General features: G+C 41.7%; 1 protein-coding gene and 1 pseudogene across 5 annotated transcripts; both read left to right on the forward strand.

The window, feature by feature from the left end:
- Positions 1 to 13690: 13690 nt before the first annotated feature.
- Positions 13691 to 15783, forward strand: LOC132888335 (uncharacterized; annotated as a pseudogene).
- A 20475-nt stretch (positions 15784 to 36258) lies between these two features.
- On the forward strand, positions 36259 to 80229 carry LOC132888107 (von Willebrand factor A domain-containing protein 7-like). Of its 5 annotated transcripts, XM_060924102.1 has the most exons (19): positions 36259 to 36525; positions 38184 to 38375; positions 39982 to 40113; positions 41668 to 41910; positions 42780 to 43013; positions 43270 to 43366; positions 44114 to 44245; positions 46408 to 46603; positions 48492 to 48667; positions 48843 to 48955; positions 56030 to 56146; positions 56231 to 56431; positions 56505 to 56631; positions 58518 to 58670; positions 59233 to 59325; positions 60176 to 60453; positions 68580 to 68716; positions 77484 to 77643; positions 77806 to 80229. In XM_060924102.1, the coding sequence occupies exons 4-19, from the start codon at positions 41710 to 41712 to the stop codon at positions 78400 to 78402; spliced, it is 3012 nt and encodes a 1003-aa protein (XP_060780085.1). In that variant the 5' UTR covers positions 36259 to 36525; positions 38184 to 38375; positions 39982 to 40113; positions 41668 to 41709; the 3' UTR covers positions 78403 to 80229. The 5 variants fall into 5 exon arrangements, with proteins under 5 accessions (XP_060780085.1, XP_060780086.1, XP_060780087.1 ...); XM_060924103.1 differs by lacking the exons at positions 38184 to 38375; positions 39982 to 40113 and adding an exon at positions 37326 to 37394; XM_060924104.1 differs by lacking the exon at positions 39982 to 40113.
- The last annotated feature ends 38338 nt before the right edge of the window (positions 80230 to 118567 follow it).

Here is a 118567-nt window from a genome sequence, read left to right on the forward strand (position 1 = left end):
TGTCCCCCCAACCACTACCAATTATGTGGGGTGGTGAAATGAGGTTATAATGCGATCGTGATTCATGATTCATGTGTTGATAAGCAGCATGATGGTAATTACACCCAGAAAAGGTGCACTCCCTCACCTGGGACAGGTCTTCTGGACTGCCGAATGGGACGCACTTGCTCGGGGACAAGCCGGCGGGTCTGACGTCACTCGCGGTGATGTCATCCTCTGACTCCTCGAATGAGGATGCAGATGAGAGCCCAGCCGAGGATGAGCTGGAGAGCTTGCGCAGGGACACGCAGGGGATCGGGGAGCTTCCACAGCTGCTGTCCAAGTACAGAGACTTGTGACCAGGCTGCATGTCCAGAGACAAAGCACTGAAACTCAGCGGAAACTCTGTGACCTCAGCGTCCTCGGCTTGGCTGGGACTCGAATCATGGGTCACGATCAGTCTTGGGATAGTCCCTGGGGAACTGTGGTACCCGATCAAACCCTATCCATGCACGTACTCTTCTTCAGGAGACACAGGGGCGTCCTTGGTTCTGTGCGTAAAATCAGGACACAGTGCAGAAAGCTCTCCAGTTAGTGGAGTTTTAGTCCCATGTGATGGAACAAGAAGCCTGTTGTGCGGCTCTGGAGCTGATTTGTTTTCTTTTGTAAAGGAAGAGTGTATCGGTGTGAACAGCCTGAGTGCTGTTGTGCCATCGAATCCCAGAGCAGTCAGATTGATGTCTCTCTCTCGGGGTTCCTCCATGCTCCAAGGTGGTGAGCTGCTCCACTCAGGCATCTCCTCCTCCTTCTTCTTCTTCTCTGTAGCTGCTCGCTGGTCATATCATGAATCGTTAAGATCAGCCCACTCGAGCACACCGAACCGGTCCGCATCGAAGGCTACACTGGGTCCCTCCTTCGAAACTCTTTCAGAGTGAGCGGCGGAAGCGCATGCGTCATCGCGAGCGCCGGTCCGATCCGTTTCCGAGTCTTGAGCACTGTCGTATGACTTCCTCTGGCCGTCTCTCTCTCGGCGCTCCTCCAACACAACATCTATGACTTCAAACGCGTGGCGCCGGTATGATTCAAGCCTCAGTAGGTGCTTATTTTTCATCGGATTGTCATCCAACCAGTGGCTCCTGCTTTCTAAAAATGCAATTCCGCAAACTTGTAATGTTCCACCCGCAACTTGGGCAACATTTCCGTTCCACTTGACTGAAGGCGCTGTCGAGTATGACAATGCGCACAGAGACTGACCCATCCTGCCTGCCGTACTGATCAATCAGCCGATGCCTTTAACCCTGACTGAATACAAAATGGCTGCTTCTTAGCCACATAGTGCATGAAGTAGGCTGTCTGTGCCAACCAATGTTTCGTAATAAGAATAGTGTACATACAGTATATAGGAAGTAGGAAGACATTTGTATCTCAGCCATTTTCGCCACGCCCACTCCCTTCAGCTCTCTTTTCTTTTTTTTTGTGGACTTTCTTATGAAATGTTTGATGCAGATACTTGTGCACTTTTTTAGTAATTTTATTTACTGTAAGGAATAATGAAATCTTTAGGCCTATCTATCTATCTATCTATCTATCTATCTATCTATCTATCTATCTATCTATCTACAGTGGCAGCCATTGAATTTGTTCCACGTTTCCGTGACTGGCCCTCAGCAGGCCCTTGGCCGTCCCCTGACTGGTTCGTGACTATCTGCCGATTGGTCCGTGCAGATCCCCCACAATGACATAGTCAATGCAGTCCTGACTGGTGACGCCCCTAAGCAGCTTGTGTGAAAACCAGCTGCTATCCCTCATTTTTCCACGGGGAGGAGCAGTGATTGTCTGTTTCACAAAGCAGGTTTATCAAACGCTGAGAACAGCTGATTTCAGTTAGTTAATTCAACCCGGAGGAGTTTCACCGTGAGTTAAAAAGCCATAAGATTTTAATGCGCTCATACAGCGAGTTTGAATATGTTTATATATAATTGAAATAAAAGATAGATTGATTGATTGAAGTGCGCATGCTCTCTACATAAACACTATCTAGTGCAGCATAGGCATAAATAAATAAATAAATAAATAAATAAATAAATAAATAAATACAGCCTCTGCTACTGTCTAGTCCCAGGGAGGCTCGGCGTAGGCCACTGATAAAACTATTTGGCTGTCCTACTACTAGGTAACTACTTGTCTACTACTAATACTAGGCCTTTTGTAGTAGTAGTAGTAATAATGATATTTGCCTACTGAAAGGTGATCAGGTGAAAAGTTGAAGCCGCAGCAAGACCTTTGCTATTAAGCCTTTTGTAGGTTAAACAGGCTTCAGCAGACAACGTTCTGGAAAGGCTGTGTTTTTCTTTGGTTTGATTAGCCTACGATTTAATCTTTAAACATTATGGTTTCAGCAGTTCGCTTAAACATTGGAGGCTGCAGAGTCGGGCTGCAAGATTTCCCGACACTTGTTTAAGATGACAAACTTCATAGTAAGGAGAAAATAATTCCACAGTATTTAGTGCCTCGTCAGTCTCAAAAATTAATAGTGAAGGACCAACGCGAATTAAGTCCCAAAAAAACATCTCGTAGGCCTATATTTTATATTTTCAAAAAAGTCCGGGGTGGCACGGTGGTGTAGTGGTTAGTGCTGTCGCCTCACAGCAAGAAGGTCCGGGTTCGAGCCCCGTGGCTGGCGAGGGCCTTTCTGTGCGGAGTTTGCATGTTCTCCCCGTGCCCGCGTGGGTTTGCTCCGGTTTCCCCCATAGTCCAAAGACATGCAGGTTAGGTTAACTGGTGACTCTAAATTGACCGTAGGTGTGAATGTGAGTGTGAATGGTTGTCTGTGTCTATGTGTCAGCCCTGTGATGACCTGGCGACTTGTCCAGGGTGTACCCCGCCTTTCGCCCGTAGTCAGCTGGGATAGGCTCCAGCTTGCCTGCGACCCTGTAGAAGGATAAAGCGGCTAGAGATAATGAGATGAGATGAAAAAAGTCCGGAATTGGAAGTCGGTCCGTGGAGTGTAATGAAGTGTCTCATTCACTAAGCACAAAAGGTCGGAAAACAGTGGAGAAAACAGCGATTGCTTAAATAGGCTACTAATGTTTTACATTAGTAATTTAATGTATGTGACAAATAAGTTCATTGATTAAATAGATAAAGAAGCGAATACTCTGAAGCTCAAAATTCAGGAAAGTGGCTCCGGTGTCGCAAGTGCACAAGAACAGTTATTTGAAAGTTAATCTAATAAATTTGTGCGTGCGTGTGCGATTTCATGAAGAACTGGGACAATTGGCATTCGGTGAAAGATTCACACCTATGACTCATTATATTCGCATGCGCCCTCTCGCCCACTGTTGCTTCGTTTTCCCGATTTACATGCGTGTCTGAAGATGGAGTTTTCAGAAATCTCCACTCTGCCCAGAGTTTGCAAAAGTAGCTGTTTTCAGTGACTGAAACCTCCGTATAGGTGTGAATGAGAGGTGCAACTGAATAAATAAATATGCGTCTTTTTTACCCGGCTACATGTAGGCTATCACTGCGCAAAGCCTTTAATGTTGAAATGGTAGTAATATTTGTTAAAATAATAGTAGGCTAATTTCCACATTAATCTGTAAAATGGCACAAGGGATGTGATGGGGGGATGGCCGTTTTATAAGGGGAATGATTTGAGATTTTTATTTCAGAAGGGGGATGCCTCCCCCTACATCCCCCCCAACTCGAGTACTGCGTATAAGGCCACCGGATATAGGTCCTTCGATTTCCATCACTAGAGCGTGTCAAATTACTTTCGGTTTTGCCAGCATGGACGCGCTTCTTTTAAATGAAAGCACAGATGTGTCAGACATCGACAAAACGGTAAAGAATAAGTGGAGATGGGCTTGGCTAAATGAAATGGGCGATAATGGCAAGCCATTTAGTTCATGGTGCAAAAAGATGAAAATGTCAGGTGTGTGCTTTTGTGTAGTTTGCCATAAAAAAAGTCTATGGAAGCAATGGCAAAAAACTAGATGCCTTTGGCTTCACTGCGAAGAAGCAGAAAAAGTGAACTTTCACTTTACTTTTCTTGCAAGTTCTTTCTGTTCCACTCTTTTGAAAGCATGGTTCAAGTTCGACTGCACTTGCACTTTTCTCTTAACCACTGCTGTGCATTACTAAAGTATTGTTGAAATAAATTTGCACTTTGCGCTGAAAACTTGATGTTTCATCATTTATAGCCAGTAATGACAATGGTAAAGTCTTGCCTTAGCTTTAGTCATTGTTAAAATTATGTAAATGTACTATAAGTAGGGGCCGAGGGGATAATGGACAACGCGGCGTTTAAAATTTGATGCATCGCTGATGTGGTAGGGGCCAACAACATGGAGCTTTTTTTTCAGTCAGATGATTTTTTTTTTTGCTTTAATCCATGAGTGCAGACATCCCAAGTCTCCCGGAAGTTCCGGGAGTCTCCCGCATATTGATAGTGGCTCCCTGATGCCAGCAAATTGGAGAATATCTCCCGGAATCTAGAGCAAGTGAGCAAGAGCGTGCACGCAAAACATTAATGTCTGCATCGTGCATATGACGGAGTGCGCGAGGTAGCCTGTGTGTGTGCCTGTTCATGTAGCGCATGCTCGACAAAAAGCATCCTGATTGGTTTACAGACATCCAAACTCATTTAGAACAGTGTAGAAATGAGCAGGAGAAAAACAGGGAGGGCTCGGAAAATGAATGCAGGCCAGAATTGAACCCGGGTCCCCAGATTTATGGTGTGGCGCCTTATCCACCTGAGCCACAAAGTCCTGCTGGCATTGCTTTTAAATAGCCTACTTAAATCCTTAAAATTAGTCATGTAACGCATGTCTTCTGTGATCTGATCTCCAATGGTGAAATAAACCGGTTGTGATATGAGTACAGTCTGTTATTTTAGAAGATAAATTTAATATATAATTTAATATATAGCCTAATGAAAAATAATATTTTATAATATAATATCACGACATATTACTGTCTGTAACTGTTCGTCACTAAAGCGTTTTCTAAGATCATAATGTCTGATATCTCATCTCATTATCTCTAGCCGCTTTTATCCTGTCCTACAGGGTCGCAGGCAAGCTGGAGCCTATCCCAGCTGACTACGGGCGAAAGGCGGGTACACCCTGGACAAGTCGCCAGGTCATCACAGGGCTGACATATAGACACAGACAACCATTCACACTCATGGTCAATTTAGAGTCACCAGTTAACCTAACCTGCATGTCTTTGGACTGTGGGGGAAACCGGAGCACCCGGAGGAAACCCACGTGGACACAGGGAGAACAGGCAAACTCCACACAGAAAGGCCCTCGTCGGCCGCTGGGCTCAAACCCAGGACCTTCTTGCTGTGAGGCGACAGTGCTAACCACTGTGCCACCATGTCTGATGATATTATTTTTTATTACATATTAATATTACAACATCACTTTTAGCGATTTTAACAAAAGGTCTGCAAACATGTTTTTTTTTCTCAAGACCACATTTACACCGTAATGTAATCATATGAAAAATACCATTACAGACTGGTGGAGCAGCGTGCTGAAAATAATATGTATTTGGTCCAAGGTGTGGGTTTTTTTCATACGTCGTTGGCTCTTTTGCCAGTAGCGCATTACTTGCGCAGGTCTGGGGTTACCCTGCAATTTTCGGGTTGTTCTATTATTATTAGGCTACCACATAAAAGCGGTCACATTGTGTGCTCAATACCTGTATACAGCGCTGAAATAAACATTTTGCAATGAATAAGAAGTGTTTTGAGTTAACAGCATATTTTTTACACTAGAAGGCCCAAAGTGCAGACTTTAGTCTGCAATGAAATCCCCCCCCCAAATTTGTGAATAAGTCTAACATACCATTACCAGCCTCCCATTGTTGTGTAAAGAAGCCTAATTATTGTGTTACCTGAGAAATAGCCTTGTAGCGAAGATCGCGTGTGGGTGGAGCACAGAGGACGGCAGGACAGAGATCAGGTTTAGCTATCGGCTTTATTGCCACACTTTTCAGGTTTACAATAATGCTCAAATAGCGAGAGAGACACACACACACACAGCGTCTCGTCCGGGGATCATCTCCTCTGCTCTCGCTCTCCCTCCTTAAATAGGGCGGTTTACTGGGGAGAACACACAAAACACAGGTTAATGACACTCAGGTGAAGCAATTCTGCCACTTACCTTCCCCAACTCCGCCCTCCTGTCACAGACCGGTGCTTGACCACGCCCCCGCTGCCACATACCCCCACCGCCCGACTCAGGCCGGGCGCCCGTCCGGCCCGCAGCCGACTCCCCCCCCCCTTGACGGGAGAGGAAGTCCGCCACGACCATCTGCGCCCCCGGCCTGTGGACCACCTTGAAGTTGAAAGGTTGGAGCGCCAGATACCAACGGGTGATCCGCGCGTTGGCATCCTTCATGCGGTGGAGCCACTGGAGGGGCGCGTGGTCCGAACAGAGGGTGAAAGAGTGCCCCAGCAGGTAGTAACGGAGGGCGAGGACCGCCCACTTGATGGCCAGGCACTCCTTCTCGATAGTGCTGTAGCGCCCCTCACGCACTGACAGCTTCCGGCTGATGTACAACACTGGGCGGTCCTCTCCCCCCACCTGCTGGGACAAAACGGCCCCCAGCCCTCTGTCCGACGCATCCGTCTGCAACAAAAAGGGGAGAGAGAAGTCAGGGGAGTGCAAAAGTGGCCCCCCACACAGTGCAGCCTTTACCTCAGAGAAAGCCCGCTGGCACTGCTCCATCCACTGGACCGGATCTGGCGCCCCCTTTTTAGTGAGGTCAGTCAGCGGGCTGGTGACGTCCGAATAATTAGGTATAAACCTACGATAATAGCCAGCCAGCCCCAGGAACTGTCTCACCCCCTTTTTGGTCTTGGGTCTCGGGCAGGCCGCAATCGCTGCTGTCTTATTCATTTGGGGACGCACCTGCCCGTTACCCAAGTGGAAGCCCAGATACCGTACTTCCACCCGCCCAATCGCACACTTCTTCGGGTTGGCAGTGAGCCCCGCCCGCCTCAGCGACCTAAGGATGGCCCTCAGGTGTTGCAGGTGCCGCTGCCAGTCATTACTATAAATGATGATGTCGTCTAAGTAAGCGGCCGCATAGGTGGCGTGGGGCCGGAGGATCCGGTCCATCAGCCGCTGAAACGTAGCGGGCGCCCCAAACAGCCCAAACGGAAGTGTGACGAACTGGTGTAAGCCGAACGGTGTGGAAAAGGCCGTTTTTTCCCGGGATAATGGAGTCAAGGGGATCTGCCAATATCCCTTCGTCAAATCCAGTGTCGAGTAAAAGCGAGCCGTGCCTAGTCGATTGAGCAGCTCATCAATACGAGGCATTGGGTATGCGTCGAATTTAGACACCGCATTGACTTTTCTATAGTCCACACAAAACCGGACCGAGCCGTCGGCCTTGGGAACCAAGACCACCGGGCTGCTCCAGTCACTGTGGGACTCCTCGATGATGCCCATTTCGAGCATGGCCTGAAGTTCTTCCCGAACCACCTTTTTTTTGTGTTCGGGTAATCTATAAGGACGGCTACGCACTACCACCCCCGGGGGCATCTCTATGTGGTGTTCTATGAGGTTGGTGCGTCCGGGCCGGGGCGAGAACACATCCGAAAACTCGGCCTGCAACTGGGCGACCTCCGTGAGTTGGGTCGGGGAGAGGTGGTCTCCACAGGGGACCGGAGAGGTGCGAGATGCCAATGACCCTTTTTGGATCTCCGGCCCCAGCTCCGCCTTCTCCGGAACTACCGACACCAACGCCACGGGGACCTCCTCATTCCAGAGCTTCAGCAGATTGAGGTGGTAGATCTGTAGCGCCCCCTCCCTGTCCGTTCGCCTAACCTCATAGTCGACGTCCCCGACTCGCCGTGTGACCTCGAAGGGCCCTTGACACTTGGCAATTAATTTGGAGCTCGACGTGGGCAACAGGACGAGTACCTTATCTCCCGGAGTGAACTCTCTAAGGCGCATGCCCTTGTTGTACAGGCGGGTTTGCCGTTCCTGGGCCTGCCGCAAATTCTCCTGAGTTAAGTGGGTGAGCGTGTGGAGTTTTGCGCGCAGATCCATAACGTATTGAATTTCATTTTTGCTCTGCGAAGGTCCCTCCTCCCAATTTTCCCGCAGTACATCTAAGATGCCGCGCGGCTTACGCCCATACAGTAATTCAAATGGGGAGAACCCCGTGGAGGCTTGGGGGACCTCTCGCACTGCAAACAACAAGGGTTCAAGCCACTTATCCCAGTTACGTGCGTCCTCACTTATGAATTTTTTGATAATATTCTTGAGGGTGCGGTTGAACCGTTCGACTAAACCGTCCGTTTGTGGGTGATACACGCTGGTGCGGATCGGCTTAATACCCAGTAGCCCATACAGTTCGGCCAGTGTTCGTGACATAAACGAGGTGCCTTGATCAGTCAGAATCTCTTTCGGGATTCCGACCCGGGAGATGACGTGGAAGAGGGCCTCTGCAATACTACGTGCGGAGATATTGCGAAGAGGCACCACTTCCGGGTATCGCGTTGCATAGTCCACCAGAACCAATATAAAGCGGTACCCTCGTGTTGACCGATCTAATGGCCCGACGAGATCCATCCCAATTCGTTCAAATGGGGTCTCGATTAATGGTAGGGGGCACAAGGGCGCTTTTGGAATGGCCGCTGGATTTACTAACTGGCATTCGCGGCACGCCGTACACCACTTACGGACGTCGCCGCGAATCCCCGGCCAATAGAATCGGGCCATTATCCGGGCGAGTGTTTTATCCTGCCCGAGGTGTCCCGCCATGGGATTAAAGTGAGCCGCCTGGAATACCAATTCCCGGCGGCTCTTTGGAATTAACAACTGGGTGACACACTCCTTCGTCTGAGTGTCCTGCGTCACTTGGTATAACCTATCCTTTAAAATGGAAAAATAGGGGAAGGTCGGGGTGGCGTTCGGCTGGAGCGTTTGACCATCGATTACTCTCACTTGGTCAAACGCGTGTCGCAGAGTTTCGTCTCGCGATTGTTCCAGTGGGAAATCCGCGAGGGATTCCCCAATAGAAAGAGGAGGGGCCGGGGGCTCCTCACTCTGTCGCGGAGATGACGTAGACGGCTCTGCGACCGCAGCTCCAGCCAAAACGACACCGGGACCCCCCCCGGCTAACCGGCAGGACCCACTCTTTACTAGGTGTGCCATCAACCCCCGGAATCCCGGCCAATCAGTCCCCAAGATTAAAGAGTGGGTAAGGCGAGGATTAACCGCCGCCTTTACTATAGATTTGTCCCCTCTGAAATGTATGTGGACCGACACCAACGGGTAGCAGTGAACATCCCCGTGCACACACAACACCTTCACCCCTTGTGCTCCCCCCAATGCCTCGTCTTGCACCAGGCTTTGGCGGATCGAGGTCTGGTTGCAACCCGAATCCACCAACGCCTGATAGGTCGCCCCTTGTACACTTACCGGTATGCGATATGCTCCGGCCTGATCGAGGGCAGCCTCTGGCGCGTCGGGGATCCGCACCACCGCCCCCACCTCCATCGCGGCACACTGTTGCTGCAGGTGGCCCGGTTCCCCGCAGCGCCAGCAAACCGGCCCGGGCCTCCCCTCTGCAGCTGTGGATTGAGGGTCACTCACCTGAGGGGGGGGAGAGACAGACACAGAAGGGAGAAACGGGAGGGCACCACGGGTGCGGCGGGCCGGCTGGGGTGGGGCCGGCCCCCGCCTCCGTAGTGGGGGAATGGGGCGAGGACGGGACACGGGAGGAGGGGGAAGAGAGAGAGAGAGAGAAGAGGAGAGAGAAGATGACATCCGTTGTCCTGCCGCCGGGACAGCTACCAGATGATCCTCCGCCAGTCCTACGGCCTGATCCAGCGACGCCGGGCGGTGGCACTGGACCCACTCCGCGGTTCCGGCGGGTAGGCGGGCGATGAACTGCTCCAGCGCCACCTGGTCGATGATCCCCTCGGCGTCGCGATCTTCGGCCCTCAGCCACCGCCAGCAGGCGTCCCGGAGCTGCTGGCCGAACGCGAACGGGCTGCCGACTTCCTCCATTCGCAGCGCGCGGAAGCGCTGGCGCTGCTGCTCCGGCGTGCGCCCCACGCGCTGGAGGACAGCCCGGCAAAGGTCGGCGTAGGCCAGCCGGTGGTCGGCGGGGAGCTGTAGTGCGGCTAACTGCGCCTCTCCCGTCAGGAGGGGGAGGAGGCGCGCCGCGCGCTGTTCCATCGGCCACCCCGAGGCTTCGGCGACCTGTTCGAACAACGCGATGAACGCCTCGGGGTCGTCCTGCGGGCCCATCTTAGTCAAGGTGATGGGAGATGGGCCCGCGGCCGGGGCACTGGTGGACCCCGCCGACGCGAGGAGGCGCTGGAACGCCTCACGGTCTTCCTGTTGAGCCAGCACCAGGGCTTCGAAGCGGCGCTCCTGCTCCTTCCAGAGCGTGACGAGCGCCTGGTGCTGGCTCTGCTGAGCCGTGGCGAGGGCGTGGACCAAGTCCACGAACGGGGAGGATTCCATGGGGCTGCAGGACAGGTGCGCCACGATCCCGGGTTTCGGCACCACTGTAGCGAAGATCGCGTGTGGGTGGAGCACAGAGGACGGCAGGACAGAGATCAGGTTTAGCTATCGGCTTTATTGCCACACTTTTCAGGTTTACAATAATGCTCAAATTACGAGAGAGACACACACACACACAGCGTCTCGTCCGGGGATCATCTCCTCTGCTCTCGCTCTCCCTCCTTAAATAGGGCGGTTTACTGGGGAGAACACACAAAACACAGGTTAATGACACTCAGGTGAAGCGATTCTGCCACTTACCTTCCCCAACTCCGCCCTCCTGTCACAGACCGGTGCTTGACCACGCCCCCGCTGCCACAAGCCTCTTTTGGCCCTTTTCCACTACCCTTTTTCAGCTCACTTCAGCTCGCTTCAGCTCACTTCAGCCCGACACAGCTCGCGTTTCGACTACCAAAAACCAGCACGACTCAGCTTGCTTCAGCCCTGCTTAGCCCCTAAAACTCGCACCATTTTGGAATGGGGCTGAAGCGAGCCAAGCCGTGCCTAGTGAGGCTGGGGGCGTGAGCAGACACTCCCCTGTGCACTGATTGGTGAGGAGGAGTGTCCTCACATGCCCACACATGCCCCGCGAGCACGCTGGGATCTGTAAACACCGCAAACCCGGAAGGAGAATAATTACGAATTACGAGAATTTCTGAAGCCTTATGCGCCTCGCCTCATCTATACGCTCTTGCCAGTATCTGTTGGCGTTGTTGGTGACAACAAGCCACAGCACCAAGACCAGCAACACTAACGACTCCATGTCCTCTATGTTTATTGTTTACTATTCGGGTCGTGAGACTACCGCTTAAAAGCTCACTGATGTCACTGTTTGCGCTGCTTAACGACATCACCTGATGTCCACCCACTTTCGCTAACTCCACCCAATGTGTCCACCCACTTCCAGCCAGCACGGCTCAGTGCGGTTGTAGTCGAAATGCAACTCCAACAGCCCCGCTCAGCTCGACTCAGCACGGCACGGCTCAGCCCGACTCAGCCGCGTTTGTAGTGGAAAAGCGGCATTTGTTTCTAACCCTAACCAGACTTCGTCACAACCAAGGCAACCAAGAAGGATCAGTTCTAACCCTAACCCCAAATCCTGGCTCTAACCCCAACCTGAGCTCACCCCTAACCCAACCCCTAGCCCAAAACCTAGCCTCAAATAATAATGGAATAATAACCCAAATATAACATGGGGGTGCTGACCAGGCACTTGTGGAGGATTGAGGATGGGGCTTGGGAAGGACAGTGCACTCTGCAATAATAACAGAAGCACTGAACTTTGTGTACGCTGCCACAAATACACCTGTGGCAAATGTACCGTAGGAAAGACTCACCATGGGAATGTGGAAACTACTAGATGGGACAACTCTATGCTACATTTCTGTGCTTTGTATAGCCTCCATGTGTAGTGAGTCTGCTTTTCTTAGTGTGAAATAAATGTTTATTTTCTTCCTGAAGTTATACCGTCTGTAGTTTTTCTAAGCTGAAATTGTGTTTTTTGGGGCACTACACTCTAAAAAATAATGGGGCCAGTACCGGTTCTTCAGGGCGATGCCATAGAAGAACCTTTTTCAGGGCTTCAAAGAACCGTTCATGCAACAGTTCTTTAAAGAATCATTTAAACCATTTGTTTGAGCAGTGAAGACAGATTTGTGTAAACATAGCCTATGTGCATTGACCAGCAAATGGTAAGAGAATGCCAGGATCTGAAGAACCATTTCCAATGTGAAGAACCTTTCGCATAATGTAATGGTTCATCACAGAGTTTTGACTCTCCATGGAACCATCCAGAGATTTGAAGAACCACTGAAGCACCTTTATTTTTTAGAGTGTAATTCCAGTCCTCTGTCCTCTGACATTGTAAGCTTGGCAGAGTAAATTGTCACTGAAATTAGGGTGTAACCTAAAACCAAATTACCATTCATGAATAGCAACCTCAGTGGGGGGTGGAGTGGCTGTTCACAATACAATGGAGACAGTTAGCACCTTGAGAGGAATACACAATTTTTGCAGAGAGGAGGGGGCATGCAGCAGAAGTGGGCCATGCTTATCACATATGGTAACACATTATCAACAAAGAAAGAAAAAACACAATGCCAAGGATCAGGAAAAGAACCACAGCGCTGTAATTAATTGGGCTATCAATGACTGACAGAGCCCCGGCACGTAACTAAGCATTATAAAGTTAAAAAATATTATTTTTATTGAAAAAACAAGAATGTAATGATTTCTAAAATTTCTAAAATGATTTTACCTAATGCAATTTTCTGCTTTAATCCACATTTGCTGGTGTTGAGCGTTTTGTTTTTTTTTTTGCTTCTCAAAATCATCTCATCACAGATCACTCGCTGCTGTGTGCGAGCTTCCCTGCCCCCTATTTGTTGAAAATCTTCTGTAGATGTCGGGGTTTTATATTGATTTATTATTATTATAATTGTTAATAATTAAACGTGATAAATCGGGTTATTAGGAACAAAGGAGGGCATAGTGGGAAATGATACGGTAACTGTCTCTTGTCGGTTCAAATACGATACTGTTTTGTGATTACACTGTACCGGTTAATAAAAATAGACAAATGGCATGAACCTCTCTACTGTCTCTTATTACACTAAAGAAAGGGCCTGGCCGAGTCATTGCGTATTACTGAAAAAAAGAAAGAACGAATGATACATGGATTGTGTATCATTCGTTCTTTCCATTTTTAATTGGCAATCAAAAAATGAAAAAAAAATTGTTTTTCATTTCAATTTTAGGCTCATATAAAAAAAATGAAAAACCAGTCATTTTTTTCATTTTTTTGTGTTAAAATAAAAACAAATAACAAAATAACCAGTCACTTTTTCATTTTTTGATTTTTGATTGCCATTTGAAAATAGAAAGAACGAATGATACACTGATTCATGTTGGTCCATGTATGTTTTGGTCTTCGGATTTTCCCTTTAGGAATGGGTATTAAAAAACAAAAAATGACTGGTTTATTTGATTTTCGTTTTGAAACACAAAAACAAAAATTGAATTACACTGCATTTTTCTTTTATTTTCATGTTTTATTTCACATTACAAAAATAAATTCACTAGTCAACAGGAACAAAAAAACGGACCAAAAATAACCATTTTTTAATATTATCGCACCGGAAGCTGCCATTTAGGCTAAAGCGCGAATGAGAAAAATGTCTCTGGAGCCCTACTCAGAAATGATTTTAGACATGGCAAAACAAGGCCTGTCATCTTCCGAAATCTCTGCGCGCATTTCAGAGGTAAGCGGGGGCGGGAGAGGATTTTCAGCTAGAAATGTGAGAAGATTCTGTGCTGAAAATGGCGTAAACTTGATGGGATTGCCCGAGGAACATCTGGAGTTGGAGGTGGCAAAAGCCATTACCGAGGTAAGAAAACTGACCTTTTCTTCTTTGATGTGTGTGCGTGTGCAAAGAAGCAAGTTTATTTCACATTTATCACAATAGGCTAATAGAGTAAACAGATTCCATAAAACACTTGCAAATTCCATTGCACAATCACTCCACCCCCATGCTTACTCCCAATAACTAAAACATATCGGCATGATTTTGGAATGTTAAAATTGTGTTTGTTATTTTCTAGACAGGACCAACATTTGGCAGAAGGATGATGAAGGGATACCTCGCCATGAAAGGGGTACATGCTGCAGAGACACGAATAGGATCAGTGCTCAGAACTATGCACCAACCTTACAATGAAGCAAGACGCCAGGTAGGCTATACTATAAATGTCAAATTCAAGATGATTCAGGTAGTGGCGTGTAACTTAACTTATCTGCTACCTCATAACCATCACAATGACAAACACATGCATTTGCTTTCAACGAAGCTGTTGAGAAATCAATTCATGGATTAGCGGATTATTATAGGCTAGCCTACGCTACGTGGTGTTATGATGTGCATATGTAAACAGAGAGGTTGGTGTAAACAAGGATCAGTGGTTAAGGGCACGTCTCTGGCGGTAGTACAATAACAAATGCTTTACTTTGAAAATAGAAACAGGTTGTGCTGTCTTCTGTTAGTGTAGCGTTTAGAATGTATTATTTTCCTAGTAGCCTACTTCTGATGAAGAGCACCAGTCACCCACCCACATCCAGAGCCGTATACGGCTCTGCCCACATCAGGGTGCTACTGCCACCTATTGGTGTTGAAAAGTAGCAGTACTACACTAACCCACATACAAGCATCCCAACAACAGCAATCTAAGGGATAGGCTAAAAGAAAGTAATTAGATTCAATTATGGGAATAATATTGTAGGCTACTCCTGAAGTGTCAAAGGTGCCATATTATCAGCCCATTAAAAGTAGGCCTTTGTTGTTGAGGAGGATAGCGTTGTAGCCTACATTGTGTTTTGTGGAATTGTCAAATTATTTTTGTGTCTTCTTTTAGGGTGCCCGCAACCTCAACCCCATACCATACCAGGCAGACTACATGGGACAGAAGGTTCATCTGGACCAGAATGAAAAGTTAGTGATGTTTGGGGTCACACATGTTGTAGCCATTGATGGCTTCAGCAAAAAGGTTGTTGGTCATTCCACAATGGCCATAAAAAACAACCTTGCCATCTATGAAGATGTTTTCAGGTAACAGCCTGTAATTTGTGGACATTTAAACAGTATTCTGTCATGCAAGACAGCGGATGCTGGCCAAGAATCACATAGTTGAACGAATCTGGCCGGAGATCAATAATCGTGTCAACTACCCCCTGAAGACAGCCCTTCTGCAGTTGGTGGACCAGGAAGTACTAGACATGGATGACAGCCTTGTCCGATACTGTGTGTCCTGCCTGACTGGTCAGCTGTGCCAGATTGGTCTTACAAGAGTGGCAGAGTCTTGGAATGCTCATCGAATTCCAGGTGAAATAATCAGTATTGCAAATATTAAAATAATTACAACAGACACACATCAGTCTCAAGGTCAACAGTATGTTCTTTATTTTACAGGTAAAGGTATACCAAACGACTTGGCTGGCAGTGGGTGTCCCAAAAAAATCCCACAGGAGCTGTTGCCTCACTCAGTTGAAGCAGCAGAACTCTACAGACAACAGCTGGGATCTTCACTGACACCACAATCTACCTTTGGAGTAGATCCATTTTTAACAGAACAAGAAAAAGTACTGGCTGAGAGTCAGTTTGCAGACAAATATCCTGACATTTCTGAACTGCTCTCTAGAGCAGTCAACAATGATTTCGCACCATACAAAGAGGCACTTCTCTTTCTTATAGCCACAACTCGGCGCAATGTGTAAACATACAATTTGTTGTTAGAACTCGATGAATGTAAATGAGTAGAACTGGTGGCAGTGGGCATTTGAACAATTTTTCATCATTAAAAAAACCAAAACTCAATTACCTGCCTGTTTTTGAGTAAATAAATGAATATTATTCCTCTTCAAAAAGAGACCTTAGCACAGAAAAAGCCTCTGACAGGCCATTGACTTCAAACATGCTGTTTCCTTCAACACTTCCCCTACATTTTGCACTGGTGTCTGAGTGCTCCAGCCACTGCTCCATGCAAGTTTTGCAGCCAATGATGTTTTGGCAACACTGTGTGAAGAGCGGCTCTGTCATGAACTCTAAAACACAAAATGAGAAAAACTAATCAATTTCTGCAAGTGTGTCCCCAGTAAAATGTTCTTATTTGTAAATCTTAAATTGTGGCACACACCATATAGAATAGATCCATTGGGTACTTACTCAAGCAAATAACACAGGAGAACCCCTGCTTAATGGTTTGTAGCTGTGAACGAGTCAGGGTCACTTTTTGAGCTGCAGCCAGACTGGTGAGCTCCCTGATTGTTGAAGTGACATCCGGGAGACTCTGAGATGCAAGGACTAGGTCTTCAATTTTCTCTGTGACCTCTGCAATGCTTCCAACATCTTCATCTTTTCGGCTGTTACACAGAGGATAAAACGAAACACCCAGGTTAGATATGTACTGGATGTGGTGAGCAGGATTGGTGGTGGTGGGGTTGAAGCTTAACCTTTGGTTTGAAGGTTTAGAAAAGAGACTAAAAAATAATAAGTATTTGATTTATAAAAGTAGCTTTGCCAGGTCAGATCTGCAATTTAGGAAATGTATTTATTAGGAAAAATACACAAAACAGTAAAATTGGTAAGGGGTGAAAAATTCCATTCCTGAATATGAGGTCGATAGGCTTTCATACTTTAAGGGGGGGTTGGTTCCTTAGTGGCAGACAGGGTATTAGGGAACGCTAACCCTATGTATGGTGTAGCCTATACAGAGGTGGCAATGGCAAAATTGTCTGAAAAGTCATGTAATGATAAGTCTAACAGAAAAAAAACAAAGCAACAAAAAAGGAACACATTTCAGTGTAAATGAGATGACCTTACCTCATTCTCCTTCTTTTGGTGCCCTGCAGCTCTCTAAAGTCCTTTTCTGGAACAGCAAGAACCTTTCTTGCGTTTTGTTTCCAGTAAGGCAACCCTTGGAGTAGGAGTGGAAACCAGGAAAAAACATTTCAACTGAAGTGGTTCACTCATTCGTAATCAGAAGCATATACTCATGACAGAGAAACACAATTTTTTGTATTTATGTTACCCACCTGTTGTTCCCTCTGACTCCACAATGGTGTTGCCCTGTGCATCAGTCAATATTAAAGGCTCATGACTTCCAATGGCATCCTGTACTTTTGTGGTAATCCCCTGAAGAGAAGCCTCGCACTCTAAAAACCTCACCACCACCATTCTGCTAGGATTCAGCTTCCCACCAACCACCTCAGCAAGGAACACTGACCTGGAAGAATATCATTTTTTTCTCACTGGAGGAACAGCACAAGAGGGCCAAGCAGGGACAAATGACAAGTAACAGACGATCCAATGAAGATTTAGGGGAAACACAGGGTTTAAATACACAGGGAGAAGAGGGGTAATCAAAACAGGTGAGACACACAGAGGGGAGACACAGACTTCAAAATAAAACACAAACCAAATTCCCACTAAAGGAACATGCCAGACCCCATGACAAGACAGGGAATGACATCACACAAGACATGAACGGGAGACACATGAACACAAACCATGACACCTAGCAATGCTTAATGGTCTTATGTAAGATATTGTGGAGTAAATATTAATATTGTATATAGCAAATATTGTGGAGTAACAATTTCAATATTTGCTATGAAATGTATTGGTAGAAGTATAGAAGCAAATTAAAATGCTCAGTAGCCTACTTAAATAAAATTATTTAGCCTAGTTGACTACTTTCCACTACTTTGTATATCAACAATAACTAGATAATAGAGTCTACAAACGACTCAAAGAATGGCTAATGGTGCTTGTGTGCAACAAAATCTGTTATATACAGTATGTTATTTATGGTTTCATACGTAACTTAATGTTACCTTTGAAATAATTTGGAAGTGGCTCTGGGGAGGGCTGAGGCACCCCGCAATGAGCCACTGGTGACTGTACTCAAAGGTCGTGTGAAGGCAAAGCGTTACCCCGTTGTGGTTGACCCTGAGGCGACATCGTCCTCGCCGTGCACTTCATAATGCCCCCTTGGGCTCAGGTCGAATGAGCTGAATGCGCCAGATATCTCTCCAGCAAATATAGCCACGTTGGGGTCATCTGTTAGATACAGACTGTGACTTGAGACCTAAGAAATACACAAGTCAATTAACATTAACCAGCTAAGCCTAATATTAGTGTTATTATAGCGTTTTAAAAACGTGATCTATTGTTACTATGAGGATAGTCCTCCAAACTAACTGTCCAAATTACATTAATTCTAAATTTGAAGTTAAAAAAAAACTTGAGCTAGCATGAAGCACACAGTAAGTTAGGCTAGTAGCCTACGTTAGATCCGTTTTTTTTTTTTTTTACCTACCTGAAAGATCCGACTTAATTTTTCGGTAGTCATGTCCTCATCGCGAAGACAAACTCTCTTGTCCTTTCTGAACACAACGTACTGGTCCATGTTCCTCCTTGAAGTCTCTGTGGCTGCCGTCATTGTCATGAGGCTATCAATCTCCTTCAGTCCTGGATGATGCACTTTTCTTCTACTGTCTATGATGGGCTCTTGCTGGCTTCTGGTGCGATAATATTAAAAAATGGTTATTTTTGGTCCATTTTTTCGTTCCTGTTGACTAGTGAATTTATTTTTGTAATGTGAAATAAAACATGAAAATAAAAGAAAAATGCAGTGTAATTCAATTTTTGTTTTTGTGTTTCAAAACGAAAATCAAATAAACCAGTCGTTTTTTGTTTTTTAATACCCATTCCTAAAGGGAAAATCCAATGACCAAAACATACACGGACCCATGTCCTCTAATAAAAAGCAAAGTTGGTCTGACACAATATGTTGAAAGCAACAAAATGAATGCCATGTTGTTATTGTTATCATTATTTATTATTACTATCAGTGGTCGAGTTGTAAAATCAAACCAGGGGGGATGGTGAAATTTTTAGTCGCGTGTCGACCCATCGGTCGGTCCGTCGGTGGGAAACTGGTTTGCTTTTAGGAGGGTTTGCATACAACATAGGTCTGTGGACCTTGTTCATTTACCAGACATACAGTATTTTGTGCTGATAAAGTGTGTAGTACACACTGTGTACCCTTTTTATTGTTGTAAAAAAACATAATACACTGGTGTTTTACTGTAAAACATGCACAGTGTGGATGTCGTGTCATATTTAGTCAGTCTCCTGGCTGACATACCTACCACATTCTCCATATTAGGGTGAAATGCAGATGACAAATTTGAAGTGTAACTTCATAGTCATGGTAGGCTCCTTTTAAATCATTTGGTAAATAATTTATTAAAACCTCAGCAGGCAATGTAAATGAACAACTGAATCTTTTCATATCAAGTCAATAGAATTTTTATTCAAAGCTGAACATTGGGAACATTGAATTAAATACAGAGGTAGGTAGGTAACCAATAAGCTAAAACAAGCAACAGTAAATTGTAAATCTTCAGCTCTTCAGCTGTTGGTTCTCCTGCTTGTATTGTCTCACACTCCGGGTCCTCCAGCTCCTGTCGCACTGTGTTGCAGTTGCTGCTGACTGTCATCTGGAATAAAGAGCAGTGGATAAGATAATTTAATTAAATATAATTATAATGTTATTTCTGATTTATTTATTATCTGAACGAGGATTTGAGCTTTGAAAAATGACCGGATTCTTTCTGTAACGTTGATTCCCGCTGTTATCTAGGTCACGTGACACCGTAACATTGACGGTTACCAAGGAGCTGCCTTGGATACTTTGATACTTTGCTTCGATACATACCAGCACTTTGATACATACTGGATACAAGCTAGCATAATGAGTTAAAAGCAGGCATCTTTGGAAAGTTTCTTTGGAAAGGGGAAAAGGCCCATTGAGGAGACAGAAGAAGAGCCTATGACGAAGAAAAAGAAAGCTGCATTTTAGCAGATACTTTGTCAAGTCCTACACCAATCCTGCTCTGCCTTACATGTTGTGACCGGCTCTCTAATGAGGCAATGAAGCCTTCAAAACTGCTAGTGTCATTTATTTTAGCTTTCCTGTCTTGAATAACACTTTTTGCTGCCAGAAGAATAACAAACGAACGTCCAGGCTGATTAAATTAATGGCCTTATACAAGAAATCAAAGCTAACATGAACCTGAGTAAGCTATCGATAGCTGGATAGACTCCAAACTAACATTCATTATGATAGCTGTGTTGTTATCCGCCGCCCACAAATTAGGCTCCATATCGGTAACTTTACAGCATGATAGTGGGCTCACAGAAAGTGTGACTGATATTCGTAACTCTTGACTTACCTCCTGAAATGTTTTTTTCTTGCGATCTTAAAGCCGAACTTGCTTAGGTCTTGCTGTCCACTCCGCTTGGCCATGATGCTGCAATCCGCTGCTGTCACTGATGCTGAATGAAATAAAAAATAACTGAACTCCAACTGAATGTCACCTCCTCAAACGCTTCGCTTGTGCGTGCCCTCTCTCGCGGTAGCTTACTGTATGCTCAGTTTCAGCAAAGCTACGTGGAATGGCATTTCTAATTCCAATGTTAAATAGAAGTAATGTCCACATTTATTGATAAAATTGCTCAAGGGAAGGGAGGGGGGATGTCCATTTTAGAGGGGGGATGATTTTGACCATTTTGTATTCCAGGGGGGATGGCATCCCCCCCATCCCCCCTCAACTCGAGTACGGATTACTATTATATTGAGATAATAATAATTAAGAGATCATAAGCTTAACATTAACAGCTTAATATATTAAATGAATAGGATGTATGAATAAATTACTTGAGATATACATGCACATGCAATTTTTCTGTTTCATAGACGCAGAGATGATGATGGACTGTCGCTGAGGATCATGGGAAGGCTAATGTAGCGTGGGGAATAGAGAAAATCAATAATCGTAAATTAGAGTTATTATTTCATTTTGGTTTCCCTGTTTATTATTTGTTCTGTTTTGAGTTGGAAAAAGGAAAACAAACACCAATCCCTCATTTTTTGGTCATACAGAAAAACAGGAAAACGAAATATTGAGTGTTTTTTTTGTTTTTCAGATTGAATGGAATACTTGAATGATCGGATGATACAAGGACCTACATGTAACACTAAAAAGTGCACAGTGCTTCATTGCAAGAGTCTTTTTTTTTTTAAATATTTATTTTTGAGCGAGTAAACCCAAGGCAAGAATCAAACCATGTTTCAGGAGTTACCAGTACAGGACATGTGCAGTAACCACCAGACTACCAAGACCCGCAGTTTCGGCTGCTCCTGCACTGAAAAAGTAACCTACCGTATAGAATTTACCCAATAAATCTGAGGTAACAATTTGCATTGACTTGTTTGGGGTAGATTTAATTCCATATATTGAGTATAAAATAACTGAAATAAAAAGCTATGAAATACTTAAATTGGGTAAAATTTACCTCACATTTATTCTACAGCTACTTTCTCACTGAAATCGGGAAGTGCAGTACAAAAGCTTCACACATCATTTCAAGATTTTTTTTTTATGAGAGAACCGTGGAATCGAATGAATGGGCGTGTTTAGAATTAAAATAGGGGAGGAAGGGGGGTCTGAGCCATTCATGGCAGCCCCCTGGCGTTCAGCTGGGAACTGCACGGCAGTCGCATGGCGTGCGGTTGGAACGGGAAAAATTCAATTGCTGCTACTCTATCTATCTATCTATCTATCTATCTACAGTGGTGCTTGAAAGTTTAACCCTTTAGAATTTTCTATATTTCTGCATAACTGACCTAAAACATTATCAGATTTTCACCCAAGCCCTAAAAGTAGATAAAAAGAACCCAGTCAAACAAATAAGACAAAACATATATTATACTTGGTTGTTTATTTACTCAGGAAAATTATCCAATATTAGATATCTGTAACTGGTAAAAGTATGTAAACCTTTGCTTTCAGTATCTGGTGTGAGCCCGTTGTGCAGCAATAACTGCAACTAAACATTTCCAGTAAGTGTTGATCAGTCCTGCACACTGGCTTGGAGGAATTTTAGCCCATTCGTCCACACAGAACAGCTTAAAATCTGGGATGTTGGTGGGTTTCTTGACGTGAATTGGTCGCTTCCACAACATTTCAATTGGATTAAAGTCAGGACTTTGACTTGGCCATTCCAAAACATTACGTTTATTTTTCTTTAACCATTCTTTGGTAGAACGACTTGTGTGGTGAGGATCGTTGTCTTGCTGCATGACCCACCTTCTGATGAGATTTAGTTCTTGGACAGATGTCCTGACATTTTCCTTTAGAATTCGCTGGTATAATTCAGAATTCATTGTTCCATCAATGATGGCAAGCCGTCCTGGCCCAGATGCAGCAAAACAGGTCCAAACCATGATACTACCACCACCATGTTTCACAGATGAGATAAAGTTATTATGCTGGAATGCAGTGTTTTCCTTTCTCCAAACATAATGCTTCTCATTGAAACCAAAAAGTTCTATTTTGGTCTCATGTGTCCACAAAACATTTTTCCAATAGCCTTCTGGCTTGCTCATGTGATCTTTAGCAAACTGCAGACGAGCAGCAATGTTCTTTTTGGAGAGCATTGGCTTTCTCCTTGCAACCCTGCCATGCACACCATTGTTGTTCAGTGTTCTCCTGATGGTGGACTCATGAACATTAACATTAGCCAATGTGAGAGAGGCCTTCAGTTGCTTAGTAGTTACCCTGGGGTCCTTTGTGACCTCGCCGACTATTACATGCCTTGCTCTTGGAGTGATCTTTGTTGGTTGACCACTCCTGGGGAGGGTAGCAATGGTCTTGAATTTCCTCCATTTGTACACAATCTGTCTGACTGTGGATTAGTGGAGTCTAAACTCTTAAGAGATGGTTTTGTAACCTTTTCCAGCCTGATGAGCATCAACAACGCTTTTTCTGAGGTCCTCAGAAATCTCCTTTGTTCGTGTCATGATACACTTCCACAAACATGTGTTGTGACGATCAGGCTTTGATAGATCCCTGTTATTTAAATAAAACAAGGTGCCCACTCACACCTGATTGTCATCCCATTGATTGAAAACAGCTGACTCTAATTTCACCTTCAAATTAACTGCTAATTCTAGAGGTTCACATACCGTACTTTTGCCACTCACAGGTATGTAACATTGGATCATTTTCCTCAATAAATAAATGACCAAGTATAATATTTTTGTCTCATTTGTTTAACTGGGTTCTCTTTATCTACTTTTATGACTTGTGTGAAAATCTGATGATGTTTTAGGTCATATTTATGCAGAAATATAGAAAAATCTAAAGGGTTCACAAACTTTCAAGCACCACTCTATCTATCTATCTATCTATCTATCTATCTATCTATCTATCTATCTATCTATCTATCTATCTATCCATTTAATAATGATCTGGCCTGGGTTTCCCAAAAGCATCGTAGCACAAAGATCAGCGTTAAATAGTCGAGCAAGCAGCACAATGAATGCTCTCTCTCCTAGGCCCTGTCCACACGGCAACGGATTCAGGTGACTCCGATACAATTGCTTATCATTTAGGCCTGGCATCCACATGGCACTGGCGTTTTGGGTGCCCAAAACGCCGTCTTTTTGAGAACGGGTTCCAGAGTGGAAAGATCTGGCAACGTTGCCGTTGTGAAGTCGTCTGGATGAGTAGAACGGATTTGTTTACGATGACGTCACAATCACATGACTGTGAGTGCTTCACGCCGGGTAGAAGTGTAACGAACTCGATGCGAGTTGTCAACAAATCCTATAACTTGGTTCATGAAACGCGCTTACAAAATATTTTCACTGTGAATATTTATTGTGTAATGGTGCAAAGTGAGAGAGAGAAAGAGAGAGAGAGAGAGAGAGAGAGAGACTCTGCCCTTAGGGCAGAGTCAATCCCGCCAGCAAAAATAGGGAAAAAAGGAGCGATCTCACCTCTTCAGATGTTGGTTTACAGTAAGTCCTACAATACATTCCTCAAAAAGGGCGTAGAAGAGCAAATTAATCCATCAACGTGTAGCATTCAATTTATTCCGGACCATTAAAGATGCCCCCTTACGCGTAGAATCATACGTCATCCTCGCCGCCATATTGGATAGATCAAAGCGGAGAATAAAGATTCATGTGCTGCGTTTAACTGTACCAACAGGTTTACCGTCCAAACGAGATCACATGGGATTACCTTTCACAGGTGAGAAACAACAAATTAATCCATCAGTGTGTAGCATTCAATTTATTCCGGACCATTAAAGACGCCGCCTTCTGCGTAGAATCATACGTCATCCTCGCCGCCATATTGGATAGGTCAAAGCGGAGAATAAAGATTAGCTGCGTTTAACTGTACCGTCCAAACGAGATCACATGGGATTACCTTTCACAGGTGAGAAACAACAAATTAATCCATCAATGTGTAGCATTCAATTTATTCCGGACCATTAAAGACGCCGCCTTCTGCGTAGAATCATACGTCATCCTCGCCGCCATATTGGATAGGTCAAAGTGGAGAATAAAGATTAGCTGCGTTTAACTGTACCGTCCAAATGGGATCACATGGGATTACCTTTCACAGGTGAGACTGGAAAAATACTTTTCATTGTATTTGTGTTAGGACTAGGACTGTTTTGGCCTCTAGAGGCCGCTGTTGTTTCCTTTTCATGTCGTGTTTATTTTGGCCTCTAGAGGCCGCCACTGTTCCTATGTTTTGTGTTTGTGTTAATTGCCTAATTATCTTCACCTGTGTCCTTAATTAGTTTGTCTATTTATACCCCTGAGTTCAGTCCTCTTGTCACGGAGTCTTTGTGCTGTTATGTTTATCTCCAGTTTCCTTTGTACTGTGTTTTTTGATCTTCTTAGCTTTTGAATTTTTGCACTTTGCTTTTCTTTTGGATTATACTCTTTGGTTTTTTTTTTGTCTTTTGTTTTGCCCTGTATATAGTGTATATAGTTTAAATAAACCTTTTGATTCTTTTTCTACTTCCGCCTCACGCCTCTGCATTTGAGTCATCCCCCTGGTGGCCTAGTGGGGGTTTGCTGGATTATCACACCAACGAACCAGGTTCGAATCCCAGCAAAACCCTAACAGAAAGACTCCGTCTGGGCACTACGAATACCAGGTGATGCCCTTCGGACTCACCAACGCACCAGCTGTTTTTCAGGCCCTAATCAACGACGTCTTAAGGGACATGATTAACCTATACGTTTTTGTCTACCTCGACGACATCCTTATCTTTTCCAAGACCGTGCAGGAGCACCGCCACCATGTCCGCCAGGTTCTCCAGAGGCTGCTACAGAACAATCTGTTCGCCAAGGCCCAGAAATGCGAATTTCATGTTCCCAAGGTCTCCTTTCTGGGATTTATTGTACGGACAGGCCAACTCCAAATGGACCCTGCCAAGACCCTGGCCGTCCGGGATTGGCCTACTCCCAAGTCCGTTAAGGAGGTTCAGCGGTTCTTAGGATTCGCTAACTTCTACCGCAAGTTCATCAGGAACTTCAGTTCTGTGGCAGCACCCATGTCAGACCTCACCAAAGGGACAGGTGGATCTTATGGCTGGTCTCCTCAGGCAGAAAAGGCGTTCAAAGACCTCAAGGACCGCTTCTGCACGGCACCCATTCTGGTTCTCCCGGACACCTCCCAACCATTCATCGTGGAGGTGGACGCCTCGGACAGTGGTGTCGGCGCGGTGCTCTCTCAACGTTCGGAAGGAAAGCTGCACCCCTGCGCTTACTTCTCCCACCGCCTGAGTCCTGCTGAGTCCCGGTACGATGTGGGGGATCGAGAACTGCTAGCGGTCAAACTGGCCCTTGAGGAGTGGAGGCACTGGCTGGAGGGAGCACAACATCCATTCCTGGTTTGGACTGACCACAAGAACCTGGAGTACCTCCAGCAAGCCAAGAGACTGAACCCTCGACAGGCTAGGTGGGCCCTGTTTTTCAGTCGGTTTGACTTCACCCTCTCATACCGCCCCGGCTCCAAGAACACCAAACCTGACGCACTGTCCAGACTGTTCTCTGCCACTAACAGGGAGAATGAAGTCGGGCCCATTATCCCTGTGTCCCGGATTGTGGCCCCTGTCCGCTGGGGTATTGAGGAGGCTGTCCGACGAGCCCAACGCCAGGACCCCGGTCCTGGGACGGGGCCACCAGGCCTCTTGTACGTCCCACATCAAGCCTGGGCCAAGGTTCTCCAGTGGGGTCACTCTTCCCCTCTCACCGCCCACCCGGGAGCTCGGAGGACCCTGGACTTCCTGAAAAGACGCTTCTGGTGGCCTAACATGGAGAAGGAAGTAAGGTCATTTGTCCTGTCCTGTGAGGTTTGCACCAGAACCAAGAACCCACGACAGCGTCCCCAGGGTCTCCTGCATCCTCTGACCATTCCCCGGCGTCCCTGGTCCCACGTGGCAGTCGACTTTATCACGGGTCTCCCTGAGTCACAAGGTAACACGGTCATTTTGGTCTTAGTTGACAGATTCTCCAAGGCCTGCCGCTTCATACCACTGTGCAAACTCCCCTCTGCTCTTGAAACTGCGAAACTTTTGTTTAATCATGTCTTCCGAGTCTTTGGTCTTCCACAGGACATCGTCTCAGACCGAGGGCCCCAGTTCTCCTCCCGAGTGTGGCACGGGTTCTGCAAGGTCATCGGAGCCACTGCCAGCCTCTCCTCTGGGTTTCACCCACAGTCCAATGGTCAGACGGAGAGGCTCAACCAGGACCTGGAAACCACCCTGCGAGGCCTGGCTATGGATAACCCGACATCGTGGAGCACCTGGCTGCCATGGGCGGAGTACGCCCACAACACCCTGCAGTCATCGGCCACCAAGCTGTCGCCATTCCAGTGCCAATTCGGGTTCCAGCCACCTCTGTTCCCGGACCAGGAGGAGGACGCGGGGGTGCCCTCGGTCAACCAATATGTGAGACGGTGTCGCAAGACCTGGAGCAAGGTCAGGAAGACCCTCATACAGACCTCCAGAACCAACCAGACTCAGGCCAACCGCCATAGAAGACCTGCACACGCTTTCCGCCCTGGGCAGCGTGTTTGGCTGTCCACTAAGGACCTTCCACTGCGGGTGGAGAACCGCAAGCTTGCTCCTCGCTACATTGGCCCCTTCAAGGTGGTGCGCAGGGTGAACCCTGTCTCCTACCGGCTCCAGTTGCCCCGGACTCTGAGGATCAACCCCACTTTCCATGTTTCCCTGTTACGGCCCGTACTGACGTCTACGTATGCCCCTGCCCCTAGGAACCCCCCACCCCCCCGCATCTTCCAGGGGCAGACTGTGTTCACTGTGAATCGCCTGCTTGACTCCCGCCGGGTCCGCGGCGGGTTGCAATATCTGGTGGACTGGGAGGGCTATGGTCCTGAGGAGCGCTGCTGGGTTCCTGCTCGGGATGTCCTTGATAAAGAACTATGTCGGGACTTCCATTCGGCCCATCCGGATCGCCCTGGGAACGTCAGGAGACGCTCCTAGAGGGGGGGGTCCTGTTAGGACTAGGACTGTTTTGGCCTCTAGAGGCCGCTGTTGTTTCCTTTTCATGTCGTGTTTATTTTGGCCTCTAGAGGCCGCCACTGTTCCTATGTTTTGTGTTTGTGTTAATTGCCTAATTATCTTCACCTGTGTCCTTAATTAGTTTGTCTATTTATACCCCTGAGTTCAGTCCTCTTGTCACGGAGTCTTTGTGCTGTTATGTTTATCTCCAGTTTCCTTTGTACTGTGTTTTTTGATCTTCTTAGCTTTTGAATTTTTGCACTTTGCTTTTCTTTTGGATTATACTCTTTGGTTTTTTTTTTGTCTTTTGTTTTGCCCTGTATATAGTGTATATAGTTTAAATAAACCTTTTGATTCTTTTTCTACTTCCGCCTCACGCCTCTGCATTTGAGTCATCCCCCTGGTGGCCTAGTGGGGGTTTGCTGGATTATCACACCAACGAACCAGGTTCGAATCCCAGCAAAACCCTAACAATTTGGTCATTATAATGTAATTTTACGAACAGATTTTCCTGACTTTGTGGCTAATATGAAGTCTCGCGCATAATAGTTTATGCGCATGCGTCCTTACTTCTTCTATTCTTCTGGTGTCTCCGAAGGGACCGTCTTACAGCGCCCCTAGAGGTGTGGCATGTGTATTGCATCGTTTTCAGCAAGCGTTGCGTTGCCATATGGACCTGATATTTTACTGATCGTTGCCCATTTGGACGCGATATATTTTTAAATAACATCTCGTTGCCATTGTTGTGTGGATGTAGCCCTAGTTAGGATGCTCTTAGCATTAAGAAGCTTTTGGGAAACCCACCCCTGTCCATTCTATAACTGTTTATATGTGAGGTTCTTGTCTCAAATTTCCTAATAAATTTGAGAATGCACTTCTGTATTTTTGGACAAGTGGGCAGCATGGTGGTGCAGTGGTTAGCACTGTCGTCTAACAGCAATAAGGTTCTGGGTTCAAGTCCAGTGGTTTTGGGTTCGAGCTGATGGGGGAGGGGGGGCTTTCTGTGTGGAGTTTGCATGTTCTCCCTGTGTCTGTGTGGGTTTCCCCCACAGTCCAAAGACATGCAGTTAGGTTAACTGGCTACTCTAAATTGTCCATGTGTGTGAATGGTTGAGAGGAGAAAACCCCGATAATAATCCAGTAGAAGGCAATGGGAAACTACTACTGTAACAACTAATTACACCAATTCTGTTGTTAAATCTGCCTTCTACCATCTAAGCCTTAGATTCTAAGGAATGTTGCTAAAATAAGACAGCACTTATCTTTAGAGACTACCAAGATTTTAGTTCATGCGTTTGTGTGCTCTAAGATAGATAGCTGTAATGCTCTGCTTTTTCCTAAATGTTTAGTCAAGAAACTTCAGACTGTCCAGAACGCTGCAGCCTGGGTTATTTACATGAAGGGCAAATAGGATCATATAACGCCTGTCTTACAGGAGCTGCATTGGCTGCCAGTTGAATTTAGAATTTTGTTCAAGATTAATCTACTTACTTTTAAAGGTCTGAATGGTCTTGCGCCTTCCTACTGTACCTACAAGAGCTTTTGACAGTGTATAAACCTAGTAGAAACTTACATTCCTCTTTTTTTTCTGTCCGGCTTGTCCCAGTCTCCTACAGACTGAACAATTCTGGTTTTAGGTCTTTTTCTTCACATGCTCCATTTCTTTGGAATAAATTGCCTGACCATGTGCGTATTTCCGAGAACGTTAACGTTTTCAAAGCCAGACTTAAGACACATTTTTTTAGGCTTGCTTTTAATCTATAGGTTTTTTTAAGTCTTTTAATTAGTTATTGATTAGTTATTGAATTATTATTTACTAGTTTGTGATTGTAAAATGCTTAGAGCATATTTGTATAGGCACTAAATAAATTGTATATTATTATTAATATTATTCCCTAGAAGCTCTGATGGACCTGCCTGCCATCAGGCAGAGCACTGAAGAAGATTGTTAGACAAGCCTGTACAGGTGCATTGAGTGTACATCTAAAACAGCCACACTGGACCTAATCAATAAACACGAGAGTTTTGGTCAGAGTGTAGCCTACAATGGTTAGAGAGGTAGCTTTGGGACCAAAAGGTTGCTGGTTTAATTCCCTGGACCAGCAGGAATGGCTGAAGTGCCCTTGAGCAAGGCACCTAACCCCCAACTGCTCCCCAGGCTGCTCTATGTATCTTGTACATCGCTGTGGATAAGAGCATTGTACTGTAATGAAACCTGATCAATCTCCATGACAATTTGTGAACAGGATACACAAATACCAGGATGATCTCAGCATCCAGTCACTGAAATGCTCCTTCAGTCTGGAGTTTTGTCTCCCCCTTGTGTAATAAATTGGATGTTGTACAGTGCAAAACAGCAACAATAACAACAACAACAGCACACACTCACACTCATGACACACAGACAGCATTTAACATAACAAACCCACAGTTGTTAAATTTTACAGTGAAATTTATTTCTTGTTCCAAGATGGCAGTTTCTTCAGCATAATCCAGCATTCTCAAACAGATGTCTAAAAACAACACAGTCATTTTTTAAGCACATCTGTGTATCAAGTTAACTAATTATGTGTTACTTTTTAAAACAACTAGTGTGTTTAAATATATTTGCTGTATTTGTTTGGACAAAAGGCACCACAACAAGCTAAAACAAGTGCATCACATACTTCGCATCCTTCCTGTTTATGGTGGCATGGTGGTGTAGTGGTTAGCACTGTCACCTCACAGCAAGAAGGTTCGGGGTTTGAGCCCAGTGGCTGATGGGGGCATTTCTGTCTGGAGTTTGCATGTTCTCCCCGTGTCTGCGTGGGTTTCCTCCAGGTGCTCCGGTTTCCCTCACAGTCCAAAGACATGAAGATAGGTTAACATGGGACGGCCTTGGGCTGAAGTGCCCAAGAGTGGCGGCGCATACGTATGCAGTGGATTTGCTCTCCTATGATGAACTAAATTTTGTTGTACATTTGTGCAGTGACAATAAAGGCATTCTATTATGAAACCTGTTAAAAAAAAAAACTTCCACTGAAATTTGGCACTCAGTAAAATTTGAACACATTACTATCTTGGTTTTAGCATTCATTAACATCAGCAATTTTTTTTTTTAAATGAGATTGCTTGCTTGATCAACTCTTTAGTTTTAATATCTTCAGCTCACTAACTAACTCTGAGCAGGCCAACATCAAATTGTGGGAATGACTTTATATATTGTTTCCAAATACAACAAATGTTAATGATCTGGGGTGGGTTTCCCAAAAGCATCGTAGCACAAAGATCATCATTAAATAGTAGAGCAAGCATCACAATGAACACTCTCTCTCCTAGTTAAGATGCTCTTAGTGTTAAGAGGCTTCTGGGAAACCCACCTCTGAAAGGTTACTGCTTCTTGAAAAAATGTGCAAGTCTCATAGAGCAAAAATGCTTGGGTTGTCATGACCCTATGCCTGTCCTTGACTGAGTCCCTGTAACAGCACACCATATTGTGTTTTATTCCTCTCATACCACAGCAATGTCTCCATGATTACAATTTTGAACATTTTTACAGTATTACTTCTGTCAATTTTCTTGGAGGAGGTTATGTTTTCACCTCCATTCGTTTGTCTGTTCCCAACATAACACAAAAAAATAGTGAACAAATTTTGATAATGTTTTGAGGATAGGTGTGCCCTGGGCCAAGTAACAGTTGATTAGATTTTGATGCAAATTGAGATGTGTATGCAGATCCGGGATTTTTTTTTTTGTCTGTTCCCAATGTAACTCAAAAAGTATTGAACAGATTTTGATGAAATTTAGTGTACAGGTTTAATATTGTCCTAGGTTCACTATTGTGTGTCAAATGGTTCACTGATCCATCTAGTGTGGTGTGTGGGTGTGATGTGTGCTTGTTACCTTCCGCTTTCAGCCCCCACCGCTGGCTAGTCCTGTGAAAAGAGAGCTGAGTGCATAAGTCTCTCCTGCCAGTACACAGCTTTTCAGTGAGCAAGCCCTATGCAGTGCCTTCTCATGGCGACACATGGATACTGAGCACCTTGTGGCCTCAGGCTAAACTGCAAGGGACTCGGAGGTGGTCTGCCCCCAGACGTGCGGCATGCCAGGCCCACTGGTGTGTGGACATGCCCTGATGCCCATGAACAGACCCCCAGCTATGGGTAAAATAATGAAGACTGGCTTTGGCTGAGTGTGCGGAGGAGGCTGCTAGATCACCACAATGGACACAAAGGTGATGACAGCAAGGAGAAGGAAACTCTGTAAAACCTACGACCCATGGACCTCAATGTCATCATCCCAGCTTGTTGGGCCATGTCAGACAAACCTGGGTGTAAAGGGTGGAGCCAGTACTGTGCACACTGCACTCCACCTTAAAGCTCCATTGCACAGGCCTGAAGGAATGAAGTCCAAAACAAGTCACGTCACTCTCACCTTCACCAACACTTTCAAGCCCTGGAGTGATGGGAAAGGTACGAAACTGCAGGTGGAAGATGCCACCAGAAGCGGCAGTCCCAATCCTAGGACTGGCTTCAGCTGAGTGTGCGGAGGAGGCTGCTAGATCAGCCCAATGGACACAAAGGTGATGACAGCAAGGAGAAGGAAACTCTGTAAAACCTACGACCCATGGACCTCAATGTCATCATCCCAGCTTGCTGGGCCATGTCAGACAAACCCAGGTGTAAAGGGTGGGGCCAGTACTGCGCACACTGCACTCCACCTTAAAGCTCCATTGCACAGGCCTGAAGGAATGAAGTCCAAAACAAGTCACGTCACTCTCACCTTCACCAACACTTTCAAGCCCTATAGTGATAGGAAAGGTGCAAAACAGCAGGTGGAAGATGCCACCAGAAGCCGCAGTCCCAATCCTGCATGCAGGCGGCTCAGAGGTCAGGGGTCATCTGACCTTGAACTGGGGATGAAAATGTCTCCTGACAGCACCCTTGAATGATCAAGCAGCCTTTTTCAGGGACAGCACTGCTTGCCCCACACAGGGAGGGGCCTAGAAAAGGTAGCCTAACCAAAGCTCATCTCTCTCAAACCCAGTTGGCTTACCGCGGTCAACGGGCGTCTTCAAATGCGATCAAACAACAACAGTTAAAAAGTGTCCCTCACTCACCAATAAAAGTGGGATTGAAACTTGCATGCTGGAACATCCGAACCATGCTAGATACAGCCAACAACAAATGCCCAGAATGCAGATCCACTCTTGTTGCACATGAACTTAAATGGCTTGACATCGACATCACTGCAGTCAGTGAAATCTGTTTTGCAGAAGTAGGTAGCCTGAAGAAACATGGCGCTACACCCTGTACTGGTCTGGCAAACCACAGACAGAGAAACGCCTTCCAGGCATTAGTTTCATGATCAGAGACTCCATTGCCTTCAAGCTCACTGATCTGCCCAGAGGTCACTCAGACCACATCATCTCCATGCACCTCCCTCTCCAAGGTAACATCAACATCTCATTAATCAACATTTATGCTCTGACCCTCCAAGCAGACTCAGCAGACAAGGACAAGTTCTACTCTGATCTGCGCAGCATCCTGCTGTAGGTGCCTGCAGATGAGAAAATCATCATTCTTGGTGACTTCAATGCCCGTGTAGGCTGAAATACAGAATCCTGGAAGGGAGTGCTAGGCAAACATGGTGTTGGGAACTGCAATGACAATGGTTGTCTCCTGCTGGAGTTCTGTGCAGAGCAGCAGCTTGTCATCACCAACACCATCTTCCAGCAAAAGAACAGCCTCAAAACAATGTGGATGCATCCTTGTTCCAGATACTGGCACCTCATAGATTACCTCCTGGTGCGGCAGCAAAACCAAAAAGATGTCTTACAGACCAGAGTGATGACCAGTGCTGAGTACCACACAGACCACTGTCTAGTTTGATGCAGGCTGAACCTACAATTTAAGCCAAAGCCAAGGAAAAGGAACATACCCCAGAAAAAACTCAAAGTCTGCTTCCTCCAGTCAACTGAAGTGAACGCAAACCTCCAGACATGCTTGCAAACCAAGCTTGAAGAAGGTAGCTGTCTGGAGGACACAGACCCTGATGAACTTTGGGAACATCTGAAGACCTCCATCCTACAAGTTTCCAAAGAAACACTTGGTTACACCTCCAGAAAGAAGCAGGACTGGTTCAATGAAAATAACCAAGAGATCCAGGAATTACTGGCAAAGGAGAGATCAGCTCACCAAGCCCATCTAGCTCAGCCAACCTGTCCGTTGAGGAAGGCAGCCTTCCATCTCTCATGCAGCAATCTCCAGCGCACCCTTCGTGAGATCAAGAACAAGTGGCAGACAACCCTTGCAGAGAAGACTCAGCAGTGTGCTGACATGGGAGACTACAAGGGATTTTATGAAGCCCTGAAGGCGGTCTATGGCCCCACTTATCAAGTCCAGAGCCCACTACGCAGCACAGACGGCAGTTCTCTCCTCACGGACAGGACATCCATTCTGAACTGCTAGGCCGAGCATTACAAGGACCTCTTCAGCACCAATCACACAGTCCAGGCATCAGCAATTGACTGCATCCCCCAGCAACCCACCAAAGTAGAGCTAGACGTACCACCCACACTGAAAGGGATAGTGAAGACCATAGAGCAGCTGAAGACAGGAAAGGCAGCTGGGTTAGATGGCATCCCATCAGAGATCTGGAAGTACAGAGGGCCATCTCTCCACTCTAGCCTCCACTCCTTCCTCACCTCCTGTTGAGAGTAGGGCAAACTCCCCCATGAACTGTGGTCATCATCACCCTGTACAAAAAGAAGGGAGCAAAGTGAGACTGCTCGAATTACAGGGGAATAATGGATGGAGGGATGATGGGAGGAGGGAGGGATGATAGATGGAGGGAGGGATGATGGCAGGGGAGGGAATGGGTGGATTGATGGATGGAAATTAGTATCATCATTTTTTTTTTTCAGTGTTGAGATGTCAAAGCAGGTGTCAATATTCAGTTATATGAAATCAAAATCCAAGCCACCCCAAGATGAACCTCCTCCAAAGTCATCTCCCAAACCAGGCCCTAGTAAGCAGGGTGCATTGACAGAAAAGTCAACAGCCTTTTAAAAAACATGTACTTTTGTCTAAATAACTCAATTATACCCCTAGAAAACATATCAGTATTGCCTTGAACCGTGTACTTGAAAACTTGCCGGAACACCGGAAAATTTTAGGGCAAAAGGAAATTCAAGGGGGCAAACATTTTTTGAGGGCATTTACCTTGCAGGGCAAAAGGTGTCAAAAGTTAACGTTGAGGCCTGTATCGCATATTACTTTGAAGGAGCAAGTGGTGAAATGGCTGTATTTCTTCGGCACTGGTCACACTTTGGACAAATTTCATTTCGGCAGGCACAAAGTGGTTTGCGAAGACCAATTTAGAGTAGCCAATTAATGTAATCCTCATGTCTTTGGACTGTGAGAGGAAACCAGAGCACCTGGAGGAAACCCACACAGACACAGTGAGAACATACAAATTCCACACAGAAAGGCCCCGGGTTTGAACCCAAATCCTTTTTGCTATGAGGTGAAAGTTCTAACCACTGCACTGCCATGCTGCCCAATCCCCCAACTTGTGATATGTTAAATGTTTTATTTAGATGACTATAGGTGAATAACAATATATACAGAATAATTTTGTTCTTTTGCATGGAACAGAATTAAATTAAGGCAATTTAATATTTAGAGGGGAAAACTGGAAAGTGGACAGAATTCCATTTTACTAAATATTTTATGGGGCGTTGCTAAGATCTGAGGCGGCATAGTGGTGTAGTGGTTAGCACTGCCGCCTCACAGCAAAAAGGTTCTGGGTTCGAGCCCAGTGGCTGACGAGGGCCTTTCTGTGTCGAGTTTGCATGTTCTCCCTGTGTCTGGTTTCCCCCACAGTCCAAAGACATGCAGGTTAGGTTAATTGGTGGCTCTAAATTGACCGTAGGTGTGAATGTGAGTGTGAATGGTTGTTTGTCTCTATGTGTCAGCCCTGCGATGACCTGGCAACTTGTCCAGGGTGTACCCTGCCTCTCACCCATAGTCAGCTGGGATAGGCTCCAGCTTGCCTGCAACCCTGAACAGTATAAGTGGTATGGATAATGGATGGATGGATGGATGATGATGATGATGATGATAATAATAATGTTTATCCTCTTAGTATTTATCTCATATAAGGATTGTCCATTTGTCCTCAAATATAATTGCTAAAAAATAACAAAGTATAAAAGAATCTTCTGGTGCAAGAAATAAATATTTCTAACAGTTCGGTCATGGCAACCTATTCGAGTGGCTGTTTTATTTTGCCATTCTATTGTCTCATTCACTCCATTCCTGCACTAAAGCTTACATAGTACCTCCTACTCCTACACACACACAGACACACACACACACACACACCCCTTTTAATCAGACAGTGTTTTTTGATGACTCAAATTTAATAAACAGACCAACAATAGCAGCACAACTCAGAAAGTGAAGCCCAAACAGAACCACACATTCATCAGAAGAATTTACCATTTCACAAACACATCTATAACAGAACTCTACCAAACTATGTCTAATGCCAAAAATTGGGTTGGAGTGCAAGTTTTATATTTTTCTCCTATAACATCTGAATGAAGGAGTCATCATTGTGTCTTTTCCTACAGAAGCAAAAGAAGAGATTGAAAGGCTGGGGGGTGGGCCCGTTGTTCACACATACCAACACTTAATGTATTCAGTCCTTTTGTAAGAAACAAATGCACCATGCCATAATAGGGTAAGAAAGGCAAAAGAAAGAGAAATGCTCAGGAGGCGGGAGACATATGAGGCAACACGGACTCCCATCTTCTAACCAAACAACCTGCGTCCATTTCAGCGCCTTTGCTTTTACAGGGTGCTTCTTTGAATGTTTAATTCATTTGAAAAAGTTTAACAGGGCTTCAGTAAAATAAGTTCTGTCTGTTAGTGGGTGTGAAAAACCAAGGACACTTCATACATGCGCTTATGAGTTTCCTGATTGGTGAGGTGACAGCACAGTGCTCATAACTGACTGGAGCTGCCAGAGTGATGGGATCCGTGTAGAATAAAGAACAGAAAACTGAATGACAGGTAAGATGTGATAATGGATTATGATATATTGTATGGAGTGCAACAGCAGATGGCCTTTATTATTGTTTATACTGTATGTATAATGAATATTGCAATAGGCATGAGTAAACTGACTTAGTGGTGTAAAATGTGCTTTTGTTAAGTGGTTATACTTATTATAAAATAATAATCATTTTTCTGAAAAGGCTTAAAAGTTTGAATCCATAACCACATGACAGTGGATTTATTTATTTACCACTGTACATCTACAAGTGACTTGAAACCCAGTAAATTTACACTTCCAACACCGTAGTGGTTCATGTTCATTGTTTTAGCAAATAAATATAATATACAAGTCCTGAAAATAATTTTCTGAACTTCTTACTCATATTTGTAGTCCATAGCCAACACTACACCATAAGTTTTTTTCTTCTTTTTGTTGCAAGCACAATTAGTTAAATTTTTTTTTATTATAAATGTATAATATTTGCCATGCATCAACATTTGAAATGCAGTATCAGAGTCTTGGACAGACCAATATACTGTACACACACACTGTACATAACCAGACAGCAGGTATAGCATGTACAGCATGGAATTGCAAATAAATGCTTTTACAAATCTACAGTTATTACACACACAAGTTTATTTCCATGACTTAACACACATACAGTCTCCGGTCTGATCAATGTAACTGATCAGCATATGAATGGCTTGAGTGAAAACAATACCAAAACAAGCAGAATCATCTCTCCATGTTTAAAAGTTGACAATAGAATAATAAAAGTGCCAAATCACTTGGTCTTTATTCTTTGCTGTAGCTTCCACCCTGATTCTCACCACATCCTGTAAAGACGCTCTGAAACACAACACGTCTGTCTAAACCACAGGTTAGCACAAAAACCATTGTTTCACTCAGCTAGACTAAAATACCTAATTTAATTAAATAACTACTGCAAAAACATTGCCTTGACTCCATTTCATTATATTATGCTATATTTTATGATTAAAATATACCTCAACCACTGACAAATTAATAACACATTTCCAGGAGGGACCCTGTACTTTATATAGCACATAAATTCATTTAAATAATGGAATGAATAGTTTTCACTGGTGTTCACAATCTACAGAGTTAGGAAGTAATCTGTTTTTTAAAGTATTACTATTAGTACCTTATTTGGAAATTTCCTCAGATTTGTAAAATGAACATTTGCACACATGCACCTGCCTTTGTCATGTCATGTATATTGTGTATTGTACTTAAATAGCTAGATGTTCAGATAGCTAAATGTCTTTGTAGATAGCTATGCATAGAGTTACTTACAGTACATACATTGTTTTGTAATCTTTCTATTTTCTCTGTAAATGCACCATGGGGAGCCTGAGGGAGATGGTATTTCAATGCACTGTACAGTATATTTGTATATGGATGTATTGACATAAACCTTTCTTGAATCTTGACTCTTGTAAATTATTTCCAGGTAATCTGCATATCAATGGAGAGCCCCCCTCCCAAATCTCTTTAAATGGGTGTGCAACCTCTGAATATTCTTGGGTTTCATGTGACATCACATTCGTCTCATTAGTTATTCAAAACTTTAGCTGGTGGTCCACCAAAGCGCAGTTGACAAAGTGTTTGTAAGGATGAAAAATGCCTTACATTTGTGTTGTTTTAGGTTGTTCAAATCGATCAAACTGTGAAACTTATAAAAGTTTCTTCAGGGTTCCCTGTGAACTAATAAAAAAGGATGAATGAACACAGGATTTCACAAAAAGACATCAAGAAAGGTTGCTTTTGAACCTCTCAGTGAAATCGAAGGGAGCCGAGTTGAAGCATGTTCGAGTTTGCAGTGATCACTTGGTGAAAGGTTTGTATATCCCTCTCAACTATGTCCTTAGTGTTCTCCAAGTACTTTTCTTGCTATGTGCCATTATTTTATGGTACTTTTTTTAGTCATGAAGGGCTAAAGTCCCTAGCTGTTTCTTTGTTTACTCCTCACAAAGTCCATATGCATGAAGGTCGTAACAAAATTTTTACCCAGACATACAGGTACAATGCGCCATGATCACTTGTCCGTCTTGTTGAACTAAGATCCAGGTCTTTAAAGGGGTTTCTGATGATCTTTGTGAATGATTTACCTGAGAGATAAGAGCCAACACAAGTGAGAATCAAGCAAACTGTTGTTTGTTTACATTTCAACTTACAGCGCTTCGTTGTAAGTTGCTTTCTCACCAACCGGCCCCAGACTGTGAGACTTGGCCCCCACTTCTCCTCCACCCGCACGTTGAGCACCGGCTCTCCACAGGGCTGTGTGCTGAGCCCCTCCTGTACTGCCTCTACACCCACAACTGCAGTTCGACGCACAACAACAACCTCATCGTCAAGTTTGCTGACGACACCACTGTGGTCAGACTCATCTCAAAGGGAGACGAGGCAGCCTACAGAGAGGAGGTCCTGAAGTTGGGAGCCTGGTGTTTGGAGAATAACCTTGTTCTGAACACCAAGAAAACCAAAGAGATCATCATTGACTTCAGGAAGCACAGCACTGACCTAGCCCCCCTTCATATCAATGGCGAGTGTGTGAAGAGGGTCCACACCTTCCGGTTTCTCGGCGTTCTCATCTCCGCCGACATATCCTGGACAGAGAACATCATGGTAGTCATCAAGAAGGCTCAGCAGTGGCTACACTTCCTGAGAGTCCTCAGGAAGTACAACCTAGACTCCAACCTGCTGCTGACCTTCTACCGCTCATCCATTGAGAGCCAGCTGATGTACTGTATCACAGTATGGTATGGCAGCTGCACTGCTGTAGACAGGGAGAGGCTCCAGAGAGTAGTAAAGGCAGCACAGAAGATCATCGGCCGCCCTCTCCCCTCCCTGATGGACATTTACACCTCCCGCTGCCTCAGCAGAGCTAAGAACACTACCAAGGATAGCTCCCACCCTGGCTTTGATCTGCTTGACCTGTTGCCCTCAGGGAGGCGCTACAGGTGCATCAAGACAAAAACAAATAGATTCAAAAACAGCTTCTTTCCAAAAGCCATAACCACCCTGAACTCGAATATGCACTGACTTTATAGTTTAACCCCCCCAGCCCCCGGGCTCTCCCTGTGCAATACTTTATAATGTGCAATACCCAGACTCTCCCTGTGCAATACTTATAATGTGCAATACCCGGACTCTCTCTGTGCAATACTTATAATACTTACATATAATGTGCAATACCTGGACTCTCTCTGTGCAATACTTATGTGCAATACCCCACTCCATAATGTGGAACACAACACTGTACATAGCACCCCCTTTTTTTTGCACTATATTCTTTGTTCTGTGTTTATATTGCATATTTTTATGCTATTTGCACTGTGACTGGAGTTGCTTTTAATCTCATTGTACATGTGTATAGTGACAATAAAGGCATTCTATTCTATTCTATTCTATTCTATTCTATTCTATTCTATTCTATTCTACAGCGCTTCGTTGAAAGACATGAACAAAAAGCTTAAAAGAACCCAAAACATACTTGCACGGGCAAAAACAATACAGGATTCATTCGGCAGCGACTTGATACCGAGGTCCTTTACCCAGCCACATACAAAAAAGTTGTAAGGCTCCATACTCTTCCATGCTTTCATCTGTTTTACGGTGTAGAAGGATGTCTGCAACACCAGATAGTTCGAGATGTTGGGGAACTTGACTGAAGGGTAGTTTTTGAGATCGTATGACAAATCCTTCTTTCCCAGACTGTAGGGGTCTATTCCATTGCACATAGCAATCTTCTGAATATATCTAAAGCAAGCAGTGGTTTCTAGATTATGAGCATATTCTTTTAAGTTATCGCTAGTTGTTTGCGCTATGGCAATTGTTTTGATTCGCTTGACCACCAGCTGTTTCACTTCCAGTAAAACCGCTAAGAAAAGTCACGTGACTGAAACCCAAGAATAAGTTGACTTAATATACAGTAAGTTAGACTTAGGTCTTTGACTATGAATACAGCCCTACATTTTCATACACAACAGCACTACATTTGTCTAGAATAATGTAATTGTAAAGTCATACACTGATTTTTTTTTGTATGAAATCGCTTCAAGGAGTCTATCCTCATCTCATTATCTCTAGCTGCTTTATCCTGTTCTACAGGGTCGCAGGCAAGCTGGAGCCTATCCCAGCTGACTATGGGCAAAAGGCGGGGTACACCCTGGACAAGTCGCCAGATCACCACAGGGCTGACACATAGACACAGACAACCATTCACACCTACGGTCAATTTAGAGTCACCAGTTAACCTAACCTGCATGTCTTTGGACTGTGGGGGAAACTGGAGCACCCGGAGGAAACCCACGCGGACATGGGGAGAGCATGCAAACTCCGCACAGAAAGGCCCTCGCCAGCCACGGGGCTCGAACCCAGACCTTCTTGCTGTGAGGCGACAGCGCTAACTGCTACACCACCATGCCGCCCAGAGTCTATCCTAACAAATATAAACCTTAACAAATGTAACACGTAAGTTTAACGGTGAAGTTGCCTTGTCAAAAGTTAATTAGTGGAATTTCTTGCCTTTTTGATGCATTTGAGACCATCAAACAGTAAATAGTAAATAATACAAATACAGTAAATAGTCCTATTCCACAATTGTTCAAGCGGCCTCTTGCCTCTTATACAGGCAGGGTTACAGTGGGGGCCAGTTTTCTGGTAACTGCGAGGTTTGACTCCCTTCTCGCATCTGTATTGTGGCACTTCACCAGATGGTAGTAGGTACCATTTTGATAATGATCTCTGGTTTGACCTGACCATGAGTAGAACTCATGATCTCCTGGCCGAGAGGTGGACAATTCCACAACTGTAGTAATCCATATTATGTCAAGAATCGCTGAACTAAGTGAAGAGAAATGACATTATGTCATTACTTTAAGACATGAAGTGTCTCTTAATTAATAAAAATAAATAAAAACCATTGAATTAAAAAGTGTCTCCAAACTTTTGACTGGTACTCCATATAACTCACTAAATAAAGTGATTTTTAACACTTCTTTGATGCTCATCAATAAACTCAGACAGTATTTGATTGCTTGGGGACTAAACTGAGATTCAAAGTAAAGTGTATGATTTTATACATGATTCTATACTGTATGTGATTGGTATGTCTATTTTTCTTACAGAACAGATGATTTTGGATACAACAAGCCATTACTGAGATTGTTATGATGGCTTGCATTAGTCTGTTCATTCTCCTGATTCATTATACTTCCATGTGCTGGGCTTTCCTGCCCAATTTCTGGTCCCGAGTGCTGACATTGTCATGGGACTCTTATACACACCAGTATATGACAGAGCAGGCTCTGCTCAATGTCACCATGGAGACTATTAACATGATGCCTGAAAACTTTGGAGAGCAGGAGCAGGTACGTGCTGTAGGATGATGGTATTTAACCCTCATGTTCTGCTGGTTACTTAGTAATCAAAGTCCTATTGAGATACATTTTTATGTAGCAATATACCTGTAAAAATGTATGCTATATAAGACGACTCATTATTCACAGTATATTATCTTCAGCTCCATTGAAATAGACACACAAACACTCTTCCCATTCATGAGGATTCTCCTAAGCTCTAGTGTGTGTGAAGGCAGAAGTGTAAAAGCTGGAAGGAATCTAGCAGAGAACAAAATCACCATTTGAGTAGAGAGAGTGTTTAATGTGATGCTCATTCAACCATTTGACAGTGATCTTTATACTGTGATTCTTTGAGGAATCTCAGCCCTTAATATAGTCTCTGTAATTTAACAAACACACAATTCACGATTTAAAAACATTTTAGCATTATTCTGTTTTCATAAAAAGTTTAATTGGGGCATTTTGGCCCAAATAACTGTGATTGTTGTATTATTAATCTTTGAAATGATAAAATTACTATTTTTTTTTAAAAAACGATTTATTTTCTCAGTTTATCTCCCTGGAAAGCCTATACTTAAACATATATACATTTGTATGCATTTTATGTATTGTTTTATATAATAAAGTATACACTTATGTCTATAATTATTGGCACCATTGATGTTAAACTACATGACAGTAAAAATTGTTTTTTGCTTTGCTTTTTGAGCAAAATAGATAAAACATACCATGACTAGATCAGCAATGATGAGTTCTCATCTGACAGCACAATACAAAAAAAAAAAAAAACCTTCTGTAGTCTCATGTAGTGTTTGGTCTTGGTTTAGGTGGTCTTGACAATAATACTAGTCTTATGTGCTCACTTGTGTTAAAATCAGGTTGACCTGGGTCGAGCATTTTGGAAATCCATGGGTGAAGTGGTCAGTGCCAATGCTGAAATGGACTTCCTGAGTGCTACACGATCTGACCCAGTGTATCACTTTGACTCAGAGAGAGTAGAAGGAAGCATAGAGATGATGCGGGACTTCTGGAAGCAAGTGGTTCTGTTGACTCAGAAGAAGGATTATCAGGGAGCGAGATATATCCTGGGACAGCTCCTCCATGGTTTACAGGTTCATTACACATTGCAAAAGCATTTTTAATCAAGTTAGCAACTTACTAAGTCTGCTTCAAACTGTGTAAACAAGATCCACAGCAGCATTTAAAGACCAATAAAGTTAAAAAAAATATATTTTAAAAATATGCCTTTCAATGTTTGAGTATTAAATGTGCAAAAAACACAGTCCATTACCCATACTTACACTTCTTAATCCAAAAATAAAATGCAATCAACCGAATAGTACTTTATGTATGGTTATGTGTTTTTAGGACTTTTATAGTCACAGCAACTGGGTGGAAATGGGACAGCGTACTGAGTACCTTCATCTGTTGCACCCCAAAGAACCGGCAGTACCTGTAGCTTCAGGTGAGCTGCAGAGTGTGCAGAATGAGCTTGACTTTGGGACAAAGGCAACCCCCCCCCAAAAAAAAAAAAAAAAAAAACACAACAAAAACACCATGATCTATAGTACTGTGAAAAAATCTTAGGCACACTATTTTTTTTTTTATACAAACATTGTTATAGATTTCAATTTCATGACTTCTACATTATCGAGTCAGTACAAAAACATTTTACAGTTCTACGTGTTCATTTTCCAGCACAAAATTAAATGTTACAGAAAAAAAAATTGTATCTGAGCAGTGTATTACATAAGAGAACACTCTCCAGATTAAAAAAGAAAGCATAATGAAGGCTACTGGGTTTTGGTGCAAAATTAAGAAGCCTAGTGTGACAGTCAAAGTGCCCAGAAGAACTGTGGCTGGTTCTGTAAGATGCTCAGTAAAACCTACAGCTCATTTCCTTTTCAAACTGCACTCATTGTACCTGAGACTACTATTTTTTATTTTTATTTTTTAAAGAAAAGGGTCGAGTCATCTCACACCAAATATCAACTTTATTTCATTTATTATGGCTCACTGCTTATAGTATTTTTTTAAATATTGAAACATTTAATTTCATTATTTTTAAGCCATTTTGGTCTACAGCCTTTCTTTACATGTGCCTCAGACTTTTGTACAGTACTGTATCAGAATATGTAGCATATAACAATTAAACCTTAGCTGTTAGCTGTAAACATAGCAGTCTGACATTATTTGAATACTGTGGTTTCAGAGGACACACCTACCTGTGCTGCATGCCATAGATATAGATGTTATAATAATTTACTGGAAGCGCTGGTCAGGGGTTCACCAGAGCCTCTTCTAACCACTGGATATTTCAGCACTTACCCAGTAAAACCTAGAGGTAAGTTCACTCCTCAAGGGTAAACTTGAAGCCACTCAAAGCCACAGACCTACATCATGTGTCATGCTAGTATCAAGCAAAAATTCCAATCCCAGCTGATAGTTCAGTGACACATTATAACATTTAACCCCTTTTATTATGAAATTTTAAATGCAAATCTCTGATCCTGCTTGTGTTAATTAATAAACTATCAATGGACCAGTTAAAACAGCATCCTTCATTTAGTCTGTGACCAAAATTAAGCTATTTATAATAGTTTTATTAGTGTGTAGTTGAATAATTTGGATCATTTACAGTGTTTTAAATGAAATCAAGATTAAATCCCAAAATTGGTATTCTTTCTCAGAAAGATATTTCTCTGGCTTTCCCATAAAATCTCCTTTTTTGCCATTATATTCTGAAATATAGAGTCGCTGTGAGGAAAGGTGGCAGCCTGAGTAAAGTCAAGAAGGCAAAGTTGTTTGGTTTACATTACAGGCATTTAGCAGACGCTCTTATCCAGAGCAACATACAATGTACCCAGGGCAGCCTGGGGAGCAGTCAGGGGTTAGATGCCTTGCTCAAGGGTGCTTCAGCCATTCCTGCTGGTCCAGGGAATCGAAGCAGCAACCTTTTGTTCCCAAAGCTGCTTCTCTAACCATTAGGCCATGGTTTAATTGTGGTCAGTAATATCAAGTTCCTTTGTGTGCTTGATAGTCGGAGTGTATGTAACGTTATGAACACGCTCGGCGTGGCAGCAGAGGTAGCTATGTAATGTCTTTACAACAGTAATGGATTACATACTGTAGCTAAAGGGTTTCAGTGCAGTCAATGTTCCCTGTATGAAAAAAAAGAAAAAGAAAAACAGAGGTTGTTGTAGTGTGAGGGCTGCGAACTTTTAGGGGAGTTGCAGCTTGACACAAAAGGAATGAGAATGACTAGAGTAATTAGAACATAATTGGGTAAAAAAAAGGAATAGGTAAGGGGTTAAAGATAGCCTAGTAAACTAGACCCACCCACCTAGTGGCCAAAAATATTTTTGCCTAGCAAATGGGTCTAGCCTCGCACCATATAAACAAAAACACCCCGGGCATCAAATCGTGCCCGACAATCACAACGCAAGGTTTTCGTTTGGATTCTTTTGGCAGGCTTTTGCAGGAGTGACGACAAAGCTGCGTGACGCTGGAGAAAGCACAACAGGAAAGATGGCTACCGTTAGTGTACAGCGCGCGTTTGACTCCGCTTTGGAATCAGTTTTAGAAGAATTAGACTTGGAGTTTTTGTTGAAACATGAGCAGGAAGAGGCTCTCCGCTCATTCCTTTTCAAGAAGGACGTTTTCGCTGTTTTGACGACCGGCTATGGCAAAAGTCTGATCTACCAGCTAGCTCTGCTCATAGCCAAAAGGAAGGGGCTAGTTTGTGCAGTACGAAGAATTAATAAACAGCTTTGAAACATTACTTTTTGATTGTTTCTTATTTTCCCGTTATTTTAAATTTAAGGGAAATTATTTCACCAAACACCACTAAATAAAAACTCTCAAAAACAGTTTAAGCAAACCCTTGAAAAACACTTGAAAAAAATAAGAGTGTATGTTAAGTATGTGGTACAGACTCCAAACTTGTGGTCATTATCTCCAAACTTCTTAATATCTAGAACCTGTTTATTAATTAATACGCATTTTGAAAAATTATTTATTTCAAGGTCTCCCCCACTGCACGCTCTGAGTACGTCACAGTCACTGTTGCGCTGATTGGTCAGAGCGTTGGCCTTTACGCACAGAGACAGTTTGAAAGACAGCGGGTTGTTCCTCCTACACCCATCGGAAATGTCTATGGATCGAGGCCAGACTAAATATTCACATTTAGTCTGGCTTGCCAGGCTAGGTTAAAGATGCATTTTAATTAGTATTTAGAAAAAAATATTGTGAAGTAATTGTCCAATCATACACCATGATTAACCATGAAACCATAAGTTTTATAAACAGTCTTTTTCTGCTTAGTATCATCATTATAGATTAGCATTGTTCCTTTAGTTCCATTACTATACCCAAACCAACACTGAAAAGGTCTGCAATCATTTGCCAGTAAATCCAAGCATTTACTCCTGTCTTTCTGTGTCTGACATGATATATAGTAAAGCCTGTATGATCTATACACATTAAAACTGCATTGGTGTCTCTTAGGGAAGTGTAGCCATGGTGGTATTCTGGACAGCAGTCGTCACCAGGCAGCTGAGGGTGGCATTAATAAGGACAGCATGTCCCCTCTCTTCTCCCCACACTACTTCCTTCACAAAGAGGCTGCACAGCTTGCTTCCAAGGCAACTCTCAGAGTGCTCCGTGACCTCAGAGATGAGGTGGGGCCCAAGAGCTTTCTCAGGTCAGAGGTCAACCTAAATTACTCTTTAAGAGACATTACAGTAATATAACCCAAGAAAGTGATTGCATTTTATTTGGGGCTGCAAGTCAGAGAATCAAATTAATGCAAGTTCTATGTAGTGTTTTTGGTGTTATTACCCCTTTTAAAAATTCCTTTATAAACACCACACTTTAAATTAAGGTGCAACAACACTTGTTGAAGTTCTTTCGAGTCCTTTTCATACAGTGGTGCTTGAAAGTTTGTGAACCCTTTAGAATTTTCTATATTTCTGCATAAACATGACCGAAAACATCATCAGATTTCCACACAAGTCCTAAAAGTAGATAAGGAGAACCCAGTTAAACAAATGAGACAAAAATATTATACTTAGTCATTTATTTATTGAGAAAAATAATCCAATATTACATATCTGTGAGTGGCAAAAGTATGTGAACCTCTAGGATTAGCAGTTAATTTGAAGGTGAAATTAGAGTGAAGTGTTTTCAATCAGTGGGATGACAATCAGGTGTGAGTTCGCACCCTGTTTTATTTAAAGAACAGGGAGCTATCAGAGTCTGATCTTCACAACACATGTTTGTGGAAGTGTATCATGGCATGAACAAAAGAGATTTCTGAGGACCTCAGAAAAGCATTGTTGATACTCATCAGGCTGGAAAAAGGTTACAAAACCATCTCTAAAGAGTTTGGACTCCACCAATCCGCAGTCAGACAGATTGTGTACAAATGGAGGAAATTCAAGACCACTGTTACCCTCCCCAGGAGTGGTCGACCAACAAAGATAACTCCAAGAGCAAGGCATGTAATAGTCGGCGAGGTCACAAAGGACCCCAAGGTAACTTCTAAGCAACTGAAGGCCTCTCTCACATTGGCTAATGTTAATGTTCATGAGTCCACCATCAGGAGAACACTGAACAACAATGGTGTGCATGGCAGGGTTGCAAGGAGAAAGCCACTGCTCTCCAAAAAGAACATTGCTGCTCATCTGCAGTTTGCTAAAGATCACGTAGACAAGACAGAAGGCTATTGGAAAAATGTTTTATGGACAGATGAGACCAAAATAGAACTTTTTGGTTTCAATGAGAAGCATTATGTTTGGAGAAAGGAAAACACTGCATTCCAGCATAAGAACCTTATCCCATCTGTGAAACATGGTGGTGGTAGTATCATGGTTTGGACCTGTTTTGCTGCATCTGGGCTAGGACGGTTTGCCATCATTGATGGAGCAATGAATTCTGAATTATATCCGCAAATTCTAAAGAAAAATGTCAGGATATTTGTCAATGAACTGAATCTCAAGAGAAGGTGGGTCATGCAGCAAGACAGCGACCCTAAGCACACAAGTTGTTCTACAAAAGAATGGTTAAAAAGAATAAAGCTAATGTTCTGGAATGGCCAAGTCAAACTCCTGACCTTAATTCAATCAAAATGTTGTGGAAGGACCTGAAGCAAGCGGTTCATGTGAAGAAACCCACCAACATCCCAGAGTTGAAGCTGTTCTGTACGGAGGAATGGGCTAAAATTCCTCCAAGCCGGTGTGCAGAACTGATCAACAGTTACTGGAAACATTTAGTTGCAGTTATTGCTGCACAAGGGGGTCACATCAGATACTGAAAGCAAAGGTTCATATACTTTTGCCACTCACAGATATGTAATATTGGATCATTTTCCTCAGTAAATAAATGACCAAGTATAATATTTTTGTCTCATTTGTTTAACTGGGTTTTATTTACCTACTTTTAGGACTTGTGTGAAAATCTGATGATGTTTTAGGTCATATTTATGCAGAAATATAAAAAATTCTAAAGGGTTCACAAACTTTCAAGCACCACTGTATGTTATGATAAATAATCAGTGAACTGTTGGGTTGGTTATCTCTATGTTTTTCCAGGTTCCTCAGTGTCAAACAGCCTCCAGCCCTGGTGTTTGTCATGGACACAACAGGTAGCATGTTTGAGGAGATCACAGCTGCTCGTCTCCGTGTCCTGTCCATCATCCATGCAAGAGCAAGGAATCATGAACCTGGGCTTTCTGGCACCTTCCTACTCATCCCCTTCCATGATCCAGGTAAGAACAGAGACACATTTTAGAAATGTACTTGTTCATAGATACTAGAAATGCACAGAAATGTCAGAGAAGGTCATGGAATGGGAGTTTAAGACATACAACAATCAAAGAAAAAAATGGTCACGGTGTAAAATGTAGTATATGTATCTGTAATGCTAAAAACGGTCATTTTCAGATGTAGGCCCAGTTTTGGAGACAGATGACCCCAATGAATTTCAGCATTTCATGGAGAATTTAATGGCTCTTGGTGGAGGAGATGAGCCAGAGATGTGTCTCTCTGCTGTTCAGGTAACTCAATAGAGACAGAGGACTAGAATTTATAAAGCATCATTGGAGGAATTTGATGAATGTTAATGTCTTTGAATAGCATTGTTTCTTTGCAGATCCATAATGGAGCCATAATGCGATTTTTTTTTTACTGTATTTTGGTGGTTTTAGAGTAAAAGGCATTCATAAAAACTAGCATGGTTTCTGTCCATTTTCACAAATACATTTTAGAATTGCATTGGCCAACCCTACTTGGATTGGCCCATGGCTGCAATCAGTCAAACACTTTTATTTATTTATTTATTTATTTATTTATTAAATGTCTGAAGACACAACATTCCTGATAATAGGTCTAAAAAATCTGATAACCCTTATGTCTTGTTAGCTGTATTAATAATTATTCTTATTATAATAACGAGACTGTCAATGATGGTGTAGCTCACTCCAGCCCTATGAGAAATCAAATCTGTGTAGAAGTTATATGCACCCTAGGTACCCCTACCTTCATGCCAGAAAGAATCAAAATCGGTGAAGAATTGAGGGAGAAGAAGCGATTTGTGTGGAAACTGCTCGTGAGGGCTTAATTACTCCATATCTTCATTATTAATTGCAATTATTCAAATTTGGGTAGAAGCCATATGCACCCCAGGCAGACCTACCTTCCTGCCAAAAAGAATAAAAATCAGTGAAGAATTGAGAGGGAAGAAGCAATTTTTGTAAAATGTGGGCAATGCCGGATGGACGACGGACAACACATGATGGCATAAGCTCATCGCCTGTTGGCCGGATGAGATGATAAATGGCAATATTTTTTTTTTGTCAGACTTAGCTCAAGCAATTATGGTCGAGTAGCAGTAGGTGTACTTCTGAACTAGTATGTTAAGACGTATGTGATCTTGTAATTAACAATTATTCACCAAAGGCAAAGTTGAGGTTATTATTAACTGATATTCACTGAGTCTGAGCCGGATATTTATTTTAGTATACATACGCAGGTGATTATTTTAAAAAAAAAATCATACGAACAAAATTCATTTATTTCAAACTTCAAAAGCGGCATGCCAATGCAATAAAGGAGCGGCGCAGACTTGTGCCACTTATCTATGCTGACTCACATAAAATTATTTGTTTTAAAATAAATGACAATTCCACCTTATTTGAATAGTTTTAGACCAAACTTTGTTGCATCTTTAGTGCTTTTAGGAACAGCATTTTCTTTCATAATTTGTAATTCTTCCTCACTTACAGTGACAAAGTGTTTGGCTGCCATTTTGCCAAGTCACTTGAGGTGATTACCAAGAAATAGTCCGAATTTCTCGACCAATCAGCGTACACAATTTCCCATAATCACCTGTGTATTTATGCTACAGGATATTACAAACACCAGATGTCTGCTTTTCCATATTTATGGCTAGAGTCTGTGAAAATGGGTCATGAATCAGAAAAGCAGAGTGGTACTCTAAAATTTTTCTTAAAATACATAGACATGATTTCTAGCAAATATCACTTGAGATGTGTGAGCTGATAACTAAAAAAAAGCACCTTTAAACATTTTGAACTAAGCGCTATTTGTTTGAATATACAGTGTCTTGCAAAAATATTCATCTCCCTTTGCGTTTGTCCTATTTTGTTGCATTACAAGCTGGAATTAAAATGGATTTTTGGGGGTTAGCACCATTTTATTTACACAACATGCCTACAACTTTAAAGGTGAAAATTGTTTTATTGTGACACAAACAATAATTAAGATGGAAAAAAAAAGAAATCTGGAGTGTGCATAGGTATTCACCCCCCCCAAAGTCAATACTTCGTAGAGCCACCTTTTGCTGCAATTACAACTACAGGTCTCTTGGGGTATGTCTCTGTTAGCTTAGCATATCTAGCCACTTGGATTTTTACTCATTCCTCAAAGCAAAACTGCTCCAACTCCTTCAAGAAGAAGAAGAACTTTATTCATCACATGCTTGTGAAATTCCTCTCTGCATTTAATCCATCTGAAGCAGTGAACACATATGAGCAATGAGCACACACACCTACATACCCAGAGCAGTGGACAGCCATGCTAACAGCACCCAGGGAGCAGTTGGGAGTTAAGTGCCTCACTCAAGGTCCACACAGAAAGGCCCCCGCCGGCTGCTGGGCTCGAACCCAGAACCTTCTTGCTGTGAGGCGACCGTGCTAACCACTTACACCACTGTACTGCCCAAGTTAAGATGGGTTGTGTTGGTGTACAGCAATCTTTAAGTTATGTCACAGATTCTCAGTTGGATTGAGGTCTGGGCTTTGATTAGGCCATTCCAAGACATTTAAATGTTTCCCTTTAAACTACTTCAGTGTAGCTTTAGCAGTATGTTTATTGTCCTGCTGGAACATGAACTTTCGTCCCAGTCTCAAACCTCTGGCTGACTCAAACAGGTTTTCCTCTAAAATTGCCCTGTATTTATTGCCATCCTTCTTTCCTTCAACATTGACCAGCTTTCCTGTCTCTGCAGATGAAAAACATACCCATAGCATGATGCTGCCACCACCATGTTTCACTGTAGGAATGCTGTTCTCAGCGTGTTGGGTTTGCACCACACATGGTATTTCCAATGATGGCCAAAAAGATCAATTTTAGCCTCATTTGACCAGAGAATCTTTTTCCATGCGTTTGGGGAGTCTGCCACATGCTGTTGGGCAAACTCCAAATGTGTTTTCTTTAAGCAATGACTTTTTTCTTGCCACTCTTACATAAAGCCCCACTCTGTGGAGTGTATGGCTTAAAGTGCTCCTATGTACAGATACTCCCATCTCTGCTGTAGATCTTTGCAGTTCCTTCAGTGTTATCTTTGGTGTCTTTGTTGCATCTCTGATTAATTCCCTCCTTGCCTGTGCTGTGAGTTTTGGTTGGCAGCCTTCTTGTCAGGTTTGTCGTGGTGACATATTCTTTCCATTTTGCTATAATGGATTTAATGGTGCTCCCTGGGATATTCAAAGTTTGGGATATTTTTTATAACCCAACCCTGATCTATACTTCTCCACAACTTTGTCTCAGACCTGTTTGGAGTGCTCCTTGGTTTTCATGTTGCTTGCTTTATAGTGTTGCAGAGTCAGGGTCCTTCCAGAACAGGTTGATTTATGCAGACATCATGTGACTGATCATGTGACACTTTGATTGCACACAGGTACAGGTAGCTCTTAATCAAGATTTTTTTCCCGTGCTCTCACAGAAGGCGGTCGCATTTGTCTCCCTCTCCTCTCCCTTATCTTCCCTGCTTTGCTCCTCTCATCTCGTCTGTCTACTGTCTATACTTTTGAGAGACTCTCTTCGCACTGCTCTCCAAACTAAAAATCATGGAATTGAAAAATTGGTCTCTCAACGCAATTGACACAAATTTCTCGACGAGAAGCCTAGGTTTGGGGGAACCAGCCTGTCCTGCCGGAACGTTCGCAGCTGGCTACACAACGGATGCATAGGAGAAGTGGCGGGTCGTGTGCCTGGCGGTTCTTTCTGTGGAGGACATTGAAGACATCTACCTATTTGGAACCATGATTACAGGTCTTTTGCTGATTGGATTAGGCATTGCCCTGGTTTATTGAGGAAATCAGAAAATGGTGACAGCTGTCCAAAGCCCCATAAAGCTGCCCAACATGATTGAAGTGGTGGGCAGAGCTGTCAGCACTCAGACTGTGGCTATTCAGAACTTGAACCGCAATATGGATAACATCATGGAGAAGCTTTTGGCTTTGCAAAGGAAAATGGATCGATTCGGGGACCAGAATGGAGAAACAGAGTAGTCGTGTAAAAGAATGTGTCTACTCACCCCAAGACCAAACAATCCCAATCTTATCTGCTTTCGGCCCCCTCAGACAGCACTGGCCTCAGCCAAGGCCATTGCTGGAACAACAACTCCCCCTGAAGATCACTGCAGTGAGATGCTCTAGCATTCCTTCCCCTACTTCCCACGGTCGCTGCTTTTTACCCCCAGTGTGACAAACGGGTGCACGACCAGCGCTGTCATGGCTGCAGGAATGGACGGCTGCTTGCTTGCGCTGGGTTACCTCCACCCCTCCCCTGACCACACCCCCCAAGTCCTGAGTTTTCATGTTGTAAGTTGTACTTACTTTGTGCTTATGTGCTGAGGTGGTTTTTTTTAATGTTCCCACACTGTACTCCCCACAGGATCATAGTGTGGGGGTTGCTTTTTCTCCTCCCCTCTCCTCATGTTATTCTGTATTTTTCCATCCCAGTCTTCCTGTCTTGTCTACTCCCCCTCTGTCAATTGTATGTATGTGTGTATGTGTATCTCATCTCATTATTTCTAGCCGCTTTATCCTCTTCTACAGGGTCGCAGGCAAGCTGGAGCCTATCCCAGCTGACTATGGGCAAAAGGCAGGGTACACCCTGGACAAGTCGCCAGGTCATCACAGGGCTGACACATAGACACAGACAACCATTCACACCTACGGTCAATTTAGAGTCACCAGTTAACCTAACCTGCATGTCTTTGGACTGTGGGGGAAACCGGAGCACCTGGAGGAAACCCATGCAGACACGGGGAGAACATGCAAACTCCACACAGAAAGGCCCTTGCTGGCCACAGGGCTCGAACCTGGACCTTCTTGCTGTGAGATGACAGCGCTAACCACTACACCACCGTGCCGCCCGTGTGTGTGTGTATATAGTGGGGAAAACAAGTATTTGATCCCTTGCTGATTTTGTTGGTTTGGCCACTAATAAAGACTCAATCAGTCTGTAATATTAATGGTAGGTGTAGTCTAACATGCTGAGACAGAATATCACAAAGAAAATCAAGAAATCAACTTTAAAGAATTTGTATTAATTTATTTGCATTTTATTGAGGAAAATAAGTATTTGAACCCTCTTGCCAAAAGGACTTAGTACTTTGTGGCAAACCCCTTATTAGCAAGCACAGAGGTCAGACATTTTTTTTAGTTGATGACCAGGTTTCTGCACATATTAGGAGGAATTTTGGTCCACTCTTCTTTGCAAATGACCTCTAAATCATCAAGATTCCATGGCTGTCGCTTGGCAACTCTGAGCTTCAGCTCTCTCCATAGATTTTCTGTAGGATTCAGGTCCGGAGACTGGCTGGGCCACTCCATGACCTTGATATGTTTCTTCTTCAGCCATTCCTTGGTTGCCTTGGCTGTATGCTTTGGGTCATTATCCTGCTGAAAGACCCATCCATGACCCATTTTAAGCTTCCTGGCAGAGGGAAGGAGGTTTTCACTTAGGATTTTACGGTACATGGCTCCGTCCATCCTCCCATTGATACGGTGAAGTAGCCCTGTGCCCTGTGCAGAAAAACATTCCCAAAGCATAATGTTACCACCTCCATGCTTGACAGTGGGGATGGTGTTCTTGGGGTCATAAGCAGCATGTCTCTCCCTCCAGACACGACGGGTTGAATTGATGCCAAAGAGCTCAATCTTGGTCTCATCTGACCATAACACCTTCTCCCAGTCACTCTCCAAGTCATTCAGATGTTCACTGGCAAAGTTCAGGCGGGCCTGCACATGTGCTTTCTTAAGCAGGGGTACTTTGCGAGCACTGAAAGATGTTACACCATTGCGGTGTAAAGTGTTACCAACTGTTTACTTGGTGACTGTGATCCCAGCTGCTTTAAGATCATCCACTAACTCTGCCCGTGTTGTATTAGGTCTATTTCTCACCGTTCTCATGATCCTGGAAACCCCACGAGGTGAGATCTTGTTTGGAGCCCCAGACCTAGGTCGATTGATGATCATGTTGTGAGTCTTGTACTTGCGCACAATTGCACCAACAGTTGTCACCTTAACGCCCAGCTTCATGCTAATGGTTTTGTAGCCCATACCGGTCTTGTGCAGGTCTACAATCTTCTCCCTTAAATCCACGGAAAGCTCTTTAGTCTTTCCCATGTTGGAGAGTGTGGAGTCTGACAAACTGATTGATTCTGTGGCCAGGTGGCTTTTATACAAGTCATTAGGGATATCAGGTGTCTTCAATTTAGGTGACAAGGTAATTTGGAGAGTCTAACTTGTCTGTATTAACAAGAACTCTTGATGGTTACTAGGGGATCAAATACTTCTTTTTCTCAATAAAATACAAATAAATTAATATAGATATTTAAAAGTTATTTTCTGGATTTTCTTTTTGATATTCTGTCTCCACGTTAGAATACACCTACCATTAAAATTACAGACTGATCAAGTCTTTCTTAGTGGGTAAACCAACAAAATCAGCAAGGGATCAAATACTTGTTTTCCCCACTGTATATATATATATATATATATATATATATATATATATATATATATATATATATATATATATATATATATGTACGGACAGGTTGATGGCCAATTTCGCTGGTACTTGTGACTAGTGACAATAAAGGGTTCATTCATTCATTCATTCATTCATTTATCAACTAAGTATGTGACTTATGAAGTGAATTGGTTGGAGCAGCTCTTATTTAGGGGTTTCATATGAAAGGGGGTGAATACCTATGGACACTCCAGATTTCTGGTTTTTTCATCTTAATTATTGTTTGTGTCACAATAAAACAACAATTTTCACCTTTAAAGTGGTAGGCATGTTGTGTAAATCAAATGGTGCTAACCCTCCAAAAATTCATTTTAATTCCAGCTTGTAATGCAACAAAACAGGACAAACACCACGGGGGATGAATACTTTTGCAAGACGCTGTATATGTATGTACTTCATCTAAGTCTAATCTAAGTCTAAAGTCCTTCCTGCACCATATGGCGCACAGAGCGGCACCGTTCTCCGTTTCTGTAGCCCTCGGCCTCTCGCCTATTACATAGCTAGGGTTACAGTGGGGGATTAGTCCTCTGGTAACCGCAAGAGTTTGACTCCCCACTCGCATCTGTATTGCAGTGTGCTTTGCCAGATGGCAGTAGGTACCATTTTTATGATGGTCTTTGGTATGACCCGACCGCAAGTAGAACTTGCGATCTCCTGATCGAGAATGTACTTCATCACTTTCTTTAAAATGATTTTCACCCCATCTACAAATTTATAGGAATCCTATTGGGAACAGTGGTAACAATACAAGTTTTACTCACTGTGTGTGTGCGAATTTATTTCAGCTGGCTCTTATCCATAGTCCACCTCTGTCTGAGATTTTTGTCTTCACTGATGCATCCCCTAAAGACATCCACCTGTACAGCACTGTCAAAGCTCTCATTTTAGAAAAACAGAGCAAGGTAAAACACACAGAGTACCATGGTCACAGACATGAATACACACAAACGCCCACATCATGAACACATCAAACCTATCTTCACCAGGTGACCTTCCTGGTGACTGAAGACCCAAGTCATGGAGAGACCAAGACAAGCAAGAGGATAAGGAGAGAAACTCTGTCTCCTGACAGATTCTCTTTTTACTCCTCTCTCTCTTCCTTATCTGGAGGGATGGCCATCTTCACCACTAACAGGGATATTCATAAAGCTTCAGCCATCGTGGAAGACAGCACCACTGCCAGCAAGGTATTAAAAAAAAAGTGCTCCAGGAATATGAGCACCACATTTATATGTTTTTTTTTTCTGCACTCCTCCTCAGGTGACACTGTTTCATGCAGAAAGTGAGGCAGATTCATCACACGCCTTCACAATCGACCAAGCAGTCAGATCTGTCAGGCTCCATGTTGCTGGAAAACTCAAACACTGTGTCCTCATCAACCCTACGGGTATTAACCCCCCCCCCCACACACACACACAACACCTGCACACTCCTGTCATGCTCAGAGGAACCAGCAGTGTTTAACAATGCACATGACACAACCATATGCATGCATAGGTAATTTTACACATGAAGGGGATGCCACATACTGTATACATTGGCTGTATATACTCAGCGGACATTTTATTAGGAACACCCATCCACCTGCTGTTTTATGCAGTTATATAATCAGCCAATCCCTTGACAGCAGAACAATGCATAAAATCATGCAGATATAAATCAAGAGCTTTGGTTAATGTTCACTTCTAACATCAGAATGGGAAAAATTGTGATCTCAAAGTGTGACTTTCACTGTGGCATGGGTGTTGGTTTGAGCCAGATGGACTGGTTTGAGTATTTCAGAAACTGCTGATCTCCTGGGGTTTTCACACACAACAGTCTCTAGAGTTTACACAGAATTGTGTGAAAAACAAAAAAACACTGAGTGAGTGACAGTTCTGTGGGTGGAAACAAACACCTTGTTGATGAGAGAGATCACAGGAAAATGGCCAGATTGGTTTGAGATTATTTTGCCAGGAAGGATACAGTAACTCGTAATCACTCTTTATAACTGTGGCAAATAGAAAAGCATCTCAGCATGCAACAGCAGAAGACCACTCCTGCAACCAAGAACAAGAATCTTAGAATCAAGAACAAATTCCTATTAAAGTGGCCAGTGAGTGCATGTGTACACTGTATATGGCTGTATTTGCTGTATAAAGGCATCAAAGACACCAGAAACACATTATACTATAACCTCATTAAGATAAATATTTAGGCAAATCAGTCTACTGTAAAAAAATACCACATATGGTCATATAAATAACAATGTAAATTAAAATGAAAATATATCAAACTTTGGGCTTTCTAGAAGGAAAGCCATGGCCAAATGATTAGAGAAACAGCTTTGGGACTAAAAGGTTGCTGGTTTGATTCCATGGACCAGCAGAACTGGCTCAAGTGCCTTTGAGCAAGGTGCCTAACCCTCAACTACTCTGGCAAGAATGGTGGCATACCTTGTGTCTGACTAGCCAGAGAAAAATTGATGATGTGATTATCGGTTTTGGCAAGAATCCAGCCATAACTAATGAACCAATATAATAATCCCTTCAAAAAATCTCAAATTACCAAATAGAAGAATAAAACATATCTCTAAAGCAGATTAAACATTATCGCACTTGAAGTGATTGGAATTATTTGCTGCTAATATCGACACATGCACAAAGTTTAAATAAATACTTTCCATAGAGCAGAGCACTGATATTATGTACAAATGCCCAGCAAATAATTATAGCCTATTTATTCATGATACTGTGCTCTCTGTCACCAATTTGAAAAAAAGAAGCTAAAATTATAATTGAAAAAATAGCCACATTACATATATACCTTACATGAATAATAAGACATTAATTACTATGACTGTGCATGAGAAGCCTGATGATACCTAACTTGATAAAATAAATTTAATGATCTATAAACGTTTTAACCTGAAACTTGATCATGATGGTGGGTAGAAATTAATTATTTTGGATTGTTTTAATTATTTTGGGCAAAGTTAGCATCTATACAGTGAAACGGATATACATTTATTTTCTCTATATTAGTTTTGTTATATTAGCTTGTATACAAATTTTGAACCTTAATTTTTTTGTCTGAAGAATTGGATATTATAATTAATTGGTCATGCAGCATGACATCATGGGGAAACATTTAAAAAAAAGTTTAATCCTAATATAACATTTCTGTTTAATCTTAATTAATATTGGACTCCCTGTAAAATTGCCTATGTATGTAAAAATAAATAAATAAATAAATAAATAAGTCTACATCTCTGTCTTCATTTCTCTCTGTTAGGTGCTCGTCAATTTCTTCTTAGTGAAGCAGGTCCTCTGGGTGAGCTGACTCAGTCTGACGGTCTGTACCGAGTCAGGCTTCTGCCTCCTGTAGAACCTGGCCAATGGCAGCTCAACATCACATCCCATGGGCCAATCACATTTAATGTCTTGGGTAAGCAGCTCTGACAAATCGACAATCAAGGATCACATTTCAATACCATACAACATTTCCACTGTATAACATTAAGTTGCATATGTGTGGCATTATACTTTTATTTTCTTTTATCACAAGCATATTTACATATAAAACAGTACATTAATATTAGGTAGCACTTTACAGAGAAACAAAACAGAGAAACAATTAAAAATAAGCATTCATAAATAAATATATCTTAATTAAAAGGCAGAATAAATTCTGAATGTTTCATTATTTTGGGTGTTGGTATCTTCTCCTTTTTGGTACTTTCTATAATAAATGAAGGGATTATAAAATATCTCAATTTCACTCAAACAGCAGGGTGTAAAATAGAAAATACATAAATGTGAGTCAGCATGTGATTTCTAGATGTCATTCACACAACAGGAAACAAATGTATCCTACTATAACCTGATACTTTAAATATACCATTACAAAAAAAAAAGAAAAATTGATATAAATTACACATGGTTTCTTTCTTTCTTTCTTTCTTTCTTTCTTTCTTTCTTTCTTTCTTTCTTTCTCTCTTTGGTCTTAGGAGAAAGCACATTGGACTTTTTCTATTACTTTGCAGTAGAGGCAAATGAGACTCACCCAGGGCTGCGGAGAGTAGAAGGCAGTCCTATTGCAGGTAAACTACATTTGCTGATTTGATTGAATATGACAGCAGCACGGTGGTGTATTGGTTAGCACTGTTGCCTCACAGCAAGAAGGTTCTGGGTTCAAGTCCAGTGGTCGATGGGGGCCTACCTGTGTGGAGTTTGCATGTTCTCCCTGTGTCTGTGTGGGTTTCCTCCAGGTGCTCCGGTTTCCCTCACAGTCCAAAGACATGTAGGTTAGGCTAATTGGTGGCTCTAAATTGACTATAGGTGTGAGTGGCTGTTTGTCTCTATGTGTCAGCCCTGTGATGATCTGGCGACTTGTCCAGGGTGTACCCTGCCTCTTGCCCATAGTCAGCTGGGATAGGCTCCAGCTTGCCCACGACCCTACACAGGATAAGCGGCTACAGATAATGGATGGATTAAATATGGAGTTTGGTAAAATGACTGAAATAAACAATACACCTGGCTAATGATGTATTTTCCTGTATATGGGTTTATATCTCATACCACCATGTTTTTTGTTAATCGGATATATCTTCGCAAATATGTGCACATGGAAATATGCCACTAAATTCTAGAATCTCAAGACAGGGTAAACATTATATAAGAAAAGCTTGTGCCAAGAATAAAACAAAAACAAAACAAATTTCTTTGCTGAATATTCAGATTTAAAGATATACAGGTACAATTTTTGCTCTCACATCCTGTTCTTTTATGCAGTTTTTTTTTAAAAAGCATCAGCTAATTTCTCTTTAGGTTTGAACATTTTTTGCAGAGTAGCTTTGGAGATTTACTTTGTGATTTAAATTTAAATGAAATATGCTCACATCATTGCTGCTTCATTGCTTTGAATTTTTTTCACTTCCTTCCTCCTCACAGGTGTACCAGCATTTTTAGTGGTGGCTGTAACAGGCCTGTCCACCAATGATGAAGCCACTTTCAGACATGTGACCTTACTAGGGTCCAATGGGGAAAGCTTTCAGAAAGTATTACTAAATTCTTCGACTTCCAATTGGTCAGGAAAGGAGCTGATCGGCTTCATTGAGTCAGTTCCCAGGAAGCCCTTCAGTGTGTGTCTCTGTGGAAAAGACAGAATGGGGAATGAGCTTGAGAGAGTTTCCACTGAGATGGTTCAGCCCACACATGTACATATCATGGTATGTCTCCATATGGCACACAATTTCAGTCTAAAATCCTTATTTCAAATCTACAACCAAGTTCATAATTTTGAAAATGTCTGTGAGGTAATATGAAATATTGAGATAAATATTGAGATAAAAGAAAATAAGATACATGTAACCTATCATTGAAGTACATTTATTCTAAGACCATTATAAAAAGCTTATTGAAATGACATTGTCCTGCTAGTTCATGATACCATAATCCTAACAATGTTACCCAAAGTAGAAAAACAGTCATATGGCATAACAGAATCTCAGCTTGTCTCATTTTACCATAGATCCAGGTTGCAGTGAAGGTTACACTAGTGTTTAGCAAATTCTAGGTGCTCATGTTTGTGGTTAGATGTTTTTGTTTAATTATTGCCACAACAATGGATATGGGCATTTTCAGGCATTTGGATATTCTTGTGGTCATTGTCTGATTTATGAAGGTCAACACACTACTTTTCCCACTTTGTGTTCTCTAATCTTCTCAAGGTTGATGAATGACTAAGGATGTTTGACCTCATATTCACATTTCATGGATGACTGCTTAAAAGGTGATAAATATTTAGGTGAACTTACCAGTAAAATGTAAATGTAAACATAATGTACATTTTAATGTACATTTTGTACATACAGTGGTGCTTGAAAGTTTGTGAACCCTTTAGAATTTTCTATATTTCTGCATAAATATGACCTAAAACATCATCAGATTTTCACACAAGTCCTAAAAGTAGATAAAGAGAACCCAGTTAAACAAATGAGACAAAAATATTATACTTGGTCATTTATTTATTGAGGAAAATGATCCAATATTACATATCTGTGAGTGGCAAAAGTATGTGAACCTCTTGGATTAGCAGTTAATTTGAAGGTGAAATTAGAGTCAGGTGTTTTCAGTCAATGGGATGACAATCAGGTGTGAGTGGGCAACCTGTTTTATTTAAAGAACAGGGATCTATCAAAGTCTGATCTTCACAACACATGTTTGTGGAAGTGTATCATGGCATGAACAAAGGAGATTTCTGAGGACCTCAGAAAAAGCGTTGTTGATGCTCATCAGGTTGGAAAAGGTTACAAAACCATCTCTAAAGAGTTTGGACTTCACCAATCCACAGTCAGACAGATTGTGTACAAATGGAGGAGATTCAAGACCATTGTTACCCTCCCCAGGAGTGGTCGACCAACAAAGATCACTCCAAGAGCAAGGCGTGTAATAGTTGGCGAGGTCACAAAGGACCCCAGGGTAACTTCTAAGCAACTGAAAGCCTCTCTCACATTGGCTAATGTTAATATTCGTGAGTCCACCATCAGGAGAACACTGAACAACAATGGTGTGCATGGCAGGGTTGCAAGGAGAAAGCCACTGCTCTCCAAAAAGAATATTGCTGCTCATCTGCAGTTTGCTAAAGATCACGTGGACAAGCCAGAAGGCTATTGGAAAAATTTTGTGGATGGATGAGAACAAAATAGAACTTTTTGGTTTAAACGAGAAGCGTTATGTTTGGAGAAAGGAAAACACTGCATTCCAGCATAAGAACCTTATCCCATCTGTGAAACATGGTGGTGGTAGTATCATGGTTTGGGCCTGTTTTGCTGCATCTGGGCCAGGACGGCTTGCCATCATTGATGGAACAATGAATTCTGAATTATACCAGCGAATTCTAAAGGAAAATGTCAGGACATCTGTCCATGAACTGAATCTCAAGAGAAGGTGGGTCATGCAGCAAGACAACGACCCTAAGCACACAAGTCGTTCTACCAAAGAATGGTTAAAGAAGAATAAAGTGAATGTTTTGGAATGGCCAAGTCAAAGTCCTGACCTTAATCCAATGGAAATGTTGTGGAAGGACCTGAAGTTCATGTGAGGAAACCCACCGACATCCCAGAGTTGAAGCTGTTCTGTACGGAGGAACGGGCTAAAATTACTCCAAGCCGGTGTGCAGGACTGATCAACAGTTACTGCAAACGTTTAGTTGCAGTTATTGCTGCACAAGGGGGTCACACCAGATACTGAAAGCAAAGGTTCACATACTTTTGCCACTCACAGATATGTAATATTGGATCATTTTCATCAATAAATAAATGACCAAGTATAATATTTTTGTCTCATTTGTTTAACTGGGTTCTCTTTATCTACTTTTAGGACTTGTGTGAAAATCTGATGATGTTTTAGGTCATATTTATGCAGAAATATAGAAAATTCTAAAGGGTTCACAAACTTTCAAGCACCACTGTACAGTATGAATATCTTGGGATATCAATAATTGAGTTTTTTCGAAAGAAAAGTTACTTTAGTTGGGTTAGCTTTCTCTTGTATTTTCAGTATGAGCTTAAGTTAGTACAAAGATATTACATTATATAGCATTTAGCAGACACTCCTATCCAGAGTGATGCAAAATGAGTGAAAAGTCAGGTACACAAAGTGCTGACCTTCTAGATAAGAACGTTCTAGTGCCAACTGAACAAGTGACAATAGTACCTCATGTAATATGCTGTTGAAGTACTCAAACAGCCAAGGAAACAAACCAACCATATACAGTGGTGCTTGAAAATTTGTGGACCCTTTAGAATTGTATACATTTCTGCATAAACATGACCTAAAACATTGTCAGATTTTCACACAAGTCCTAAAGAGAATCCAGTTAAACAAATGAGACAAATATTATACTTGGTAATTTATTTATTGAGGAAAATGATCCAATATTACATATCCGTGAGTGGCAAAAGTATGTGAACCTCTAGGATTCGCAGTTAATTTGAAGGTGAAATTAGAGTCAGGTATTTTCAATCAATCGGATGACAATCAGGTGTGAGTGGGCACCCAGTTTTATTTCAAGAACAGGGAACTATCAAAGTCTGATCTTCACAACACATGTTTGTGGAAGTGTATCATGGCATGAAAAAAATGAGATTTCTGAGAACCTCAGAAAAAGTATTGCTGATGCTTATCAGGCTGGAAAAGATTACAAAACCAGCTCAAAAGAGTTTGGACTCCACCAATCCACAGTCAGATTGTATACAAATGGAGGAAATTCAAGACCATTGTTATCCTCCCCAGGAGTGGTCAACCAACAAAGATCACTCCAAGAGCAAGGCGTGTAATAGTCGGCGAGGTCACAAAGGAGCTCAGGGTCACTTCTAAGCAACTGAAGGCCTCTCTCACATTGGCTAATGTTCATGAGTCCACCATCAGGAGAACACTGAACAACAATGGTGTGCATGGCAGGGTTGCAAGGAGAAAGCCACTGCTCTCCAAAAAGAATATTGCTGCTCGTCTGCAGTTTGCTAGAGATCACATGGACAAGCCAGAAGGCTATTGGAAAAATGTTTTGTGGACGGATGAGACCAAAATAGAACTTTTTGGTTTAAATGAGAAGCATTATGTTTGGAGAAAGGAAAACACTGCATTCCAGCAAAAGAGCCTTATCCCATCTGTGAAACATGGTGGTGGTAGTATCATGGTTTGGGCCTGTTTTACTGCATCTGGGTCAGGACGGCTTGCCATCATTGATGGAACAATGAATTCTGAATTATACCAGCAAATTCTAAAGGAAAATGTCAGGACATCTGTCTATGAACTGAATCTCAAGAGAAGGTGGGTCATGCAGCAAGACAACAACCCTAAGCACACAAGCCGTTCTACCAAAGAATGGTTAAAGAAGAATAAAGTTAATGTTTTGGAATGGCCAAGTCAAAGTCTTGACCTTAATCCACTCGAATTGTTTTGGAAGGACCTGAAGCGAGCAGTTCATGTGAGGAAACCCACTAACATCCTAGAGTTGAAGCTGTCCTGTACAGAGGAATGGGCTAAAATTCCTCCAAGCTGGTGTGCAGGACTGATCAACAGTTACCAGAAACGTTTATTTGCAGTTATTGCTGCACAAGAGGGTCACACCAGATACTGAAAGCAAAGGCTCACATACTTTTGGCACTCACATATATGTAATATTGGATCATTTTCCTCAGTAAATAAATGACCAAGTATCATATTTTTGTCTTATTTGTTTAACTTGGTTCTCTTTATCTACTTTTATGACTTGTGTCAAAATCTGATGTTGTTTTAGGTCATATTTATGCAGAAATGCAGAAAATTCTAAAGGGTTCACAAACTTTCAAGTACGACTGTAAAGTACAACTAAATCGAGAACTCAAACAGCTAACTCCAGGCTAGACAGTACACAGCCTGTGTTGGTCTAGACTGAAACAGTTTCAGTGGGCAGGGAGGAAGGAGAGAGGTGCAGTGTGAAGAGGCGAGTCTTCAGTCTGTACTTGAAGTTCGTCAAGGATTCGGCATTTCTGACCTCAATGGGAAGGTCATTCCACCAATGGGGAACCAGGACAGACAGCAGTCTTGAGTGGGCCGGACAGGAGCGGAGAAGAGGCGGGGCCAGGTGACCAATAGTAGCAGAGCATAGGGATCTGACTGGTGTGTCAGAGGTATTTATTTATTTATTTATTTTTGCACAGTTAAAATTATATAAAAATAAAGATAACAAAATAATAAAAAGTGCAGGGAGAGGCAAAAAATCTGAATGGGCTTATTTAAAAGCCTCCACCTATAATTAAAATTTCATAATTATAAAGAATAGAAAATTAACATACAGAGAATATTATAACTACATAAAATAATAATGAACTAATAATAAAAAAAACATATATATAACATCAACAACAAGTTATAATGACAGTAACAAAAATAGCAATATTGAAAAAAATGATATAAAAGTGTGTTATCATGTATGAATTAGAATTTCAAAACAGCAGTTAAATGGGCTTTTAAACATCTTTTGAAACATTTTATAGAGAAGCAGTTCTTTGCCAAATGGGAAAAAAACTATTCCATAATTTGGAACCCCTAAATTTGATAGTAAATTGACCTCTGCACGTAAGAAATCTTGGAGGATGAAGATCTAAAGATTGTTGGGTTGAATAAGAATAAATCTGTGAATTAAATTTAAAATAAGCCTTAAAGTGCTCTGGAAAATGTTCATGACTTCAATATACCTTATAAATAAAAACACATATTTGAGAGATATTGATATCATGAATAGTAAGTATCTGAAGTTTCTGAAAAAGAGATACAGATGAGGCATGTGACCCAGATCGAGTTACCATCCTAACAAAACATTTCTGCAGGACCAAAATTCTGTAAAGTGTAGTAGGAAAAGTGCTTGCCCAAACTATATTACAATATGAAAGATATGGATAAATTAAACTATGATAAAGTGTAAGAAGACAGTTTGTGGTAACAAGATTACTAATCCTCCTAATTTTACCGATAGATTTATGTATTTTTTTTTACTAACCCAGTCAATTTGTGCTTTGCAACTCAAACTCTCATCAACAAAAATTCCCAGGAATCTTCTTGTTGAGACTTGAGGCATCTCAACAGACTGAATTATAACTTTACAAAAGTCCTTATATGATTTTCTTTTAATCACAAAAAATTATATAATTAGATTTTTTTTTATATTCAGAGATAACTTATTTAATTATTTATTTTTGAAAAACATGGCAAAATAGATATGGGTCTATAATTATTAAATCAACACGGATCATCTGCTTTAAACAGAGGAATAACTTTGGCAATTTTTAAATCCTCTGGTATAACGCCTGTTTTCATAGACAGAGAAAAAATATAAGCCAGTGGCTTCAAAATTGACTGCTTGACCTGTTTAACAAGGGATGCAGAAATGTTATCATGGCCAGCTGAAGATGTTTTTAGTTTATCAATAATGTCACTTATGTCTTGAACATCAGGAGGCTTAAAAGAAGAGATAGAAGGATAATTTCCTGTAATAAAATCCAATGGCTTACCACAACAAGCAGGAACTTTACTAGCCAATTCATAACCAATGTTAACAAAAAAATCATTAAATTTTTGAGCTATATCAAATCAATTGTTAAAAGAATTGACACCATCTAAGAAGATTGAAGGTAACTCTGGGTGAGTCTTTTTTTTTTCTCTATGCAGCAACTGATTTAGGCGGCACGGTGGTGTAGTGGTTAGCGCTGTCGCCTCACAGCAAGAAGGTCCTGGGTTCGAGCCCCGGGGCCGGCGAAGGCCTTTCTGTGTGGAGTTTGCATGTTGTCCGCGTGGGTTTCCTCCAGGTGCTCCGGTTTCCCCCACAGTCCAAAGACATGCAGGTTAGGTTAACTGGTGACTCTAAATTGACCGTGAGTGTGAATGGTTGTCTGTGTCTATGTGTCAGCCCTGTGATGACCTGGCGACTTGTCCAGGGTGTACCCTGCCTTTCGCCCGTAGTCAGCTGGGATAGGCTCCAGCTTGCCTGCGACCCTGTAGAAGGATAAAGCGGCTAGAGATAATGAGATGAGCAACTGATTTATAACTTTCCATGTGGTTTTAGTGTCATTTGAACATCTCTTAAATTTTTCACAAAAATATTTCTTTTTTGCAAATCTAGTGGAATGAGTATATTTATTTCTGTAAGATTTATAAACACCATGAGTAAGGGGTGTAGAATTTGAGACATATTTTCTGTACAGTTTATTCTTTTTCCTCAGCAGCTTAAGCAAATCAACTGTAAACCAAGGCTTACTAAAATCCTGACTACATTTCCTAGTAGAACTGCCTATTGGAAAACATTCATTGAAACTAAAACAAATAACTTTCATAAAATTTTACATGCAAAATGAGCATTATTTTCTTTATATAGATCATTCCATGAAATACTGGCAAGCATATCATTAAATTTAGAAATATTTGACTTGCTCATAATTCTTTTGTGCATCTTTTTCTTATTTAATTTTATTAGACTTGATTAAAGAATATTGGAAAATAGGAAAATGATCTGACAAATCTAAATACAAAACCCCAGATTTCATTCCTTCACTCAAGTTGTTTGTTAAGATGTTATCAAAGTTACTGAGTTTTCCTTTACTCTTGTAGATTTATAAATAAGAGGAAAAAATAACTAGAATAAAGAATATTGAGAAAATCTGCAGTTAATGTATCTAAATTATTTTTAGGAGGTTTATATTAAAATCTCCTAAAATATAACAAAGTTTATCGCCCTTGTTTATCAAGTCAAGAGAACTGGACAGACTTTCATTAAAATCTTTGACAGTAGAGTCAGGTGGGCAATAAATAACACCAACTATAACATTTTTTTCCACCAAATACACCAGAGAGCTCCACAAAAACAGATTCCACCTCAACCCTAACTGACTTCAGGGAGAGATCATCCCTAACTTTAAATTCATAGTCACCAAGAAAAAAAACAAAGATACTCCACCTCCAGATCTGTTCTCTCTTACGTAGTGAACTGAATTATAATTTGGTAATTTAAATATTTCTCTAGACTCTTCTGTAAGCCATGTTTCAGATGAGGCAATAACAGAGAAATTATGTTTAAGTGAAGATAAATAATGAATAAATTTGCCATAGTTGCAAGGGAGACTTCTTATATTCAGGTGGAAAGTGGAGAATATATTAGAAGGCATAGAAACACATAAGTCATTAAACTGAGCTTCATCATAAAATCTACAAAGATTAATGGCATCAAATTATGAAAAAAAATGTAGATCTGGGTCAACATCAAAACTGTAAGAGTCAATTTCAGAAGAATCAAAAGGCTTAAAAATATGGTCATCAAAATCAGATGTATTGCAGTAGTCCATAGGGTGTAAATACAATGTACTGTGGATGTCATAAAAAAATCAGAGTACTGTAAGATGAGTCATGATGGGCACTACTGAGTATTAGCCCTCCTTTGTTGTGGTGGGTTTTGAAAAGGTGAATGAACAATAAGTTTGTCATATCTCAAATATGCAATGTCACCTCTCTCTCGAGCTGCCTTCATTGCAGGGAGACTGGTATGCTGGCCCTAACCCCTTGACAGCCTGGTAAGCTAGCACCAATATCTTAAATTTGATGCGAGCTGCGATAGGTAGCCAGTGCAGGTCGGCAAGCAGAGAGGTGACATGGGAAGAACAAAGTAAGTTGTAGACCAGGCGAGCTGCAGTGTTCAGTATGAGCTGCAGGGGTCTGATTTTTTTTTTCAATACCTTTTTCAAGACATTTTTTCAATACCTTATTTACCAATGGTGCCAATAATTCTGATTGTAAATAAATATATCAACAAAATCTCTCTCAGGTGCTGTCAGCTCCTCATCTTCTTCCAGGTCATCAATCCACCATTTTGTTTGAAGTGTTCAACCACGGTCCTGGTCGTCATTTCATAGTGAGTGCTGAAGATGACCGTGGCTTCCTTTCACATGGCAAACACCACAGGTGAGACCTAATTGTGGTAACAATGAAGAGAAAATATCTGACACATGTATACATTAATGTGCTCGGTCTTATACATGATGATGATTTATGTTATCCTTATCCATAATAACTAATTCACAGGCACATGTACAGTGGTGCTTGAAAGTTTGTGAAGCCTTTAGAATTTTCTATATTTCTGCATAAATATGACCTAAAACATCAGATTTTCACACAAGTCCTAAAAGTAGATAAAGAGAACCCAGTTAAACAAGTGAGACAAAAATATGATACTTGGTCATTTATTGAGGAAAATTATCCAATTTTACATATCCGTGAGTGGCAAAAGTATGTGAACCTCTAGGATTAGTAGTTAATTTGAAGGTAAAATTAGAGTCAGGTGTTTTCAATCAATGGGATGACAGGTGAGAGTGGGTACCCTGTTTTATTTAAAGAACAGGGATCTATCAAAGTCTTATCTTCACAACACGTTTGTGGAAGTGTATCATGGCATGAACAAAGGAGATTTCTGAGGACCTCAGAAAAAGTGTTGTTGATGCTCATCAGGCTGGAAAAGGTTACAAAACCATCTCTAAAGGGTTTGGACTCCACCCATCCACAGTCAGACAGATTGTGTACAAATGGAGGAAATTCAAGACCATTGTTACCCTCCCCAGGAGTGGTCGACCAATTAAGGCCCTGTTCACACGGCAACGGATTCAGGTGACTCCGATACAATTGCTTATCGTTTAGGCCTGGCGTCCACACGGCACCGGCGTTTTGGGTGCCCAAAACGCAATCTTTTTGAGAACGGGTTCCAGAGTGGAAAGATCTGGCAACGTTGCCGTTGTGAAGTCATCTGGATGAGAGAACGGATTTGTTTATGATGACGTCACAACCACATGACTGTGAGTGCTTCACGCCGGGTAGAAGTGTAACGAATATCACCAGGAAAAAGCCTTACAGAGCACTAGTGAGAGTGAAACACGAGCTTGAATATTATTATTATTATTATTATTATTATGTTCAGTGTTAGTTCACAGTAGTAATGCAAGAAGCAGATTAGTGACAGTAATAGTGAAGCAAAAACATGCAATTGTACAAACACTGCAGCTCTACAGCAAAATATTAATTTATGAAATGGTCTGATTCTTAACACCAGTAGTGCCAATTATCTTCTCATTGCGATGCGAGTTGTCAACAAATCCTATAACTTGGTTCATGAAACACGCTTACAAAATATTTTCACTGTGAATATTTATTGTGTAATGGTGCAAAGTGAGAGAGAGACTCTGCCCTTAGGGCAGAGTCAATCCCGCCAGCAAAAATAGGGAAAAAAAAAGGAGCGATCTCACCTCTTCAGATGTGGGTTTAAGTCCTACAATACATTCCTCAAAAAGGGTGTAGAAGAAATTAATCCATCAACGTGTATCATTCAATTTATTCCGGACCATTAAAGACGCCGCCTTCCGCGTAGAATCATACGTCATCCTTGCCGCCATATTGGATAGGTCAAAGCGGAGAATAAAGATTCATGTGCTGCGTTTAACTGTACCAACAGGTTTACCGTCCAAACGAGATCATATGGGATTACCTTTCACAGGTGAGAAACAACAAATTAATCCATCAACGTGTATCATTCAATTTATTCCGGACGATTAAAGACGCCGCCTTCTGCGTAGAATCATACGTCATCCTCGCCGCCATTTTGGAGAGGTCAAAGCGGAGAATAAAGATTAGCTGCGTTTAACTGTACCAACAGGTTTGCCATCCAAACGAGATCACATGGGATTACCTTTCACAGGTGAGACTGGAAAAATACTTTTCATTGTATTTGGTCATTATAATGTAATTTTACAAACAGATTTTCCTGACTTTGTGGCTAATATGAAGTCTCGCGCATAATAGTTTATGCGCATGTGTCCTTACTTCTTCTATTGTTCTGGTGTCTCCGAAGGGACCGTCTTATAGTGCCCCTAGAGGTGTGGCATGTGTATTGCATCGTTTTCAGCAAGCGTTGCGTTGCCATATGGACCTGATATTTTACTGATTGTTGCCCATTTGGACGCGATATATTTTTAAATAACATCTCGTTGCCGTTGTCGTGTGGATGTAGCCAAAGATCACTCCAAGAGCAAGGCATGTAATAGTCGGTGAGGTCACAAAGGACCCCAGGATAACTTCTAAGCAACTGTGAAGGCCTCTCTCACATTGGCTAATGTTAATGTTCATGAGTCCACCATCAGGAAAACACTGAACACCGATAATGTGCATGACAGGGTTGCAAGGAGAAAGCCACTGCTCTACAAAAAGAACTTTGCTGCTCATCTGCAGTTTGCTAAAGATCACGTGGACGAGCCAGAAGGCTATTGGAAAAATGTTTTGTGAACGGATGAGACCAAAATAGAACTTTTTGGTTTAAATGAGAAGTGCTATGTTTGGAGAAAGGAAAACACTGCATTCCAGCATAAGAACCTTATCCCATCTGTGAAAGATGGTGGTGGTAGTATCCAGAGGTGGAAAGTAACGAATTACATTACTTGCGTTACTGTACTTGAGTAGCTTTTTTGTGTACTTATACTTTTTCAAGTAATTTTTAGAGAGTGTACTTTTACTTTTACTTAAGTATGTTTTCTTTTAAGTAGTGTACTTCGGTACATGGGCGGCACGGTGGTGTAGTGGTTAGCGCTGTCGCCTCACAGCAAGAAGGTCCTGGGTTCGAGCCCCGGGGCCGGCGAGGGCCTTTCTGTGTGGAGTTTGCATGTTCTCCCCGTGTCCGCGTGGGTTTCCTCCGGGTGCTCCGGTTTCCCCCACAGTCCAAAGACATGCAGGTTAGGTTAACTGGTGACTCTAAATTGACCGTAGGTGTGAATGTGAGTGTGAATGGTTGCCTGTGTCTATGTGTCAGCCCTGTGATGACCTGGCGACTTGTCCAGGGTGTACCCCGCCTTTCGCCCGTAGTCAGCTGGGATAGGCTCCAGCTTGCCTGCGACCCTGTAGAAGGATAAAGCGGCTAGAGATGATGAGATGAGAGACTTCGGTACATTTTACATCACAACCGTTACTGAGTAAAAAAATAAAAAATAAAAAAAGGCTAAAACGGAGAAGGGGAAATGCGTTCTGGAAATGAATCACGGGAAGGACAGTTGTCGCACGCACGAGTTTCACACAGACGATGGCGGACATGCACCAGCGCTTTAAGGGGGGTCTTCGGGGGGCTCAAGACCCTGGGCCACAGCCAATCAGGGGTCTTGTAATATTAATAAAATAATAAACTGTCGGAATCGTGGGCCTACATTAATGTACGGATAGAAATAAGGTTAGAAATAAATGAGCGCACAGTAGCCTGCTGTAAGAGACATGGTGGATGTGGTTCACGAAACGAACACCCACAACTGTACCAGAATAAAATGTAACAAAATGTAACGTCACGCACAAAAGCGCGCCAAAGACTGCGGACTACTGAGACACAAATTTAGAGGCTTTGAAAGATGAAGCGTTCACATGTTAGCGGGGCGCATAAAAGGAAAAAAGAGAGAGATGCAGGTAATGATAGAATCGTTGCCTAAAGTCACAGACTTTTTTTAAGGTAAGGATCACCAATCTGTTCAGAATATCAGCTACTTATCAGTTATCAGCCTACCAGCAGCTAGGCTATGTGCAGCTAGGCTAGATATGCTATGATCTGTCCAACAGTAAAATAAATCAGTTGTGATTTGAATATGTGTCGTGTGATTTGAGTTTAATCCTGTTAGTATAATAGCATATTTCGATGGGGATAATAAAATGTCTAAAACGGCATCTACTGAAGAAATTGATGAAAAGATTGTAGCCTATAATGTTCACAGTTCGGGCAGCAGACAGAGTAAGCATACTGAGGGGAACAGCAATACAAAGCTAGCGCAGATCCACATTTCTCACTAGCTGTGTTGGGTGTGTTGTTAACCCGTGTGGATTTAAGTGAAATACTTGAGAAGTTCTGTGGTCAAGACAGCGTTTTAAGGTAAGGACGCTTGATTATTAATGTTTGCCCGCCGTGGCTTGTTGTTGACGAAAGGCCCACATGATTTTGCCTTATGCAGCTACTGCTAGCGTCATGCTTTGAACTAGGTTAAGCTCATTTGTGCTAAAGGATGGGTTTATTGAAGGACTTTGATGTAGCTAGTTTCTTTTTAAAAAATTGTATGCTCAAAACAGTATGCCCGTGTTCATCATGTTTAACTTTTTTCTTGATGGAGTGCGTGAAATATTGTTGCAAGTGGTATTTTGATGCAGTCATGTCAAAAATGCAGTTGAATGCACGGTCTTATTCAAGGAAAAGGAAGACTTGCATGATGCTTGAATATAGATCGGTAAAATAGACCCTAGTAGGACTTGGTTTCGTGTATTTCGGTCTGTAGAGTTATGAGTTTGGCCGCTGTCCATGGTGTTTACGTTTCATGTGGCCGCCGAGCCAAGTACCTTCATCATCATCATCATGTTCCCCTGTCAAAAGTTAAACTCTCTAGGGATGCTTCTGCTGTAGCAGTTGCAGCAGTTGCTCAAAGTTTGATTTGTCCATCATCATGCGTCTTATTTGTTGGGTGTCTATGCCCAGCAGATTCTCCCATTTCGTCCATTTGTAACCATTTTTGTCAAACAGGAACTGCTTTTGCACTTGGTTATTGCCCATCCAGCAAACGTGAGCAATATATTTTAGTTGTTGTACGTAGCAGGATAGTTTTATATCCTGGGTTCCTGTCAGTTTCCGGAGGTCAGCATTGGACATCTTGTAGCTCCAGTCTATATCTTCATTTGTAGTGTTCTTTTGGTCAGGGGCATTCTTTCGTTTATATCCACCTTTAATCATTTTCCTTAGGAAGCTGTGCCACACTACCTCAATTTTGTGAATTTCACTGGATGATAGTTGCCATGCCTGTGTGCTGTACAGGAGACGAGATCGAACGCATGCCACTAGGAACTTTATACGGGTTTTTAGTAGTATTCGGTGGTCGGTTAGAACGTGTTTCAGTTCATTCCATTTCATGAATGCAGCACTTATCCTAGCATGCAGAAAGTGTGAGGATTCATCACAGTTGCTGACATTATAACCAAGATATTTAAAGGTGCAGACGTTTTTAATATTAGTGCCGCCAAGGGAAATGATACTTGGTTTACATTTGATATCCTCATTGATGTTAAAAGCCATTGTTTCTGTTTTGACATATGATATTTGTAAACCAAAGCAGGTGTAGGTCTTATCATACAACTGAAGAATATTCTGAAGCTCCTCGATGGATCCAGCGAGTATGGCCTGATCATCTGCGTATAGAATCTCTGTTATGCAACCCTCTCCTGATGCTCGTGCTTTCGTATGCATTTCTCTTGTGGATACCTCATTTGGAATGCAATATCTGAACTTGAAGCCTGTATCTGGGTACAGTTTTGATATCTCATGCTGTGCAATCCTGACAACAAAGTCCATATAGATATTAAAAACTGATGGCGATTCTAGGGCACCTTGTCTTGCAGTGAATGTTTGTTTTCATGCCGCCGAGCTATTTTTATGTATTTTATTTTTTAAAAGGACTTGTCTGTAGGTGTGTGTGTTTTATGTTTACAACACATAGGTCTACATTAGCGCATGCGCGCTTGTGTGGTTATCTCTGGTCATGCCCCTGCGTGAAAGTTACGCAGTATCACTGTCCTGTCCGTGGTAATAATCAGAACCGGCTCTGTAATGATAATGCGCGCGTTCTTCTCTCCCTCTGTGGTCGGATGTGTTGAGCGATGTGAGCGTGGGCCTTGCGCAGCTACACTGAGCCAAACGTAACCTATCGTAGGCTTCTAGGCTAATTACGCGCTTACACTGTAAATGCTTGACACGTATTGCAAATAAAATAAGAGTGTTTTCCTGGCCAACGGTAAGGGTAGGGTTGACAGGTAGCCTATGAGGGGCCTAGCCCCTGGGCCACGGGTGTTGATAAAACACCCCTGCGGACATGGAGGAGACCGAGGAACCTGTTGTGGACGACCCTGCAGAAAACGCAATTTCTTCCAGTAATGAAGTGCACCCCTGGCCCTACATACGTGATCACTTCAGCTTCGTAGAGAAAAGGGGTGACAGTTTCATTATGCAATGCAGATTATGTGTGCCCAAGAAGACAACCATTGCGGCATACAAAAATTTGACGTCTAATCTGCGCAAGCATGTTGAGGTAAGTATTGTCATTGGCATCATAATCACAGGTGCAGATAGAGGGTGGGACGGGTGGGATTCATCCAACCCAGATTTAAATTCACCTCGTTCGGTCCCCCCCACTTATAGGGAGGAAAAAACGTCTGCTGTCTTTCTTTGCATAAGGCAAACCTCACGGAAAAATCAAAAGACTAATTACCATTTGGTTTATTGAGGTGCACAGCAGTGTATACATAGTTGCAACAACTCACATAAAACAAAACAAAGACTGATATTCGGTTGGTTGAGCTGCGCAGACTGCACAGGTTGCGAGCTCGAGCTTGGTTGCTATGGTTACCCACAACAAGTTTGACAGGCATATCGGGGTTGGGATTGGTTTGCTGGCAGCTTTGTTCCCCCCAGTTTTTTGTCCCCCCCAATTCAAAAAACGTATCTGCGCCCCTGATCATAATGTTTCCTTTCCATAGTAAAACCAACAATAGGCTGGTTATATTCCAAAAATAGTGGATGGCATTGCTAATGTTGAAGTAGCAACCTGTTGGTACTGTAACATAACGGTAACTAGTCTGTTATTCGGTTGGCTAATCATGCAAGCAAGTTAGCTCGCCAACCTGACGTGATCAGTCCTCCTACCATTCTACATCCAACAGGCCAGAAAGGAATACTAAGCAAAACAAATAATGTTTGAATTGAATTGTTCAATAACACACAGTGCACACAGGCAAGCTACGAGATTTTGGTGCAACATTTCACTTTCATATTTCGTGTACAATGTTTTGTGTGTGGTCAGGGCGATGTAAACGACATGACTGTGTGTATTGACCTTTTTTGTTTGTCTCAGTTTTAACGCAGCATTATCCTAAGCATTCAATTTGATACACTTCCTTTAAATAAAACATCTGGGTTGAGATGTACATATATCCTTGTTTCCTCTTCTTTTTCATTTTTGCACAACACAATGGAGGCAGAAAACACCCATTATTAAAAGTAACGTTTTACTTTTACTCAAAGTACATTTTAAATGATCTACTTTTTACTTTTACTTGAGCAGATTTTTTGTCTGGTAACTTTACTTGTACTTAAGTAAAATTTCATCAGAGTAACAGTACTTGTACTTGAGTATAATATTTTAGTACTCTTTCCACCTCTGGTAGTATCATGGTTTGGGCCTGTTTTGCTGCATGTGGGCCAGGACGGCTTGCCATCATTGATGGAACAATAACTTCTGAATTATACCAGCAAATTCTAAAGGAAAATATCAGGACATCTGTCCATGAACTGAATCTTAAGAGAAGGTGGATCATGCAGCAAGACAACGACCCTGAGCACACAAGACGTTCTACCAAAGAATGGTTAAAGAAGAATAAAGTTAATGTTTTGGAATGGCCAAGTCAAAGTCCTGACCTTAATCCAATCGAAATGTTGTGGAAGGACCTGAAGTGAGCAGTTCATGTGGGGAAACCCACCAACATCCCAGAGTTGAAGCTGTTCTGAGGAATGGGCTAAAATTCCTCCAAGCCAGTGTGCAGGACTGATCAACAGTTACCGGAAAAATTTTGTGGCAGTTATTGCTGCACAAGGGGGTCACTCCAGATACTGAAAGCAAAGGTTCACATACTTTTGCCACTCACAGATATGTAATATTGGATAATTTTCCTCAATAAATAAATGACCAGGGGTGGCACGGTGGTGTAATGGTTAGCGCTGTCACCTCACAGCAAGAAGGTCCGGGTTCGAGCCCCGTGGCCGGCGAGGGCCTTTCTGTGCAGAGTTTGCATGTTTTCCCCGTGTCCGCGTGGGTTTCCTCCGGGTGCTCCAGTTTCCCCCACAGTCCAAAGACATGCAGATTAGGCTAACTGGTGACTCTAAATTGACCGTAGGTGTGAATGTGAGTGTGAATGGTTGTCTGTGTCTATGTGTTAGCCCTGTGATGACCTGGTGACTTGTCCAGGGTGTACCTCGCCTTTCGCCCGTAGTCAGCTGGGATAGGCTCCAGCTTGCCTGCGACCCTGTAGAACAGGATAAAGCGGCTAGAGATAATGAGATGAATGAAATAAATGACCAAGTATAATTTTTTTTCTCATTTGTTTAACTGGGTTCTCTTTATCTATTTTTAGGACTTGTGTGAAAATCTGATGATGTTCTAGGTCATATTCATCCAGAAATATAGAAGCACCACTGTTTGTTGCATGCGCCACATAATCCAAGACAAATATTACAGAGGTTAAAAAAAAAATTATTTAACAAAGGACAGTAAATAATAGCTGATATGGTGAAGGATTTTCCTTCAAAGCTCAGTTATGTTTTAACTAGTTGTGGCAGTTAATACAGAAGAATTATGGTAGTTGCACCACACACAGGTGTAAACACTCACTCATTACCTGTTTTTTCTCTGTGACTCCTCTTCCTTTGTACATCCAGTACTTAACCACATCACTGCTTCCACAACATGTGTGCCATCAATCAAGAGCTATTTGTATCCAGATTTTAAAATGTGCACAAGTTCTTTCTTGAACTTTAAGGCCTGATTGCATGAAGCTCAGAACATTCCCTTGTGCTTTTTTTTTTTTAAGTCCGCCATGTATTTCCCAAATCTACTCTGTTCTCTGACAGGTTTTTTATCAGAGAGAAGGGATCTGTGAGGGAGAAGGTCAAGCTGAGGACTCCACACTCTAGCCAGGCAGGTCAGACACTTACAGTGACCCTCACAGTCCAGGCACATGACTCACCAGATGCCAACTATGCTGTTCTATATCTTCTGGTTTTACAAGAGGTGAGAGACAAATATATTGAAATTATACTGTATACACCAAAATATAATATTCTGTAGTATTTTAAACAGTATAATATACAAAACATTGTTAAATGCAATATAATATTTCTGATAAGATTATATTTGTATGTATCTGTCAAATCAACCTTTTTGTCCACCTAGGAGCCTGACATGTCTCCTCCATCATGTGCTGTGATGCATGTGGAATCAGACTGTCCTCCTCTTCCTCAGTGTTTTCTGGGTAACTGGAGTGTCTACCTGACAGTGAAGGACAGGGGCCACTCTGGATTGGCAACCATACAACTTGCTGTAGGACAAGGCACTCTCATGCTACTCCATGATGAGGCCACTGGGAAAAATGAAAACTCTCTGATGCAGCTCCCTGAGGAAACATATATAAGCCCCCTGAGACAGCTCCATGAGGAAGGAGCAAGGCATCAGTTGCACACACACTCAGCACAGCTCAAGCATAGAGCTCACAGAGTAGCAAAAGACCGATTCGTGAATGGCAGCCCTTCACTGAATATTAGTGAGTGGGGTAGGAGAAAGCACATAATGCTGCACTATACTTCAGACTGCTGTGTCCCTGAGGCAGAGTTGCTCATGTGGGATGGAGCAGGCAATATGAGGAACTGCAGCCTGACAGCCAGCCAACAGAGGGCACTTGGAGAGAAAAACAGTGCAGCAAATGGGATTGCACATACACTTGTGGCACTTGCTTTATGGACCTTGTTAGGACTGGACACACTTTGTGCATAGAAAAGCTTAACATTCATGGCAGCATGCTTTATAATAAGTGAAATATAATAAATTGGAAAAAGGAAACCAACACTGAAACTGTTGGATTTTGAAGAAATAATTTTTAATATTGGATGGCATGGGGGTGGCACAGTGGTGTAGTGGTTAGCACTGTTGCCTCACAGCAAGAAGGTCCTGGGTTCGAGCCCAGCGGTCGGCAAGGGCCTTTCTGTGTGGAGTTTGCATGTTCTCCCCGTGTCTGTGTGAGTTTCCACCGGGTGCTCTGGTTTCCCCCACAGTCCAAAGACATGCAGGTTAGGTTAATTGGTGGCTCTAAATTGACCGTGTGTGAGTGTGAATGGTTGTTTGTCTCTGTGTCAGCCCTGCGATAACCTGACGACTTGTCCAGGGTGCACCCTGCCTCTTGCCCATAGTCAGCTGGGATAGGCTCCAGCTTGCCTGTGACCCGGTAGAACAGGATAAGCAGCTACAGATAATGGATGGATGGCACGGTGAATTAACACATAGTGTTGCTACCTCACAGCTCCAGGGTCTCTGGTTCCTAAGCTTGGGATACTGCTACCATTTCATATCATTCACCTCTGTCTGTTTAGGTTTCCTCTGGATTTGTTGTTTCTTCAGACCTCCCAAAATCATACCAGTAGTTTGGCTACATTTGAATGCTCCTACATTCAAATGTATTCGAGTCCGAGAACAAGACTCCAACCACACTATTTGACAGTGGCTATTGCTTCCTTTATGTGAAACTGTCTCTGCTACTGCATTGGACTAAAGTTACTGCTTGACTGCCCCATTTTAGTTAATAGGCTACAGATAAAAAGCTTGTTCATCACTCAGCAAGCCCCACTATCAACAGGGCAAATAACATGAGAGAGGGTTAATAATAGCTAGTTTATTGGTCAGAAAGGAATCCCTGCTATCAACAGAGCAATGAACACCATGTGCCACTTATTTCTCTGGGTGTAGTCTTGCCAAATGACAATTGAAGTTTGAGGTTGTCCCTGTCGTCTTCTCGATAGTTCTTCCACATATGGAACAAATAGCAGTGCATTTTTCCCACTACATAAGAAGTCTGTATAAGCAAAGGGACAATCCTAAGGGCATTCTCTCCAGGCATTTTAGCACCATTAATATTAGTTTGTTCCTGAACAGGTGAATGTGCATTCTCTTACCCAAAATTAGTATGAAAATTAATGTAGATATAAATATCTTATGCCAAATTATGATGGCATGTTACAAAAAATAAAGAAAAAAATCTGAGTCCTCATCTCCAATTTATGAGTCTGAATGCAGTTAATGCACGAGTCCAAGTCTGAGTCATCAGTGCTCAAATCTAAGTCAAGTCACGAGTCCTTAAAATTAGGGCACGAGTTGGACACGAGTCCAAGTCCTGGATTCAAGTACGACAAGCCTGTACTGTATCTACATAGGATTAACATTTATGAAATGTATCAGTCAGAGTTTAGCCCTCATCAAAGCACAGAGACAGCACTGGTTAAAGTGGTAAATGACCTACTACTGGCCTCTGATCAGGGTTGTGTCTGCTTGTTTGTGTTGCTTGACCTTAGTGCAGCTTTTGACACCACTGATCATACTATCCTCCTTGATAGACAAGAAAATGTTTTTGGAGTTAAAGGGATGGCCCTCTCTTGGCTCAGGTCTTATTTGATTAATTGTTTGCAGTTTGTAGAAATAAATAGTGACTAAAAAAGTGATGTCATTTCTGACTGAGAGTACGCTGTGTGCATTTGGCTGCTGGTTCTCACTGGTGCTTTTGTTTTTTGACTTTTCACTCTGCCTTTTTTACTTATTTACTTTGGCAATTTAATTTTGCTCTGTGTTATATGCCTACATCACACCTGCTTCTTACCTGCACGAGTGCTGGAAACAAAAATTCACCAGTTAGAATTGAATGTGGAGGTAAATGGATTGTATGGGAATGACACCAGATTGGCTCCACTATTGCAGGAGCCAGGATCGTCACATGATCATCTTGATAATCTCTCAACCATACAGACAAGGGTAAGGACTGAGAATAAATCAGAAAGAAAAATGCTACTAGGTAAATTAATTACTGGGCCTCAAACTCTGATTGTGGGTGACTTTGCTGTCAAAGATGGTATAAGCATGAGCAGCAAAAATGCCAAAATATTCTTTTCCCAAGGATATGGTTTCAAATATGATAGAAAAAAAAAATCTCACATATTGTGGCTGCATATCCAACTATGAAAAACATCACACTGCACACAGGGACAAATGATGTTGTGAAGCAAGAATCTGAAACAAGACTTTACTAATCTGTTTAATACAGTCAGCTCTCTGAATGCTGGGGTGTTTATCAGTGGCCTTCTACTGCCAGTCAGAAGAGGAGCTGAGAGATTCAGAAGATTGTTTGCCCTCAATACATGGCTCTCTACTGCATGTAGTCAAGTCAGTTTATTTGTATAGCACTTTTAACAACAGACATTATTGCAAAGCAGCTTTACAGAAAAATAAAGACTTTAAACATATGAACTAATTTTATCCCTAATAAATTTATTTGTCCTGGATGAGCAAGCCTGACATGAGGAAGAAACCTTTAAAGGAACCAGACTCAAAAGGGAACTCATCAAAAGAGAGTTTGCATGTTCTCCCCTTGTCTGTGTGGGTTTCCTCCAGGTTCTCCTGTTTCCCCCACAGTTCAAAGACAGTCAGATTAGGTAAAATACCCCCGCCACTGGGGTTGCACAAGCCAGTGTATACTCAGTGCCGATCTCAAGCCTGGATAGATTAGGGAGGGTTGTGTCAGGAAGGGCATCCAGTGTAAAACCTATGCCAAATCAAATACGCAGAACAGATCTGCTGTAGCGACCTCTAATAGGAACAGCTGAAAGAAAAAGAATGATGTAGCAACAATAGCACTAATTTCAGAAACCATTTCCTTTCTAGCAGTACTTACCACCTGTAAACAAGAGAAAAAAACAAACAAACAAAGGGGGATCCAACCACTCCATCCATGGCAACTTTAAAAAGAACAATGTCTTTCAGACCTTGAAATGAGTGGGGGGTTTTCTGTGTGTATTTCTCTGCATGTACATAATGGGCATGTGTGACAGGGTTAAATATGCTCCCCTGAATTTCCCCACTGAAGTTGTGTTTTTCCTTCCAAACTGTGCACCTCTGTGTGCATCTTTTGCATTTTCTCATGCATCTGGAGTACAGTAGGGGGTGTGGCATACATGGTTCCCACGGTACCATGGTGCCCCTAAAGGCTGAGCTAATTTCACATGCCGTATGATAGAGTCCATAACCAGAGCTCTTTCAGGTTTCTCAGTGGGTGCATCACTAAGGAGAGCAAACCTGTTCGACACGTGATGCGGAGAGGAATGGTGCTCCCGTGGACGAGCCTCAGCGGTAGCTTTGGCTCTACGCTTATGCTGCCGAGTCGTCACCCATTCGCCCTGCTGTAAGGGCTCTAATGTTGGGGGATTACTAACTCCATCTAGTTAGTAGACCTCAATTAAAATACCTCAGTTGCTTGCTCTGAATAGTGCATTTGTCTTGCAAATCACACCTTAGTCAAAACAAGGCAAATTTATTGCATTTTCACAGCAGCAATGCTGCTGTCATGTGGGAAAAAGAAAAGAAAACAAACAAAACAAAACAAAAAAAAACCCTATCTGGTCATAAGGAACTTCTCAACCACACTAGGTAGTCACTGGGCATAAACCTTCTGAAAGTAAAAGGAAAAAATAAAATAATGTTAACCATTATTTGATCCAAAATGGTCTCATAGTTGCAATGTAAATAGGATTTCAGCAAGAATATCAGATATTATGCCTCATTTGAGTGTAATGTAATTATGTAAATGTGCTTTAGGGACTGCTTTTGGCTGTTTCTGCTAAACAGTGATGCCAGTTTTGTAGCAGGCTTTGCAGTGTTCTCAGTTCTGGGTTTCATGGCTCATGTGCAAGGTGTTCCTATTGAGGATGTCGCAGAGTCAGGTATAACTTGTGTGAAAAATGAAAAAAAGAATGGATAAAGTGTCATTCATACATACTGTATTTCCTTTTTGATTTAGTTAGTGGTCAGGTGAATTCGTTTATCATCACCCAAGTGTGTTTCCTTTTTAAATCACAATGATAACTGAAATCACCCAAATGTCCCTATTAATAAAAAGTTTACATGCCCTTGAATATTTGGCCTGATAACATGCACACAGAAGTTGACCCACATGTTTAAATGGCTATTAAGTGCAAGTTTCCACATCTGTGACTTGACTGATTAATTTGCGTCTGTGTATTGTTAATGAGTTTATTACAGTATCTCTTGAAAGACACGGCACATTTCATCCAGGTCTGCACTGACTGTTAGATAGTGAGCTGTGGGGAAAGACAAAGAATTGTTAAAGGAAGGGCAATAAAAGGTTGCTGAACTTTGTAAACCAGTGAAAAGACACACACCCACACACCCCTCTAAGGTATCCAAACACTGGAAAATGCAAATCAGTAGTTTTCAAACCACCAGGAAAATGCGGTGTCAATCAGTCCCTGCAGATCAGGTGACAGATGCAAGCCCTTGCTCTGCTCTACAACTTTGTGCTTGAACGCAGTTGGCCATCTCTCCAAAAACTTTGCAGACACCACACCACCAAACAGACGTGTAAAGTCCTGGGCCCTGTACTACGAAGCGGGTTTTCTGGCTTACCAGGGTAACTTCGAGAGTAACTTGATCACGTGCAGCGTAACTTCCCGATTAACCCATACTACGAAAGTTGGCTATGTTCAAACCGAGGTATGCTGCCATGGCAATTTACGCTGCATCTCAAACCTGCTCGTCTCAGGTTATGTTCTTGGTTAACCCGAGGTTTCCGATTAACCACACCCTTTTTAAACACCACCTCTCCACCGACATTTCCTCTAGAGACAATGCCAGCGTACCTGGATGACCCGTGCGATATCGGAGCGCAGATTAGAGATGGGATTTATTGCTCTTTGATGGGATCCGCATCTTTGTGATCCGTTCTTTGAAAAGAGCCGTTCAAAAGACTGGCTCATTTGGCTCTTTTTAAATATTTATTCAGTTTAAAGAAGACAGCGTCTAAAGAAGCCAGATCCCTCTGCTTAGACAGTGACATCAATATTTCTGGACATACCTTTTATATAAAGCAACCTAGACTTACATTATTGTAACCCCTAAACGCTCATAAATAACCATTAAAAAACAATGAGGGCTTCAATGAATGTCCATGCAGAACGGCTTTTCTGTAAAAAAAAAAAAGAACCCACTCAAGAACATAGTTTTCAAGAACGCAAGAATATTTTATAGAAAAACACTTGTTTTACAAAAATATTTAAGTCTGAGATACAAAATAGATAAAACTACAATAAATATAACACAAGAACTAGTTATCACACAAGAACATTTTAATAGAAAAAAACAAACTTTCTATATTAAAAATATTGAAATTGTAACAAAAATAGATACAACTATAAACAGTCAGATAAATAGATAAAGTTATAACAAGAACACAAGATTATTTTAATAGGAAAAAACCAAACTATTAATGCAAAAAATATATTATTAGAAAAATAGATACAACTAGACAAACAGATAAATAAATGAAATACACAAAAATAGAACAAACAAAATGACGATAGAATAAATTAAATGAACGTCCGTGCAAAGTAGTTTTCCCACAATATTATCATTAATATCACACAACAACATTATAAACTATATACAAAACAATTTGAACTATTAGGCAAACAGATAAAACTTGAATAAATAAAAGGCAAATGAATGCTTGCCTGCACGCACGCGCACACACACACACACACACCATTATGAATGATGTTTTTATATTTCATTTTCACCTGTTGCCAGGTGCGTTTGGCACTGCTGTTGCCTCTGAAATGTTCAAAGGACATACACCAACTTAGTCAAAGGGACTGAACAGTCAGTCATCCTAATTCATGTGACTCTGTGCACATATCAGCTTAAGTAGGCTACTCCATGAATTTACCATACCAAATTTTATTCAGGATTTTTCGGACATTAAACAAGCTATATGACTGGGGCCACGTCGAAGGACCATTTTCTGTGACTTGTGATTGATCATGAAGCTTTCTCTCATCCTATACTTCTGTTCTGGAACATGTAGAAGGGAGAATGTACTTACACATTTACCCGATCGGCAATTCGTTGTCAACATGCTTGCTGCTCCTTATTGGCAGCCGCTCTGTTAGATTTTGCTCTTAATATTGTTTTGAACTCCTCGTAGCTTTGCATTATGACAGCGCATTCTTCCTCCATGAAGTACGGCGACCGTGCCATTGTGAACAGTGGTGATTTGCGCTGATAACTTCCCCTTTAACGTGAACGCGCATTAACCCTGATTAGGTTAACACAGGTTCAACAAATCAACTTCATAACTGGCGTCGTAGTACCGTTTAACGCCAAACAAGATAACCAGGTTTTGTCAACCCCGGTTTAGCGGGGGAACCCTGGGTTACTTCTGGGTAGGTTGACCTCCGTTCGTAGTACAGGGCCCTGTTCAATCTAGAAACACAACAAACAAATAGACAAGAAAATACCATTACAACAAAATCACAATTGAATGTGCTTTTGTTAGACCTCTTTTCAGAATGAGAGCCTTCATACAACAACTGAACCTAAAGCTTACATGTGCGGAATGGGAAATTGTAAAAATTAAACCGCTTCTGTTCTAAAATCAGTTTGTTAGTTGCTATTTTACTATCTGTCTCTTTTGCAAAAAAAATCCATCCCTACTCACAGCACTGTCACTTTCATGTTTTTGTCAGTTGTACTATTGGGTACAAAACTAAAATCCTGTAAATGCAAACTGTTAAGCTTTATCTTACCAGTCCTTTAACATCCTTGAAACATGGGAACTCTGTTAGAACGTTTGCACATTTGTCTGGGTCTTCAATCAAGCGGCGCCTGTACTGAAACGTGACTTGCATCTTCTGCTTGATGATCTTCTGCATTGTTGTTGAAAATGGGTTATTATGATTTTAATGACATACTGTATATATTAAAATATTAAGTTAAATAAAATGCTTGATCTGCAAAGAATGTAGTAATATAAAGTAACAAAAGCGCCACGTGTCAATAATCTACCTAAAATTACTTTGGCTGGACAACAAGATCATTTTAAAGTCATTTTACTCAGTTTAGAGCACTGTGTAGACTGCCTTTTTGCTTTGTAGGGCAGTATAGCTGCCTAACCATTTTGAAAAACACTCATCAGTACTACTTACATATCCTTTTTTGGAGAATGGATCTCTCAAACCAGGAAACAGAGCAATTGTGCCCTCTGCATACATCTCTCGGATGTGCCTTGGTGGAGATGTCCTTAAAGACAGAACATTACAGTCAGAACATGTTTAACGTTCACAAACACTGGGCTTATTATTCTTTTCAATAGGTTTAACAACCACAGTTACCCATGCCTCTCTGTCATGTCAGCAACAAGAATAGTTATCATTTTCCATCTTGTGCTGTCTGTCAGACACTTTGTTTTTCGTTATTCTTTGAAAATTGTCTCTCCTCCCGGATTTTTCTCCAGTATGCCTTGTACCAACCGCCGAAAATACATACAAATAAATACATACAAATGTTAATGCAAGAGTGGGGATAGAAAACACAGCAAAATACAGTACAATGTAAGTAATACACATCTTGCATTCATGTTTTCAAATCAGCAATATAAACGGGTAGCATAAAATACTTACAGCTTTAGCGTTCAATTCACTATGCTGCCTTGGGCTGGGTGGACTTGGAGCAGAGGTGACGATGACAGCAGAGGTGGAGCTAGTATTTAATGGTGACTCTGTCTCCATTTCTAGGCCAGAAGTAGAGTATAAGAAATGTTTTAGGCTTTGTGTGCACTTTATCGCATTAATACGGTTAAAAAGAACAATAGTTACCTTGCACGTCATCATCCAGCTTCAGCAGTAGAACACCAATATCCGCCTGCTTCAGCACCTCCTCAAACACATCTTCATCCAATTCTGTGCCTGTTTCGTCAAGTAATTTGGCCGTTTGGTATGTAGCATCATGGATTCCAAATTTCCAGAAAGCTGACATTAAAAGACAGTATATTATTCTAAACATCAATATGCTTTGGTTCATTCAGTATGCCTGCGCGCGCGCACACACACAGTAAACAGCGTTTTTAAACATCAAAGGATTACATTAGAGGGAGAAAACAAGAAGTCAAATGCAGGAGAGCATTAAATATGAATATGACTTCAGTAACATGGCAACATGTACATCGCACGGGCTACGTTTGTTTACAGATTAAAGGCAAGTTTTGGACATGGCTTGCAACGTGCACAACTTACCAACTTACAACTTGCCCAGTTAAAATTGGGTAATTCGTCTTTCTCTTAGCGCTAAACAGTGGGAACTGCCCATAAAGCATAATCATACATTTTCCAGAACGAGCCTGCTGATTGTGAAGTGCTGACAATCGGAAGCTCTTCGCACACTGGCTCGGTTTTAGCCTTGCGAGTCACTTTAGAATTCAACAATTTCGTTTGCCCCCACGCAGCGGCTCCGACAAAATTAGTGTTGCCACCTGTCCTGGTTTTTCCTGATTGTCCCAGATTTCCATGGTCTGTCCCGGAAAAAAATAATAAAAATCCAGGACACTGAATGTCCCAGTTTTTTGTACATGATGGGCAAAATGTGTATTTCAACTTGCGAGCCAGCTGAGAACCAGTTTGCTTTTCCATAGCTCGCCATGCTAAGCGGAGCTATGTCATTACGTCGCTGAATACGTCATTACGTCACTGTATACATCAGTTACGTCGCTACTAGTGCTGTCAAGCGATTAAAATATTTAATCGCGATTAATGTCGCGACTGTCATAGTTAACTCGCGATTAATCGCAATTTAATCGCACATTTTTGTCACATGAAAAACCATGTAATTCTCTTATCAGCATAAAAAAGTGAATGGGCTTGCTCACCGTTCGAACTACGGGGGTACTCGGGGGATCCGAGATCCCCTGAAACAGACATGAGATCCTTTGAAAACATGATTTGGGAAATGTTGGGGGGTCTCTAAAATATTGGCAAAATGATGTTTATTGACATAGCAATCATGTGTAACGGGAAGCATTTGCATATCCGAAGTGAGCGCGCGATGGAGATCCGCACTCTGAGACAAGTGCAAGCACACCCCCAAGGGAAAAAAAGGGACCCCCTGAAAATATTGGCATAGTTCGAACACTGGTTGTACCAATGTTTTTTTTTTATTGCAGAGCATAACACATCTTGTCACAGCCACTGCAAAGTGGGGCTGGAGCCGCTGATGGGAAAACGAAACCTAAGCTGAGCACCGTGGCTCTTCGGGGGAGGGCAGAGGACTCTGGCTGTGCGGGGCGTGGCATTACAGTCTAGCTGCTATCGTTTTTCTAAGCAAAGTCTCTGTTCCAAGTTCCTGGCAGTTTCAAAAGCTTATGAAAAACCTACATCATGTCACAGAGCGTTAATCTCATCTCATCTCATCTCATCTCATCTCATTATCTCTAGCCGCTTTATCCTTCTACAGGGTCGCAGGCAAGCTGGAGCCTATCCCAGCTGACTACGGGCGAAAGGCGGGGTACACTCTGGACAAGTCGCCAGGTCATCACAGGGCTGACACATAGACACAGACAACCATTCACACTCACATTCACACCTACGGTCAATTTAGAGTCACCAGTTAACCTAACCTGCATGTCTTTGGACTGTGGGGGAAACCGGAGCACCCGGAGGAAACCCACGCAGACACGGGGAGAACATGCAAACTCCACACAGAAAGGCCCTCGCCAGCCCCGGGGCTCGAACCCAGGACCTTCTTGCTGTGAGGCGACAGCGCTAACCACTACACCACCGTGCCGCCCCCTGCTATATTATGTAAAGCAATTAACTAAACAAATAACTAGCAAAAGCGTCATTTTTACTAATTAGAGCAATACAATTTCAGCGTAGAAGGGCAATTTTTGTCTTGGGTTAGATGTGCAAAGGGCGCCGTTGCTTACAAGCAAAAAGGTTGATTGGATGGTCGAAATGACCAGGATTTTTGTCAGACACAGGTGGCAACCCTAGACAAAATCGACCTGATTAATAACAGGTGGCTGCGACCTGCAGTGTGCAAGGGTGTAGAAACTAGCAGCTAGCAGCACTGAAATCGAATGTTTGCATGCTCTGAGCAGGCAGGGAGGCCCGCGCGCTCGACAACCACTTGGCTAAAGGGCTGCGTTCATTTCAGTTTTTGGCTTACCGATGCCTTTCAATGACAAAGGGGTGTTTTAACATTCAAATTTTCACAGTGAATATGGCTCAGGGGAATAAAATTCCGATGCACAACCTCAGAGATACAACAGCAACATATAATGCATTTTGATTTTCTTTGTCTATGGATTGCACCTACCGTCTTTCAGAAAGACATGCAATGTCGGCTCCGTCACTCTAACAAACTTTTGCTCCGATTTGTAGCGCACTTTCAGCAACATTCTTGTGCAATTCTGCAAGTAGAAAGATTGATATTTGCTTCAGTGTCATGCCTCGTCTGGCACTCGCCTCCCTCCCCGCTAAAGCTATTTGCTAGTGAACAAAGGCACTGTTAGCTGCATACCTTAATAGTAGCCCATACGAAATACTACACATTTTGAACATTCACGTCATATTAGGGTGATTCTCATGAAGCTGCAGTGAACATGTCCAGGACGCATTTTCCAAAATCAATACTTAATTCACATAAACTCTGATATTTTGTGTAAAGAAAATAGGGAGCACTGTATGGACAAATGGTTTTCATCATCATATAAACTAATTTTTATATCAATTTAAAAAAAATCTATGGAAATTCTCATTACCGTTATGTGTCCGCATCCCTTTTTTTAATGTTTACTTTAAATCATATAAAAAGTCCTAATTATATAAAAAAATACAGTGTAAAGTTATTTTAAAACATCTATATTTATGCATAATATTAATATTTTTTGTGTTGAACAAAAAAAGGAACTTGATTTTAAACAAAATAACTGTGTCCGCACCAAATGTTTCTCATTACCGTTTCATGATTTCACCCCCCTATAAAAAGTACACCGTGCCTTTAAATTGATCAGCTATCCCATGATGCATCACTTCAGAATTATAAACTCAGGTACAGATGTAACTTTCTTATGGATCCCAGCACATATTGGGATAAGAGGGAATGAGTTGGCAGACATGAATGCCAAAAAAGCATGTGTGACCCCTGAGGTCACCTTAGAAATTGCCTATAGTAAGACTGAGGTAAAGTCACTAGTTAAGTCAAAGTCCAGAGAGTTATGGCAGAGTGAGTGGAATGGTGCAGCTACTGGGAGGAAATATTATGCAATTCAAAGGAAATATTATGCAATTCAAAGGCCAACAGCAAGATCCACCAAAGAGGAGGATATTATATCTAGAATGAGGTTTGGGCATTCTGGTCTGAACAGTACTCTATTTCTCTTTAAAAAGCATGAGGATGGAAAGTGTGGTGTATGTGGTTCTATTGAGACTGTGGAGCATGCAATTGAACATTGTGTCAAGTTTGACCAGGAGAGGCAGCACCTCATCCTGGGATTACAGTCAGAAAGTCTCATCTCATCTCATTATCTCTAGCCGCTTTATCCTGTTCTACAGGGTCGCAGGCAAGCTGGAGCCTGTCCCAGCTGACTACGGGCGAAAGGCGGGGTACACCCTGGACAAGTCGCCAGGTCATCACAGGGCTGACACATAGACACAGACAACCATTCACACTCACATTCACACCTACGGTCAATTTAGAGTCACCAGTTAACCTAACCTGCATGTCTTTGGACTGTGGGGGAAACCAGAGGAAACCCACGCGGACATGGGGAGAACATGCAAACTCCACACAGAAAGGCCCTCGCCGGCCACGGGGATCGAACCCAGGACCTTCTTGCTGTGAGGCGACAGCACTAACCACTACACCACCGTGCCGCCCCTCAGTCAGAAAGTGTGCCTTTTAATGTAAAAGCAATTTTGCAGAGGAACTCAAGCGAGATGTGCTTTAAGCATCTATTTCACTTTATGGAAGTCACTGGACTGATTAGAAGAATATAATAGCTTCTCTCTTTCATTTCTTTCACTCTTTCTTTCTTTACCTTTTTTTTAATTTATTATAATAATAATAATATATATTTTTATTTAATTATTATTTTGTTTATAGTAGAGGTAGTTTGCACCCAGACTCACACTCCATTTCGGTAGGTGGCGGTAATGCTTCCAAAAAGTTGTTTGCCAACCGCCAATTAAAAGAAGAAGAAGAAGAATGATGCATCACTTCAGATACAAGATTCAAAATGGAGACAAGGTCAGTTGCTCACTCTTCTCTTACTTTGTGATATTTATGTTAATGTTGCTAAATCTGTCCTCAGTTACACTGTCTATTATCATTACCGTTATGGTTTAATACTCATTACTTTTAAAAATAAAAAAATATATTATTTTATGATTATTATCAAAATATAAGGCTTTAACATGTGGCAAAGTTATAGGTTGCTAGCATGCTAGCATTTCAGGTTATTTGTGAAATTAGCCAAGAGTATCTCATTACCGTTACTCAATATTCTCATTACCATGCACTGTGAGGGCAATAAATAAATGTCAAAAAAATATAAAGTAATTGTCATGGACTGTGCTGTTCATTTAATAAGATTTTGTGGAAATATGAAATAAATTGTCAAAAAATGTTTTTAACTCATGATCTAGCTTCATCATTTACTGTAACAGTGATGAGAATTATTCTGGATCATGTAAGCCTCAAATAAGAATAAAATTCCATTAAAATATTTTTCTATTAAAAAAAGATCAACATAGTAAAGTTCACACTCTATTTTCGGCTCTCAACTTGAAAAAAATACTGAAATGAGGTGAAAAACTTTGTTAATGTGAAGGTCTTCATGAGAATCACCCATTAGTGAAGCTCTATTTTTTAAGACAGGTCTGCACATTGATAATTAGCTAATGCTAGGTTGCTAGCTAACGTTATTTTGAGCGCGAAAAAGAACTAGTCAAAATGACAAAAACTGAAGTACCCATACCTTAATAGTAGTAGCCCATACGAAATACTACACATTTTGAACATTCACGTCATATTAGTGAAACTCTATATTTTTTAAGACAGGTCTACACATTGAGAATTAGCTAATGCTAGGTTGCTAGCTAATGTTATTTTGAGCACGAAAAGAACTAGTCAAAATGACAAACTGAAGTAGTACACATAGTCCAAATAATTGTACTACTAATTAATACTTTTGTGTGGTAGTCATTATCAGTATTTAAATGTAAAAAGTACGTTATCAAAATTTCCTGAAAACTCACCTTGAGGTATTCGGTCTGCCAACCACCACGTACGCTGCAGTAAATCCAACTGAAAAATTTGTCCGTTGGAGCACTAGTTGGCAGAGTCTCCTGTTAGGGGCGTGGTAAATGTTACACTCTTCGGAGTCAAAAGGGCTACAACTCCGATGTTCAACTCTTACTCTAGGGTCATTTGACCACTGACTAGAGTTAAATTAACTCTTTAAGTGTTCTTTAAATTTAACACTCCACATTTTACACTACCGATTTTACTCGAACCGAAATATCAGTTATATAAGGACTTTATTGATGGCGTTTTAAAATGGATTAGGAGCGAGCAGTGTGAGGAGAATAAGGAAGAGGATGACGACGAGAACGAAAAACGGAGTGAATTCCCCCAATGTTAAACCACAAGATGGCGTGTCACAAACAGCCAAAAGCGTTAAAGCAGGAAGCTCTGTCAGTCACGTGTCTCGGACCTCTAGCGCGCAATTGGAAGCCGAAGCTCAGGGCCCGTTTACACGAGGACGCTGTCGGGTAAAAACGACTAAATATTTTATCGGAAGTGCCTTTTGTCTACACGGGGATGGCGTTTCCGAGGCTGAAAAACGGAAAAAATTGAAAATGCCTTCCAGAGTGGATAAGTTAAAAACAGCCCCCGTTGCATATCCGTCTAAACTACCCAATACGCGAAACTCTGCTCGGATCTGCTCACGTCGGGTACGCGTTTACGTCATACATATGTCATATACTGTACATGCCAGCCCGGGAAGTAAGAAAGTAAGTAAAGTAAGAGCATGTCTGATTACATCGATCCAACGGACCTTCAAGCTGCTCTGGCAGCTTTAATAAACGTCCAGGAGTCCTTCGAACATCTATACCGAATCTGCACATATACCGTCAATGAACAGAGGCGGGTATAGTATGCTCTTACTTTTTTACTTACTTTCTTACTTATCATAGCCAGAGTAGTCAAAGTTTTCGCGGCGCAGATGTGCAGATCAGACAAGACGGAAGACGTTGCACATGCGTGCAGACATAGCGGAGGTCTTTCACAGCACCACCTAGCCACCTGGCATGCACATCCAATTGAATTCCACACATTTATGCGTCACCGTATAGACGCAGATTTCCTCCTTGAAAACGGTCGTGTAGACGCGGAAAAAAGTGAGAACGAAAACGGACTTTTGCGTTTTTGTTTCAGACTGTCCCTGTGTAAAATGGGCTTCAGTGTGCTGCTGAGAAAGCAAAGATGCAAGCAATGAGTCAAAAAACTCGAACTTGACGTGGAGAAAGCCACTGTAATGGCAAAATTTAAAGCGCGCAGAGAAAAACTCGCTTTGGAGTCCGAGCTCACCGTTGCTGAAGCAAAGCTGCAAGTTTATAAAAACGCTGAAGAGCAGCGCTCATTGTCTGGCTTACATAAATTCGGCACGCCAACCGAATATAATGCTCCCGCTACAGTACAAAGACCAAAGAGGCCACAAGCCACTCCGCAAAGTCAAACTGTGCCACAAAATGCCTTCCAAAATGCCTGTGCTATGAGCAGTAGCTCATAGCGCTCAAATAGCCAGAGTAGATAACGCAGTTGCAAATGATAATGACGCAAGTGTCACAGAAGTATTGAAGAGACATACAGAGATCACCACCTTGCTAGCGAAGCAACAAGCACTTGCTCTGCTGCCCGATAGACAAATTCCTGTATTCGATGGTGATCCTCTTCAGCACAGAACATTCATTAAAGCATTCGAGCAGTTCGTGGAGAGAAAGACTGACAGCATGGATGACTGACTGTACTACTTACAACAGTACACTAAAAATGAGCCCAGAAGTCGTGTCACCAGCTTTATGCACATGGACCCCACTGTCGCATACAAACAAGCCAAAGAACAGTTGGAGTACAATTTTTTGGGAATGGATACAAAATAGCTGCAGCCTATATGAATAAGGCTTTGAGCTGGTCAGCTATCAAGCCAGAAAATGGCAATGACCTGCGGTCATATGCGCTATTTTTGCGCAGCTGTTATAACACCATGTCAGACATTGCTGCACTAAAAGATCTCGAAAACTCTAGCAATTTAAGGCTAATCGTGTCAAAACTTCCATTTAAGCTCCGCTATAAATGGCATGCAAATGTGTGCAACATGGAAGAAACCAAGAACCACAGGGCAACTTTCAAGGATTTGGTAGAGTTTATTGAAAGGCAAGCTAGGGCTCTGCTCGATCGAGTTTTCGGTGACATACAGAACCCTACTGACACCAAAGTAGCATTCAAATCTAAGCTACCAAGGAAAGCCAAGCCTGGTGGTAGCTCCAGCTTTGCCACCACAGTTACAGTACCTGTAGCTCAAGGGAATGGTCTGCAGCCTGTACATAAACAGAAACCATCTGCTAATGACAACTCTTGCATATTCTGCAAAGGCAATCACAAACTGGAAAATTGTGAAACGTTTAAGACTAAGGCCAATGCAGAGAAGATACAATACCTGAAAGCCCAGGGTATGTGCTTTGTTTGCCTTACGAGGGGCCATATGGGCAAAACCTGCAAAAACAGATTGAAATGCGAGACCTGTTCTTTGCCTCATCCAACAGTCCTTCACATCCATACTGCAAAGGGCAAAGATGATGTTATGACTGACACCAGTTTGAGTAACTCCGTGGTGTCTGTGAACAAGAGTAGGCCTGTAATGATAATCAATAAATCAACTAATCGCACGATAACTTTTAATGAGCTCAATAACTTTTCTGGCCGCAATAATTTCTATTTGCATGCTTGTTTGTTTTCCTCATCTCTCTCTCTCTCTCTCTCTCTCTCCCCCAAAGAGACAATGTCAAAAGGCTTCTATCGGTCTCTACTGACTCCTCTCGTTTCCAGGTCTCCAACCTTTTTTCCTCTGAGAGCTACTTTTACAAAATAAAAATGGCCGAGAGCTACTCATGTTTTGTAACATTTATTCTCATCGCTCATTTCGAACAAACTCAATAAGCTATCTTTTCCTGAACATTTACTATGTTACTGTCCACATCTCCCATTCTGTATTAAAACATCACAAAAATATTATCGTTGTTATTACTACAAATACAGATATTGTTACTTAATTCACTTATTGTTGTATATGTCCATGTCCCTGTATCAAGACATCTGAAAATGAAATGTTATCATGGATCACTTACAATTTCTACAAACCAAGAATCAAAAAGTTTACCCAACAAAAAACTTTGGAAAGTCCGGGTCCGCTTTGCAGTGCGCAATAAATCCGGAGTGATGACCTGTCATTGCAGGTGGTCCGTCAGTTATAACAGACACCAGCTTTTCAATAGGGATCTTTTTTCCACAAAGTAATCCTTTACTGCGTTATAAATATCAACTGCCCTGGTTGTAGTTTTCAATGGGAGTAAGGTCAATTGAGTGACCTTCTTCAAAACAGAAGAGCTCATCTCACAGGTCAGGCCCAGGCTGCATTATCAAAAAGAGTACAGGCTGATGCAGAGCTGACCAAGTTCCTCCAAGAAGATGCACTCGATGATGCATCTTGTGATCCCTTGATGTGGTGGCGTGACAATCAAAAAAAGATATCCTTTGTTGGCCAACTTGGCTCAAAAGTACATGTGCATTTGTGCAAGAAGCTCCAGCTCAGAGAGAATGTTTAGCACAGCTGGCAACATTGCTATACCTGAGAGATCCTGCCTTAAGCCAAACAAAGTCAACATGTTGGTATTTCTTGCTCGGAATCTGCCAGACTAAAGTAGCTACAGATTTACATATGACCTGATGAGGCATCTGCTTTTATTAATGTGGAGTGTTTTTGTTGTTAGTTTGCACTTTTTGTTTACAAAGGTCCTAACTGGCAGTTTGTTTTCCCTGTCTGAGCCTAATGTTTAATATCTTTTAAGGGCAATTTTGTTACAGAGACTTAATAATCCATTTTATTTATTGTTTTGGTTGTGTTTGATTTTTATTCAAGTGCAGTTTTTTGTTAAGTCCTTGCCGTAAGCCAGACTACATTAGGCTATTCTTATGTTAACAAGTCCATTTTATTTAGGCCTATTGTTTTTGGTTGTCTTGCAGTTCCTGTGTTAAATGTTCTTTAGAAAGTACAGTTTATTGATCTTTTGAAAGGGTGTATTTGCATTATTATTCCATTATCATTATATTAGTTGAAAATGGTCTTAAAATATCAATATTATTGTTTATCGCAATAATTTCTTGGCCAATTAATCGTCCAGCAAAATCTGTTATCGTTACAGGCCTAGGCATAAGAGCAGTAGGACCACAAAACTATGAATCATGAGGTGATGTGATGGATTGAGAGAGCAAATGGAGGCATTATATTTCATTATGAATTCTGTTTGTTAGTGTCAGAGAATGGAAATTGAAAGGACCAAGTGTTGGAAACAAACAGGGGAAGCTTTGTTGAAGCTTTGTTTATTTTCCGATGAGAATAAATGTTACAAAACATGAGTAGCTCTCGGCCATTTTTATTTTGTAAAAGTAGCTCTCAGAGGAAAAAAGGTTGGAGACCTGGAAACGAGAGGAGTCAGTAGAGACCGATAGAAGCTTTTTGACATTCAGTCTCTTTGGGGGAGAGAGAGAGAGAGAGAGAGATGAGGAAAACAAACAAGCATGCAAATAGAAATTATCGCAGCCAGAAAAGTTATTGAGCTCATTAAAAGTTATCGTGCGATTCATTGATTATCATTACAGGCCTACTTATGCCAACAGCAAAAAAAAAAAAATAATAATAATAATGAATCCTACTTGTCTCAATGAATCAGGACAGTATACAGAGTCTACATGTGCAAGAGTGAAATGTCAGAGTGGCACATTCTGTCTGAGAGTCTGTCTCTCTGTGAGGTATCCATCACCTCTTCAGAGTGGTACAGCTTTTTTTTTCTTTGGTCTAACAGTGTTCTCCCCTGGTTTAATACCACAAACACCCTTGATTGTGCAAAAGAGACACTGAAGGCAGAGGTGGTGACTTGCAGAACCTTTTTTGTATTATATCTTAAATTAAATGAGTGCTTTACCTGACCAGCAAAGCCAATCCTTTGCTTTTTATATAAGAATGAGGGACTCTCGTTCTTATATTTTCAGATTGTCCATCCATCTATCTGACCATATACCTGTCTAAGATTCTCGTTAGTGAGATCATTCAAGAACAAGTAGTTGGTTAATAGGATTTATACTTAATTATTGTTGTCATCAGCAGATGGACTGATTAGCTTTTGAAATTGAACTTAACAGGGTCAAGGTCACAGCAAGGTCTTGTTTCATCAGCACATGGCTTTGTCCTGACTAGTGTGATTAAGGCACTTGTGCAATTACAATCTGTTTTCTTACAAGCTAATGAAGTTGGCAGGCATTCAATGTTGGCACAAACGGGTTAACTTATTTATTATCTTTCAGGTCACAGGAGGGTTTTTTTTTTGTTTTTTTTTTCCCTCATCATCAAGAAATTCAAATATGTAGCAGTAAACTGTTTCATAATTTGCACAGAATAAACATGTTCCATCAGACAGAGTCCTGGTCATTCAGAGTATTATTTGTCTTCTATTTATAAAATTAGCAAATATCATTTTTTTCCATTTGTATGTGAAAAGACAATGGCACTCTTTGTTTAATATTGTATAGTTTATGTTCCTGAGTGCTCACTTTGTCAAACAGCTGATGTCATTAACTGCCTTTTAGCTCTCTTCTTCTGGGTCAAAGATAAGTTGCTTGGAGGACTGCAAAGTTGACACCAGTGCTGTGGAAAGAAGCAAGTTGTTTTATTTTTATTTATGTAGTAATTTGCTATATTATTCCAGAAACAGAGTAATAAAATATCCCTTGTGAACAGATCTGCACACCTACTCAACCAAGAATCATGCACAACTCATCCAAGCAGCACACAACACACACACTTTTTTTTTTTTTTTTTTTCTACCCAAAAATAAAGTGAACCTAAATTTTCACTGAACATGGTTTCTTCTTCTTTTTGTACTGATTACACACTGGTCAAAACCATGCACCAAAGTTTTTTTTTATTTTTTAACCTTTTTCTCCTGGTCAGTGTTATGGTGGCCCTCTGCCAACTACCACCTTTATTGTTGTGGAGGGCCTTGTGTGTCTTGATAATACCAAGAGCTATTGCTCCTGGTAGGGCCACCCAAGCCAGACCGGTCAAAGGGAAGAGGCCAAATGAAGAGTAGTCCAATCTTACCCCTGGCCAGGACACCCCATGGCTGGGTATTAAGGTGGCAGCCCCACCACCTGTCTAGTCTGTGTTGGGCTAACACCCTAGCCAGATGAACCCTTCCCTGTTATGACACCTACCAGAGATCACAGGACTGAGCTTCAACTGAATCAACCTTTGTCTCTTAACAACAGACTACAATTCATGGCTCTACAACACATCATCCACATTCACAACTTTGAACATCTTCAGCCTTCTCCATACTGGTGCAGCCACCCTTCTATCCCTTGAGCTCTCGATCTACATCACCACCTTTGCCGGTCTCTGTGAGGTTCACTGGACGGCTAGCGATGAGTGTTCAGCTGGTGACCACATCTTCCTCGGAGCGGACCACTCGATGGGAGAGGACATGGCGGAGTAGCACTGGCCCTACCTAGAACTGCCCACCACTCCCTGATTAGCTGGGAGCCCATGAACAACCATCGTCATCACTGTTGCCTATGCTCCAACCAACGTTGCAGATGACCAGGAGGAGGACACCTTCTATGATCAACTTCACTCCATTCTTGAGTGTTTCTCCACATGACTTCTCCATTCTCCTCACTGACACTAATGCTACCCTTGGCTCTCACACTCGGAATTACTCCTCCACTGTTGGCACCAACTTTGTAGACCCCGCCACAAATGCCTCCAGCTCTTCACTGACACTAACATGTCTGTTGCATACTCATGGTTCCCAAGGAAGTGTATACACCACTGAACTTGGTATAGCAATGACAGTGATGCGACGAGCTCTGGACCACGTCCGATCAGTCGCTGTCGGCAATCCAGCATTACCATCTGTCGCATTTATCATGGCACTCAGCTCAGCAACACTGATCACTGCCTCCTTGTTGCCCATCTGAGACCACACCTGAAGGCCAACCCTGTCAATAGGCCCCAACCTTGAGTCAACTCATCCCGGCTTCATGACCCAACCATTCATACTCATTACAACTGCTCCATTTCCAAAAGATACATCGCGTTGGCTGCTGAAGATATTACTGACTGGTCGACCTTACTCAGTCAATGAGCTGACTACCATGAACATTGGCTGCCCTACCACCACTGCTTGGCAGCCCTGGATCTCCAACAACACCCTCATCATCATTGAAGAACATAGTGCTGCCCATCTTCATGGTGATCAGCCCGAGTATCATTGACTGAACATGACCTGTAACATTGCCATAAAGATCAACCGTGAGAGATACTGGAACATCAAGACTGGAAGATGCCACCCACCGCAATGATCAGAGATTGGTCTACCGCTTCTTTCATGATGCTTTTAGTGGTCCTCACAAGAAGGTCACCCATATGAAGTCCAAAGATGATGACATCATGACTACTGAACAATGTCAGTCTTGCCCAGTGGGTTGATCACTTTCAGGAGCACTTTCAGCAACCTCCTCCACCACCCAATCCAGACCTTCACGCTGCTGCTGCCTCCACTACCAATTACAGCCATGACTGCCACACCAACCTGGTCTGCAGACACGAGTTAGTGAAAGCCCTCCACAAGCTCAAGAACAATAAAGCCCCAGGTATCTGCAGCATCAATGCTGAATTCCTCAAGGAGAGCAGGGAATGCATGATCAACTGGCCAGTCACTATCATCAACCATGTGTGGGTGATGGAGGAGCTGCCAGACAACTGGTGGCGTGGTGTTATCCTCCCAATTTGGAAGAGGAAAGGTGACCATCTCGTATACCAGGGGTTTTCAAAGTGTGGGAGAGTCAGCCCCCCCTCAGAGAGCAAATAAACAACAGCACCCCCCCCCCCCCCCCTCACAATTTTTGTTGTTCCTATACTTAATGTTCCATTCGTATTTAAAAAAAAAAAAAATGTTGTACACTTTTTTTTTTTTTTTTTTTTTTTTACACATTTTAAACATCTGTGCTTTTCTTTTTAAAACATCTTGTTTTACACATTTTAAACATCTCATAGCATCGTTAGCTAGCACCTCTTGGCAGACAACACACTGTGGCAGTGGAGCATCTTCAGATCCAGTCCAGGAAAATCCAAACTTTAAATAATCGTGGTCATACTTCCTTCTTTTTTCATTCCCCCCAGGATTTCGCGGGCCTTTTTTGTGATTGTTGCGGGCTAAAATGCCTGATGTTGCGGGGGGTTTTCCAAAAAATTGCGATGAAGGTTGCGGTGTTTTTTAGGTTTTTGTTGCGATTACATTGCGGGAGGAATTGAAAATTGCGAGAAATTGTTGCGATTTTCTCTTTTTGTGATTAAAATTGAGTGATATGTTAAATATTAAGTTATTACTGAAAAACTATTGATTAAAAAAAAAAGACACTGAGAAATGGTCCTATAAACAACTTTACCAATATAAAAGATTGCCAGGACTACAAAAATGCAGAAAAATAGGCTTTACTTATCCAAATGCACCTGTTGGTTCAAAAGTTAAAGTGCAGAGAACCTCACAGCACAACATGAAGTTACCTTAAAATATAATATAAATGCCTCAGCTTTCATGTAAGAAAAAAAAAATATTAATACTAGTACTTTGTGCAGGCAGTCTCTCCTGAAGACTAAATTAAACAATAATTATAAACTAATAAAATAAATGGCTCAGGCTTCATAGAAGAAAAAAAAAACTATTTGAACAGAATCTCACAGTATGATGCTGAAGCTGCCTAAACAATGGAAAATAAAACACCATTTTGGAAAAAATGTTGGCATCCATTAATTTCTTGTATTAAGTAACAAAATAATGTAAAATGCACACAGTCCTTCACTGTAAACATAACACACTTTCAGTAACAGAATTTAAGCGGATATAAACATTGTCTCGCACATGCAGTGTTGCCAGATACTGCTGACGTTTTCCAGTCCAAAATATGTTCAAAATCCGCCAAAATACACTTAAAACCACCCAATCTGGCAACACTGCATGCATTCTCGCAGTGTTGCAAACTTCTCTTGAACGTATACACGGAAGTAAGGCGGAAGGTAGTTTGTCGACGTCACCTCAAGACGACGCCAACAATTGGTCAAATTTGCGGGAAGGTTGTGGTGATTGGATATAATTGCAACACCGCCCTGAATTCGCGGGGATTCGTTGAATTTGCGTTGAAGTTGCAAATCGCAACATCGCGAAATCCTGGAGGGTCTGGTTTTTTGCTTGGCCCAGACTCTGTCTCCTCACTCACTGTAGCTTTAGGTACTAAAAATCGATCCATTTTGTCTCTGGCAAAGGCTAGCTGAAGTTCGCTAAATGTCCGCAATAGTAACTTATTCTGGTTTATGTTTCCTCATGTTGCGCCCCCCCTGAAGAACTCTGGCGCCCCCCAGGGGAGGTGCGCCCCACACTTTGAAAAGCCCTGTCGTATACAACAACCACCAAGGAATCACTTTACTTTCCATACCCGCCAAACTCTTCACCCGAATCCTCCTTGACCATGCCCTCCCTGCCATCAGATCCAGACACCACCTTCAACAGGTGGGATTCATGCCCGGCCCATCAACTACTGACCACATCTTTGCTTTATGGCTCCTCGTTGAGAAGTCCCGCAAGTTTTATCACCTTTATTGAGCTCAAGGCTGCCTTTGACACCATCGACCGACCTACCATGTGGAATATGCTCCACACCTTAGCCCTCCCACCAAAGCTAATCACACTCTTCATGATGCTCTACGACGGCACTGAGAGCTGTGTTTGGATCAACGGTAAGGATTCTGACTGGTTCCCAATTGCTGCCGGAGTTCACCAGGGCAGTGTGGCCGCCCCCTGACCTGTTCAACTGCATCATATACCACCTGATGACTGCAGTCTGCAACTGTTTCCCAGGTGTCCAGCTCAGAGACTACCGCCTGACGGACTTGGATGATGCCAATGACACAACGTTGTTCTGCTGCTCATTGGCAGAATTGAAGGTTGCACATCATACTTTCAGTGAGGAGGCATCCAGGCTTGGGCTACGTGTCAACTGGTCCAAGACCAAGCTGATGCATATAGGTGACAGTTCTGACCCACCACCCATCGTTATTGGCACCAATCACATTGCATTCGTTATGTCATTTTTATTTATTTATTTTTTTTACCTGCAATCGGAAGTCGCTAACAATGGCGACCTTCTCACTGAGATCAATAAGCGATGTGGTGGATCTAGAGCTTATATTAAGAAAACTGGAAAAAGTCAAGAATACAGTTCACTCCTGAGCAGCATACAAATACACACATTCACACCGTGGGCGGCACGGTGGTGTAGTGGTTAGCACGGTCGCCTCACAGCAAGAAGGTTCTGAGTTCGAACCCAGCAGCTGAAGAGGGCCTTTCTGTGTGAAGTTTGCATGTTCTCCCCATGTCTGTGTGGGTCTCCTCCGGGTGCTCTGGTTTCCCTCACAGTCCAAAGACATGCAGTTACGTTAACGTGGGGTGGCCTTGGGCAAGGTACCTAACCCCTGACTGCTCCCCGGGCGCTCTAGTGTGGCTGCCCACTGCTCTGGGTGTGTGTGTGCACGTGTGTTCACTGCTTCAGATGGGTTAAATGCAGAGGATGAATTTCACTGTACTTGAGTGTGCATGTGACAAATAAAGGTTTCTTCTTATTATTCAGAGCTTGGAGCAATTTAACCAATTTATCTACTGGGAGGTTTTATGAGGTAGAAGGAAACTAGAGAACCCATAGAAAACCAAAATAGACACTGTAAAACTGTGAGACAGCAATGCTATGATATACAATACACAACCAAGATGATGTGAACTATAACATGAAAGCAAAAATCAAAATACCAGACTCATCATAGTATTCTTGCTATCTAGATGCTGTGTTTCACTGCAAACAATGGGCTATGCAATATGTTAAATTTGCATCCAATAAGTCTGGGTAAAATTACAGTGAGAATTTTCTCCAGGCCTCTAAAAACTGATTTTTTTTTTTTTTTCCTTCTTAAAATATATAGTCAATGCCAAACAGGGTAAAAGTGTAAGTTGCTTGAACTTTACAGACCTGAGGAAAATGTAAAATTCAAGTGGTGAGCAACATATAAGGAAGGGAAGAGAAGTTATGTGGCTATTCTCACCTGCCTGAGGTTACCTTTTGCTTTCCATCAGTGGCCCAATGCCCATGCAGGAATGAAAATATATATATATATATATATATATATATATATATATATATATATATATATATATATATATTTATTTATTTTATCTATTTGAATTTTAAAAATGAACTTTTTTTTGTGATATTCTAATTGTTTGAGATGCACTCATGTATATAGTCATTGATTTGTAAATAATTCTTCTCACTGGAGAATGGTGAATTTGAAATTGTTTGTAGACAGGCTTATAACTCTCCGCAGAATGATGAGCAGTAACAATGGCTTCTCAGATTATGGCTGATGTCCTTTTTTCTTGGCATAATGTCGACATGTTGGTAAGATCAGTGTGTGTGTGTGTGTGTGTGTGTGTATGTATGTATGTATGTGTGTACAGTGTATGCATTTCAGCTGCTTGACTACTACATCTGTAATGGAGCATGCATTGTCTTCATTGATGTGTTTCAGTACCTCGCAGTGGGCTGGGTCTTCAGTGGATTAAAAAAAAAAAACACCCATTTTTTAAAAGTAATGATACAATGTACATCATCTCTAATTTCTAGAACATGGGACATTTTCTTGTAGGCTTGACTGTTAAGCACAATCATGTTAAACTATAAAATGATGACATTCAGAATATTCAGTATTTCAATTTACACGGAGGAGTTGTCGTTGTTGTTGTTGTTATTATTATTATGTTTGAGTTATTTTGCCATTTTAAACCAAAATCTGCATGCAGTGCACACAAAATACACAAGATGATTACATATATGCCCTATGGGCCTGCATAACAGTTACATATTTCTGGACTAAAATCACTTAGGAACTATGTCATTTTCTAAATCACAACATCCCACTGTGCCCTTCACTATCCTTACTAGGAGATACTAGGGGTGTGCAAAATAATCGTCATGAAAATGCATCGCGATACTAACTTTCACGATATACTGCATCGATTCTTGACGCCAAATATTGATTATTAATTTTAAAAAATGAATAAGGGCGGCACGGTGGTGTAGTGGTTAGCGCTGTCGCCTCACAGCAAGAAGGTCCTGGGTTCGAGCCCCGGGGCCGGCGAGGGCCTTTCTGTGCGGAGTTTGCATGTTCTCCCCGTGTCCGCGTGGGTTTCCTCCGGGTGCTCCGGTTTCCCCCACAGTCCAAAGACATGCAGGTTAGGTTAATTGGTGACTCTAAATTGACCGTAGGTGTGAATGTGCGTGTGAATGGTTGTCTGTGTCTATGTGTCAGCCCTGTGATGACCTGGCGACTTGTCCAGGGTGTACCCCGCCTTTCGCCCGTAGCCAGCTGGGATAGGCTCCAGCTTGCCTGCGACCCTGTAGAAGGATAAAGCGGCTAGAGATAATGAGATGAGATGAAAAAATGAATAAATAAAATTGTATGAATGGTTGACGAACATCAGCCAAAAACAAGTAGAATACAACTTCCAGTCCTGTAGATGCCGCTGTGGAGTTTTTGACGCCCGCTGCCTTCATGCCAGTGGAATTTCTGGCAGCGGGCTACTGCGACCTAGACATTTTGCATAGAAATCATATACGACTGCGACTCTGTTTACAAATCTCGCTGGAACAGTGCGCACGACATGCTTGAGCGCTTTTTAGAGCAACAGCCTGCCATCCACGCTGCACTCCTGTCTGCAGAAATGCGTAAATCTGAGAAGGACATCTGCACACTCTGAGTCTGACATAACTGCTGCGGTACTACAACATGCTCAAAGAAATATGCTAAGTGAGTGTATTGTTTCCTAATTTGAGGATGCTCCACAAACTATAAATGCATAAGGCATTTAAATATAATGTATGTAACAAATAATATAATGATAATGTACTGAGTAATATAGTATATATATTTTGATATTTATTATTGCCTTGTCCTCCCATACTGCAGGTGCTGCAAATAAATTGAAAACTGCTGCTATTAGTTTTCTTTTATTATTTTTAGTTTTATAAATTCTATGCACTTTTTGTCATTAGTGTGTCCACTTGTTAAGTATGGAAACAGTAATATTTGTTTTTAATGGCAACTACCTCCAAAGTCGTTTCAATAAATTCAGTTATGAACTGAGTTGCTCCGAGTTATGCATCAATTGGAGACACTATCCAGATCGTACACAGCCACTGGTAATTATGCTCTATTTTTTTTTTACATTTTCACTGAAGTATGTTGAATATATCGCAATGCATCGCAATAATTCAAGAATCGTGATGCATCGTGATGGTATCGCATTGTAGCATGTGAATCGTGATTCGAATTGAATCGTGACTTCTTTGCCAATACCCACCCCTAATCGCAATACATCGCAATAATTCAAGAATCGTGATGCATCGTGTAGCATGTGAATCGTGATTCGAATTGCATCGTGACTTCTTTGCCAATACCCACCCCTAGGAGATACATCTGGAATCAACATCACAAAACAGCAAACAAGAAAAAGAAACAAAAATTTAGTCTATAAATTTTTTGGAGACCATAAATAACTGGACATTCATTTAGTCATCAGTTCTTAGTTTTAGCTCTAAATTCACAATTCATAATAAATTTTGCATTCATACATTAAAATGTGCAAAATAGTTGTGTAAAATTTGTATAAAAATTTACAAACATTAGGGTTAGGTTTGAATTTGTGATCATAGCGCTCCAATAAATTTTGTATAAGATGATTTTTCTTGCATACCATAAAACCCATCTGAATCATGGAATATGTGACATTTCTGTTCCAAGTAATGGAAAGTGTCTTTTAGGCATAAGATAAAGGAAAAAAAATTGAGTGAACATGGACATCATTTACTGAAGGCAAGATCAGAGGAACAAGCTTCAAAATACAAGTAGTTAGAACATTTCAGTCTGAGAAGCATAAAGAAAGATATCCAGTGTTAGGTTATGAATGTACGCTCTTCAAAGGAATGTGTAGAAAAACGACACAAATTATCTACAGCACTCTAGTTTACACATTGTGTCAATATTAAATAAAATTGTTGGAAGAATTCACATTTTTATACATAGTTATGTTTCGTTAGAAAATTAACACGACCTGGGAATTTATTCACAACATTCAGCACAGTATGTGTAGATTCATCTGCTCTACACAAACTCCGTATTAGTATTTTAAATGCATGAGCCATTTGATTTGGCTGAAGAGCAGCCGCCTATAGTCTGATAATGAAATCTACTTGCCATTTTATTTTCATTTATTTCTATACTGTTGTACATAAAATATAAGATTTCATATGACAATCATTTCACTATGTGAAACATAGACAAAGCAAAAATATGTGTGGCTTAGTGGTCATTGAACACATTTGAACATCCTCTCCATTTCTCAGAGATGATATGAACAACACTGCTAATGCCAGCCATTGAGAAACTCATCAGTACTTACTGCTCACAGTATAATACAGGTACGTACACTGGCCCTTTGCGGATAAGATCAAAGACCCCTGATTACAACCTCCTGGAAATCAGTGGAATTATAATAATTCAGGTGAGGGATTTCAGTGGGGGAATTTTAACTACTGGGGTTACTTAAGTAGCATTACATTACCGCTAGCTCTCTCTATCTTCAGCTTGAATAACATTAGCTTGCTACTTGTTTTTAACAACTACATCCGACGTGCTCTCGAAATAGGTAAAGGCTGGTTTATGTTGTAGTCACAGTATTGGTTAATTGGTTTTCTTTGGCAAGTGTGTGTTTCGTGCATGGTGTTATCGGGTAATGCTAACTTCCAGTGACTTTGGCTGGAATGTGTGATGAGCATCATTGTATAATGTTAAAACTGCCATTTTGATGGGGAGCGGATTTGTGCCAGTGACAGCGAGGGCAAAATTCTTGAGGTAAGTTAGGTAACTGTTTTGCTGGCGAAGGGAAGTTGTGCAAAGTATTAAATGCAGGGGTGCTAATAATAGTGGCAAATGTGTTTTTGTTGAAAATAATTATTTCTTGATGAGGGATTTGTTTTTCTCTGAATAAATGAGTTTCAATGAAAGGTTGAATTTTTTTTTTTTCATTTTTTTCAGTGTCAGCTAAAGTGACTTCACCAAAAAGTGGATTTTTTTTCAAACCCTTTTTACTAATTTTTATAAGGAGTGCCAATAATTGTGGCGGGCGCTGTGTGTGTGTGTATATATATATATATATATATATATATATATATATATATATATATATATATATATATATATGAAGTCCACTCTCTGTATTCCATTAAAAACTATATCGATTTTTCTTAATTATAAACATGCAACAGCTCACCTGTTCTCTCTCCTTCCCTTTGTGTCTTCAGTTCAGTTTTGACCACACCCCTTCACAGTTTAAACCTGTAATTAGCTTCAAGATGATGTGTGGTTATAAATATTGACAATTGTTTGCTTTCTTTGTTTTAAAGTTTGGGAAACGTGTAGACAACAGCTCAAAGTGTCAAATTTGGCTGTGGAGCCAGGAATCAAAGAGACGGCAGTTGCTACAGTTCATCATAGCAGGAGACAGCACTTCATTAAAAGATGTTGAAAAACAGAAAATTAGAGGCGAGGGGACTCTGGGACAATAAAATTGAATTCCTTCTGGGCAATGTTTGGAGATTCCCCTACCTCTGCTACAGGAATGGAGGAGGTAAGCACACTGATAGAGGTATTATATTGTCTATTATCTCTTATTTTTATACTGTATGTTGTATTAATGATTCATTGTGCTTTCTCTGATGTAAAATATTCACAAAACATTCAACTACAAGAACAGGATTTTAGTATGTACAAATATTTTGTGACTAATTTGGAGGTTGGCATTGTTTGTATATTATTAGGGGTGTTTTTGGTGCCCTACTTGGTGTTTGCTGTGACCTGTGGTTTGCCTCTCTTCCTTCTGGAAACTGCTATGGGACAGTACACACGAGGAGGCATCACATGCTGGCAACATATCTGCCCACTGGCTGAGGGTAAGTGACATACAGGGAGTGCAGAATTATTAGGCAAGTTGTATTTTTGAGGATTAGTTTTATTATTGAAAAACAACTATGTTCTTGATGAACCCAAAAGACTCATAAATATCAAAGCTGAGTATTTTTGGAAGTTGGAGTAGGGCTTTCTTAGTTTTAGCTATCTTAGGAGGATATCTGTGTGTGCAGGTGACTATAACTGTGCATAATTATTAGGCAACTTAACAAAAAACAAACATATACCCATTTCACTCATTTATTTTAACCAGGGAAACCAATATAACAACACAACATTCACTAATATACATTGCTGGCATTCAAAAACAAAACAAATCAGTGACTAATATAGCCGCCTTCCTTTACAAGGACACTCAAAAGCCTGCCATCCATGGATTCGGTCAGTGTTTTGATCTGTTTGCGATCAACATTGCGTGCAGCAGCAACTACAGCCTCCCAGACACTGTTCAGAGATGTGTACTGTTTCCCCTCCTTGTAGATCTCACATCTGATGAGGGACCACAGGTTTTCTATGGGGTTCAGATCAGGTGAACAAGGAGGCCACGTCATTAATCTTTCTTCCTTTAGACCCTTTCTGGCCAGCCATGCTGTGGAGTACTTGGATGCGTGTGATGGAGCATTGTCCTGCATGAAAATCATGTTTTTCTTGAAGGATGCTGACTTCTTCCTGTACCACTGCTTGAAGAAGGTGTCTTCCAAAAACTGACAATAGGACTAGGAGTTGAGCTTGATGCCATCCTCAACCCGAAAAGGTCCCACAAGCTCATCTTTGATGATACCAGCCCATACCAGTACCCCACCTCCACCTTGCTGGCGTCTGAGTCGGACTGGAGCTCTCTGCCCTTTGCTGATCCAGCCACGAGCCCATCCATCTGGCCCATCAAGACTCACTCTCATTTCATCTGTCCATAAGACCTTAGAAAAATCAGTCTTGTGATACTTCTTGGCCCAGTCTTGACATTTCATCTTGTGTGTCTTGTTCAGTGGTGGTCGTTTTTCAGCCTTTGTTACCTTGGCCGTGTCCCTGAGTATTGCACACCTTGTGCTTTTTGACACTCCAGTGATGTTGCAGCTCTGAAATATGGCAAAACTGGTGGCGAGTGGCATCTTGGCAGCTTCACGCTTGACTTTCCTCAGTTCACAGGCAGTTAGTTTGCGCCTTTTTTTTTCAACGCGCTTCTTGCGACCCTGTTGACTATTTTGAATGAAGCGCTTGATTGTTCGATGGTCACGCTTCAAAAGCTGGGCAATTTTAAGAGTGCTCCATCCCTTTGCAATATATGTCACTATTTTTGACTTTTCTGAGTCCGTCAAATCCCTCTTCTGACCCATTTTGCCAAAGGAAAGGAAGTTGCCTAATAATTTTGCACACCTGATATAGGGTGTTGATGTCATTAGACCACACCCCTTTTCATTACAGAGATGCACATCACCTGGTATGCTTAATTGGTAGGAGGCTTTCAAGCCTATGCAGCTTGGAGTAGGCCAACATGCATAGAGAGGGTAATGTGGTCAACATACTCATTTGCCTAATAATTCTGCACTCCCTGTAAGCGTGCATTGTGTTCTGTATTCAAGGTCAACTTGTGAAAAATATTTATGTGACAATCAAATGTCTGTGTCTTGAACTTCATATTTTTGTGTCTTAGTGAGACATGCAGAATGATCACGTGAGCCACTCAAAGTCCTTACACTCATCGAAGGAATGAGTAGAAAAATTGCACAAATTATGTGCAGTATTCTACACATTTTGTCAAAATTAAATAAAATTGGATTGGAAATATTCAGCTTTTTATGCCTCTGCCACCGTAAGGTGCAGGAGGCATTATGTTTTCGGGTTGTCCATTTATCCGTCCGTCCGTGCATGCGTCCGTCCGTCCCAAACCCTTGTGAACACGATATCTCAAAGGCTAATGAAAGGAATTTCACCAAACTTTTACCATTTGTGCGCTTTGTGACAAACATGAACTGATTAGATTTTGAGATCAAAAGGTCTAAGGTCAAGGTCACGATGAGGTCAAATGTCTGTCCGAAAACCTTGTGAACACAGTATCTCCAAGGCAAATGAAAGGAATTTCACCAAACTTTCACCATTTGTGCATTTGGGGACAAACATGAACTGATTAGATTTTGAGGTTAAAAGGTGACAGCTCAAGATTACTGTGAGGTCAAATGTCCATCCCCAAATCACAACTTAATACAGGGTTCCCGCGGGGTCTAAAAAAGTCTAAAATTCAGAAAGTTAAATTTTAGATCTTAAAATGTCTAAAAAACACACATTTTCATCCCAGGTCTAAAATTTAATTTATCCAAGTCTAAAATTCTTACATCCGCTCAGTCCGTTCCTAGAAGTGCCTGCAAAACATTAATAAAAAATGTGCCGGTTGCGTTGTTGTCTGCCTGCTAAAAAACTTCAATCACAGATGATTGCGGCAAGTATGCAACGGTCCAGTTTGTCCACTACACCTACCGTAGTTCTAACTTCTAAGTTCCTGCCGAGTTTATGCAGTCTGTGGCAGTCAGAGAAGGTTAGCAGTTGTGTTGGCAGTGCGATGAAGAGTGTGGATAGCACGTCGAATAATAGTGAGTAAAATGGGAAAGTGTCAGTTTAATGAAGCTTGGCTTGAACGTGAAGAATTTCGAAACTGGTTAGAAGCCACAGCAGGTGATAGGTATGCGGCTCGCTGCAAAGTCTGCAGGAAAATAATTCAGTTGGGGACTTTAGGCGTGAAGGCCCTGGAGTCCCACGCTAAAGCTGGAAAACATCAGATTGCTGTGAAGAGCTCGCAATGTCGCCAGCCGATCTCAAGCTTTTTGTCAGTATCCCAGCCAACATCGCTGCCTGGTCCAGCTGTTCAACATTCGCCAAATAACAGTCAGGCGATTTTCGGGTCCACGGAGATGTCAAAAGCTGAGGTACTTTGGATTCTACACACAGTGACCTCTCATCTATCATACAACAGCAGCAGCAACATTAACGGCCTTTTCCAGGCAATGTTTCCTGATTCTACGATTGCCAAAACGTTCGCCTGCGGACCTAACAAGATCGCCTACCGTATATTGCAAGATTCAGCCTGGCAGACTTTATAAAAAGAGAGCTGGTGGAGTCAATTAGTGGCCAGTATGTGCTAATGTTTGACGAGAGCTTCAACACATCGACCAAATCCAAACAGCTAGACCTCCACATTCGTTTCTGGAGCAATGGAGAGGTGCAGTCGTGTTACATGGACTCTCAATTCATGGGTCATGGAACCGCACAGGACCTTCTGATGCACATACAAGTAAGTGAGCTGTATAAACAAGTGTTTTTTTTATGTCAAAAAGGTGGGACTTAAGTTTGCCCGTGTAAGCTGTGTTCTGTTCACACTCTCTTGATAACTTTACCTCCACGGGGAAAATGTCCATTAGTAATGTTTTGTGTGTAATGTAATGTGTTAAGTGCTAATCTTTTTCATCAGTGAATTAGAGAATGTGTAAATACATGAATGAATTGATTTCTACATGTAGATTTCTTTGTTTAATGGCGTCTAGTGTGCTGAGTTGTTGCAGTTTTGCTCATTTTCCACCTTTCAACTCAACTTTTAAGAAGCAAGGCTCCTCTCATAAAAACGAGTTTATTCAGTGTTAAAGCACTGGGTAGTTGACATACAGTATGTCACCCTGTATTCATTTTGTGTTGGGCATCATTTCCCACAGTTGTTCAGTGGTCATTCAGCGCCATCTGCTGATCACTAGTGGTATGTATCACTAGAAATTGTCTTCTACTTGATTGTCAGTTTGACATTTACAGACAATACAAAATTGCATTGTTTTTGAGAATTGAACTGATTTTTTGGTCGTTTTTATTTTGGGGGGGGGGGCTGTAATCCTTCAGGTTGGTCAATCTGAGGAACTTGGATATTGTATAGAATAGATTGTATGCATCACTCTATTGTCTTGTACTTTTGTTGCTATGTGACATAATGTACTAATGTTGTACTAATGTTGCCATATGACATAAATAAGCACACAATCAGTTTGTATCCCTGATAGTCAGTTTACCAATACAAATGACTTTGTTTTGAGAATTGAACTCGATTGTCTTTTTTTGGGAAGGGCGGGGGTAGGGCAGGTTGTAATGCTTCATGTTGGTCTAAAAAATTTTCATAATGGTCTTAAAGTCTAAAAAAAGGTCTAAAATTTAACTTACTGAATCCTGCAAGAACCCTGTTAATAAGGCGTGTAGTCTACCAGGCGGAGGCATCCCCATCGACGCTGTTGGCGTCGAGTTCTATCTAGTTTACACATAGTTTTGTGTAGATTTAAAATTAACACAGCCTGTGAATTTGTGCACAACAATCAACACAGTATGTGTAGACTTATCTGCTCTACACACATCCAGTATCGTTTTTTTTTTTAAATGCATAAATGATTTGATTTAGTTGAACAGCACCCAGCCCTGTGATGACCTGGCGACTTGTCCAGGGTGTACCCCGCCTTTCGCCCGTAGTCAGCTGGGATAGGCTCCAGCTTGCCTGCGACCCTGTAGAAGGATAAAGCGGCTAGAGATGATGAGATGAGATAATGAGATGAGACAATCAACACAGTATGTGTAGACTTATCTGCTCTACACACATTCAGTATCGTTTTTTTTTTAATGCATAAACGATTTGATTTAGTTGAACAGCACCCAGCCCTGTGATGACCTGGCGACTTGTCCAGGGTGTACCCCGCCTTTCGCCCGTAGTCAGTTGGGATAGGCTCCAGCTTGCCTGCGACCCTGTAGAAGGATAAAGCGGCTAGAGATGATGAGATGAGATGAACAGCACCCTGTCCATCATCTGACAATGACATCAATTTGCCATGTCATTTTCATTTTATTGTATACTGTTGAACATAAAATAGCATATTTTATATTATAATCACTTCACCATGTGAATCACTAAAACAAAAAATAAAACTAAAATATGTCTGCAGTTATGTTGGTCACTGGATGCCTCTGAACATCCTCTCTATTTCTCAGAGACAATGTAAACAACCCTGCTAACACTAGGCATTTATGCTGTACATAAAATATATTATTTTTTTCGCGGTCCAAATCCTGCGCTCTGATTGGCTGGTGAGCGGGTCCGTATCGTACGGTACGGACCCCAGTTATGGACCTCTGGCGACTCACTCTTTCACAACAACAACAAACTTGGTAGCATTTTTTGTCAACATTTATCTTTTTTTATTAAGATTTATTTATAAGATTATCAAAAATATTATAAATTTTTGCCAGCATTTCTCAGGAGAATAGCATTAATTTTACAGCATGGATAGCAATAACGACAGTGTTCACAGCGAAAGCGAGTTTTACTACCCTGAGGAAGAAGAAATAAAATAAAACATTTCAGGAGAAAGCTAAAACCTGTAATTTGCTAACACTGAGCAAAAACATGGCTGAATCCTGACTGACTCCTATTTATATAAATAGGGGACTGCATAGGCGGCAAAATGTAGTTTTTTTTTTTTTTTTTTTCCCTGCCATGGAAGTGCACTTGTATACTGAGGAGGAAGCAATTTGCATTACAGGCGTGAATGAGGATTCAAAATAGCATCTCGGCTTGGTTTTCCCTTTCGGGCGCTCTCGTTTTCTGTTCGAATTTGGTAAAGAAAAAAATAAATATATTATTTACCAGCTTAAGGTCAGTCTGTATGGTGAAATACCGTGACCTCGGCCTTGAATACTGACCTCGGCCCAGAGGGCCTCAGTCAGTACTTTCAAGACCTCGGTCACGGTATTTCAAGATATGGACCTCCCAGCTGGTAAATAACACGTACATGCATGCATATATTTTTATTGCAATCACTTCACTATGTCAATTACTAAAACAAATAAACAAAAAAAATCTGTAGCTCAGTGGTCATTGAATACCTATGAACATCTTCATTGTTTCTCAGAGATGATGTGAACAACACTGCTAATGCCAGCTATTTAGAAACTAGTCAGTACTTTCTTACTACTCACAGTATAATACACTGGCCCTTTGCGGATAAGATTGAAGACCCCTGATTACAACCTCCTGGAAATTGGTGGAATGATAGTAACTCGGGTGAAGGATATCAGTGGGTGATTTTTAATTAATTGGGTTACTCAAGTCGTGTTACCTTAATGTCCTCAGTCTTCAGCTTAAATACAGCACTGATTCTTGGGATTTTGGATAAAACAGGTTTTAATTTTGAAAATAAAAAGTTACTTAAATTACAAAATCTAAAGGTATATCATTATAGGACAAGGCCTTGGCTGTTCAGCAATGTACCAGTGCAAGCTCTTCATTTTGTATTTTTTTCATAAAATAGGCATTTTTTCAGGTATTACTTTGTTTTTGTCAACACCATCAGACACTATAAAAAGCAAATTATTTTGTACATATTTGGTCTAATATGTATTTAGAGTTTTTAAATCATTATCTGGCATTCTTAGCACACATATATACAGGGCTGTGAAATTGTAAATAAGAAATCCGAGGAAAAGGGGGGGTCTGGGGGGCACAGCCCCCCAGCATAAGCCGGGGGTCTGGGGCCCGCAGGGCCCCAGACACCAAGCCATTTTAGGTGTTATATGGTGTATTCTGAGCATTTCCTGCAAGTAAAAAATTGATCTCAACAAGTAATCTAGACTAGTCTTGGTCTTCATTTTGCCATATAAAATACCTATCAACAGTTTTCTCTTTTAAAATGAAAGATCCACGTAAAATACCTTGAAATATCTAATAAGTGCCTATGTATTTTATCTCTTAATCAAAATAAAAGTGGAAAAAAATGTGTAAATAACAATTTAAAGAAATGTTAATAAAAAAACTTTGATAGGCCTTTCAAAATGACTTTGTGAAAAATCATGATCAATATTTAAGTGAGAGATACCTGTTGTCTTCCAAATTACACTTAATTATTGTATTATGTCCTAGCTTTTTCCAAGAATCTATCACAATGTCTCTTGTCTACAGAGCAAAAGTTTAAAAAAAAAAACAAAAAAAAAACTAATGTTTCTTATCTAATATATTACTTACATCTTTTCTTTTTCTTCTGGCTCCTTCTATTCCTCTTTGCATCACTCCCAGCTATTTCTTTCAATTCATCTTTCAGTAAGGCTATTAGTTATTAGTTCTATAGTATTTGCATTCCTCTATTAAAGCTATTTACAAAATGTTCATAGTCTGTCAGACAGCATCTAATGAAAGTCTTTTAATTTTCTTTTCTTTAACACCATCTCTTTCAGTTTTGCAAACTTGTTCTTTTTCATCTTTTCCTTCAGTCTGTCTGTGTGTTCTTTTCTAGCCCTCTTTGCATCTCTCTCAAACACCTCCTTAGCTTTCCTTTTTGATGGCATCTTAACTATGTCTGATCTTACACACTGCCCCTGTGCCCTCTGCTGCTTAAGTCTTGCCTTCTCTGCTTTCTCATCATTGTAGGCCTTGTAAGATGTCCTAAGAGTTTGGCATAATTTACTGTCAACTGCATCATGAAGAAAGTCCTTCTTCTTGAATAATTCAGCTGCTGTCTTCTGTTGCTGCAGAATTTACGTATGGGTTCATGGAGGTACTTGTTCCCGACTTTATGTTCAAGCCAATGCCAATTCCATCGGTTTTTGATGCCATTTTCCTTGTCAATTTTTTTCACATTGTCTTTCTCACCGTCTTCCCATTGCACGATATCCCTCCTTGCGACAGACATTCTATCATATTCTGGTAGTAAACCTTGATTACTGGTGGTAAATTTTACTCATCAACACGAGTTAGAAAGCGAATTTCCAAGACAGGAAAGACAGAAGTTGGCGCGAATGCCACAAAGCATTCGTTGTAATGTCATAAAAATAGGAAGTATTGTAATGTCGTTCATCGATAAAATTCACGTACGCGGTGCCAGGTCACGCAATAGCTATTTTTAGCTCTGTCATGCACTACTGAGTCGCAGTCAAGACGTGTTCCACGCTCAGCTGGCATAAAACTCCGCGAGTCCGGATGTATTGAGACGCCGGTCTCGTGCAAGGCGATTAAAGCCGACTAGATCCCCACCCCCCAATGATTTTTTAATGCAAAAATAGACGTTTTGTGAAGATATTTTTTGCGACAGAACCCAGGAGTTAGTAGGCCAGACTTTTCATGCGTTACCTTCTGGTTCTACCTGACTCCTCTCCGCCCACAGCCGACACTTGATCACGCCCCGCTGTCACAACATCTCATCTCATTATCTCTAGCCGCTTTATCCTGTTCTACAGGGTCACAGGCAAGTTGGAGCCTATCCCAGCTGACTACGGGCGAAAGGCGGGGTACACCCTGGACAAGTCGCCAGTTCATCATAGGGCTGACACAAAGACACAGACAACCATTCGCACTCACATTCACACCTACGGTCAATTTAGAGTCACCAGTTAACCTAACCTGCATGTCTTTGGACTGTGGGGGAAACCGGAGCACCTGGAGGAAACCCACACGGACACGGGGAGAACATGCAAACTCCACACAGAAAGGCCCTTGCTGGCCACGGGGCTCGAACCCGGACCTTCTTGCTGTGAGGCGACAGTGCTAACCACTACACCACCGTGCCGCCCCTGCCACGACATATTAATGCAAATTACATGTCAGATTTAAACTGGCTCAGAACTTCAAAACATCAAATGCATTCAATGAATCTTTATACATTAAAAAAAAAAGTTATTTGACAAACATATTTGATTAGAAATAGGGCAAGATACATTCACATTGATTGATTAAAATACTGATTAGTCTAACATTTCTACAGGCACACACAAATAACACATTGGTCTGGGAATAAACTGATTCTTAAACACCTTTTCTCTTACTAAGGAGCATCCCCCTGCACTGTAAATTCTAATAAGTTGACTTAGAAAAAGTGAGGAAACCGATTGCCTCAAAATTTCTAAGTAAAGCAATTCATAACTTTTAAGTGTTTTGCACTTAAAACTGTTAGTACAGACTACTTACTGTTTAGTAGCATCAACTTAAAATTGCTAGTTGGCTTAACTACTAAAAATCAACTGATATAACTCCTAACTAAAAAAAAATCAGTGTTTCTCACAAGACTAAATGTTGACATTACTTGAAAAAAAATCAGGAAACCGATTGCCTCAAAATTTTCCAGTAAACCTAATTTAAATTGACAAGTTAAGTAAAGACAAGAGTTGTTTGATGACAAAACCAGTGTTTATTTGAACACTATGCACTGTCACTTAAAGGTGGAGTATGAGATTTTTTTCAGGAGTATTTTTTTACCATATTGCTTGAAAAGCTCCTCACACCCATGTTGCAAGCAGTACAATATAAGGTTTGACCCAAAACCGAAATATTTTAATCCAGTCTACAGTGTAAAATAAAGGAAAAACACCATCAAATCCTATCGAGGTAACCACCTCAAAATGATTGGATACTGACACATCAATCAGACTGAAGCCCGTGACCCCAAACCCCCCCACCCACCCCCCAACCCTCACTGCCCCACCCCAGAACCTACCCTTGCACGTACAGTATGCTCAGGGACCACTCCAGCCATTTCAAAGCAACGGATAGATAGCCTACCATACTAGCCCATTTTATCTAGATACTGGCCTACAATAATTACATAACACTATGGCAGAACAGACGCACACAACTGGTCAAAAAAGAAAACGAAAATCTGTATCAGAGACTAGAGGCACAGACTAGCGTCTTGTCCGGCGATGAGCTCCCCTGCTCTCCGCTCTCCTTCCCTAAATAGGGCGCGGTCACTGGGAAGACACACACAAACACAGATTAATTGCCGTCAGGTGTAGTGATTCTGCCACTTACCTTCCCTGACTCCGCCCTCCTGTCACAGACCGGCGCTTGACCATGCCCCCGCTGCCACAGTAAGATAACATTATGTATTTATTACATTTTCAGATAGGACAGTGTTGTCGTTTTAACAAGTGTACGCCCTGGCAGCGAGAGCATAACCAATGATACGGACCACAATGTAGGTTTTGCTAAGTTAGCATGATTTGCAAAGTTAGCTGACACGGATTGTTATACTAACGCGTATAGTCGTATTACGTCCTTGATGGTAGTTTTTCCATTGTATTTATTTCATGCATACAAACGATTTGTTAGCTTAGCTGTATGTGGCACAAACGATAACTCTAATTTATTGTTTTCTTAGTTATGAAGGCATGGCACAAGCCAGTTTGACACCAATGAAGCATGCGTTTTTGAAACCACCTCCTCCTCCCGTATCCACTATTCGTTCGGATTCACTCTCAGGCTCTGATCTGTAAGTACCATTATGTTCACATAAACATGGTTTTGGCAACATGCTTTGGAGGCGCGGGTAGGGAGGGGAGTGGAGACGAAGGGGGGAGGAGGGGTGGAGACGCAGGGGGTGGGAGCATGACGAGGGCGGGCGTGTTTCTTTTCAAAATATGGCTTGCAGGAACCGTTATTCCAAAATCTCGTACTCCACCTTTAACTGTTACGTTGAACATTTGTTAAAAATAAAATTACATTAAAAAAAAATCTTGTTCTGTTGATACATAAACCCTTAATGGCATTTTTTTTAAAAACTTTGTTTTGCACCCTTGTTACGAACTGTT

Source organism: Neoarius graeffei, chromosome 6 (assembly GCF_027579695.1).
Source record: "Neoarius graeffei isolate fNeoGra1 chromosome 6, fNeoGra1.pri, whole genome shotgun sequence".
NCBI lineage: Eukaryota > Metazoa > Chordata > Actinopteri > Siluriformes > Ariidae > Neoarius > Neoarius graeffei.

Coding starts and splice junctions, on each gene's coding strand:
- LOC132888107 (XM_060924103.1), top strand. CDS start 41,710: ATGATGGCTTGCATTAGTCTGTTCATTCTCCTGATTCATTATACTTCC. Junction 43,014..43,269: donor AGCTCCTCCATGGTTTACAG/GTTCATTACACA, acceptor ATGTGTTTTTAG/GACTTTTATAGTCACAGCAA. Junction 68,717..77,483: donor TCACATGGCAAACACCACAG/GTGAGACCTAAT, acceptor GTTCTCTGACAG/GTTTTTTATCAGAGAGAAGG.